General features: G+C 41.4%; 1 protein-coding gene across 1 annotated transcript; it reads right to left on the reverse strand.

The window, feature by feature from the left end:
- Nucleotides 1-30,783: 30,783 nt before the first annotated feature.
- Nucleotides 30,784-120,102, reverse strand: ACP2 (acid phosphatase 2, lysosomal). Its single transcript, XM_053720334.1, has 11 exons — nucleotides 119,903-120,102; nucleotides 110,255-110,350; nucleotides 79,769-79,855; nucleotides 77,877-78,029; nucleotides 59,825-59,923; nucleotides 59,640-59,729; nucleotides 48,456-48,588; nucleotides 48,238-48,326; nucleotides 41,597-41,703; nucleotides 40,078-40,253; nucleotides 30,784-31,225 (listed from the first exon to the last, which is right to left on the reverse strand). The coding sequence occupies exons 1-11, from the start codon at nucleotides 120,017-120,019 to the stop codon at nucleotides 31,089-31,091; spliced, it is 1,284 nt and encodes a 427-aa protein (XP_053576309.1). The 5' UTR covers nucleotides 120,020-120,102; the 3' UTR covers nucleotides 30,784-31,088.
- Nucleotides 120,103-144,179: the final 24,077 nt, after the last annotated feature.

A 144,179-nucleotide genomic window follows, 5' to 3' on the forward strand; every position in this document is an offset into this window, starting at 1 on the left:
ATATATGCCGCTAACAACAAAATTGAAATTCATTGCATGAGCTGTGAACTATGGAGACATTGGGGGGTAGTTATCAAGCCGTCTACTTTTCTGCCTTCGCCGGCCCAATACGCCCGCCTAAGCTCGCCTACCTTCGCCGCCGCGGACCTTGAATACGTTCGCCTAAGTTATCAAATAAAGCTGTCAAAAAGCCGCGGGGCGATGAGCAGCGGACTGTGAGAGTTATCACTCATCCGATCTCGCTGCTCTTCGGCTTTTTCCCAGCTTTATTGCTAGCCTGTCACTAAGCACTCACACTAAACTACACTGTTCTATCCCTATACCGGCGCCCCCGGAGCCTCCCGCAACTCAATAAAGTTACTAACCCCTAAACCGCCGCTCCTAGACCCTGCCGCAACTCTTAGAAATGTATTAACCCCTAAACCGCCGCTCCTAGACCCTGCCGCAACTCTTATAAATGTATTAACCCCTAAACCACCGCTCCCTGAACCCGCCGCAACCTATATTAAACCTATTAACCCCTATCCTGCCCCCCCTACACCGTCGTCACCTATAATAAATTTATTAACCCCTATCCTGCCCCCCACTACACCGCCGCCACTGTAATAAAATTATTAACCCCTAAACCTAAGTCTAACCCTAACCCTAACGCCCCCCTAACTTAAATATTAATTAAATAAATCTAAATAATATTTGTATTATTAACTAAATTAACTAAATACTAACTAAATTATTAACTAAATACTTACCTTTAAAATAAACCCTAATATAGCTACAATATAAATAATAATTATATTGTAGCTATCTTAGGATTTATATTTATTTTACAGGTAACTTTGTATTTATTTTAGCTAGTTAGAATAGTTATTATTTTATAGCTAAAATAAACTGAAATTTACCTGTAAAATAAATCCTAACCTAAGTTACAATTACACCTAACACTACACTATACTTTAATAAATTATTCCTATTTAAAACTAAATACTTACCTGTAAAATAAACCCTAATATAACTACAATATAAATAATAATTATATTGTAGCTATCTTAGGATTTATATTTATTTTACAGGTAACTTTGTATTTATTTTAGCTAGTTAGAATAGTTATTAAATAGTTATTAACTATTTAATAACTACCTAGCTAAAAGAAATACAAAATTACCTGTAAAATAAATCCTAACCTAAGTTACAATTAAACCTAATACTACACTATCATTAAATTAATTAAATAAACTACCTACAAATAACTACAATTAAATACAATTACATAAACTAACTAAAGTACAAAATCAGCCAATCAGATTCAAGTTCAATCCGATTGGCTGATCCAATCAGCCAATTAGATTGAGCTTGCATTCTATTGACTGATCGGAACAGCCAATAGAATGCGAGCTCAATCTGATTGGCTGATTCCATCAGCCAATCAGATTTTTCCTACCTTAATTCCGATTGGCTGATAGAATCCTATCAGCCAATCGGAATTGAGGGGATGCCATCTTGGATGACGTCCCTTAAAGGAGCCTTCATTCGTCGTAGTCCGTCGGTGAAGAAGGATGTTCCGCGTCGGCGGGAGGAAGATTCAAGACCCGGCTTGGAAGATGACATCGCCCGGATAGAAGACCTCTTCAGCGCCTCTTGGAAGATGACATCGCCCGGATCGAAGACTTCTTCAGTGCCGCCTGGATGATGACTTCATCGGATGGAAGATTTCTTCAGTGCCGCTTGGAGGATTAACTTCTTCCGCTCCGGATGTCCACTTCGGTTCCATCGCTGCTCGGCTGACTGAAGACGACTCAAGGTAGGATGATCTTCAGGGGATTAGTGTTAGGTTTTTGTAAGGGGGGTTTGGGTTAGATTAGGGGTATGTGGGTGGTGGGTTTTAATGTTGGGGGGGTTGTATTTTTCTTTTACAGGCAAAAGAGCTGAACTTTTTGGGGCATGCCCCCACAAATGGCCCTTTTAAGGGCTGGTAAGGTAAAAGAGCTTTGAACTTTATTTAATGTAGAATAGGGTAGGGCATTTTTTTATTTTGGGGGGGTTTGTTATTTTATTAGGGGGCTTAGATTAGGTGTAAGTAGCTTAAAATTGTTGTAATATTTTCAAAATGTTTGTAACTTATTTTTTTATTTTTTGTAACTTAGCTTTTTTTATTTTTTGTACTTTAGTTAGTTTATGTAATTGTATTTAATTGTAGTTATTTGTAGGTAGTTTATTTAATTAATTTAATGATAGTGTAGTATTAGGTTTAATTGTAACTTAGGTTAGGATTTATTTTACAGGTAATTTTGTATTTCTTTTAGCTAGGTAGTTATTAAATAGTTAATAACTATTTAATAACTATTCTAACTAGCTAAAATAAATACAAAGTTACCTGTAAAATAAATATAAATCCTAAGATAGCTACAATATAATTATTATTTATATTGTAGCTATATTAGGGTTTATTTTACAGGTAAGTATTTAGTTTTAAATAGGAATAATTTATTAAAGTATAGTGTAGTGTTAGGTGTAATTGTAACTTAGGTTAGGATTTATTTTACAGGTAAATTTCAGTTTATTTTAGCTATAAAATAAAAACTATTCTAACTAGCTAAAATAAATACAAAGTTACCTGTAAAATAAATATAAATCCTAAGATAGCTACAATATAATTATTATTTATATTGTAGCTATATTAGGGTTTATTTTAAAGGTAAGTATTTAGTTTTAAAAAGGATTAATTTAGTTAATAATAGAAATATTATTTAGATTTATTTAATTAATATTTAAGTTAGGGGGCGTTAGGGTTAGTGTTAGACTTAGGTTTAGGGGTTAATAATTTTATTACAGTGGCGGAGGCGGCGTAGTGGGGGGCAGGATAGGGGTTAATAAATTTATTATAGGTGGCGACGGTGTAGAGGGGGGCAGATTAGGGGTTAATAAGTTTAATATAGGTTGCGGCGGGTTCAGGGAGGGGCGGTTTAGGGGTTAATACATTTATTATAGTTGCGGTGGGCTCCGGGAGCGGCGGTTTAGGGGTTAATATGTATAGAGTAGCTTGCGGTGGGCTCCGGGAGCGGCGGTTTAGGGGGTAATAACTTTATTTAGTTGCGGCGGTGTAGGGGGGACAGATTAGGGGTGTTTAGACTCGGGGTACATGTTAGGGTGTTAGGTGCAGACAGCTCCCATAGAAATCAATGGGATGTCTGTCAGCAGCAAACTTGTACTTTCGCTATGGTCAGACTCCCATTGATTCCTATGGGATCCGCCGCCTCCAGGGGTGGCGGTTTGAAAACCAGGTACGCTGGGCCGTAAAAGTGCCGAGCGTACCTGCTAGTCATTTGATAACTAGCAAAAGTAGTGAGATTGTGCCGCACTTGTGTGCGGAATATCTGGAGTGACGTAAGAATCGATCTGTGTCGGACTGAGTCCGGCGGATCGAAGTTTACGTCACAAAATTCTACTTTTGCCGGTCTCGAGCCTTTGATAACTAAGGCGAATCAGCCTCGCCACAAATACGCTGCGGAATTCCAGCGTATTTGAGGTTGACGGCTTGATAACTACCCCCCATTGTGGTGGGAGTGGACCCGAATAAACAGTTGTGAACAAGAAGGCCCACTCTCTTGTGACTTATGTTTAAATAGATAAAACTCATACGGCATAGTGATTTTCCACATGCGAAGAGTTAGTTATGTTGCAGACTGGGAAGTTCCGGCAATAAAAAAACAACAACTAGTTCTCAGCGCTGCTATGTTTGATACTGTACTTCCTTTTAAAACAGGATGTCAGAGAAAGAAAATTAAAAAAAGACCAACTATTAAAACAACAAAAGAAAGCGCTGGTTAAAAAATAGGGAATATCTACTTTTAAAACCTGCTAGCCAGTATCTGTCTAATATCTGTCTCTAAATGTAGTACCTTAATTAAAGTAATTTAATTATAATTAATTATACGTGAGGATACACTGTACAGTTTTAAAATTCCAAAATTTAATAATTTAATAATCCAAGATATTACTATATGCGTACAAACTCAATTTATTTAAAAACAAATATAATTGGTTAAAATTAGTCAGTCATTAGTCAGTAGAACATGAATTAGTCTGTATTAGTCTGTATCGTTTAACAAATCAATCAACCAATAGACTCCAAATGAATGCAAAAGAAGGACCCTATTTAAAGGGGAATTAGTGACTGGAAATAGAGCTTGAGAAAGGAGGTGAGCCTCTGAAACGCGTTGCTCTAATTACCCAACACCACTTTGTCCAAGAAGAGCACCTGTAACTGCAATGTAGGAAGGGGAGCTGTGATTATCCAAAAAGAGCGTTACTGCTAATGTTTGGAGGACGCAGATAGGAAAAGAGCCCCAAATATCTTCCTCAAAGTCTTGAAAGAATACCTACAATACAACTAATGGATGAAAATATTCTACAGTGAAATACTACAGGAGTACCAAGGTTGCAAGGACTGTGAGGAGCTGACAGCAAAAGCGTCTGGTGTAAGTGCTTGTATACACCTTATTTAAAACACCAATACCGCCTGTAACGAGACCATTCTGTCTCCCTTGTCTTTTTAGAAATTCATCACCACTAAAGAATCTTTTCAATAACTTCATTAACTTCATCATATGAACTTTTAGAGGAATTTTACAAAAACAAACTTTTAGAGGAGTTTTTTTTTACCAAAAACAAACTTTTTAAAGGATGAGCTTTTTATTATATGCACTTATATGAAGTTGTTTAGGAAAATTTGTGTGTATTTTCATGTTTAACCTATAGTTAGACTGACTAATTTTAACCAATTATTTTTGTTTTTAAATAAATTGAGTTTGTATGCATATAGTAATATCTTGGATTATTAAATTGTGGAATTTTAAAACTGTAAAGTGTATCCTCACTCATAATTAATTATAATTAAATGACTTTAATTAAGGTACTACATTTAGAGACAGATATTAGACAGATACTGGCTAGCAAGTTCCGGCAATTGCAATGATTCCCTTCCACTGTGTTGCTTTTTTCCCCTCTCTCATACTTCCTGGGGGGGTGGGGGTCAGCTCAAATGTCAACCCCATTCCATCATTTTTTTTTTATGAATTTGAGCTACCCTTAAATCCCGCCAAATTAAGAAACCTAACTCCATAATTGTACTTGGCTATATTTTACTAGGAATGTGGAAGTTTTCTTCTACTTCACTTTTTTCTTGTTGTATTCCCTCTAATACAGACTTAAGCCCCACACCTATAAGTGGTCATTCTGTTAAATAAATTACAATTTGGTAAATACTATTGCTTTTCTCCCTTTTCCCCCTTTCTATAAATATAAGAGAATTAGAAATGTATTACAAAATGCATCAATCCTATGCAATATCTTTGTTAAAGTGATAGTAAATTTTCCCAAACTGCTAAACCTATTTGGAAAGGTCTTCTCCTAACTAGCATATCAATATGCTTATTTATTACCCAAGTCATCTGTACACTAAATAACTCCCTTTATTCATGCTACATTACCTCATTGAATGCAGCCTCTCTCTCCGATTTTTTATTTGGATTATTTAAGTGGCAGCTCTTCTGGCCAATCGGAGCATCACCATGCGCCCCATGTCAATTGATCACAGCACGCTCCCGTGCTTGGAACTCTGCGATCAACTTGAAATGCGCATGCACAACTCCTTACGCTATTTGCGCAACTGAATCATTGCTTCTATTGTGCAAATAGCGTAAGGAGTTGCGCATGCGCATTTCAAGTTGATCACAAGTTCCAAGGACGGGAGCGTGCTGTGATCAATTAAAGGGACACTGAACCCAATTTTTTTCTTTTGTGATTCAGATAGAGCATGCAATTTTAAACAACATTCTAATTTACTCCAATTATCAAATTTTCTTCATTCTCTTGGTATGTTTATTTGAAAAGCAAGAATGTAAGTTTAGATGCCGGCTCATTTTTGGTGAACAACCTGGGTTGTAAACAAGTGCTGTCCATGGTTCTAAACCAAAAATTTGCTGGCTCCTTAGCTTAGATTTTTTTTCAAATAAAGATAGCAAGAGAACGAAGAAAAATTGATAATAGACGTAAATTAGAAAGTTTCTTAAAATTGCATGCTTTATCTGAATCATGAAAGAAAAAAATTGGGTTTAGTGTCCCTTTAACATGGGGCACATGGTAAGAAAAGTGGAATTGATTTTGCAAACCTGTCTTCCTCTTTACTATGATGCTAAATTAGATCTGTATTTATGTATTTTTATGTTATGCTAATGATGAAAACTTCAATAAAAATTATTTAAAAAAAAAAAAAAAAAAGACATTGGCTGAAATTCACTGAATGTCCACTGAAGTCTTAAGGAACAGGTACTTACCCACCACCCTCCAGACCTCTTCACTGCTCATTAATACATGCTGCAGTTAATCTCTTTCCTTAACTGTAACTTACCTGCAGGACCTTGATGGGAGACTACACAATATGGCCAGACAGGAGGAGGCAGAGGCACTGCCCTGTAAAAGCCATGGTCTGCTTGTGACTAATATTCTGAAGAAGAGATTTACACTGTACAAGCTTCACTCTCCAATATCCCTCTCTTCTAGGAACTTTCCATTGAGGGAAGAAAAAAAAACTTGATTAAAGAAATAATCTTATTTTATGAACACCTCTATCTTTGCCCTCTCCTTGACGAGACAAAGAACTACTGGGAGGGAAAGGGAAGGGATATTTCTTTCATGTAATTGGCAAGAGTCCATGAGCTAGTGACGTATGGGGATATACAATCCTACCAAGAGGGGCAAAGTTTCCCAAACCTCAAAATGCCTATAAATACACCCCTCACCACACCCACAATTCAGTTTTACAAACTTTGCCTCCCTATGGAGGTGGTGAAGTAAGTTTGTGCTCGATTTTTCTTCTGTGATATGCGCTTCTCAGCATTTTGAAGCCCGATTCCTCTCAGAGTACAGTGAATGTCAGAGGGACGTGAAGGGAGTATCACCTATTGAATTCTATGGTTTTCCTTGCTGGAAATCTTTTCATAGGTTCTCTGTTATCGGTCGTAGAGATTCATCTCCTACCTCCCTTTTCAGATCGACGATATACTCTCATATTCCATTACCTCTACTGATATCTGTTTCAGTACTGGTTTGGCTATCTGCTATATGTGGATGGGTGTCTTTCGGTAAGTATGTTTTTATTACTTAAGACACTCTCAGCTATGGTTTGGCACTTTATGTATTAATGTAAAGTTCTAAATATATGTATTGTACTTATATTTGCCATGAGTCAGGTTTATGTATATTTCCTTTTTGCAGACTATCAGTTTAAAAATTGGGAAAACATATTTAGGAAGTTATTTTTTCTTAATAAGATCTAGGGAGCGCCTCACAGTGGGCAGGGATATTAGATGACACTTTACAAGTGTAGATGATATATAACAAATTTATTATTGTAACAAGGTTTAAAATATCACTGTGTTAGAATTACTCAACACAACGGTATATCTAATCTCATAAATACACATAAATAGATAAAATCACAAACATACACAAAAATACTAATGGATCCATGATTACAGTACAAAATGTGATTAAAAACATATACTCCTAAATGTATACTCCTAAATGGTAAAAAGGAACAATCTCAAATGGTAAAAAGTCTGGTAGATGAACTGCTCCAAATTAGCTGATAGGGGTAGCAGTCCAAGATGGCGGTCTAAAAGTTCGGTCTAGCAAAATCAATAAAAGAGTAATAAAAAACAATGTGTTTATCTCCAGGTGTAGTGAAAAAATTCCAAAATGTGCGTTAACACTCCAAGTTCCTTGTGGGTGGTCCAACCTTTAATGAGTGTATCCTATGGGTAGTAGATGTGAAGGTGTCCAAGAAGGGGATAAAATATTGTGTGCTTTAAAAATGCAACAGAAAGGTAACAAAAAATTTTGTGTCCTTATAATGTAGAAAAAACAAAAATGTGAAAAAACAATGTAAAATATAAAAGGTGAGTCGTGAAAAAATAGAAAGTAAGATTAAGTTCAAATATCCTATATCCAAAAACACAAAGAATTCCCAGTGTACCTGTGGAATACAAAAAAACAAATAGTGCAATAACGCTATAGTATTCCTATGCTATATGAAATGAGGCTTACCATCAATAGCCAACGCGTTTCGGCCCTTCCTTGGGTCTTTCTCAAGACTGTATTGGACCACCCACAAGGAACTTGGAGTGTTAACGCACATTTTGGAATTTTTTCACTACACCTGGAGATAAACACATTGATTTTTATTACTCTTTTATTGATTTTGCTAGACCGAACTTTTAGACCGCCATCTTGGACTGCTACCCCTATCAGCTAATTTGGAGCAGTTCATCTACCAGACTTTTTACCATTTGAGATTGTTCCTTTTTACCATTTAGGAGTATACATTTAGGAGTATATGTTTTTAATCACATTTTGTACTGTAATCATGGATCCATTAGTATTTTTGTGTATGTTTGTGATTTTATCTATTTATGTGTATTTATGAGATTAGATATACCGTTGTGTTGAGTAATTCTAACACAGTGATGTTTTAAACCTTGTTACAACAATAAATTTGTTATATATCATCTACACTTGTAAAGTGTCATCTAATATCCCTGCCCAATGTGAGGCGCTCCCTAGATCTTATTCAGAACGTTTTTTAGAATCTGCAGACAAACTAGGTGTCTTGCTCTTTCTGGGGAGCTAGTAGGATATAGAGGAGGCGCTGTGAGAAACCCAACATATTCTAGTTATTTTTTCTTACCTGGGGTTTAGTTTTTTCTTCAAAACCTGACTGTTTTCATTAATTTTGCGGGCAAATTAGGCTCGCGAGGCCACAAAATGCTGATATTTATTGCATCATTGTTGGAGCAATAATTATTTTGACACGAAGGTACGTTCGGTGACGCAAATTAGTAATTTCCAGCATCTTAGTTGACGCCATGTTTCCTTGCACAAGTTTGCGTCTGCCATGACGCGAGTTGCATCATTTCCACATGTTGTTTGCGGCAAAAATAATAATTTTGTGTTGCGCTTCATTCTTGGCGCCAAATAATTTGATTATTTAATCCCCACTTCCTTTATGCCTCTTGCCTTTTTCTATGCTCAGAGGGCTATGCTGTTTGCATTTTTTTTTCCCATTCCTGAAACTGCCATATAAGGAAATTGATCATTTTGCTTTATATGTTGTTTTTTTCTGTTACATTTGCAAGATGTCTCAATCTGATCCTGTCTCCGAAACCACTGTTGGAACCCTGCTGCCTGAAAAACAGTTCTACCAAAGATAAGTGTATCTGTTGTAAATTAGCGGAGATTATATCTCCAGCTGTAGTATGTAACAGTTGTCATGATAAGCTTTTACATGCAGAGAATGTATCCATCAGTACTAGTACAATGCCTGTTATTCATTCAACATCTAATGTACATGATATCCCTGTGAATATAAAAGATTTTATTGCTGATGCGATTCAGAAGGCTTTGTCTGCTATTCCGCCTTCTAATAAATGTAAAAGGTCTTTTAAAACTTCTCATAAAGTTGATGAAATTTCAACTAACCGACAATATACTGAATTATCCTCCTCTGATGAGAATCTATCTGATTCAGAAGATCCTACCTCAGATATTGACACGGACAAATCTACTTATCTCTTTAAGATGGAGTATATTCGTTCCTTGTTAAAAGAGGTGTTGATTACTCTGGATATTGAAGACACTAGTACTCTTGATACTACAACTAGTAAATGTTTAAATTCTGTTTATAAACCTCCTGTGGTTACTCCAGAGGTTTTTCCAGTTCCTGATGCTATTTCTGATATGATTTCAAAGGAATGGAATAGGCCTGGTACTTCTTTTTTTCTTTCCTCAAGGTTTAAAAAGTTGTATCCTTTGCCAGCAGCTAGATTGGAGTTTTGGGAAAAAATCCCCAAGGTTGATGGGGCTATTTCTACTCTTGCCAAACGTACTACTATTCTTATGAAAGATAGTAATTCTTTTAAGGACCCTTTAGATAGGAAACTTGAATCTTATCTAAGGAAAGCTTATTTATATTTTGGCTATCATCTCAGGCCTGCCATGTCTATGTCTGATGTTGCAGCTGCATCAACTTTTCGGTTGGAAAGCTTGGCGCAACAGGAAACATATCCTGATTTGTCTAGCATTGTTTGTTTGCTTCAACATGCTAATCATTTTATCTGTGATGCTATTTTTGATATCATCAAAATTGATGTTAAATCTATGTCTTTAGCTATTTTAGCTAGAAGAGCTTTGTGGCTCAAATATTGGAATGCTGACATGGTATCTAAGTCTAGATTACTATCTCTTTCTTTCCAAGGTAACAATTTATCTGGTTCTCAGTTGGATTCAATTATTTCAACTGTTACTGGAGGGAAGGGAGTTTTTAATCTCAGGATAAAAGATCTAAGGGTAAATCTAAAGCTTCTAATCATTTTCGTTCTTTTCAACAGAATAAGGAACAGAAAGCCAATCCTTCCCCCAGAGAATCTGGTTCCAATTGGAAACTCTCCTCAAGTTGGAATAAATCCAAACCTTTTAAGAAACCAAAGCCAGACTCCAAGTCTGCATGAAGGTGCGGCCCTCATTCCAGCTCAGCTGGTGGGGGGCAGATTCAAATTTTTCCAAAACATTTGGGCAGATTCTATCAAAAATCAATGGATTCAGAGCATTGTCTCTCAAGGGTATCGAATAGAATTCAGAATAAGACCTCCTATGAGAAGATTTTTTTCTCTCACACGTTCCAGCAAATTCAGTGAAAGCTCAGGACTTTCTGAAGTGTGTTTCAGATCTAGAGCTTTCAGGTATAATCATACCAGTTCCGTTTCAGGAACAGGGCCTGGGGTTTTATTCAAATCTATTAATTGTCCCAAAGAAAGAAAATTCATTCAGGCCAGTTCTGGATATGAAAATTTTGAACCGTTTTGTAAGAGTGCCAACTTTCAAAATGGTGACTATAAGGACTATTCTGCCTTTTGTTCAGCAAGGTCATTATATGTCCACGATAGACTTACAGGATGCATATCTTCATATTCTGATTCATCCAGAACACTATCGATTTCTGAGATTCTCTTTTCTAGACAAGCATTACCAATTTGTCGCTCTTCCATTTGGCCTAGCGACAGCTCCAAGAATTTTTTCAAAAGTGCCGGTGCCCTACTCTCTGTAATCAGAGAACAGGGTATTGCGGTGTTTCCTTATTTGGACAATATCTTGGTACTAGCTCAGTCTTTACATTTTTCCAAATCTCACACAAATCAACTAGTGTTATTTCTTCAAAGACATGGTTGGAGGATCAATTTACCAAAAAGTTCCTTGATTCCTCAGACAAGGGTCACCTTTTTAGGTTTCCAGAAAGATTCAGTGTCCATGACTCTGTCTCTAACAAAAAAGAGACAAATGAAATTGGTTTCAGCTTGTCAGAACCTTCAGCCTCAATCATTCCCTTCAGTGGCTATGTGCATGGAGGTTTTAGGTCTCATGACTGCAGCATCGGACGTGATCCCCTTTGCTCATTTTCATATAAGAACTCTCCAGCTTTGTATGCTGAATCAATGGTGCAGGGATTATACAAAGATATCACAATTAATATCCTTAAATCCCAATGTTCAACTTTCTCTGACTTGGTGGTTAGATCACCACTGTATAATTCAAGGGAACTCTTTTGTTCGTCCAACCTGGACTGTAATCACAACAGATGCAAGTCTTTCAGGTTGGAGAGCTGTCTGGGGATCTCTGACAGCGTAAGGGGTTTCGAAATCTCAATAGGCGAGGTTACCAATCAATATTTTAGAACTCAGTGCTATTTTCAGGGCTCTTCAGGTTTGGCCTCTGTTGAAGAAAGAACCATTAATTTGTTTTCAGACAGACAATATCACAACTGTGGCATATGTCAATCATCAGGGTGGGACTCGCAGTCCCCTAGCTATGAAAGAAGTATCTCAGATACTTTCTTGGGCGGAATACAGCTCTTGTCTAATTTCTGCGGTACATATCCCAGGTGTAGACAATTGGGAAGCAGATTATCTCAGCCGTCAGACTTTACATCCGGGGGAGTGGTCGCTCCATCCAGATGTGTTTTTTCAGATTGTTCAGATGTGGGGTCTTCCAGAAATAGATTTGATGGCTTCCCATCTAAACAAGAAACTTCCCAGGTAACTGTCCAGGGATCCTCAGGCGGAGTGGGTGGATGCGTTAGCAGTTCCTTGGTTTTACCAACCTACTTATATCTTCCCGCCTCTAGTTCTTCTTCCAAGAGTGATCTCCAAGATCATCATAGAACATTCGTTTGTGTTTCTGGTAGCACCAGCATGGCCTCACAGGTTCTGATATGTGGACCTTGTCCCGATGTCCAGTTGTCAACCTTGGCCACTTCCTTTAAGAACAGACCTTCTGTCTCAAGGACTGTTTTTCCATCAGGATCTCAAATCATTAAATTTGAAGGTATAGAAATTGAACGCTTAGTGCTTAGTCATAGAGGTTTCTCTAACTCAGTGATTGATACTATGTTACAGGCTCATAAATCTATTTCTAGGAAGATTTATTATCGAGTTTGGAAGACCTATATTTCATGGTGTTCTTCTCATAAATTCTTCTGGCATTCTTTTAGAATTTCTAGAATTTTACAGTTTCTTCAGGATGGTTTGGATAAAGGATTGTCTGCAAGTTCCTTGAAGGGACAAATCTCTGCTCTTTCTGTTTTATTTCACAGAAAGATTGCTAAGCTTCCTGATATTCATTGTTTTGTTCAGGCTTTGGTCCATATCAAGCCTGTCATTAAATCAATCTCTCTACCTTGGAGTCTTAATTTGGTTTTGAAAGCTTTACAGGCTCCTCCTTTTGAGCCTATGCATTCTTTGGATATTAAACTACTTTCTTGGAAAGTGTTGTTCCTTTTGGCTATCTATTCTGCTAGAAGAGTTTCTGAATTATCTGCTCTTTCTTGTGAGTCACCTTTTCTGATTTTTCATCAAGATAAGGCAGTTTTGCGGACTTCATTTAAATTTTTACCTAAAGTTGTGAATTCTAACAACATGAATAGGAAAATTTTTGTCCCCTCTTTGTGTCCTAATTCTAAGAATTCTTTGGAGAGATGCTTACATTCTCTGGATGTTGTAAGAGCTTTGAAATATGATGTTGAAGTTACTAAAGATTTCAGGAAGACTTCTAGTCTATTTGTTGTCTTTTCTGGTTCTAGGAAAGGTCAGAAGGCTTCTGCTGTTTCCTTGGCATCTTGGTTAAAGCTTTTAATTCATAAGGCTTATTTGGAGTCGGGTCAGGACCCGCCTCAGAGAATCACAGCTCATTCTACTAGATCAGTCTCCACTTCATGGTCTTTTAAGAATGAAGCTTCAGTTGACTTGGTCTTCTTTGCATATATTTACTAAATTCTACCATTTTGATGTATTTTCCTCTTCAGAAGCAGTTTTTGGTAGAAAAGTTCTTCAGGCAGCTGTTTCAGTTTGTTCCTCTGCCTATGTTTTGAGTTTTTTCTTTTCGATTATGAGAAAAACTTATTTGTTTGGTTGTGGATTTAATTTTTTCAGCAGAAAATGGCTGTTTTTATTTTTTCCCTCCCTCTCTAGTGACTCTTCTGTGGAGTTCCACATCTTGGGTATTAATATCCCATACGTCACTAGCTCATGGACTCTTGCCAATTACATGAAAGAAAAACATAATTTATGTAAGAATTTACCTGATAAATTAATTTCTTTCATATTGGCAAGAGTCCATGAGACCCACCCTTTTTATGGTGGTTATGTTTTTTTTTTTTTATAAAAGCACAATTATATATCCATTTCTTTTTTTTTATGCTTTCTACTCTGTCATGGATACCAGACAGCTAAGGCTACCCCCCACCCCCCTACAACCTCACCCCTGTTGTTTCTCAGTGGTTTTGGGCTCCTCAGAGCAACCACCGTCCCTGGAAGCTTTTGTTTGCTTGTCTTCTGATGAGCTGGTGTGTGACCAGGAAAACCCTCCTAGGCTGGCCGGGCTCCTGGAACTCCCGGTTGGCCGCCTCACAACGGACACCCGCCTAACCCCTCTTAGGCTGTCCGGGATCCTGGAACTCCCGGTCGGCCACAGGACAGCAGGACCCCTGCTAACTTTACCCCTGGTCGCTCAGGCAACCATGTGCCCCAGAGCTCCACTCTTTTGGGGATTAGTAGCCCCTAGGGAGGACAAGAGGTGGGGGAATTACCGGAGGGGAGTTGCTTTGGGAACCGCGAGTTTTAGGCACCCCTACCCCCATAACTTCAATGGGCTGTATCTCCGGTCCCCAATAACCAATCACGCCGCGGCATCTGGGGACCGAGAGCTTTCAAATGACACCCTGGAAGTGCCGCCGCTCCCCCGGGATCACCCCATAACCGTCACCAATGTGTCCTGGGATTCTGTGGGACTATGGTTGCTATGGAGGCGCCGGTCAGTCTGGAGGGGTGAGAATGGCGGGGAAACTGTGGCATTGTCTCCATGTCTTATCAAGATGTGTGTGTGTATAAAAGATGTGTGTTTGTCCCAATAAAGTCTGTTCTTATTTCACCTGAATGCTAGTCTGTCTAGTCATTTAGGTGGGCTCCTGCTAGAATCACTTTCCTGGGCTACATAGCAGCCTGTTCCAGGCAGAGGAAGGACCCTCTGGCAGAGCTACCTTGTCTGGGTAGCCGGAGTCTGCCACAGGGTGGGACCCTGAGTACTGGTGCTGTCGGGCATCAGTGGTGGCTACAGGCTGTGGTCACTTGCTAGCTACATAGCTGCAGTCGGCAGGGAGGAAGCAAGACCCGTTCGGCGGAGTTACCCAGTCAGGGTAGCCAGGGTATCCGTCACATTGGTTGGCAGCGGTGGGATCTGCTTCTTCCACACTGTTCCTGCTGACAGAGGAGAAGTGCCACAGTAACCGGTAACCATGGAGGCAGAGTTCCGATGGAGAATGCCAGAGGCGCTGGCCCCGCTGTACGGTCCTGGTTCTGCACAGAACGAGCGGGAAGAGAGGAACTTTTTCCGCCAGCGACTCTGGAGGAAGGCCCTCCAACAGGAGCGGGACTGTTTTGGAAAGGTGCTCCCCACGGATACGGAAAGGTACTGGCTACCTTGTGGGAAAATAATGTTGTATGGTGGCAAGACGTGTCTTGAGGGAGCTCCTGGCTCTACTTTGGAGTTTTATATGATATCTTATTATTATTCTCTGAAAAGGAGATTATTTCACAACTAGAAATCAACAAACTACCACAAGGCTAAAGAATTTGACAACCCTGGGGGAAACTTTCAGGATTAACCTCTTTGCCTATGTTCTACAATTAGGCCTCGCGGCTGCAGTATTCCCATAGTGACTAGCAGTTTGTGGAGCCGGGGCTGCCGCACATTCCCCCCCCCCCCGGAGACTATCATACTAACTATTACAGGCCATGAGACCCTGACAATGACTACCAAGATGGCGCTAGCAGCCGTTGATAGATGGCAGGAAGCGTTGCTGAAATCGCTTGATGTCCATTTGTTGGAGTTAGAAAACCAGCTGTCCTATATCCTTCTGGCTGAGCAGCGGAACCCAAAGTAACAGTCGAACACCCAGTGTGAGCACAATGCACCAATACTAGGGGACGGCACCACTACTACTCAGCAAAAGATCGAGGTGATTGCTTACCCAGGCAATGGTTAAGGGCATTTACCCGCATTAGACCAAAGTGGAGAAACCGTACTCACAGCTGCCAGAATACTTACCCCAAAGATTGGACGAGATTGTGCATAAGGACGCTCTTACAGGAAGCGAGACCGACTTCTAGCAGGAGGGGTGGTAACGGAGACGGTGCTCTCCCCTGTCGAGGGTCCAGATCTCCTCATCACACAGCAATTTCGGGATGGCGACTGGACATTTCTACTATTGTGTCCCTCTAGACCCACACAAGACGCATCTCAGAAAATCAGGCATTTCGAGTGTCTTGCCCCTGCGCTCATCGACCCTGTATAGCTGTGCCAAACAGCAGCTCAGAGATCCGCTAACTGAACTTAGGCTAGCATGCAGAAAACCACTCCGGTTCAATATAAACTTGCGCACATCTGGATGGGTTTCGTTAACCAGAGTTGGCATCGGCTGAATGATTTCCAAATCTGGGACAGTTATCCTAAGAACAGGTACTGGACAAGACCGCAATTTACTTTTTAGGAAATATACTTGCAAGAAGAAAGCAGTATAATTTTGCCCACGCTGAACTTACTGATATGTGAAGCGAGGAACTTGCATCTCTAGTTTGCCTTTCAATGGGGCAGGTTTCATATTATCATTTCATGGTGCAATATTGAGTGTTATTTGTAACTTCTTATTTACCGCTGTCAGTATATTAGGACACGTTCTCCATGATTTTATATCCGGTATCTGTTGTTATTGTTTCTATATTCTTATTCTAGCAAAACTTCCTATAGTAATTTTGTTAACTTATGCTTGCAGTCACAGGAAATCGTTTCGTACAAGATGATGACTATAATCGCTAGTATACCATACCACTCTTCTGCTATCCTTTTTTTACTACAGACATGCGGTAATAGTTTGGCTTACATCTAAAGCTTAACTCTCTCACCTCTACACTTTAGCTAAAATCTGAAGTTGAGTTGGTATGATTTTGGTTAACACACTACTGACACAAGATTCTATGATGATCACTAACTCGTTATTCTTATCTAGTAGTGTATGAATTGGCCTCCCTTTACACACAGCTCCATTTATACATCACATTTTATGGATTTTAGTAGTATTTGGGGACCATGTCTTACTATCAGGTATATGTCTCTACGGGCTGAAAGCAGTGACTCTTTATGTATATATTTTGTAATATAGTACAATGGACTCTATTTCTACTCCTATTGCTAGGTGTGGGTGATCTTTAGCTTTCACATGATGAAACATTTCATGAACTCCAGCCTAACTCACATTTCACTGTCTGCTCCCAGTGTTCATTAGCCAGGCGATGACTCCATAGCTTATCATTTTAAAGAATCTCATAAAGGACTTAACATCTAATAAATAAGCTATATTAATAGATATTTTAAATAATGCCCTCACACCTATTTGGCTCTCGCTAGAGTCCCTGCTTACTTTAAAAAATGTAATAGTGTTGTTAGCACAACTTAAGCTGAAGGCTACCACACCCTATCTATTTATTGAGGTCATGCACAGCCAATTCAGACAGCTGATATCTCTCCATCCGCAGCGGGATGGTGGGCCACAGTTGCCCTAGCCAGTGAGGAAATGTGTGTCCCTCAGACCTTATAGCTACTAATGTTTATAGATGTCAAGCAACTTTGAAGCCTAATTAAGCAGACAGTACTGTATTACAACAAGCCTACTCATATACCTTTTATACCTTGTCTTACCTGCCAATTTACGCAATTATGGTTTCCTTAAATTTGAATTTGCCCCCGACAGCAGTGGCTAAGTCTAGATGCTGCTACGAGGTTTACCTAGTCTCAGTTACAGTTTATCCACGGTCCCTTTTTCCCTAATACACATCTGTTACATTAATCCCTGCAAGTCATCCACTATATTATATTACATATGGGCTCTATATAGTGAAATTATATATTTTACATTAAACAGCATAGCACAGCTATTTCGTCCAATACTGTGGTTCTTGTCTGCTATATTTTGTACACCCAGAGGATTAACATTCTCATATTGAAAAACCTTGATATTTCCTACAGGTTGCTCCTTACTGTCCTATGAGTATGATATCACCGTTATATATAGATATATAAAATAAAAAATGAGGTGTGTTTTGAGACCCAAAAGTGGTCTCTAGTGTATCAAGATAACATCCATTATTACTCCCAATATGTATGTGTGAGGTCCATGAGTGGCCTCCTGAGTACCTTGGAAGGTTTACAATTAGATTGGCAATCTATTCCTTTGTTATCTATCAATACTGTTAATTGATGATTGTTTTTGACCAACTTTTCTGTAATTTTGTGCCTGTATGCCATATTTGAAGCCTCAATAAAAAATAAAAAAAACATAATTTATGCTTACCTGATAAATTCCTTTCTTCTGTTGTGTGATCAGTCCACGGGTCATCATTACTTCTGGGATATAACTCCTCCCCAACAGGAAATGCAAGAGGATTCACCCAGCAGAGCTGCATATAGCTCCTCCCCTCTACGTCAGTCCCAGTCATTCGACCAAGAATCAACGAGAAAGGAGTAACCAAGGGTGAAGTGGTGACTGGAGTATAATTTAAAAGATATTTACCTGCCTTAAAACAGGGCGGGCCGTGGACTGATCACACAACAGAAGAAAGGAATTTATCAGGTAAGCATAAATTATGTTTTCTTCTGTTATGTGTGATCAGTCCACGGGTCATCATTACTTCTGGGATACCAATACCAAAGCAAAAGTACACGGATGACGGGAGGGATAGGCAGGCTCATTATACAGAAGGAACCACTGCCTGAAGAACCTTTCTCCCAAAAATAGCCTCCGAAGAAGCAAAAGTGTCAAATTTGTAAAATTTGGAAAAAGTATGAAGCGAAGACCAAGTTGCAGCCTTGCAAATCTGTTCAACAGAGGCCTCATTCTTAAAGGCCCAAGTGGAAGCCACAGCTCTAGTGGAGTGAGCTGTAATTCTTTCAGGAGGCTGCTGTCCAGCAGTCTCATAGGCTAAACGTATTATGCTACGAAGCCAAAAAGAGAGAGAGGTAGCAGAAGCTTTTTGACCTCTCCTCTGTCCAGAGTAAACGACAAACAAGGAAGAAGTTTGGCGAAAATCTTTAGTTGCCTGCAAGTAGAACTTGAGGGCACGAACTACATCCAGATTGTGTAAAAGACGTTCCTTCTTTGAAGAAGGATTTGGACACAAGGATGGGACAACAATCTCTTGATTGATGTTCCTGTTAGTGACTACCTTAGGTAAGAACCCAGGTTTAGTACGCAGAACTACCTTGTCTGAGTGAAAAATCAGATAAGGGGAATCACAATGTAAGGCTGATAACTCAGAGACTCTTCGAGCCGAGGAAATAGCCATTAAAAACAGAACTTTCCAAGATAACATTTTTATATCAATGGAATGAAGGGGTTCAAACGGAACACCCTGTAAAACGTTAAGAACTAAGTTTAAACTCCATGGTGGAGCAACAGCTTTAAACACAGGCTTGATCCTAGCTAAAGCCTGACAAAAGGACTGGACGTCTGGATTTTCTGACAGACGTCTGTGTAACAAGATGGACAGAGCTGAAATCTGTCCCTTTAATGAACTAGCTGATAAACCCTTTTCTAAACCTTCTTGTAGAAAAGACAATATCCTAGCGATCCTAACCTTACTCCAGGAGTAACCTTTGGATTCGCACCAGTATAGGTATTTCCGCCATATTTTATGGTAAATCCTTCTGGTAACAGGCTTCCTAGCCTGAATCAGGGTATCAATAACCGACTCAGAAAAACCACGTTTTGATAAAATCAAGCGTTCAATTTCCAAGCAGTCAGCTTCAGAGAAGTTAGATTTTGATGTTTGAATGGACCCTGTATCAGAAGGTCCTGTCTTAGAGGTAGAGACCAAGGCGGACAGGATGACATGTCCACTAGATCTGCATACCAAGTCCTGCGTGGCCAAGTAGGTGCTATTAGAATTACTGATGCTCTCTCCTGTTTGATTTTGGCAATCAATCGAGGAAGCAGCGGGAAGGGTGGAAACACATAAGCCATCCTGAAGTTCCAAGGTGCTGTCAAAGCATCTATCAGAACTGCTCCCGGATCCCTGGATCTGGACCCGTAGCGAGGAAGTTTGGCGTTCTGGCGAGACGCCATGAGATCTATCTCTGGTTTGCCCCAACGTCGAAGTATTTGGGCAAAGACCTCCGGATGAAGTTCCCACTCCCCCGGATGAAGAGTCTGGCGACTCAAGAAATCCGCCTCCCAGTTCTCCACTCCCGGGATGTGGATTGCTGACAGGTGGCAAGAGTGAGACTCTGCCCAGCGAATTATCTTTGATACTTCCATCATTGCTAGGGAGCTTCTTGTCCCTCCCTGATGGTTGATGTAAGCTACAGTCGTGATGTTGTCCGACTGAAACCTGATGAACCCCCGAGTTATTAACTGGGGCCAAGCCAGAAGGGCATTGAGAACTGCTCTCAATTCCAGAATGTTTATTGGAAGGAGACTCTCCTCCTGATTCCATAGTCCCTGAGCCTTCAGAGAATTCCAGACAGCGCCCCAACCTAGTAGGCTGGCGTCTGTTGTTACAATTGTCCAGTCTGGCCTGCTGAATGGCATCCCCCTGGACAGGTGTGGCCGATGAAGCCACCATAGAAGAGAATTTCTGGTCTCTTGATTCAGATTCAGAGTAGGGGACAAATCTGAGTAATCCCCATTCCACTGACTTAGCATGCATAATTGCAGCGGTCTGAGGTGTAGGCGTGCAAAAGGTACTATGTCCATTGCCGCTACCATTAAGCCGATCACCTCCATGCATTGAGCTACTGACGGGTGTTGAATGGAATGAAGGACGCGGCATGCATTTTGAAGTTTTGTTAACCTGTCTTCTGTCAGGTAAATCTTCATTTCTACAGAATCTATAAGAGTCCCCAAGAATGGAACTCTTGTGAGAGGAAAGAGAGAACTCTTCTTTTCGTTCACTTTCCATCCATGCGACCTTAGAAATGCCAGAACTAACTCTGTATGAGACTTGGCAGTTTGAAAGCTTGAAGCTTGTATTAGAATGTCGTCTAGGTACGGAGCTACCGAAATCCCTCGCGGTCTTAGTACCGCTAGAAGGGCACCCAGAACCTTTGTGAAGATTCTTGGAGCCGTAGCCAATCCGAATGGAAGAGCTACAAACTGGTAGTGCCTGTCTAAGAAGGCAAACCTTAGATACCGGTGATGATCTTTGTGGATCGGTATGTGAAGGTAAGCATCCTTTAAATCCACTGTGGTCATGTACTGACCCTCTTGGATAATGGGTAAGATTGTCCGAATAGTTTCCATTTTGAACGATGGAACTCTTAGGAATTTGTTTAGAGTCTTTAAATCTAAGATTGGCCTGAAAGTTCCCTCTTTTTTGGGAACCACAAACAGGTTTGAGTAGAACCCTTGTCCTTGTTCCGACCACGGAACCGGATGGATCACTCCCATTGTTAACAGATCTTGTACGCAGCGTAGAAACGCTTCTTTCTTTATCTGGTTTGTTGACAACCTTGACAGATGAAATCTCCCTCTTGGGGGAGATAATTTGAAGTCTAGAAGGTATCCCTGAGATATGATCTCTAGTGCCCAGGGATCCTGAACATCTCTTGCCCAGGCCTGGGCGAAGAGAGAGAGTCTGCCCCCTACTAGATCCGGTCCCGGATCGGGGGCTCTCGGTTCATGCTGTCTTTGGGGCAGCAGCAGGTTTCCTGGCCTGCTTGCTTTTGTTCCAGGACTGGTTAGGCTTCCAGCCTTGCCTGTAACGAGCAACAGCTCCTTCCTGTTTTGGTGCAGTGGAGGTTGATGCTGCTCCTGTTTTGAAATTCCGAAAGGGACGAAAATTAGACTGTCTAGCCTTAGCTTTGGTCTTGTCTTGAGGTAGGGCGTGGCCCTTACCTCCCGTAATGTCAGCGATAATTTCTTTCAAACCGGGCCCGAATAAGGACTGCCCCTTGAAAGGTATATTAAGTAATTTGGACTTAGAAGTAACATCAGCTGACCAGGATTTTAGCCACAGTGCCCTGCGTGCCTGTATGGCGAATCCTGAGTTCTTAGCCGTAAGTTTGGTTAAATGTACTACGGCCTCCGAAATGAAAGAATTAGCTAGTTTAAGGACTCTAAGCCTGTCCGTAATGTCGTCTAGCGTAGAGGAACTAAGGTTCTCTTCAAGCGACTCAATCCAAAATGCTGCCGCAGCCGTAATCGGCGCGATACATGCAAGGGGTTGTAATATAAAACCTTGTTGAACAAACATTTTCTTAAGGTAACCCTCTAATTTTTTATCCATTGGATCTGAGAAAGCACAGCTATCCTCCACCGGGATAGTGGTACGCTTAGCTAAAGTAGAAACTGCTCCCTCCACCTTGGGGACCGTTTGCCATAAGTCCCGAGTGGTGGCGTCTATTGGAAACATCTTTCTAAATATTGGAGGGGGTGAGAACGGCACACCGGGTCTATCCCACTCCTTAGTAACAATTTCAGTTAGTCTCTTAGGTATAGGAAAAACGTCAGTACTCGCCGGTACCGCAAAGTATTTATCCAACCTACACAGTTTCTCTGGTATTGCAACAGTGTTACAATCGTTGAGAGCTGCTAAGACCTCCCCTAGTAGTACACGGAGGTTCTCCAATTTAAATTTAAAATTTGAAATATCTGAGTCCAATCTGTTTGGATCAGAACCGTCACCCACAGAATGAAGCTCTCCGTCCTCATGCTCTGCGAGCTGTGACGCAGTATCAGACATGGCCCTAGCATTGTCAGCGCACTCTGTTCTCACCCCAGAGTGATCACGCTTGCCTCTTAGTTCAGGTAATTTAGACAAAACTTCAGTCATAACAGTAGCCATATCTTGTAATGTTATCTGTAATGGCCGCCCAGATGTACTAGGCGCCAAAATATCACGCACCTCCCGGGCGGGAGATGCAGGTACTGTCGCGTGAGGCGAGTTAGTCGGCATAACTCTCCCCTCGCTGTTTGGTGAAATTTGTTCACATTGTACAGATTGACTTTTATTTAAAGTAGCATCAATACAGTTAGTACATAAATTTCTATTGGGCTCCACCTTGGCATTGGAACAAATGACACAGATATCTTCCTCTGAGTCAGACATGTTTAACACACTAGCAAAAAAACTTACAACTTGGTTATAATCTTTTTTAGCAAAAAAACGCACTGTGCCTCAAAGAGGTACTAACGATTAAATGACAGTTGAAATAATGAACTGAAAAACAGTTATTGCATCAAACTTTAAAACAACACAACTTTTAGCAAAGGTTTGTTCCCATTAGTAAAAAACAACACTAATTAAATTTGTACATAAGAAAACAAAACAACGTTTTTTATACACAGTCACTATAAGAATTCTCACAGCTCTGCTGAGAGAATTTACCTCCCTTCAAAGAAGTTTGAAGACCCCTGAGATCTGTCAGAGATGAACCGGATCATGCAGGAAATATAAAAGTAGCTGACTGGAATTTTTTGATGCGTAGCAAAGAGCGCCAAAAACGGCCCCTCCCTCTCCCACACAGCAGTGAAGAGAAACGAAACTGTCACAATTAAAGCAAAAAACTGCCAAGTGGAAAATAATGCCCAAATATTTATTCACACAGTACCTCAGCAATGTAAACGATTCTACATTCCAGCAAAAACGTTTAACATGAGAATAGTTATTAAAAGGATTAGTGACCTTTAACACAGTAGTTCCGGTGAAATACCATCCCCAGAATACTGAAGTGTATACATACATGTCATTTTAACGGTATGGCAGGCTTTTCTCATCAATTCCATTCAGAAAATAAAAACTGCCACATACCTCAATGCAGATTCATCTGCCCGCTGTCCCCTGATCTGAAGCCTTTACCTCCCTCAGATGGTCGAGAACAGCAATATGATCTTAACGACTCCGGTTAAAATCATAGTAAAAAATCTCTGTCAGATTCTTCCTCAAACTCTGCCAGAGAAGTAATAACACGCTCCGGTGCTATTTTAAAATAACAAACTTTTGATTGAAGTCATAAAAACTAAGTATAATCACCATAGTCCTCTCACACATCCTATCTAGTCGTTGGGTGCAAGAGAATGACTGGGACTGACGTAGAGGGGAGGAGCTATATGCAGCTCTGCTGGGTGAATCCTCTTGCATTTCCTGTTGGGGAGGAGTTATATCCCAGAAGTAATGATGACCCGTGGACTGATCACACATAACAGAAGAAAAGAAGAATGTTGTACCTATGTTACTGATTAATCACTTAATCTGAGTCACCATCTCACAGTTATTAGGTCCCTCTCCCAGGACGTCCAAGATGTGATTGATAACAAATTTGGCCTTAGAGGTACTTTTAACCATCTCTCTGATCGGCTACATAATTTGGGCTGATTACGCTCCCTTTTTCTGTATGGCATTATTATAGTATGCCTTATTCTGATGTATTGCTGTATACAATGTGCTTGGTTTAATCTCTACATGCAAGAGTATTTTCTCTGTGTTTCGTTCTTCCCCCAAATATTTGTACTCCTCTTTCCGTCTTGAGTCCCCCATCATGTTGAGACCTAATTTCTTCCGAGTTCGCCTAGTTCTCTCCTCCTCTATGTCTCTTATGACCTCTTGACCTAACAATGTTACTGTTCAACCACCAACTGTGCCCTAAATTTCACTGTCTTATACATATACAGGCTGCCCTATGTCCCAAGGATCTTCTAGAACTTTCCTACATTGGGAACCCAGCCACGGACAGACCACAGACCATCATTTACCTTGATGGCCACCCGGTCGTAGCCTGTTTACTAGGGCTGCAACTAACGATTATTTTCATAATCGATTAATCGGCCGATTATTTTTTCGATTAATCGACTAATCGGATAAAAAGAGAATCAATAATAGTTTTCTATGTTTTAAATAAAATCCAGATAATGAGTGTTACAAATATAAACTTCAGACTAAAACTTTACATTAACACAACTGTTTCTTCAATTTTTAAGCAGCAGAGCACAGTTTTATAATTAAACCAAACCAAACCACAAACTGTTTGAAAAGTGGTAGAACTAGAAAGAGTTAGACTATCACTGTTAATAACATTCTGTTATTCACTCTTTCAGAAACTGTGCAATGAAATGCAAAAATCTCAACATGTCCACATGCTTCTGGCTAAGGTTGGTTCTCTGTTTGCAGCTATATTTCCTGCAGCAGAGAAAAGGCTGTTGAGGTGTATAAGTAGGGTTTTGCCAATTTCACCAAAGTGGGATATTTATCTTTGTTAGCTCTTCACCAATGCTAAAGTGTTTTCTACCTTGGCAAGGGGCCTCTCAATAAAGTAACCCTTGACTTCATTCTAACATAAAAATATCTTGAATATCTATATGCAATGGTAAATAACCAGCTATAAGGTTAGGGGAAATATCTAGCCCACTCTAAAATAACGAATATTTACTTATAAAGGTTGAAAAACCAACTAATCGATTATGAGATTCGTTGACAACTATTTTCATAATCGATTATTATCGATTATGACGATTAGTTGTTGCAGCTCTACTGTTTACCCACACCCCACTCCTTTTCCCCTCCCTGGTGGTTCCTATCTCTTGTCTTTCTGTGACTGTTCTGGTTTGTATATTGAACTACTTTATACTTACCCTTTCTATATCTCCTTCACAGGTGCAGAATTCCTTCACCTCCCAACCATACCATGATACTGCCTGACAACCCAATATTCACTATCAACTCTGCAAGAATGTTGGGGGATTGTTATTGAATCTGGGAGGGTATGTTTTTTTCCCTATGCCATGCCACACACCTCACATATACATATGAATGTTTAGGTAGTTGCCTACACCACCCGATGGCAACTAGCATCCGGGAATAGCGGAGTAGTCACCTAACAACTTCACTCCTACCTCGTTTCTGCTTACCCTCTAGTAGCCCTATGAACCGTCTTGGAAGGGAGCACCAATGTACCAATAGCATTGTGATTGTCAAACCCCCTTGAATCATATTGACTTTTTGTGATTGTGATCAAAGGGGGGAAATGTAATGAGTTGCTTTTTCTATTCACATATTCTGTTCACATTTTGTTGAATGTTGTATTCTTACTGAACTCTTCTATGATACTGCAGGTGTCTTCTCTCTCTTACTTACATCCTGTTATGTATCTGTATTTTTCCAGCAATTTACTTCTAGCCTAATAAGTAACACAAACATTATATATATATATATATATATATATATATATATATCTCATTAATATTATCATATATATATAGAAATTTATATTTAATAATAAATAAATAAAAACTATGTGAAGAACATTGGAATGTAAAATATGCATAGTGCATTTTTGCACTTTAGGTCTAATGCAGTGTCAAGTTAGCGCACAACAGCAATATTTTATTCATACATAACACACCTTAAGGTAACTCATGTCAGGTTAGCACACATGAAGAATTATTGTTCTGACGGGTTTGCGTACATACACGCATCAAGTGAGCCAATGACAAGACGTTTTTTTAACAAAGGATGCCAGGGAAACACAGAAAATGCAATACTAGAAGTAAATGGTAAAGCTGTTTAAAATTACATACTCTGAATCATAAAAGTTTAATTTTGATTTTCCTGTTAAGAACCCCCTTAAAAAAAAAAAAAAGAGACATTAATTTCACCAATATTGTAATAAGTCAAGATGTCACCATGGCTGAAATGTGGCCAAGGAAGTCTCCTGTGCAGGAATGATGCAGGCAAAGCTACCACCAAATTTGTAGACCCTTTGTACCTTTCTGCCATTCATGGGGTTAAATTCTTACTGTACCTCTCACCCTAAATGGCAAAAACACCACAAAGCTAAACTTCAATAACATTATTGGGATATTATGGGATGAGAGACTACATAATATGTATTTACTATAATCCCAATAGATTCTGGCGGTGCTAGGAGATCTGTGAAAGTATGTGTGAGGTAATAGTCACCCTGGGATATATTCCCTCTCGCATTGCCTACATGCGCACTAGGTGACGAACCTTCTATATCACATATGATTCTATATGCTCCTGTAGTCCCAAAAGACTTCCACTAAAGTGCACAGTATAAACCCGGTAACAGTACCTTAGCTGTAATGATCCAGATCAAAGCCGTGCAGCTCCGCCTCCGTCTCCTACTAACACACACCCGCTATACAACACTTCCGGGTGGGGGTGGGGTCTACCAGTGTCTCACATCCAAAGGTACGTTGATTCAAACACAAAAAGAGCATGTGTAGCCGGTCACAATGAAAGCAAAACATTTTAAAAAAACATTTTTCAGAAAATTCAAGCTCTGAATCTGAAACTGTTATTGACATTGTAAATCCACAGTTGGATGATGGTAAATCTTTATCCTTTAAAGAGTCTTGTGATGTAGTTGCTTTACAAGATCTAACAACAATCCCAGGACACATAAAACAGGGATCTACCCTGTAGAAACTTTTTTTTCTAGAGTAGAGAGGGATTTGATGGCTTTGGAAGCAACACAAAACTTTGTAAGTTCAAATCTAACTAGAAGTGAAAGATAGGCACTGAAAAGTCTCCAAGCCAATAATGAGATAGTGATCAAAATTTCAGATAAGGGCGGAACAGTTGTGGTCCTTGATAGAATAGACTACGTAAATGAGGCCCTGAGACAGCTGAATAATCAAGACAACTATTTAAAACTACCAAGTAATCCTACAAAGAACTACAGTTATGAATTAGCACAAATTGTAGACGATGGAGTAGAAGAAGGATTCATGGATGTTAATACTGCGAATTACATTATGGTAAATAATCCTAGAATTCCACTTTTCTACCATCTCCTCAAAACCCACAAGTCCCTACTAGAAGTCAAAGGTAGACCTATAGTAAGTGGCATAGGGTCACTAACAGAGCACTTGTCCCAGTGGTTGGACTCTATTTTGCAGCCCCTAGTAGTCTCCCTTCAATCACATGTCAGAGACACTAAACACATTTTGAACATTTTGGAGAATGTAGAATGGCAGGAGACATATAGTTGGATTACAGTGGGTGCAGTATCACTATACTCCTCAATACCACATGAGGAGGGGATTAAAGCAGTTAGTTTCTTCCTGCAGAAATTTACAAACTATACCACAGACTTTCAATATTTTATATTGAGGGTTACAAGATTTTTACTAACACACAATTTCTTTCAATTTGAGGGGGTGTTCTATCTCCAAAGATGTGGAACAGCGATGGGAGCAAAATTTGCCCCATCATACGCCAACCTATTCTTAGGTTGGTAGGAGCTCTTCCACATCTTTGGAGATAGGAACCAATTTAAGCATGATATAGTAATGTATAAGAGATACATAGACAACCTCATATTTATATGGGAGGGGTCCTGTGAGGACATACATCTCTTCATAGATTCTCTTAATCACAACCAGATAGGACTAAGTTTTACATATGAGATGCAACCCTCAATGATTAATTATCTTGATTTGACCCTAATAGGTAGGAGGGATGGTACCATAATCACCAAAACATACAGGAAACACATCTCAGGTAATTCTCTCCTGCATGGGAAAAGCTGTCATCCAAAACACACACCAGCAGCAGTGGCCAAAGGCAAATTTTTTCTCCTGAAAAAAAATTGTAGTGACATGGCTGATTTCAAAGAACAAGCTGATGAATTGGAACAAAGGCTAATTAAAAGGGGTTACCACAGGAACATCATAACTAAGGCTAGGAAACAATGCAATGAGAAACAGAGAACAGCACTTCTTAAAGCTGCAAATAAATCACAAAAGGGTGTTTTCGGGAGTCAACTTCATTACTAGCTATAGCCTCCAGTATCCTCAGATAACACAGATAATAAAGAAACATTTCCCTATCTTAGCTGCTGATAAGAAATTAACAGGTCTAGTGAAACAGGGAATCGGATGTAGCTCCAGAAGGAGCCCTACTTTAGGTTCAATCCTGTCCCCAACACTCTTGAAGCAGGACACTACCAGTAACAGTACCTGGTTAAGGAGTACAGGAATGTATGGCTGTGGGCACAATAAGTGCAAACCCTGTGAGTATTTAGATAGGACAAAGGACTTTAGCTCATGTGTAACAGGAGAGGTTTTCCCAATAAAGTCCCTAATGAATTGCATGTCCAGGAATGTTATCTATATGATTAGATGTGCACAGTGTAATATCCAGTACATTGGACTCACGTCCAGGGACATCAAATCAAGGATGAGGGAGCACCTTTCTACTCTTGGAAGGGGAAAATCCTCAAACCCCCTCATAAGACATTTATCTGAGAAACATAATGGCAATTTGAACACAATGAAATGGTGTGCCATTGAACAAGTAAGAACATCCAGCAGGGGGGGTGGTGGACAAACTTCTTGCCAAGAGAAACATTTTCTGGATATTTAAACTAAAGACCAGACATCCAGCAGGTCTAAATTGTAAATATGACATAATACATTTTTGGGAATAACACCAAACATATTCTTAGCTGTTAATCTATTCGGTTAGTGTATCTCTCAAGGAGAGCCCTTTATCTTGTTAGCATATAAACATAGAGACAAGTTATGTATGATTGCATATTACATTATTATATATTTATAGATTTTGTTTGTTATCTCCACAGGCTAATCAGGCATCTATGTATTGTGCAGTATATGGCATCACATATACGAGTCTTTAAGTACTACACAAGTATATGCCTTAAGTGGTGAGCTGTACCTCTTTGCAAGAGATTCATGTCTAACCCACACCTATATATCCACTTAACCCGCATAGGTTAATTTCACATATATATATATATATATATATATAGGCCATACCTATTAAGTATATTATCACTCAGTGTTTTGCATGCCATTATTAGAAAACGGCATCCAAGGGTTTCTTTTTTAGGACACACTATCCTCTAAAAATGTGAGCATACATTAAGTAATGTGTTTTTGTTTCCATATTACATATATTTTTACTATATTCTAAATGCCTATTTTCGAATTTCATAGGTTAGTGATCACATCAAAAGTGTTGATTATACAGGTGTAACATGAGTAGAGCGCAACTCCTCCTTTTAATTTTTAGACCAATTATGTACGAGTATAGTGGTTTTAAGGTTGTCAGGATGAGCACAAGTCAGGCTATGACTACGGGTTATACACGAAAAGCGTAAAAGCAGTCGTGCTGCGCTTCCCATTATTTTTTGTATTGGTGGCTTGTATTTATACATTTTTAAAGGATTACAAATAAAGTGGACATTTTATTATATGAACTTTGCAAGAGTGTGTCTTTTTCCATTTTGCTTTCATTGTGCTAGGATACCTCTTAAAATTATATTGGTTGTACTCAACAGCCTGCCTTTAAGTATCAAAGAAACAAGCCTCCTAAATATGAATAACAGGACTGAAAATAAAGTAACTAGTAATTATAAATAAGAATTTTATCGATTCTATGCTTTTTAAAGGAAAAATTCAGTCATGTTCTTTTTTTCTCAATTTTATTTCACAAAAAGATCAATTTATAATTTTAGTCAAACCTTAAAACATAAAATTACAAGCAATAAAATCAAACAATTAAAAAAAAAAAGGAGGGGGTAGATCCTTATTCCATAAAATGGTTATGACTCATGAAAACAAATTAGTCGATTGCACAGTGGTCAGCTACATAGGTGGCAATATAAAAACACAATGGCAAATCTCTTTACGGCTTTTAACCCCTTGGCTGCCACCTCTGGATACCACAGGGTAAATTAACTACAGTTTGAGGTTACTGCAGGAGAAACCTGAATGAAAGCTATGAGACACTGTTAACCATTTTTCATCTCACGTATGAATTGAAACACTCTAAATGTGCAAACAATGCCATGTAACGGCTATGGTTTTTTATTTCTAATACAACAGACAGACCCTGCTGTCTTCTCTGAATTAAATCTATTTAAACATCTCCATTAAAATGTAAAAGAAGATAGCTGTACCCTCTAATGTACACTTTGGGTTCCTCTCCCCTGCAGCCAGCACAGAGGAACTTATATAAAAACAATACTCATGTACAAATGGTTCCGTTCTCCCATTGCAAGTCACCTGACCTGTTACCGGGGTGTCACACAGCTTAACATAGTAACAAACAGATCAACAGTTAACCAGAAAGGGAAGACTTTCAGTCATATAATCACAATCAAAACTGTATTTTCAATGCCATCAAATATCTTCATTGAAACACTGCTCTAAGTAAACCTAAATTAGTTCTGCATTGTTTTTGTTGCCTCTATCATTCATGTCAATAGGTTTAAAATGATTGTGTAGATTGTTCCCAAACATTAAAAACATTAAAAATAAAAAATAAAATTCTAAAATCCTGAATAAAAAGATAAAACAAAAACAAAGTTTCTTTGACTGTTGCTGGCACATTCATAATCTCTGAATGAGGATTCAGAGAAATGGAAAGGAGGCAGGGGGATGTTGTGCATTAATTGTGTTCTTCGCCAACATTGGAGACATGATGATAACCAGGAGGTTGAGACTTCTGGCGAAACAGGACAACCAGAAGTAGGACAACAAGAAGAAATAAGATGCATCCACAGGCAGCCAAACCAATGATGATCTCTGATGGATCAAAGGAAAAAAAGAAAAAAAAAGTGTAAATATTAGCTTTTTATAACTGTGTAGACAGCTTACCCATCCCATCCTGCAAAACAAAGAGCCAGAATTCTAAACATTACCAGCCTATCAACTTACTACCTGATCTATAGAGCAATAAGTAAAAAAAATAAAAAAATCACATGCTTTAATTTGTTAGAGCAGGGTTCTTCAAACATGTATCGGGACCCATTCCCGGGTCCGCAACGTGTGTGTGTGTGTATATATATATATATATATATATATATATATATACACACACACACACACACATACATATATATATATATATATATATATATATATATAGTGTGTGTGTGTGTGTGATATATTAGAGAGTGTGTGTGTGGTGTTCTGGGTCACGATGTGCGTGCGTGCGTGCGTGTGTATATATGTGTGATATATATGAGAATGTGTGGAGTGTGTATGTTTTGTATTAGAGTGTGTGATATATAAGAGTGTGGTGTGTGTTGTATTAGAGTGTATGATATATAAAACTGTGTGTGTGTGAGAGAGAGAGAGAGAGAGAGACATGAAAGTAGTATGTGTGAGTGTGTGTGGTGTTTATGTTAATACCTTTTACAACATTTTTTTTTCAGAAATTGCTTTTATTATCATATGTAACATATAACATATTGTTCTTGCATATTTTGCACATCATAACAGAAAGATAAATTATACAATGCAAAAAAAAAAAACTAAAACTAAAAATAATAAATGTAAACAGTAAAGTCTGTGGTCCATTCTTGTTTTCCTGAAAACTTTGTATGAATTATTATCAAATATAAAAGGACAACAAATAGATATAAAAACTAAGAATAGTTGACTTGTACATTCAAAACTTCAACCTCTCTCCTAAATCAGTAACTCTCCTGATATGGTCTGTGTTGGTATACTATTAGCTTGTCTTTGGCTATTTAGCTTGTACACCAGGATTGATATGGGGCCTGACAGTTGTGATGGTGTTGGCTTGCTCTCTGTGTTTTGCTTCTGTGTACATTATCCAAGGTTCCCATATTTCTATGAATGTTTCTTTAGTTGCCATTAAATCCGCTACTGAACTAGACATTTTGTATAAATACTCTATTTTTTGTTGAATTATGAAGAACCCTGGTGGTTCATTTTTCCAGTATCTAGCAAGGCATAATCTCGTGGCTGTACATAATAGAGCAATTAATTTATTTTGTTTTGGTAGGAATCCTCTCATTGGGAGGTGTAGCAAAGCATGTTCCGGTAATAATGTTACTTCTCTGTCATATATGTCTTGCAATAATTTGTTTTGTTTCTTGCCATAAGTGTTGTATTTTTTCACAGTGCCACCACATATGCATATAGGTGCCAATCTCTCCGCATCCTCTGAAACATAAATTACTATTTTGGTTTCCTATCTTATGTAGTCTAGTGGGGTATAAATACCATCTATAGGCTGATTTTAGGTAATTTTCCTGTAATGCGGAGTTAATCGTGAACTTTGTACCCTGTCTGAGTGTCTGAATCCAGTCTGTAATTGCCCATTCCTTTCCTAAATCAGCTTCCCATTTGTCCATTGTTGATGTTTTGTTCGTGTTATTATTTATATTGAATATTAGGTATAATTTAGTTATGGAGCCTTTTGGCCTAGTTTTAGAAAGACATATGGATTCAAAGGGGGTGGTAACGCGTGTGGTTGATGTACCCATAATTTCATGTACTCTAGAGAGTAACTGGAAGTAGTGGTACCACGTATGTGTGTCTAAAGGGTCTAGTTCATTGTATTGGTTATGTGTCATGAATGTCCCATTAATGAGGGTGTCTGCTATCCTGTACAGTCCTCTGTTAGCCCATTTATCCTGTACTATCTTATCTATGGAGGAGTTGAGATCAGTTAGAGGGGTTATCGGGGATTTGGTGTTTGTGATTTGATAATAATGTGTTAATTTGTCCCAGATATATAATGTGTGTGTAATGGATATGAATCGCTTCCCCTGCTGAGGCCTGCTTTGTTTTGTGGACCATAGAAGTTTGGCTATATTATTAACTCCTATTATGTTAGCTTCTAATTGCACCCATTGTATGTTTTTATCTCTTGTACACCAAAAAGCTGTTTGTGCCATTCTGGCGGCGTTGTAATATGATATCAGGTGGGGTATACCCATTCCTCCCCCGTCTCTATGTCTGGTCATAATATGCTTGTTAATCCTCGCTTTTTTATTTTGCCAAATAAAAGAGAGAATATCGTTTTGTAAACTATGTAATTCCCTTATTGGGATGGATATAGGTAAAGATCTGAACAGGTAAAGAAGTTTTGGTAGGATTGTCATTTTAGATACTATAATCTTTCCCAGGAATGATATTTTGTATTTCGTCCATTTGGACATAAGTTGCCATATTTGTGCGAATAGGGGTTTGTAATTATATTTAAAAAGTGCATAGACATCAGTCGTGATGTGAATTCCCAAGTATTTTATAGTTTTGCTTGCCCATTTAAAGGAGAAATTAGCCTCTAACAATTTTTTAGTATGCGATGGTAGATGGATTCCTATGGCTTCGCATTTATCTTCATTTATTTTATATCCTGACACCGCTCCAAACTGTTGTAGGATATTATATAAGGGTGGTAAAGAAAGTGTGGGTTTTGTAAGGGTTAAAATGACATCATCTGAAAATAATGCAAGTTTATATATTGTATTAGTTACTTTAATTCCTGAGATATCTGTACATTCCCTAATTTTAAGTGCTAGGGGTTCTATGCACAAGGCGAACAACAGTGGGGAGAGGGGGCATCCTTGTCTTGTTCCATTTCGGATTGGTATTGATTTAGAGTTATATCCTGCTAGTCTAATATATGCTTCAGGAGTTGAGTACAGTAATGAGATAGCGTTTAAGAATTCTCCTCGTATTCCTACTTTAGTCAATAAGGCGGTCATGTATCTCCAGTTTACTCTATCGAATGCCTTCTCTGCATCCAGCGAAAGGAGCAGAGAAGGCACTCCATGTACCTCAGCATAATTTATTAAATTGATGACTTTACGTGTATTGTCTGGCGCTTCCCTGGATTTAATGAAACCGACTTGATCTGAATGTATCAATTTAGTTAGGGGATCGTTTAGTCTATTTGCCAGGATTTTCGTGAACAGTTTTATGTCTTGGTTTATAAGGGAGATGGGCCTATAATTTTGGCATAACTGCTTATTTTTCCCCGGTTTAGGGATAACTGATATTCTGGCCAGGAGCATTTCTTTTGGGATTTCACTTCCTTTCATTATAGAATTAAAGATAGTGACTAATTGTGGGGCTAATATATTTTTGAAGGTTTTATAAAATATTCCGGAATAACCATCTGGTCCTAGAGCTTTGTTTGGCTTAAGATCTTTTATGGCAAGCAAAACCTATGTTACTGAAATGGGGTTGTTTAGCATTGTAACGTCAGATTGAGACAATTGAGGCATTGTACTGTCTGCTAGGAACTTATTTAGCGTTTCAGCCGCTTCTTGATTCACTTTGGGAGTCGGGAGATTATAGAGTGCATTATAATAGTCAGCAAAGGAGTTTGCAATTTCTAGGGGGTCATTTGTTACCTTTCCTGTCGGTGTATGTATCTGTGGTACCGCTGTAGCTCTAGTGATTTCCTTTAATTTGTTTGCTAACATTCTATCCGGTTTGTTGGAGTGGATAAAATAGTGTGTATCTAGTAGTTTTATGGATTTGTTAGCTTCATCTGAGAGGAGTCTAGTTCTTTGTTTTTCTGTTTCAGTGGTTTGTTATTAGCATTGCTTGGGTGTGCTATCACTTCCCTTTTCAGGTTTGAAATGTCTGTTCTCAGTTTTCCTATATGTGATTGGTGGAGTCTATGCTGCCTTGCTGATTCAGTCATCAGGTAACCTCTAACGAAAGCCTTGAGTGCTCCCCATTGGTGTAATGGGTTAAGTGTAGATCCATTATTTGCTGCTATAAAGTGGGTAAGTTCATCTAATAATTTTTGTTTAACAAGTGGGTCCCCTATTATTTTAGGGTTAAATGCCCATGCTTTGGTTCTATTATGATTTGTTATCCCCTGTAGTGTGATCTCAACTATAGAGTGATCTGACCATGTGCAATTATGTATTTTCGCCTGCATGAGTAATGGAACCAGAATCTGGCTCAATAAAATGTAGTCGATTCTCGAATGAGAGTCGTGAACTGGTGAGTAATATGTGTACTCTCTCACACCTTTGTTTAAGGTCCTCCACCCATCAATAAAATTGTGATCAAGCAGGAAATCACCCAGGATTTTATGTTTAGGTTCTCTTTTCTGTTGCGTACGGGTTATATGTTGGGATCTGTCTATTAGATTATCTAATGTGAGATTAAAATCTCCTCCCACAATTATTTTATATTTATTCCACATGGTTAGTAGTTTGCTAACTTTAGTTAGGAATTGAGCTTGGTGGTCGTTTGGGGCATAGATATTGCCTATCATGATAGGGGTATTGTGTATGTATCCCCTAATTATCAGGTATCTTCCCTCTTTGTCGGTTATGATTTCTTCCTCTTTAAAGTTTAAGGAACTGTGTAATAGAATTGACACTCCTCTATGCTTATGTGTAGTTGTATGGTATTGTTGTGAATATGCTTTATCCCAGTATTTTGGTGTGCTTGCTTTTGTGAAATGTGTTTCTTGTAGTAACACTATATGTGCTTGCAGATTTTTATATTCCTGAAGTGCCTTTTTTCGTTTGACGTTAGAGTGCAAACCTCTAACGTTGTGTGTGATTACCATGAGCCATATTTGGGTAGGAGTTGTGTATGTGCTGATATGTATATTTCTGTTGGCTCGTCTAATTTTTGTATTCATGCGGAGCACTGCAGATATCAATAGTGGATATGAAAACTTTTGTTTGATATATCTTATGTGATAGGTTAGTAGTAGAGAATTGCCTATGGTGGTAGGAGCTTGTATTATAGGTTTTCTAGCTTTCTTTGTGAACTTTAGGAGTGATGCTATCTGTGATAAAGTGTGCATTGTAATGTACAATGAGTCGTCAACTATTAAGAACATTATAATTATAACAAACATAACAAACAAACATTTCAAGTCAAATGAGTAGAGCAATTAAACAGTGACATTATTCATTTTCACAATAGTGCAAAAAAAAAATCAAGATGTATCTTAATGTTTAGAATATGAGAACCATGCTATAACTGGGGGGGCATGGGGAGGGAAGGAAGAGAGGGAAAGATAAGTGGGTAATCTGGTAGGGGGTGGGAGGGTGCCGGGTAAACAAGGATATGGGTGTGGGTTTGAAAGGGATAGGGTATGAATTATGAGGAACGTCTCAACGGTTTAGACAAGAGTAATGTCCGGAAACATTATGTAGGGTCAGTAAAATGCTGATCTATCCAACTCACAACCTTACCTTATTTTTGTTATTGGAATAGGTACTAAAAATTAATATGCATTTTTTAAGTAACCATAATACCTTTACAGAACAGTGGATTGCCTATTCAGGTAGTTAAACAGCGATAGATAACAGGCCTGAAGAGTTTGTTTGTAAGTTCAGGTTTCTTCGTCCTCGGATTCTGAACTCTGATCAGTCCTGCTTGGGGTCTGAGTTTTTGAGCCCTTTTCGGGGGTTTTTCTGTTTCCTTGCAGGTGTACATTCCCTTTGAAAGGATTGTCTCTGAGGTTTAGGTGGCTGATCCTTGCTTTGTATGTCTGTTAAAAGATGTAGCTTCCTAAGAATTTCCTGTCCCTCTTCAACTGTTGTACAGGAGTAGGGGTTGTTTTGATAGGTAAATGATAGTTTGAACGGAAAGTTCCATCTATATCTTATTTGCATGTTATTTAATATGGATAAAATAGGCTTGAGCTCTCGCCTTCTGCGTAGGGTGATCGGAGCTAAATCTGCAAAGATTTGCAAAGAGTGTCCTTCATACGAGAGTGTTTGTGCATTCCTGGCTGCCGTAAGTATTTGATCTTTGATATGGAAGTAATGCATTTTTAAGAAAATGTCTCTGGCCATGGAGGGCTGTGGCGGTCTGGAGAGAGCCCTATGCACTCTATCCATGAGTAGCATGGCGGTGTCCATTTCTGGTAAAAGGTGGCGGAATATCTTCGTGACTGTGTCTGGAAGATTAGTGTAGGTTTCTGGGAGGTTTCGGATCCTGAGATTCGACCTTCTCGACCTGTTTTCAAGGTCTTCTATTTGATCTTCCAGCCTTTTGATATGTGATGACTGCTCCTGAATGGCATTCTGTATTTGTGGTATTTCAACAACTACTTCATCAAGTTTCTCCTAGAGCTCCACTGTACACCCTCCAATTTCTCGTATGTCTTGTCTAAGTTCAAATATGGCCGTTTTCAATTCTTCCTGAAATAGCACCTTTATTTGACTTAGTAACTCTTTAATTGCGGGCACTGACGGGGCTGGTTCCGTCATGTCTGATTGTGATGAGGGCGAATTGCTTATTGTTGGTGTTAGAGAATTTTCCAGATTTCTTTGCTTTAATTGTGCTCGTGATAGACAATCTTTGACCGTTTGTGGTTTGTTTTTCATGTTGCAATGGTATGTTTGCGGCTCTGGCTGTTATGTACAGGCAATGCAAAGGTGTCAGCTACTGTATGACGTCCTCTAAGGATGCTTTGTTAGCTTATATTTAGCATGGATGTATTAAGAAATCATTAAGATGTGAGATTATGTTACATGTAGCTCTGTCACTGTGCAGCTGCTTCTTTAGTTAGCCCATACTACTCATATGCAGTGCAAGGTGCTATTTTATGCTGCAGTATAATGTTCAGGAGTGAAATCCCAACTCTGTATTGATGTGTATTCTTTACTGTAAAAATAAAACCCTTTCTGTTTAAATAAAGGGAGATATTTGTAATCAAGTGTCCTTTATAAGCTTTCCCAACCTTTGCCCCTTCAGTGTCTCTCTGACTTTCCTGACTAGGGTTGGGGGTCTTGGTACTTCTTAAAAGGACACAGTTGTGGGGTGCAGAGGGGCCAATAAACTTTGCAGAATGTTGCTAAAAATGGCGATTTTCCCACCTCCCTTTCTCCTCAGAGTTAAGCTATTTCCACTTGTAGCATGTAAAAAAACCTTTTATTTTAGGTAGTTTAGTATCTGGGGTATGTTTCTCTATTTTCCCCAAGCTAATGAGGTTATTTTGTGTTGTTTAACTCCTACCTCCGGATCCAGTGTAGGCCGCAGCCGGGGACTTTCCTGAATGGGCCCTGGAAGTCTGAACTGGATGGTTTCGTTTTTGCTCTAAAAACCCAATTTTGGTCCCAGATCGATTGATTCCTTGTCCTGCTAGAGTGATCTGTTGTTTACCTCAGTTGATATAGGCTGATTTGAGGTTTTAATAAGGTTTTTAGCAGAGTTTGCAGAGGAGCTCTGACAAAGTGCAGCTTTCCTGTATGGCAGTTAGCTCCGCCCCCCTTTTACAACATTTTAAAGTTTGACTACAATCAGGAATATAAGTATGCACACATTTTAGTCACTTTGCCAAAAATTACAGCTATCTTGTTGTATATTTCAAGACCAAGCATAAAAATAGGGTCGCAACGGTATGTGGTATAATTGCATTTGGGCCTTGGGGAAAAGTTTGAAGTACCCTGCGTTAGAGCATGTTATTTTACGACTATTCAACAATGCTCTACTGTGTTTTCAACCCCTGTAAAAAGGGGTTAAACACACAGGAGAAGTTCTTCTCTGGGCCCTCAGTGTACTGCTGGTGCCAAGTGGAACCAGCCGATGATCCAAATCAGCAGTGCTAGTCACACGACTCAGATGTGTAGCTAGCGCTGTTATTATGGCCCTTTAAAGGGATTTTCTTATTCAAAATGGCACAATGTAATTTGTTAGTAAGCTGGAGTCAGTGATGCAAAAATTACATAAATGCAATGAGGTTAAAGACACACTGAACCCAAATTTTCTCATTCATGATTCAGATAGAGCATGCAATTTTAATCAACTTTCTAATTCACTCCTATTATCAATTTTTCTTCGTTCTCTTGCTAACTATTTTAAAAGCAGGAATGTAAATCTTAGCAGCCAGCCCATTTTAGGTTCAGCACCATGGATAGCGCTTGCTTATTGAAGCTTACATTTACCCACCAATAAGCAAGCATAACCCAGGTTCTTAACTAAAAATGGGCCGGCTCCTATGCATCACATTCCTGTTTTTTAAATAAAGATAGCAAGAGAACGAATAACAATTGAGTAAATTAGAAAGTTGCTTAGAATGGCATGCTCTATCTGAATCACAAAATAATTTTATTTGGGTTTAGTGTCCCTTTAAACACAAAGGTAAAGTCATGCATAGGTGCAGCAAGCATTGCAGACTTCACCATGTCACAAAGTCAGCAGCTTATGTATTTGCATGTAGAGACCAACATTAAAAAAAATGTTTTATTGGCTTTTAAAGTCTTGTGGGTCACTATCCTCAGACGAAGTTACATCATGAAAAACCAAATATGGTTGTTTTTTTTTATTATTCTACAGGGGAAAAAATAGCTCTCGTCTTTACATTTAATATCAATTATAAATTTAGCTTCCAGAAATGTTCAGAATTTTGTTTAAGTAACATGTTTCTCCCTTGCACATTATAACCCCATAAAAGTCCTCTCTTTTATTAATTTGTTAATAGAATACCTTTAGCTGACAGCTGTATGTATTATTTCTGCATTCATATAAATATTCTTACTCCCATTTGTGAAAATTTTGCATTTCAAAAGTACATAAAAAACAGCTAACAAATGAATGACTGTAAACCTGCAAACAAGGATACAGACGTACAGTGAGAAACTACATAAAAAAAGAGAAAAAAAGTGAGAGACAGAGCAAGAGATATTCACCTGTGTCTTGAGTTTTGTTAGAGATTTGGCATTCTTGCTGCCAGTCCTGAGAGATAACTGGCTGAAGCAGTTGCTTAAACTCCTGGAGGGGACACCTCTGGGTACAGCCAGGAAGGGTCAGTGGGAAGGGTGCCTTACCACTCTCGTTCCTAAAATACATCTCTACTGTGAAGTTCCTACAGAAAATAAGCAAAGTTAGACTTTTATTAAGGGTTATAGAGAGATAGACACACACAATATTGAACCCTCTGTCAACCTATAATAATCTGGAGAATGTGAACTTTCCAACCACTACAGCCAGCTAGTTAGTAGGGCCAATTGTCATATGGGAAACTCAGCAATCAGAGTCTGGAGTGAAGGATAGAGCTTTGACACTAATCCCTTTAGATTTCCTCGGGTGGGACTAAGTAGTGTGCCTTATATATTTTGTGGTGCTCTGACAAAATGCCAATGGACACTTGGCTGACAGCATTCTGTCAGACGGACATTTGGCCAACGGAGAGAATGCCAAAGCACGTTCCGAGTTCGGCCGAGAGCAGATACGCTCCAGAGTGTCCTAATTAGAACCTCGGGCGCCGCAACCGCCTCTGGTAACCTAACCATGGGTCCCAGCCCGCACATCTTGTAATTCTTTGTCTGGGAAATTATCTATCTAATCTATCCATCTATCAAATCTATTTATCTAATCTATCTAATTTATCTATCGATCTCGTGGCTGGACTGTTATCTGACAGCCACTTGTCTGTCGGACTATTATCCGTCAGCCAAATGTCCCTCTGCCAAATGTCCGTCGGCTAACAGTCCGGCCACGATAGTTTGTAGCAACCACGGACATGCGTGACTGTTCTGGCAGCTCTCAAAGCTGTACAAATTTATATCAGTTTGTCATGAATGACATGGCTGTCATGAGTGAGGGTCCTTGGTCATGCATCTGTCTTCAACGTTTAACGTGTGAACATCATTTTGAAGGCTTTTAAAGACCTACCAAACAAAACTTCAGGTTTCCAAAATAACATGTGGTTTTACCATCTAGCCAGGCAACTCCTCTCTGCTTATGATGTTGGAAAGATCAGGTAAAGAGATAGATTATAAGAACAAAAAGGGAGTTGTAGTATAAGAAATGTCAAATAAAATTTCAGGTATAAAACCGTTCTTGGTTAAACCCATGTGGTGCAGCAAGTAGAACTATCTATTTTAAAGATAATATAGGTAAAATAACAAAAATAATAATCAAATTTGTTCTCTTGGTATCCTTTGTTGAAATCTAGCTTATATATCCTTAGGCACGTACATAGGAAGGCTCAGTCTACAGTTCTTGAGCATATGCATAACATTGTTTCATACACAGATGCCATATACTACGCGTGCTTTGGAGCCTACCTCGGTATGCTCTCACGGAAGTGAGCTAGGTTACATACAAGTACACCAAGAGAGCAAGGTAAATTTGATAAGAAAATATCCAGTATCATTGCACGATTAGAGCCTTAGTCATCCTAATTGGCTTCTTTTAGGTTCATACCCAGAATCTTCTTCATACAGTTCAAACATGTGGCAGGAAGCGTAAGGGGCCTGTTTCCCATTATGGACATCAAGAGCCATTTGCAGTGCTGCCAACGTGGTGTCATGCTGAAAAGGAAAAAAACTATTTATTTTAATTTGTCAATATTTATAACAATTTTTAGGCACATCATTTCTGTGCACTGTGGCAAAAGCACATAAAAAAAGTCCAGCCATCAATTTCACATAAACTTCATTCACCCATCAGGGTTCTCAGTAGATTGACATTTTAAGCCCCAAATCGGTCTTCAATGATGTTGAAAGTCACACATGATTTCATATATAAAAACATAATTTATGCTTACCTGATAAATTTATTTCTCTTGTGGTGTATCCAGTCCACGGATCATCCATTACTTGTGGGATATTCTCCTTCCCAACAGGAAGCTGCAAGAGGATCACCCACAGCAGAGCTGTCTATATAGCTCCTCCCCTTAACTGCCACCTCCAGTCATTTGACCGAAGACAAACAAGAGAAAGGAGAAACCATAGGGTGCAGTGGTGACTGTAGTTTAAAAATAAAACATACCTGCCTTAAAATGACAGGGCGGGCCGTGGACTGGATACACCACAAGAGAAATAAATTTATCAGGTAAGCATAAATTATGTTTTCTCTTGTAAGGTGTATCCAGTCCACGGATCATCCATTACTTGTGGGATACCAATACCAAAGCTAAAGTACACGGATGAAGGGAGGGACAAGGCAGGAACTCAAACGGAAGGTACCACTGCCTGTAAAACCTTTCTCCCAAAAATAGCCTCCGAAGAAGCAAAAGTATCAAATTTATAAAACTTTGAAAAAGTATGAAGCGAAGACCAAGTCGCCGCCTTGCAAATCTGTTCAGCAGAAGCCTCATTTTTAAAAGCCCATGTGGAAGCCACAGCTCTAGTAGAATAAGCTGTAATCCTTTCAGGAGGCTGCTGGCCAGCAGTCTCATAAGCTAAGCGTATTATACTTCTTAGCCAAAAACGAAAGAGAAATTGCCGAAGCCTTTTGGCCTCTCCTCTGTCCAGAGTAGACAACAAACAAAGCAGATGTTTGACGAAAATCTTTAGTAGCTTGTAAATAAAAAGCACGAACCACGTCAAGATTGTGTAATAGATGTTCCTTCATTGAAGAAGGCTTAGGACACAATGACGGAACAACAATCTCCTGATTGATATTCTTATAAGATACCACCTTAGGTAAAAACCCAGGTTTGGTATGCCAAACTACCTTATCTGAATGGAAGATCAGATAAGGGGAATCACACTGTAAGGCAGATAACTCGGAAACTCTACAAGCCGAGGAAATAGCTACCAAAAACAGAACTTTCCAAGATAAAAGCTTGATATCTATGGAATGAAGAGGTTCAAACGGAATCCCTTGGAGAACTTTAAGAACCAAATTTAAACTCCATGGCGGAGCAACTGGTTTAAACACAGGCTTGATTCTAACTAAAGCCTGACAAAACGCCTGAACGTCTGGACTATCCGCCAGACGCTTGTGCAAAAGAATAGACAGAGCAGAAATCTGTCCCTTTAAGGAACTAGCTGACAATCCCTTTTCTAATCCTTCTTGGAGAAAAGATAATATCCTGGGAATCCTGACTTTACTCCATGAGTAACCCTTGGATTCACACCAATAAAGATATTTACACCATATTTATGATAGATTTTCCTGGTGACAGGCTTCCGTGCCTGAACTAAGGTATCAATGACTGACTCGGAGAAGCCACGCTTTGATAAAATCAAGCGTTCAATCTCCAGGCAGTCAGTCTCAGAGAAATTAGATTTGGATGGTTGAAAGGACCCTGAAGTAGAAGGTCCTGTCTCAGAGGCAGAGTCCATGGTGGAAGAGATGACATGTCCACTAGATCTGCATACCAAGTCCTGCGTGGCCACACAGGCGCTATCAAAATCACTGATGCTCTCTCCTGCTTGATTTTGGCAATCAGACGAGGGAGCAGAGGAAACGGTGGAAACACATAAGCCAGGTTGAAGGACCAAGGCGCTGCTAGAGCATCTATCAGCTTTGCCTTGGGATCCCTGGACCTGGATCCGTAACAAGGAAGTTTGGCGTTCTGGCGAGACGCCATGAGATCCAGTTCTGGTTCGCCCCAACGTCGAACCAATTGTGCAAACACCTCCGGATGGAGTTCCCACTCCCCCGGATGAAAAGTCTATCGATTTAGAAAATCCGCCTCCCAGTTCTCTACACCTGGGATATGGATAGCTGATAGGTGGCAAGAGTGAATCTCTGCCCAACGAATTATCTTTGAAACTTCCAACATCGTTAGGGAACTCCTTGTTCCCCCTTGATGGTTGATGTAAGCCACAGTCGTGATGTTGTCCGACTGAAATCTGATGAACCTCATTGAGGCTAGCTGAGGCCAAGCTTGAATAGCATTGAATATCGCTCTTAATTCCAGAATGTTTATTGGGAGGAGGGTCTCCTCCTGAGTCTACGATCCCTGAGCCTTCAGGGAGTTCCAGACTGCCCCCCAGCCTAGAAGGCTGGCATCTGTCGTTACTATTGTCCAATCTGGCCTGCGAAAGGTCATACCTTTGGACAGATGGACCCGAGATAGCCACCAGAGAAGAGAATCCCTGGTCTCTTGATCCAGATTTAGTAGAGGGGACAAATCTGTGAAATCCCCATTCCACTGACTGAGCATGCAGAGTTGCAGCGGTCTGAGATGTAGGCGGGCAAAGGGCACTATGTCCATTGCCGCTACCATTAAGCCGATTACTTCCATACACTGAGCCACCGAAGGGCGAGAAGTAGAATAAAGAACACGGCAAGAATTTAGAAGTTTTGATAACCTGGTCTCTGTCAGGTAAATCCTCATTTCTACAGAGTTCCCAGAAAGGAAACTCTTGTGAGAGGGGATAGAGAACTCTTCTCTTCGTTCACTTTCCACCCGTGCGACCTCAGAAATGCCAGAACTATGTCCGTATGAGACTTGGCAATTTGGAAATTTGACGCCTGTATCAGAATTTTGTCTAAATAAGGGGCTACTGCTATGCCCCGCGGCCTTAGGACCGCCAGAAGTGACCCCAGAACCTTCGTAAAGATTCTTGGGGCTGTAGCTAACCCAAAGGGAAGAGCTACAAACTGGTAATGCCTGTCTAGGAAGGCAAACCTGAGAAACCGATGATGATCTTTGTGTATCGGAATGTGAAGATAAGCATCCTTTAAATCCACTGTAGTCATGTATTGACCCTCCTGGATCATAGGCAGGATGGTACGAATAGTCTCCATCTTGAATGATGGAACCCTGAGAAATTTGTTTAGGATCTTGAGATCTAAGATTGGTCTGAAGGTTCCCTCTTTTTTGGGAACCACATACAGATTTGAATAGAATCCTTGTCCCTGTTCCTTCTTTGGAACTGGGTGGATCACTCCCATACCTAGGAGGTCTTGAACACAATGTAAGAATGCCTCTCTTTTTATCTGGTTTGCAGATAATTGTGAAAGGTGAAATCTCCCTTTTGGAGGGGAAGCTTTGAAGTCCAGAAGATATCCCTGGGATACAATTTCCAACGCCCAGGGATCCTGGACATCTCTTGCCCAAGCCTGGGCGAAGAGAGAAAGTCTGCCCCCTACTAGATCCGTTACCAGATCGGGGGCCAATCCTTCATGCTGTTTTAGAGGCAGCAGCAGGTTTTTTGGCCTGCTTACCTTTGTTCCAAGCCTGGTTAGGTCTCCAGACCGACTTGGACTGGGCAAAAGTTCCCTCTTGTTTTGTATTAGAGGAAGTTGATGCCGCGCTCGTCTTAAAGTTTCGAAAGGCACGAAAATTAGTCTGTTTGGCCCTTGATTTATTAGGCCTGTCCTGAGGGAGGGCATGACCTTTTCCTCCCGTGATATCAGAAATGATCTCCTTCAAACCAGGCCCGAATAGAGTCTGCCCCTTGAAGGGAATATTAAGAAGCTTAGACTTTGAAGCGACGTCAGCTGACCATGATTTAAAGCCATAGCGCCCTACGCGCCTGAATAGCAAAACCAGAATTCTTAGCAGTTAGTTTAGTCAAATGAACAATGGCATCAGAAACAAATGAATTGGCTAGCTTAAGTGCTCTAAGCTTGTCAAGTATATCGTCCAATGGGGTCTCTACCTGTAAAGCCTCTTCCAGAGACTCAAACCAGAAGGCCGCCGCAGCAGTGACTGGGGCAATGCATGCAAGAGGCTGCAGAATAAAACCTTGTTGAATAAACATTTTCTTAAGGTAACCCTCTAACTTTTTGTCCATTGGATCCAAGAAAGCACAACTGTCCTCGACAGGGATAGTAGTACGCTTAGCTAGGGTAGAAACTGCTCCCTCCACCTTAGGGACTTTTTGCCATAAGTCCCGTGTGGCGGCATCTATTGGAAACAATTTCTTAAAAATAGGAGGGGGAGAGAACGGTACACCTGGTCTATCCCATTCCTTAGTAATAATTTCTGAAAACCTTTTAGGTATTGGAAAAACATCAGAGAAAACAGGCACTGCATAGTATTTATCCAATCTGCACAATTTCTCTGGCACTGCAACGGTGTTGCAGTCATTCAGAGTAGCTAAAACCTCCCTAAGTAACACACGGAGGTGTTCAAGCTTAAATTTAAATGTTGCCATATCAGAATCAGGTTGCACCATCTTCCCTGAGTCAGACACATCACCCACAGAAAGAAGCTCTCCTTCCTCAGCTTCTGCATATTGTGAGGGGGTATCAGACATAGCTACTGAAGCGTCAGAGTGCTCTGTATTTCTTCTAACCCCAGAGCAGTCTCGCTTTCCTCGTAACCCAGGTAGTCTGGATAATACCGCTGACAGTGTATTATCCATGACTGCCGCCATGTCTTGTAAAGTAAACGCCATGGGCACGCTAGATGTACTTGGCGCCTCTTGAGCGTGAGTCCCTTGAGCAGGAGTCAAAGGTTCTGACACGTGGGGTGAGATAGTCGGCATAACTTCCCCCTTGTCAGATTCCTCTTGTGATAAATCTTTTAAAGACATAATATGGTCTTTATAACTTAAAGTGAAATCAGTACATTTGGTACACATTCTAAGAGGGGGTTCCACCATGGCTTCTAAACATAATGAACAAGGAGTTTCCTCTATGTCAGACATGTTTAAACAGACTAGCAATGAGACCAGCAAGCTTGGAAAACACTTTACAAAAAGTTAACAAGCAAAAAATAAAAACAGTACTGTGCCTTTAAGAAAAATAAAAAAAGGTCAGAATTTGAAAAACAGTGATAAAAAGCAGTAAATCAAACAAAATTTTTAGTGTGTATAATAGGCTAACAGAGCATTGCACCCACTTGCAAATGGATGATTAACCCCTTAGTTTCAAAAAAATAAACGTTTTTTTTTAACAGTCACAACAAACTGCCGTGGCCCTACCTTCCCATACAATCGACTTTGGAAAGCACAAAAACCGTTTGTACAGGTCCTAAGTGTTCAGGGGACTCCAAGGGAAGCTGGAAGTCTCAAGCTGCAAAAACTACTGCACGATTTAGGCCTAAAATTAGGCCCCTCCCAACCTGTACTCACAGTGAGAGGGCCATAAAAAGCTATCCCTAGGAAAATCTAGCCAGCCATGTGGAAAAAACCAAGCCCCAATAAAGTTTTATCACCAATATGCATATAAAAAACGTTTAAGCACTTCCAGCAAACTTTTTATATGTCAGAAATGTGAAAAATAATAAGGAGTATTACCTCTAACAGCAAGCATGATACTAGTTGTTGTTAAATCACTGTAATCAGGCTTACCTCAGATAAATCCGGTATTAACAACATTTTCTAGCATTTACATTTCTCTAGAAAAATTTAGACTGCACATACCTCATAGCAGGATACCCTGCACACCATTCCCCAAGCTGAAGTTACCTCTCTCTCTTCAGTTATGTGTGAGAACAGCAATGGATCTTAGTTACAACCTGCTAAGATCATTAGAGACCACAGGCAGATTCTTCTTCTATTTTCTGCCTGAGACCAAAATAGTACAACTCCGGTACCATTTAAAAATAATAAACTTTTGAATTGAAGAAAAAAAAAAAAATTACACCACATCTCTCTAACTGCTTCCATGTTTGTCGAGAGCTGCAAGAGAATGACTGGAGGTGGCAGTTAAGGGGAGGAGCTATATAGACAGCTCTGCTGTGGGTGATCCTCTTGCAGCTTCCTGTTGGGAAGGAGAATTTCCCACAAGTAATGGATGATCCGTGGACTGGATACACCTTACAAGAGAAATTAAAATATTCCTCTTTTGTATAAAAAAAAAAAAAAATTAATTTTTTTTACACCCTTTCAAATTACAAATGTGTATTCAAAGATATAAAAAAAATTGTTGGCAAAATATAAGAAACTGCCAGGTGCTACGGAAACTATTTTTTACATTAGTTTACAGAAAACTCAGTTTTAAAGATACACATCAAAATAACGATCCATCATACAAATCGAAGCAGGTTACCGTGATTATTGACCAATCACTGTGGCAAAAGAATTGCTTGATTGATAATGAATGAATAATGCCCCCCATCAAAAAAACAAAACAAAAAAACACCAGACACACAGCAAAAATACTAACTTGAACTAAGAACGTAGCAGTTACCAAGTCAGAATGCAAAAACTTACTGCTGAGTATGCAATGAGTTTGAGGCCATTTGATGCAGTTTTCTGTGCAGCATATGATACATTCTTAAGGATCTGATCTACAAAAACACCTGTAGAGAAGGAAAAACAATCACAAGCAAAAAAATTAGAACCCTTGCTAAAACGGATCAGCTTTCCCATTTGATTCTGCTACAAGCAGTGCAGCACCAGGTTTGAGTGGCGTTTGTTGGAGCACTCACCTCCCTGCAGACGAGCCTTTTCAACACGTTGATGTACTCCAAAGAGGAACCTGAAGCTGAAATCTTTTAGAACCCTCAGTCGTGCAAGGACATCATCACTGGCCCAGGTGGGCAGGCTCAAATTATGCATTTTCTGGACAGGAAGATAAAAACATAATTAATACTTTCCAGATAAAGTCCTTTCCTTCCGGATAGGGAGAGTCCACGGCTTCATTCTTTACAACACCTGGCCACCAGGAGGAGGCAAAGACACCCCAGCCAAAGGCTTAAAATATCTCTCCCACTTCCTCACTATCCCAGTCATTCTGCCGAGGGAACAAGGAAAAGTAGGAGAAACATTAGGGTATAAATAGTGCCAGAAGAATAAAATCAGGGACCGCACATAGACAAGAAAAAACGGACGGGGGCCGTGGACTCTCCCTATCCGGAAGGAAAGGAATTTATCTGGTAAGCATAAATTATGTTTTCCTTCCTAAGATAGGGAGAGTCCACGGCTTCATTCCTTACTATTGGGAAAACTATACCCAAGCTCCAGAGGACACAGTATGAATAACGGGAGGGAACAAAAAGGAAGAGGTGGATCCTATTCTGAGGGCACCACAGCCTGCAAAACTTTTCTCCCGAAAGCTGCTTGTAAAATTTTCAAAACGTATTTAAGGAGGACCAGGTAGCCGCCTTACAAATCTGATCCATAGAGGCCTCTTTCTTAAAGGCCCAAGAAGAAGCCACTGATCTAGTAGAATGAGCCATTATCCTCTCAGGAGAACAATGTCCCGCTGTCTCGTAAGCTAAGCGGATGACAATCCCTAACCAAAAAGATAGGGAAGTCTAAAGTAGCCTTCTGCCCCTTACGCTTCCCCGAATAGACAACAAAGAGGAAGATGGTCGAAACTCCTTAGTAGCCTTAAGATAGAATTTCAAGGTGCGAACCACATCCAAATTGTAAAGAAAGCGTTCCTTCGATGAAGGAGGATTAGGACACAAGGAAGGAACCACAATCTCCTGATTGATGTTGCGATCTGACAACCTTAGGAAGAAAACCTAATTTCGTACGTTAAACGGTTTATCTGCATGAAAAACCAGATAAGGGGGCTCACATTGCAAAGCAGAGATCTCAGAAACTCTGCGCACAGAGGCAATAGCCAATAAAAAGAGAACCTTCCAAGATAACAATTTAATGTCAACAGAATGCAGAGGCTCAAACGGAACCTGTTGCAAAACTCAAAAAACAAGATTTAGGCTCCAAGGAGGAGCCCCAGATCTAAAACACAGGTCTGATCCTAATAAGAGCCTTAACAAAAGGACTGCACGTCTGGAAGCTCAGCCAGTCTCTTGTGCAATAAAACCGACAGGGCCGAAATCTGTACCCTCAGGAACTAGCAGAAAACCCCTTCTCTAGCCCAACATGCAGAAAAGATAAGATCCTGGCAACCTTAACTCTGTGCCAGGAAAAACCACACTCTTCACACCAGAATAAGTAGGTCCTCTACACTTTGTGGTAGATACACCGAGTAACTGGTTTACGAGTTTGAATATGAGTATCAATGACACTCTCAGAGAAACTTTTCTTGGCTAAGACTAAGTGTTCAAACTCCATGCAGTCAGCCTCCGAGAATCTAGGTTTTGATGAACAAATGGACCTTGTATCAGCAGGTCTCTGCGACAAAGTAACTTCCATGGAGGAGATGAGGACATCCCCACTAGATCCGCGAATCACTTCCTTCGCGGCCACAATGGAGCAATCAGGATACTGATACCCACTCCTGCTTGATGCGAGCCACCACTTGAGGAAGACGTGGTAATGGAGGAAAAATATATGAGTTTGAACCTCCAGGGCACTGCTAGTGCATCTATTAGATCCGCTTGGGGATCCCTCGACCTCGACCCGTACCTGGGTAGCTTGGTATTGAGATGGGACGCCATGCGATCTATCTCCGGCATCCTCCACTTGCTGCATATCTCTGCAAACACTTCGGAATGGAAAGACCATTCCCCTGGATGGAAGGATTGCAAGCTGAGAAAATCCGCCTGCCAGTTGTCCACACTCGGAATGGCCTCTGCCCACTCCAGAATCTGAGATACTTCCTTCATCTCCAAGGAACTTCTCGTTCCCCCTTGATGGTTGATGTAAGCCACCAATGTTATATTGTCTGATTGGAATCTGATAAACTGGGACAAACCCAGAAGTGGCCACGCCTTCAAAGCCTTAAAGATTGCCCGTAGTTCCAAAATATTGATCGGGAGGGAGGACTCCTGAGTCCACAACCCCTGTGCCTTCCTGGAACCCCAAACAGCTCCCCATCCAGATAGGCTTGCGTCCGTAGTCACAATCTCCAAGGATGGTCTTAAGAAGAATGTCCCTCGGGAAAGAAGATCTGGACAGAGCCACCAAGAGAGCAATTCTCTCGACCGGCTGTCTAATAAATCTGTTGAGACAGATCTGAATGATAGTCATTCCACTGCCTCAGCATGCACAGTTGTAAAGGTCTGAGACGGAACCTGGCAAAAGGAATGATGTCCATGCAGGACACCATGAGACCAATCACCTTCATACACTGAGCCACAGACTGACTCAAGGAGAAGACATGCCGAAGTTAGCTTGCAACATCTCTGGTCTGTTAGAAATATCCTCATGGATATGGAGTCTATTTTAGTACCCAGGAATTCCACCCTTGTACTTGGGATAGTTGAACTCTTTTCTAAGTGTTTTTTTTTTTTTTTTTTAATTTTCTTTTTATTGAAGAAACATAACACAGTAGTACATGCATGGCAAATAAAGGTACAAATAGTATCTCAGGAATAAGCACCATAGCAATACAGTAAAGAATAATCTTGATAGCCAAACTTCTCTGTTCTTAATTTTAAAATTTAGAAGATTGTTGTGTCATCAAAGACATCTAGGTCCACTGATAGGACCTCATTCTCATAAGTACATGGATGACACCCAGCACATACCTAGATAGCGTCAGTTATCATTGTGTAAGGAAAACTGAAAATAGGGCTACGTTCTCACAAAGTTTAGGCATCACATTAAATACAGTAGGATAGTATCACTAAGATTTTTGCAATGAAAATTACTCTGATAGAGCTATCAATCATATGCATATGCCCATAGTCAAAGGACACCTAGTGGAATAGAATAGACATCCTAAATGTATAGATATTAAGGAACATAAGTGTAGACACTATAATTTTTCTTGATATTAAGGGCCTGAAGAGCTTATCAGTATATATACAGGGGAAAGCTTTAGTTAGGGCTCTTCAGACTGGGCAAAGACTACAAAACTCTGCCAATAAGATAATGCAGAGGATAAGTTACTCATCCTTTACCGCATAGAATTAGAGGGGGCGGGAGCGGGGGAGTGGAGAGGAGACTGGTATTATATTTCCTCTCAACTGCCAACCCTTGTAATAGATAAGTAAACATTCTGATGAAGTCAAACTGTAAACGCATAAATATAGTTACACTAAACATAGCGAAGTCCATGTAAATATTAGTACCTACAGTAGTGGTTATTCCAGGGATGTTTGAAAGTTATGTGGTAACGGATATATTCTGACTGCATTAAAAAAGATAGAATAACAATGTAGTGGTTAAACATAGTCTAAAACTAGACATAGGGATACTAGCTAAGTCAGCATCGCAGTTATGTGTAATGAGAGTTGATTCAAATTAATAATGCATCATCAAAGGCATCATCCCCTGCTGTTAAAACATCGCTTCACAACACAAATTCGCACATTAGTCAATAAAAATGGATGCAGACCTCAGCAAGTATATGAGAGAAGCAGTCCATTTATGAAGAGTAAATACCTTTCTGCAGTAAGTACATAATAAAGGACAGGAACAAATAGTAGTGTAGCACATAATATAGGCAACTAAGCAATTACAACTACTATCATTAAATCTTCATTAGTTCTACACATAATACCAACAGCAGGAGGAATAAGTTACACAATCTGCACATTTTCCTATATTATTCTTCATGAATGCAGATTCAATATTTTCAGCTATAATACAGTTATGTAATGAGTCCAAGCACTGAACTTAAAACAATAGTGCAATAACCAACACCTGAGACAAGCACATCCTCATACGTGGAGCACATTTACATGGAGATCTGTCTTACACTGCTTGGGGTATATAGTAAATGAAATATTGCTCTAGTAGCTTAGTAGATCCGTGGTTAGGGGACATTTAAAGTCATGTGCCCTTCTGGATTAAACTTAACAAAGGCCACAACTAGTCTTCAGGATAATAGCTATGTGAGACAATTAATCATGCACAGTGGAACATGGTTCAGGTTAACACCACATGGATAGAGGTTACTCCTATTACTATACATTTATATACTGTTGAGATTACAGATAAGAGAACGAGTTAACCAAATATCTCCCTACAGCAAGGGCTCATACCCTCCCTAACAAGAGTGTACATAACCTGTAACATAAAAGCGAGAGGGGGAAAAATTACACACATGAGCAGGTACCTTCTTAATATAAAGGACCCAATGGTGAAGGTCAGAATCTGCTGGGGACAAGGCACACAAGAATGGGAAGCATGATAACGGTGATCAATATGATTATGTAGCATATAAGCATGTCATGAGCAAATGAGCAAGTGCGAGTCCATATATCAGGCTCTAGGGCCTTCATAGCGAGCCGCAACAAGCATCATAAAAAATATTTGGGAACATAATATATACAATGTAAGAATGTCTCATCAACAGCAGTCTCTGCGGACACAGACACATCTTCAAGGATACAACACCTCATTCATTCAATGCCAGACCGGAGAACCTGGGAGGCATGATGGCACAATGTTCTAACTTGGGGAATCTGTAGGATCCGCCAGCTCTCCAGTTCGGACGAGTATATAAAGTCCCACCTTGAAGGCACTCCGAGAGTTGTACTGGTTGGCGGCAGAGAGGAGCCTGCGTGGAGAACTGCGAGCATCGTGTCGCGCTGTAGTACCTGTATCTCAGTGACTATCACCATGCAGTCCTTTACCCTGGGATATTTTGCTTGGGGCCGCAAATGTTCGTTAGGTGAGAAAGACTTAGTCCTAGGACCTGTGCCTGTCAGCATCAGCGGAAAAACACGCTTGAGGAGCTGTAGGTGCCCTGCTACTCCGCGGTTCTTGCACCACCTTGCGCTCCACCATCAGGCCGTCACCGTGAGTGCGCATTGCTTGGGTTGTACAAATAAGGGCATCGAGTCTCTTACACAACTTTCTCCCGTGCTCTTCCAGAAGACCTCTGATAACAGAGTAGGGAATTTGCATGTCCATGTTGGTTAGCACTGTGACACACCTCAAGCATTAAGAGTCGGCAGGTTTGAAGACCTATTAGGTGGTTTAGAGTGTAGCGAGCAGTATCCCGACTGGGTACACTAGTATTCCAAGATGGCGCTACTTGATGAGACGGCCCGATTCTAGGCAGATATTCAGCTCAGCATAGTGCAGTAGATTGCCAAGCACTTATCAGCATGTCCAGGGCTTCACCTAGTATAATTAGTCAGTAGTTCAGCGATTCTTTTTTGGGGGGTTTATCAACAGTATTAGGCTTTCTTAGGTGCTGTATTAACAGAGCTCCCTGATCATGCGACCGACTCAATTGCTGGCCAGCCCCGCCCCCCTCTTTTCCAAGTTTATTTTCCATCCATGTGATCGAAGAAGACTGAGAAGGGACTCCAAAAATTCTTCCACAAGACGAAAGGATGGTGCTTGCACCAGAATATCATCCAAGTATGGGGTTACTGCAATACCCTGAGTTCTGGCAATGGCAAGAAGAGCCCCAAGAACCTTCATAAAGAATTTTGGAGCAGTGGCTAGGCCAAATGGAAGGGGAATGAACCGGAAGTGCTGGTCCAGGAATGCAAACCTCAGGAACTAAATGTGTTCCCTATGGATTGGAACATGAAGGTAAGCGTCCTTCAGATTTTTAGTGGTCATAAACTGGCCTTCCTGAATTAAAAGGAAGGATGGCAGTACCCCTTCGCCACTTACCCCTATATGCAATAACCCCGAGCTACCCGGGGACATCAGAGAAATCAAACCGACATGTGCACATGGGAGAGAGGGTGTTCTCAGCAATTACAGACGAACACAACCTTAAAAAACTTGGGGACATTCAGGAACAACTACCTGAGGTCCCAATGAATTGGTTCACGCACACCCAAATTGCCCACTATGTGGCCACACATCAACATAAGCATCACTTCACAAGACCAAAAACCTCTTTTGAAAACCTTTGCTTACAAACGAAAAACACACAACATGCCATATCAAAATTGTGCAAGCTTCTTTTACCTGGAGATATACGATCACTTCCCTCTTATACTAAAGCTTGGGAGAGGGAATTGGACTCAGACATCACATTTCAAGAATGGCAGACAGCTTTCCAAGATACTAAAAAGTCATCAATCTCTGCCAGAATTCAAGAGTCGAATTACAAATTCCTTTCCAGGTGGTACCTCACTCCAATCAGACTACAACACATATACAAGTCGACATCAGGGAAATGCTGGAGAGACTGTGGCGGGGAGGGCTCACTCATTCATATATGGTGGGATTGCACCAAACTAGACTCATACTGGACTGAGATCCTTTCTCATATAAAAGACACCTTGGGCTGCTCTATACCCAACTATCCTAAAATCCTCCAGTATCTATCTCTGCCCAAAATTGACAGAAAAGAACACAGAGCACTGCTAACGACTATGCTGAACAGCGCAAAAATGTTAATCCCCAAAAACTGGATGTCTAGAAAGGTCCCAACACTGACAGACTGGAAACAGCAAGTCACCACTTTACTACATCTTGAAAGAGATCACCACATAATTCAGGGTACTACAGATATACATGAGCTTATACTCTCAGCCTGGGCGGAAGGGGATTCACACCCCTCAAAATAAGGTGGTGGAATATTAGTATCCTTAGACACAACACGGGGGAGAGTGGTTCCGTATCACATACTAACCATATTACCACACCACAATCTAGTTCCCTCACATTTTAGTCTTATCTGGCAGCCCACACCTAAGGGAGCACTCACGCAAGATATAGGAACACTGGAGGTGAGAGACGAAAGTTGTCCCACCTTTTTCAGTCCACCCCCCTTAACCCTCCACCTCCCCTACTTCAAATCCAACATATACCCATCACTACAATAAATGTGAGGCGGCAGTTCTATAATTTTATTGCTTTATTTATGCTCTTGTATATCTGCTTGTATTATGTTTTTACACTTAACCAGGGTGGGGAGCCACTCTTGCCTCTCAGACGCTGATTCAGGAGAGAGGAATGGACTATGGACTCTATACAAGCAGCCTACTTGCTTTGCATAAGAATCTTGCCGTTTTTGTTATGTTGATTACTATGTTCATCACATTTTTTGTTCTCAATAAAGCTTTTAAAACCAAAAAAAAAAAGAAAAAAGGGAAGGATGGACCTTATCGTCTTCATCTTGAAGGAAGGGACACTGAGAAATTTGTTTAAGCACTTTAGGTCAAGAATTGGTCGGAAAGTTCCCTCCTTCTTTGAGACCACAAAAAGGTTTGAATAAAACCCCAAACCTCTTAGATAGGCACCGGGACAACAACTCCTAAGGAGGATAGATCCCAAAAGCACCCTAGAAAGGCATCCCTCTTTTCTGGTCTGGTAGACAGATTTGAGAGAAGGAATCTGCCCCTTGGCGGATGAGATTTAAAGCCTATCTTGTATCCCTGAGATAACACCTCCAGGACTCACGGATCCTGTATGTCCTTGAACCAGGCGTCTGAAGAAAAAAAAGAGACAGTCTGCCCCCTACACGATCCGATCCCAGATAGGGGGGGGGCCACCCCTTCTTGACAATTTGTTTTCGGCTGGCTTCTTATACTGCCTGGATTTATTCCAAGACTGAACTAGCTTCCAAGTACTCATGAGTTGCTCGGGCTTGGAGGAGGATTGTTGTCGTTGGGATTTGTCACAACGAAAGGAACGATAATTAGAAGATTTTCGTCCCTTAGACTTGTTCTACTTATCTTGCGGTAGGAAGGCACCCTTGCCTCCGGTAACCGTAGAAATAATGGAGTCCAGGCCTGGACCAAATAAAATCTTTCCCTTGAAGGGAAGAGAAAGGAGTCTGGACTTAGAAGTCATATCCGCAGACCAAGACTTCAACCAGAGTGCAACTGCAGCTGCCGGTTGAAACAAAAAACCCGTATGTTGAAACATCTTTCTCAGAAAGGTTTCCATTTTCTCATCCATCGGCTCTCTGAACAAAGAACTATCCTCAAGAGGTATAGTAGTACGTTTAGCAAGCGTAGAGATAGCACCATCCACCTTAGGAATGGAGCCCCACAAATCCAGTTGAGAGTCTGGGACCGGGAACAACTTTTTAAAAGTAGACGAGGGGGAAAAGGAAGAACCAATTCTTTCCCATTCGTTCTTAAAAATGTTCGCCATCTTAACCGGCACAGGAAAAGTCAAAATAACTTTCCTGTCTTCGTAAACTGTCTAATTTAGGTATCAAAAGTTTAGGCTTAGACGCTAAAGACTCCGACCCAGAAAGTTCACCCTCAGAAGCTACAGAGGTTAACTCATCATCGGATAACTGGGACATAACTAAATCCGATAAATATTTAGATTACTCCCGGTCAGGAGAGCCACGTTTAACCTCTCTCTTGCGTTTGTTAGAGTGAGGTAATGCACGGAGGTTTGCAGACACCACCGTTTGTAATTGCGCAACAAAGTCCACAGGAAGAAGGCCCTCTCCGGATGGAGGATTAGATGTGCTATGGGGAACAGCATGTGGAGTGGATAATGTAGCAAGGGTAGTAATCTCAGGGGATGCCGAGTCCTGAGAGGTAGACGGCTCAGAGGGACTAAGAGCAATAGCAGGCTTGTCTCCCTTCTAAGACTTTATAACTGTGTTAAGGCATGTGGAACATAACTGAGTGGATGGGAAAACCACGGCCTCCTTACAATATAAACAGATATGATTTAGTACAGGAGTACCTTCTAACATCTCAGAGTCCTCCATCACTCAGGTTATACCCACAGAAGGACACAAATAAAAACTTTTTTTACTATAGAAAACTGCACCTTTACACTCCCAATGGCTGGGGCACTCACCACCTCCTAGACCCAGACAGTTAACAGAGGAAACGCTCTCCTCAGGTTCAAGTCTCAGCCAGAATGGAGGAAATGAACATAGACCACATTGTCACATGGAGTGCAAGACAGTTGTTATTACAAGTACAGCAAGTAATAGGAGCTGTGTAACACTTTCAAAAACGAAAGTGAAACTTAAAAGTGAAAGCTATTTGTTTGTTTCAGCTAAAAACACAGTCAATCAGCCCAGGAAAAAAAAAAAAATCACACAAAGCAGCATGTAAATAATTAATACAATGATTAATAAACCCCCTTCAGAGGATATTAACCCTGGATCTTATCAAGGTATAAAGGAGCCACACTGTGATCCTGTTATAGCATTTTGTGTGTAAAAATTGTAACGATCTTACCTCCAAGATCAATGCTGTTGAACAGAACACAGCCTTTCAAGTGTGACAGTCTTATAGCAGCGCTCCTGACATGGACTTAAATGAGAGAAAGCAGGCAGTGAAACGTGTCAACACTGATTGCATAGGAGCTGTTAGCAGTAGTCTGGATGGTTTCTCAGAAAAACTTTCCCTGCATCTCCAGACTATAACTTATCAATACTCTCATTGAGAGGTTGACATAACTACTTAAAATTCCAGTCCTATATCAAAAGGGCAGATACCCTTTTTCAGGACTCTCCGAATCTTCTGCCACTTCTCTGCCACCTCCTACTGTGATGAAAGGCAAAGAATGACTGGGGTAATGAGGAAGTGGGAGGGATATTTAAGCCTTTGGCTGGGGTGTCTTTGCCTCCTCCTGGTGGCCAGGTGTTGTATTTCACAACAGTAAGGAATGAAGCCATGGACGCTCCCCATCTTAGGAAGGAAATAACAGCTTTATAAAATTAAAGAATCAAAGCAGATTTTTCAAACATATTACAATACTTGTATGAAAAAGCGATGCTCTGGCCCTTAAACTGCATTTTTGTTTTAAAGAGACAGTAAACAGCTTGTATTTACAGGACAGTTCTGTTGTGTTGCCGTAGATTAACATATCAGCCAAGTCTTAAAGGGACATTAAACACTAAATAAATCATTGATAGAATGATGTAGTTAGAGCAAATATTAGCCTGAGAATAATATATACATGCATTTTTTTTAAAATTAGTTTTTGAAATCTTGAATAAAGCAGTGGGCGCCGCCATGTTGTAACTTAGGTTTCTCTTTATGCTAAGGCCAATTAGGGACAGTTATAAATGGCTTACTAGAGTGTGCAACCAATACTGTGTGGATTACAGCTATGTCTCCACTTCCATGTGTAACAGAAATTTGGGAAGCCCACAATATTCAGAATTAAATTACAGGAAAAGAAAACAAAATAAAATATGAAAAGTGTATTGCAAATTTGTTTTATTACATATAACTAAACATTTCATATTAAATATATCAAAGTGTTTAATGTCCCTTTAATGTTTTTAAAACAAACTAACATCCTTTTTACTGCAATTGTTTTCAGTAGTCAAACTCCACCCACCACTTGCCTTATTTGGAGGAGCCAATCCATGCTCGAGACTGCAGACAACAAGGTTAGCCACTATCATAAACTTATTATAAAGTGCATTTTTTTTGCAGTTATTAGTAAAAGCCAATTAGGGATATGTGTAGCAGGGTTAGCCTTGAGAAGTCAGCAAGATGCATTTCAAGTTCTGAGAATTTTTAAAACCCACAATTTTCAGAACTATAAATGACACGAAAAGAAAGTAAAATAAATAAGTTAAGTATATTGCAAAGCTGTCTCATTACGCATAACTAAACATTTTAAATAAAATGCTCAAGGTGTTTTTTTGTTCCTTTAAGACTTTGGCAGGTATGTTCCCGTCCATTAGTACAGATGTGGGAGTGGTCCTTATTAGTCACAAAGCAACATGTCCCTACTGAATAGTGATGGGTGCTGGTATGGTGAAACCCTTTGCTTCCCTTATCTAATCTCTTCTGCTAAGGACAATTGGGACAAACAGTGTGTAAACAATGGCCATGTGGGATATTACAGTTTCAAAGGGACTTTACCAAAGATCTATAAAAACAAAAGATTTTACTGACCTCACAAAACAAAGTGTCGTAAACACTCCACACGGACTCCAGGGAGCAATCTGATAATCCAGTCTTATTTGCCACCATACGTAGGAATTCCTGTGACAGTAAAAATAGGCACAGAATGACTTTAGGAATTAACACTCTTATGAGGCCTAGGATGCCATAACAGTCCTGGAGTCAATGATTCTCACCAGGTTGTCTCTAGTCAGGTTTGTATATTCTTCAGAATGTCTCGTTTCCTCCTGCAGCTTCTGGTACAGTGGACAAGGAGACAGAGGGAAATCCAGGAGCTAAAACAGAACCCATTAAAACAAAAATTGTGTTTAGATACATGCCTAAAAATGATCCAACTCTTCAGGGCCTGCAGTCAAACTGTTTTGCCTTTTCTTTTAGGGCTTCAAATAAAAACGTTGCTGGGTCAGACATGAAAAACCACGTCAACTCTTGAAATTAAAAAATACAATTTCACAGAGTTTTTCACATGTGCAATGTAGTTTTATTACAATTTCTACGGTTTGCCTTAAAGGGACATAATACTCATATGCTAAATCACTTGAAACTGATGCAGTATAACTGTAAAAAGCTGACAGGAAAATATCACCTGAGTATCTCTATGTAAAAAAGGAAGCTATTTTACCTCACAATCTCCTCAGCTCAGCAGAGAAAGTTCTGTGTAAAAAGTTATACTTCACCTGCTCCCAACTGCAGGTAAAAAAAAAAATAAAAAAAAAAAAATGAAGAAATGAACAGCAGCTAATCAGCATCAGCAGTGCTGAGGTCATGAACTCTTACTGTGATCTCATGAGATTTGACTTAACTCATGAGATTTCATAGTAAGCTTCCTTTACCTGATTGGTGAAATAATATGAGAGTTCACGAGGCTCATCCTTTCAGCTGTCCCAGGACAGACACACTAAAATGCTGCTTAGAAATCCTTTACAATGGGAGGTGGCTACTGAGGAACTTTTGAGGTAAAATATCTTTCTTTTTTACATAGAGATGTTCAGGAGATATTTTCTAGTCAGCTTTTTACAGCTATGCTGCATCACTTTCAAGTGTTTAAACATTTGGGTATTATGGCCCTTTAAACAGTTTTTTTTTCTGTGTAATTTCAATACGATTTTAAATTTTTCACCCATTTATTTCCTTTTTTTTTTTTGCAGAACAATTTTCTTAAGATTTTTAATGTGATTGACTACTTATTTTTATTTCAAAATATCAGTTTTATATAAAAAAAAAAATATATATTTTTTTCTTTTCTTTTTTTTGTAAGCTCTTTTGTAATATATGCATCACGTGTACATACTTTAAAAGCAGGGAACACCCGGTTAGATATTTAATAGACACACAAATATGATAAATGCTAGTTATAAATTTCTCCTAATGGATATGATGTAAATAAACGTAAATGGCCTAAAATGTATCTTTTGAAAACAGGTATTATCCTAAACCCAGGCAAGTGTGTATTTCACAAACCTTGTGTACAGAGCTTTAGGAATCAAAAATGTGATGATACTGGTTTATGATAAGGCAACAGCACTATATGCAAAAACATTTCACTTCTAAAAGAATCCATTGTGGAATTACCTCTGAGTTTTAAGTAGAGTGCACAAAAACAAGATATAGGGGTTAATTTAACAAGCTGCAGATGAAGCCGTTTCCGCACGAGCCTTCAGCGTTGCTGGAAACAAAAGTTAAGAAGCAGATTTCGTAAGACCGCTGCTCCTTAATTTATCCGCCACCTCTGAGGAGACGGACAGCAATCATCCCGATCGGGATGATTGACACCCCCTGCTAGCAGCTAATTGGCCGCGAATGTGCAAGGGGCAGCATTGCACAAGCATTTCACCAGAAATGCTTGTGCAATGTTAAATGTCGACAGCGTATGCTGTTGACATTTAGCGATGTCAGGCGAAATGATCCTCTACAGCGGATCATGTCCGCCCGACACTTGATAAATCTACCCCATGGAATGCAGTCGAACACATCTGGGAAAACACCATTGTGTTCTAAATCCTGGTCAGGGAAAGACACATTCTGAGAGTTTGATGTGTTAAATTAAAGATGTATAAATGTAATACGAACCTTCCATGAACAATGTAAATGTATTAGGAAAAAGGATACAGTCAAATGTTATTGAGACTAGAGAGCATAATTATTATGCCATATTATAATAATGTCCAAGTAATGATCCTTACCTTATTAGGGATCATATTAAATTATAAAAAAGTATGTAAATGTTACAAGACAAAACAATTTATAATGGTTAAACTGTAACAACAACAACAACCTCTATGGAGTATGCTTATATTTATTAAGAGAATACATGTGCAACATGCAGTTAATTATATGGTATGTTTCAACGTGTGTGATGTATGCATTCATAAATATATAGGATGTGTGAGTTAAACAAAATTTATGCTTACCTGATAAATTTATTTCTCTTGTAGTGTGTTCAGTCCACGGGTCATCCATTACTTATGGGATATATTCTCCTTCCCAACAGGAAGTTGCAAGAGGATCACCCAAGCAGAGCTGCTATATAGCTCCTCCCCTCACATGTCATATCCAGTCATTCGACCGAAACAAGACGAGAAAGGAGAAACTATAGGGTGCAGTGGTGACTGGAGTTATAATTTAAAATTTAGAACCTGCCTCAAATGGACAGGGCGGGCCGTGGACTGAACACACTACAAGAGAAATAAATTTATCAGGTAAGCATAAATTATGTTTTCTCTTGTTAAGTGTGTTCAGTCCACGGGTCATCCATTACTTATGGGATACCAATACCAAAGCTAAAGTACACGGATGATGGGAGGGACAAGGCAGGAACATTAAACAGAAGGAACCACTGCCTGTAGAACCTTTCTCCCAAAAACAGCCTCCGAAGAAGCAAAAAAGTGTCAAATTTGTAAAATTCGGAAAAAGTATGAAGTGAAGACCAAGTTGCAGCCTTGCAAATCTGTTCAACAGAGGCCTCATTCTTAAAGGCCCAAGTGGAAGCCACAGCTCTAGTGGAATGAGCTGTAATTCTTTCAGGAGGCTGCTGTCCAGCAGTCTCATAGGCTAAGCGTATTATGCTACGAAGCCAAAAAGAGAGAGAGGTAGCCGAAGCCTTTTGACTTCTCCTCTGTCCAGAGTAAACGACAAACAGAGAAGAAGTTTGTCGAAAATCTTTAGTTGCCTGTAAGTAGAACTTCAGGGCACGGACCACGTCTAGATTATGCAAAAGACGTTCCTTCTTTGAAGAAGGATTAGAACATAAGGATGGAACAACAATCTCTTGATTGATATTCTTGTTAGAAACAACCTTAGGTAAAAACCCAGGTTTAGTACGCAGGACTACCTTGTCTGAATGAAAGATCAGATAAGGAGAATCACAATGTAAGGCAGATAACTCAGAGACTCTTCGAGCCGAGGAAATAGCCATAAAAAACAAAACTTTCCAAGATAAAAGCTTAATAGCAATGGAATGAAGGGGTTCAAACGGAACACCCTGAAGAACTTTAAGAACCAAGTTTAAGCTCCACGGAGGAGCAACAGCTTTAAACACAGGCTTAATCCTAGCCAAAGCCTGACAAAAAGCCTGGACGTCTGGATTCTCCGCCAGACGCTTGTGTAAAAGAATAGACAGAGCAGAAATCTGTCCCTTTAGTGAACTAGCGGATAAGCCCTTTTCTAAACCCTCTTGTAGAAAAGACAATATCCTAGGAATCCTAACCTTACTCCATGAGTAACTCTTGGATTCACACCAATATAAATATTTACGCCATATCTTGTGGTAAATTTTTCTGGTAACAGGTTTCCGAGCCTGTATTAATGTATCAATAACCGAATCCGAAAACCCCCGCTTTGATAGAATCAAGCGTTCAATTTCCAAGCAGTCAGCTTCAGAGAAATTGGGTTTGGATGGTTGAAAGGACCCTGAATTAGAAGGTCCTGCCTCAGGGGTAGAGACCATGGTGGACAGGACGACATGTCCACTAGGTCTGCATACAAAGTCCTGCGTGGCCACGCAGGCGCTATCAGAATCACCGATGCTCTCTCCTGTTTGATCCTGGCAATCAGTCGAGGTAGCATCGGAAAAGGTGGAAACACATAAGCTATGTTGAAAACCCAAGGGGCTGCTAGCGCATCTACCAGCACCGCTCCCGGGTCCCTGGACCTGGATCCGTAACAAGGAAGCTTGGCGTTCTGGCGAGATGCCATGAGATCCAGATCCGGTTTGCCCCAATGAAGAATCAGTTGAGCAAATACCTCCGGGTGAAGTTCCCACTCCCCCGGATGAAAAGTCTGGCGACTTAGAAAATCCGCCTCCCAGTTCTCCACGCCTGGGATGTAGATCGCTGACAGGTGGCAAGAGTGAGACTCTGCCCAGCGAATAATCTTCGAGACTTCCAACATCGCTAGGGAACTCCTGGTTCCCCCTTGATGATTGATGTAAGCCACAGTCGTGATGTTGTCCGACTGAAATCTGATGAACCTCAGTGTTGCTAACTGAGGCCAAGCTAGAAGAGCATTGAATATTGCTCTTAATTCTAGAATGTTTATTGGGAGGAGTTTCTCCTCCTGAATCCACGATCCCTGAGCCTTCAGGGAGTTCCAGACTGCTCCCCAGCCTAGGAGGCTGGCATCTGTTGTTACAATCGTCCAATCTGGTCTGCGAAAAGTCATTCCTTTGGACAGATGAACCCGTGACAACCACCAGAGAAGAGAATCTCTGGTCTCCTGGTCCAGATTTAGCAAAGGGGACAGATCTGAGTAATCCCCGTTCCATTGACTTAGCATGCATAGTTGCAGCGGTCTGAGATGTAGGCGCGCAAATGGCACTATGTCCATTGCCGAGACCGTTAAGCCGATTACTTCCATGCACTGAGCTACTGATGGGCTTGGAATGGAGTGAAGAACACGGCAAGCATTGAGAATCTTTGATAACCTGGACTCCGTCAGGTAAATCTTCATCTCTACAGAATCTATAAGAGTCCCTAGAAAAGGGACCCTTGTGAGTGGTAACAGAGAACTCTTTTCCACGTTCACTTTCCACCCATGCGACCTCAGAAATGCTAGAACTATCTCTGTATGAGACTTTGCAGTTTGAAAACTTGACGCTTGTATCAGAATGTCGTCTAGGTACGGAGCCACCGCTATGCCTCGTGGTCTTAGTACCGCCAGAAGAGAGCCCAGAACCTTTGTAAAAATTCTCGGGGCCGTAGCTAATCCGAAGGGAAGCGCTACAAACTGGTAATGCCTGTCTAGAAAGGCAAACCTTAGGTACCGATAATGATCTTTGTGAATCGGTATGTGAAGGTAGGCATCCTTTAAATCCACTGTGGTCATATATTGACCCTCTTGGATCATGGGTAGGATGGTCCGAATGGATTCCATCTTGAACGATGGAACCCTTAGGAATTTGTTTAAAGGATTACTGTTTTTTCCGTTTTTAAATACACAATATTCACATATTTTGTTTAAGGTTTATCTATTAACATCTGCAAACCTATATATTTTCAAAAACGAAGCTTTAGAAGCTTATATTTTTAATCTACATTACCCGGCCATGACGTCACCTTTTCCAGCCCACCGTTTTCTGCATAGTGTGTATACAAACACTTTGACCAATTGCAGATCGATGTTATGTATAAAATTAGCCAGCTAACCCTTCCTAATAAGCCTGCGCATCAAATCTGGTAAATCGCGCATGCGCATTGCAAATCCAAGAAGCCGAAGTTACCCACACCATAGTTTGTTTCACGCTTGCGCATTTGAGTGAAAAATCTATGCAATCGGTTAGCCAGACTTTCTAATAATGATAGAAACGTCTTATCTGTTGCCAAATGTGTTCTGTCAGTTTACAATGAAAAAAGAAGTAAAGCAGTAATTTTGTTTTCACTTTGTGTGATGAATTGTTTATTTTCTGCATTTATTTATTTTTGGGAACTCAAAACCGTATATCCTTTAATTGTATTTAATTAAAGGATATACGGTTTTGAGTTCCCAAAAATAAATAAATGCAGAAAATAAACAATTGATCACATATAAAGTGAAAACAAAATTACTGCTTTACTTCTTTTTTCATCGTAAACTGACAGAACACATTTGGCAACAGATGTATTGAAGATTGATTTCTAAATTATCATTTGCTCGTTTATTCTAGGGAGATTCTCAAAGCGTAGTCAAGAAGATTACTTACGTGACTTGCGCAGCTCAATCAACTGCAGCTCTATAGATTCTACTGCCTTAGGTATCTTCAGATGCTGACGTTTGCGGTGACGCTGAGCTAACTCGCGCATGCGCAATACTCACCAAAGACGCCATGTTTCAACTGCAGTTGTCAGCACGGATTGGGAATCCGTAACTGCAGAGCTACAAGTAGGTTTGGAAAAATTAAATATTTGAAACAGATATATTTTATAAACGCTAAATATTTGGTAAATAATGTAAATTAGAAAAATATATAGTTAGATGTATATTACGTTATTTATATGATTTCATTTCTGACTACAGTGTCCCTTTAAGATTTTTAAATCTAAGATTGGTCTGAAGGTTCCCTCTTTCGTGGGAACCACAAACAGATTTGAATAAAACCCTTGCCCCTGTTCCGTCCGCGGAACTGGGTGGATCACTCCCATTACTAAGAGGTCTTGTACACATTGTAGAAATGCCTCTTTCTTTACTAGGTTTGTTGATAACCTTGACAAATGAAACCTCCCTTGTGGAGGAGAAGTTTTGAAATCCAGAAGGTATCCCTGAGATATAATCTCCAACGTCCAGGGATCCTGTACATCTCTTGCCCAAGCCTGGGCGAAGAGAGAGAGTCTGCCCCCCACTAGATCCGTCTCCGGAAAGGGGGACCTGACTTCATGCTGTCTTAGGGGCGGAAGTAGGCTTTCTGGCCTGCTTGCCCTTGTTCCATGACTGGTTGCCTTTCCAACCCTGTCTGTAACGAGCAGTAGTTCCTTCCTGTTTTGGAGCGGAGGAAGTTGATGCTGCTCCTGCCTTGAAATTCCGAAAGGCACGAAAATTAGACTGTTTGGCCTTCGATTTGGCCCTGTGCTGAGGAAGGGTGTGGCCCTTACCTCCAGTAATGTCAGCAATGATTTCCTTCAAGCCGGGCCCGAATAAGGTCTGCCCTTTGAAAGGAATGTTTAGTAATTTAGACTTAGAAGTTACATCTGCTGACCAGGATTTAAGCCAAAGCGCTCTGCGCGCCTGTATGGCGAATCCGGAATTCTTAGCCGTAAGTTTGGTTAAATGCACTACGGCATCCGAAACAAACGCATTAGCCAGCTTAAGGGTTCTAATCTTGCTCAAAGACTCATCCAATGGTGCTGTGCGAATCGCCTCTTCCAGAGACTCAAACCAGAATGCAGCTGCAGCAGTGACAGGCGCAATGCATGCAATATAAAACCTTGTTGAACAAACATTTTCTTAAGATAACCCTCTAATTTTTTATCCATTGGATCTGAGAAAGCACAGCTATCCTCCACCGGGATAGTGGTACGCTTGGCTAAAGTAGAAACTGCTCCCTCCACCTTAGGGACCGTCTGCCATAAGTCTGGTGTGGTGGCGTCTATAGGGAACATTTTTCTAAATATCGGAGGAGAAGAAAAAGGCACACCGGGTCTATCCCACTCCTTACTAATAATCTCTGTAAGCCTCTTTGGTATAGGAAAAACGTCAGTACACACCGGTACCGCGTAGTATCTATCCAGCTTACATAATTTCTCTGGGATTGCCATGTCACAATCATTCAGAGCCACTAACACCTCCCCTAGCAACACGCGGAGGTTCTCAAGCTTAAATTTAAAATTTCTGAATCCGGTCTCCCCGAATCAGAACCGTCACCCACAGAATGAAGCTCTCCGTCCTCATGTTCTGCAAATTGTGACGCAGTATCAGACATGGCTCTCGTGTCATCTGCGCGCTCTGTCCTTAACCCAGAACTGTCGCGCTTGCCTCTTAACTCGGGCATATTGTATAATACTTCTTTCATAACATTAGCCATATCATGTAAAGTGATTTGTAAGGGCCTTGATGTACTTGGCGCCTCAATCTCACGCACCTCCCGAGCGGGAGACGAAGGTACTGACACATGAGGAGAGTTAGACGGCATAACTGCCCCCTCGTTGTCTGGTGATAATTTTTTTATCGGTACAGATTGACTTTTCAAAGTAATATCAATACAATTGGTACACATATTTCTATTGGGCTCCACAACGGCTTTTAAACATAATGAACAAGCAGATTCCTCTGTATCAGACATGTTTAAACAGACTAGCAATGAAGCTAGCAAGCTTGGAAATTACTTTCAATAAGTTCGCAAGCAATATAAAAAACGCTGCAGCGCTTTAAAAAAAAAAAAAAAAAAAAAAAAAACACAGTTGAATAACAAAGAACCAATTCAGTTATAGTCAACAATTCTTTAAATGTATTAATTAGCAGAGGATTGCACCCATTAGCAACAGGATGATTAACCCCTCAGTACCCAAAAAAAAAAAAAACGGATATCAAATTAATATTAAGCGTTTTTATCACAGTCTAACACACTGTCACAGGTCTGCTGTGACTGATTACCTCCCTAAAAAACGAATTTTGAAGACCCCTGAGCTCTCTAGAGACGTCCTGGATCAAGGAGGAAGAAGCAGGAAGACTGTGCTAGAATTTTAACTGCGCAACAAGGCGCTAAAAAAGGCCCCTCCCGCTCATTTACAACAGTGGGAGACCTGATATAACGGTTTCTATGCAGAAATATACGTTAGCCACGTGGAAAGAAATTCATGCCCAAAAGGATTTATCACCAAAGTACCTCACAAAACGAATAACATGCCAGTAAACGTTTTGGAAACAAACTTCTTTTAATGTCATGCAAAGTTATCACTAAGCCTGCTACCAGTCGCTTCCACTGCAGATAAGGCTTAAGCATTATTTCAGTATTAACAGTATTTTCTCAGTCAAATTCTAGTCCCTAGAAAATAACTCTACTGTGCATACATTTATCAGCCTGATACCAGTCACTACTACTGCATTTAAGGCTGTACTTACATCATAGGGGTAACAGCAGTGTTTTCTTAGTCAATTCCATTCCCAGAAAATATTGTACTGCACATACCTCATTTGCGGAGGACCCCGCATGCTATTCCCATGTTCTGAAGTTACCCCACTCCTCAGAATGTCGAGAACAGCCAGTGGATCTTAGTTACGCCTGCTAAGATCATAGAAAACGCAGTCAGTTCTTCTTCCAAATACTGTCTGAGATAGAAAAACAGCACACTCCGGTGCCATTTAAAATAACAAACTTTTGATTGAAGAATAATTAAGTAAAAACTACAACTCCTCCCGCGACCTCCTTCTTTGTTGAGGGTTGCAAGAGAATGACTGGGTATGACATGTGAGGGGAGGAGCTATATAGCAGCTCTGCTTGGGTGATCCTCTTGCAACTTCCTGTTGGGAAGGAGAATATATCCCATAAGTAATGGATGACCCGTGGACTGAACACACTTAACAAGAGAAATCTGTAATCCGATCAAATGGTTAAACATATAGTAAATCTTATATATAGACCAACATATGTAATGCAATCTCCTTAAATGATATATAAATTATCAAAGGCTAAGAACCTGAAAACATAATTTATGTAAGAACTTACCTGATAAATTCATTTCTTTCATATTAGCAAGAGTCCATGAGCTAGTGACGTATGGGATATACATTCCTACCAGGAGGGGCAAAGTTTCCCAAACCTTAAAATGCCTATAAATACACCCCTCACCACAACCACAATTCAGTTTAACGAATAGCCAAGAAGTGGGGTGATAAGAAAAAAGTGCGAAAGCATATAAAATAAGGAATTGGAATAATTGTGCTTTATACAAAATCATAACCACCACAAAAAAAGGGCGGGCCTCATGGACTCTTGCTAATATGAAAGAAATGAATTTATCAGGTAAGTTCTTACATAAATTATGTTTTCTTTCATGTAATTAGCAAGAGTCCATGAGCTAGTGACGTATGGGATAATGACTACCCAAGAAGTGGATCTTTCCACACAAGAGTCACTAGAGAGGGAGGGATAAAATAAAGACAGCCAATTCCTGCTGAAAATAATCCACACCCAAAATAAAGTTTAATGAAAAACATAAGCAGAAGATTCAAACTGAAACCGCTGCCTGAAGTACTTTTCTACCAAAAACTGCTTCAGAAGAAGAAAATACATCAAAATGGTAGAATTTAGTAAAAGTATGCAAAGAGGACCAAGTCGCTGCTTTGCAGATCTGGTCAACCGAAGCTTCATTCCTAAACGCCCAGGAAGTAGAAACTGACCTAGTAGAATGAGCTGTAATTCTCTGAGGCGGAGTTTTACCCGACTCAACATAGGCAAGATGAATTAAAGATTTCAACCAAGATGCCAAAGAAATGGCAGAAGCTTTCTGGCCTTTTCTAGAACCGGAAAAAATAACAAATAGACTAGAAGTCTTACGAAAAGATTTCGTAGCTTCAACATAATATTTCAAAGCTCTAACAACATCCAAAGAATGCAACGATTTCTCCTTAGAATTCTTAGGATTAGGACATAATGAAGGAACCACAATTTCTCTACTAATGTTGTTGGAATTCACAACTTTAGGAAAAAAATTCAAAAGAAGTTCGCAACACCGCCTTATCCTGATGAAAAATCAGAAAAGGAGACTCACAAGAAAGAGCAGATAATTCAGAAACTCTTCTGGCAGAAGAGATGGCCAAAAGGAACAAAAAACTTTCCAAGAAAGTAATTTAATATCCAATGAATGCATAGGTTCAAATGGAGGAGCTTGAAGAGCCCCCAGAACCAAATTCAAACTCCAAGGAGGAGAAATTGACTTAATGACAGGCTTTATACGAACCAAAGCTTGTACAAAACAATGAATATCAGGAAGAATAGCAATCTTTCTGTGAAAAAGAACAGAAAGAGCAGAGATTTGACCTTTCAAGGAACTTGCGGACAAACCCTTATCTAAACCATCCTGAAGAATACTGTAATATTCTCGGTATTCTAAAAGAATGCCAAGAAAAATGATGAGAAAGACACCAAGAAATATAAGTCTTCCAGACTCTATAATATATCTCTCTGGATACAGATGTACGAGCCTGTAACATAGTATTAATCACAGAGTCAGAGAAAACTCTTTGACCAAGAATCAAGCGTTCAATCGCCATACCTTTAAATTTAAGGATTTCAGATCCTGATGGAAAAAAAGGACCTTGAGACAAAAGGTCTGGTCTTAACGGAAGAGTCCACGGTTGGCAAGAGGCCATCCGGACAAGATCCGCATACCAAAACCTGTAAGGCCATGCCGGAGCTACCAGCAGAACAAACGAGCATTCCTTCAGAATCTTGGAGGTTACTCTTGGAAGAAGAACTAGAGGCGGAAAGATATAGGGAGGATGATACTTCCAAGGAAGTGATAATGCATCCACTGCCTCCGCCTGAGGATCCCGGGATCTGGACAGATACCTGGGAAGTTTCTTGTTTAGATGAGAAGCCATCAGATCTATTTCTGGAAGTTCCTACATTTGAACAATCTGAAGAAATACCTCTGGGTGAAGAGACCATTCGCCCGGATGCAACGTTTGACGACTGAGATAATCCGCTTTCCAATTGTCCATACCTGGGATATGAACCGCAGAGATTAGACAGGAGCTGGATTCCGCCCAAACCAAAATTCGAGATACTTCTTTCATAGCCAGAGGACTGTGAGTCCCTCCTTGATGATTGATGTATGCCACAGTTGTGACATTGTCTATCTGAAAACAAATGAACAACTCTCTCTTCAGAAGAGGCCAAGACTGAAGAGCTCTGAAAATTGCACGGAGTTCCAAAATATTGATCGGAAATCTCACCTCCTGAGATTCCCAAACCCCTTGTGCCGTCAGATACCCCCACACAGCTCCCCAACCTGTAAGACTTGCATCTGTTGAGATTATAGTCCAGGTCGGAAGAACAAAGAAGCCCCCTGAACTAAACGATGGTGATCTGTCCACCATGTCAGAGAGTGTTGTAAAATCGGTTTAAAGATATTAATTGAGATATCTTTGAGTAATCCCTGCACCATTGGTTCAGCATACAGAGCTGAAGAGGTCGCATGTGAAAACGAGCAAAGGAGATCGCATCTGATGCGGCAGTCCTAAGACCCAACATTTCCATGCATAAGGCTACCAAAGGGAATGATTGTGACTGAAGGTTTTGACAAGCTGAAATCAATGTTAAACTTCTCTTGTCTGACAAGGACAGAGTCATAGACACTGAATTTATCTAGAAACCTAAAAAGGTTACCCTTGTCTGAGGAATCAATGAACTGATTGGTAAATTGATCCTCCAACCATGAACTTGAAGAAACAACACAAGTCGATTCGTATGAGATTCTTCGAAAATGAGAAGACTGAGCAAATACCAAGATATCGTCCAAATAAGGAAATACCAAAACCCTATTCTCTGATTACAGAAAGAAGGGCACCGAGAACCTTTGAAAAAAATTCTTGGAACTGAGGCTAAGCCAAACGGTAGAGCCACAAAACTGGTAATGCTTGTCTAAAAAGAGAATCTCAGACACTAAAAGTGATCTGGATGAATCGGAATATGCAGATACACATCCTGTAAATCTATTGTAGACATATAATGCCCTTGCTAAACAAAAGGCAGGATAGTCCTACAGTAACCATCTTGAATGTTGGTATCCTAACATAATGATTCAATAATGATAGATCCGGAACTGGTCTGAAGGAATTGACCTTCTTTGGTACAATGAAGAGATAAAATAAGACCCCAGCCCCTGTTCCAGAACTGGAACTGGCATAAATACTCCAGCCAACTCTAGATCTGAAACACATTTCAGAAATGCTGAGCCTTTGCTGTGTTAACTGGGACACGGGAAAGAAAAGAATCTCTTAGCAGGAGGCCTTAACTTGAAGCCAATTCTGTACCTTTCTGAAACAATGTTTCTGAAACCAGAGATTAAGAACGGAATTGATCCAAATTTCTTTGAAGAAAACGTAATCTGCCCCATACCAGCTGAGCTGGAATAAGGGCCGCACCTTCATAGGTACTTAGGAGCTGGCTATAGGTTTCTATAAGGTTTGGATATATTCCAAACTGGAAATAGTTTCCAAACTGATACCGCTCCTGAGGATGAAGGATCAGGCTTTTGTTCCTTGTGAGGAAAGGAACGAAAATGATTATTTACCCTGGAAAGAAAGGGAAAGCAAAGTTGACTTAGAAGACATGTCAGCATTCCAAGTTTAATCCATAAAGCTATTCTAGCTAAAATAGCTAGAGACATATACCTGACATCAACTCTAATGATATCAAAAGATGGTATCACCAATAAAATTATTAGCATGTTATAGAATAAAAATAATGCTATAAAATTATGATCTGTTACTTGTTGCGCTAAAGCTTCTAACCAAAAAGTTGAAGCTGCAGCAACATCCGCTAAAAATATAGCAGGTCTAAGAAGATTACCTGAACATAAGTAAGCTTTTCTTAGAAAGGAATCAATTTTCCTATCTAAAGGATCCTTAAATGAAGTACTATCTGCCGTAGGAATAGTAGTACATTAGCAGGAGTAGAGACAGCCCCATAACCTTAGGGATTTTTGTCCCAAAAAACTCTAATCTGTCAGATGGCACAGGATATAATTTGCTTAAACGTCTAGAAGGAGTAAATAAATTACCCAAATTATTCCATTCCCTGGAAATTACTTCAGAAATAGCATCAGGGAGATAAAACACTTCTGGAATAACTACAGGAGATTTAAAAACCTTATTTAAACGTTTACATTTAGTATCAAGAGGACCAGAATCCTCTATTTCTAATGCAAATAACACTTCTTTAAGTAAAGAACGAATAAATTCCATCTTGAACAAATACAAAGATTTATCAGCATCAACCTCTGAGACAGAAACCTCAGAACCAGAAGAACCATTATCAGTATCAGAATGATGATGTTCATTTAAAAATTCATCTGAAAAAAAGAGAAGTTTTAAAAGACTTTTATGTATACTAGAAGGAAAAATAACAGACATAGCCTTCTTAATGGATTTAAAAAATAAAATCTCTTATGTTATCAGGAACACTCTGAAAATTAGATGTTGACGGAACAGCAACAGGTAATGTAACAGTACTAAAGGAAATTTTATCTGCATTAATAAGTTTGACATGACATGCAATACAAATAACAGCTGGAGAAACAGATACCAAAAGTTTATAGCAGATACACTTAGCTTGGTAGCTCCAGCATTGTGCAGTGATTTTCCTGAAGTATCTTCTGACTCAGTTGCAACGTGGAACATCTTGCAATATGTAAAAGAAAAAAACAACATATAAAGCAAAATTGATCAAATTCCTTAAATGACAGTTTCAGGAATGGGAAAAAATGCCAAAGAACAAGCTTCTAGCAACCAGAAGCAATAAAAAATGAGACTTAAATAATGTGGAGACAAAAGTGACGCCCATATTTTTTCGCGCCAAATAAGACGCCCACATTATTTGGCGCCTAAATGCTTTTTGGCGCCAAAAATGACGCCACATCCGGAACGCCGACATTTTTGGCGCAAAATAACGTCAAAGAATGACGCAACTTCCGGCGACACGTATGACGCCGGAAACGGAAATAGAATTTTTGCGCCAAAAAAGTCCGCGCCAAGAATGACGCAATAAAATGAAGCATTTTCAGCCCCCGCGAGCCTAACAGCCCACAGGGAAAAAGTCAAATTTTAAGGTAAAAAATGTTAAATTAAAATGCATTATCCCAAATATGAAACTGACTGTCTGAAAAATAAGGAAAGTTGAACATTCTGAGTCAAGGCAAATAAATGTTTGAATACATATATTTAGAACTTTATAAACAAAGTGCCCAACCATAGCTAGGAGTGTCACAGAAAATAAGACTTACTTACCCCAGGACACTCATCTACATATAGCAGATAGCCAAACCAGTACTGAAACGAGAATCAGCAGAGGTAATGGTATATATAAGAGTATATCGTCGATCTGAAAAGGGAGGTAAGAGATGAATCTCTACGACCGATAACAGAGAACCTATGAAATAGACCCCTTAGAAGGAGATCACTGCATTCAAATAGGCAATACTCTCCTCACATCCCTCTGACATTCACTGCACGCTGAGAGGAAAACCGGGCTCCAACTTGCTGCGGAGCGCATATCAACGTAGAATCTAGCACAAACTTACTTCACCACCTCCATCGGAGGCAAAGTTTGTAAAACTGAATTGTGGGTGTGGTGAGGGGTGTATTTATAGGCATTTTAAGGTTTGGGAAACTTTGCCCCTCCTGGTAGGAATGTATATCCCATACGTCACTAGCTCATGGACTCTTGCTAATTACATGAAAGAAAAAGAAGTTACATAATGATAGGTGCAGACCTAGTGACACCTGATGGACAGGTAAAGCAAATGTTTATCTAAACACAGTTAATGTATAGAAAAGACCTATCAGAGATGGTACGGCCCTAGGTACACACACTAGGCTTGTTTTATGGAAAGTAAGACATTTACAGTATAAAGAGGCTAAAGAGCAGACAATCAGATGGCACCCATTTTGCAAGATTCTGTACCATCACACCAGGAGGGTCCTCACCCGTTCTCCATCTCTGACAAATTACCAGAGCCTGCATTATCCTGGCCAAGGTCCTAAAACATTGGTATAACTATACTATTTCTATAATTAATATTGCCTAAGATCATTTAAACTTCAATATATGTAATATCAGAACAAATAAATGGTGGTTTGTTTAAACATTTGTAGCATAAGTACATTTTTATACTTAAAGTGAAAGTTAATCCTAGTGTTTCTGAAACGCTAGGATTGACTATTGAAACAAATTAAGGGGACTTCCATTCATGAAGTATAACATATTTTATGCAGAAAGCTCCTTTATTTGTTCCAAGTGATCGCTGTTCTTAGCTGTTCATGCAGCTACGGCAGAAATTTTACTAAGGAGGTAAAGTTTTCACCCATGGGCGCCAAGCCGGATTTACTGCACGGCTATTGGCTAAGAGGTGAAAACATCACCTTTCTAGCAAAACAGCGATTTGCCTGAACATCTCAGAACGGCGATCACTTGAAACAAATAAAATAGCTTTCTGCATAAAGTATCTTATAATTCATGAATGAAAGTCCCCTTTATTTGTTTCAAAAACGCCAAGATTGACTTTCACTTTAACTGCAGAAAGGATATAAACTACACAAACAGAGAATACAGTTAATTCTCATAAGTTAGTATATTCATTTGGTTTGCATAGAATGTAACTTAATGTTGGGCACATGTATTGGAATGTCCTTACATAGTAGCTAATATAAATTAATATTAGTTGACCTTGCCACTTGTGTAGAGGATGGAATTATATTGTGCCAATAGGACCCAAATATTATTAATATAGTCTAACCACACAGACTTGGGAACGGTGCATTGGGCTAGTTAGCTAAATTTACTAACGTAAATGTTCTCATTGATATACTTAAGTACTTTAATAGAATTGTAATAATACATTTTAACATGAATTGTGATAAAATAAATAAATTAGCTAATTAATGAATAGAACTTAACTTGTCTAGTATCTCCTAATATTTGCTAAATTGAATATTGTTAACCATTTACATTATACTACATTGGTAGTCTGTAGTTGGTAATGCTCTGTTGGTACTGTAAAAAAAATTAAAAAGGGACATTGTACAATAGATTTTTCTTTGCATACATATTTTGTAGATGATACATTTATATAGCCAATCTTGGAGTGTTTTTGTAACAATGTATAGTTTTGCTTATTTTTTAATAACATTGTGCTGATTTTCAGACTCTTAACCAAGACCCAAAGTGTCAGATGCTTACTGAAGTCTACAGACTCCTGCGGCTCCTGTTTGTATAATCTGTCTTTTCAAATGCAGGAGTGCGTCTCCTGTTCCAGTTTTCCTAGTCTAACCTTATCAACAGTGCTAAACTGGGAGCATTAAAGTATGTATTTAAAAAGGTTTCATACCAGTATCTGTGCATATTATTTATAGTTGTGTGTATTACATGCAGTTACATGACAATTTGTGTATACTGTCCCTTTAAGTAAAGACAGTTTCACTAGACTTGTTAATTTTTAATTGTTTTTGTTACCAATTTGTAGATTTTATATTAGGTTATTAATGTCTAATATTTCAACCATTGTGTCTTATTTGTGATGTAAGAGTGTATATGCCAAATCCATGATCTAAAATAACTGTGTCCTTAGACTTAAAGGGAGAGTCTACACTAAAATTGTTTATTACCCATTGCCAAGCTTTGCACAACCAGCATTGTTATATGAATATACTTTATAACATTAAAACCTCTAAATGTCTGCCTGTTTCTAAGCCACTATAGACAGCCTCCTATGACATGCTTTTTTTAATTATTATTTGCTTTTCACAACAGGAGACTGCTAGTTCATGTGGGCCACATAGATAACATTGTGTTCACGACCAAGAAATTATTTAAGAGTTAGCAAAAACACAGTACTAAATGCAAGTCAAAAGAGAACAAATAAAATGTCATGTGATCAGGGGGCTGTCAGAAGATGCTTAGATACAAGGTAATCACAGAGGTAAAAAGTATATTAATAGAACCGTGTTGGTTGTGCAAAACTGGGGAATGGGTAATAAAGGGATTATCTAATGTTTAAAACAATACAACTTATATTGTAGACTGTCCCTTCAATACTGAACAATTATAGTCATACCTGTTATCCAGAGACTATCTTTGGTCAATAATAATAATAATAGATATTATTTATTAGGTATTTCAAATTCTTCAACACCCCTGCAAATACACTGTTCTCAAGGTACAAGCGTCCTTTTAGAATTAGATTTTCTAAAAACATTTTGCCAGTATTATGAAGCCCCTATCCTAACAAGCCCATACAGCTTTAGATAATCAGGCCCATAGCACCAGCTTATTAGCCACTCTTTTTGTATTTCTTGACTACACTTTTACAAACAGTTGTGTGATATATACAAAAATCTATCTACTTGTTGCTATTCGATTAGGCATGTGTGCATCACTAATTTTAAAAACATTATAGATCTCAATATATTACAGTAGAAATGTAGTGTTGATTTTACATAGGCAAATAAGCTTACACATTTTTCGACGATGATGAAACCAAGTGCATGTTAGTTACTCACTCAGTGTACTCAGACTCGTCGTTTCCATATCTTTAGGCTCACCTGATCATCTGCGCTTGGCACTGTATGTACAGGAATCGGCTGCCACGTGATGTTAGGATTGAAGACTTGGGAGCCTGCAGGTGGGTAAAGGCCTGCAAGGTTGGCTTCGGCACTCATCAATGTGCGGTCCACATCTGTGCTCCGTACATAGATCTAGAGAGATCATGGGTAATATTTGCTTAAGCAAACTGAAACCTTCATTCGTAATTATGCAAGTTCATATAACTGTTCAATAAAGAATGCCATAAGCTGCTATAGATATGGCTCAATACATAAGCACAGCAGTCAGAGTCAATAATGGGTGCCCGTGACAACCAGGGATACTGCCAGGTCCCTTATCGTCAATACTCAACAAATGTCGGTCCACAGCACCTCAGTTTAAAAGGTTCACTTTATTCAAGACTGAAAAAATACAGGATAGTACATGATTATGATTAAGGGGGAAACACCCAAAACGTCACTATTGTGTATTTTATCAGTCTTGAATAAAGTGAACCTTTTAAACTGAGGTACTATAAGCTGCTAGAGAGATACTTATTGTTAACACAAATAGTAATTTTATTACAAGGAATAGACCCAAAATCAAGTAGAATAGGTCAACCCAAACTGGAAAATTTAGAAATTATCGGGACCCATAATGTTTATTTTCAAGATCTTATATTATTTATATAGAACCAAATTACACTAAATCTCTGTCATTACACTATCTTCATTGGGGCTAACAAGCAATTGCCTGTTTTGTCAACTGGTTCTTATTCAAATATTAGCAGAAGTGGCAAAAATACAGTGGAAGCTTAAAGAGCCATGAAACCCAAATGTTGAAACACTTGAAAGTGATGCAGCATAGCTGTAAAAAGCTGACTAGAAAATATCACCTGAACATCTCTATGTAAAAAAGAAAGATATTTTACATCAAAAGTTCCTCAGTAGCCACATCCCATTGTAAAGGACTTCTAAGCAGCTAATCAGTATGTCTGTCCTTGGACAGCTAAGGGAGTGAGCTTACGTGCACCCTCATCTTATTTCCCTATTCAGTTTAAGGAAGTTTACTATGAAAACTCATGAGAGTTAAGTGAAATCTCATGAGATCACAGTAAAAGAGTTCATGACCTCAGCACTGCTGATGCTGATTGGCTGCCGTTCATTTCTTCATTTATTTTTTTTTACCTGCAGCTGGGCAGCAACTGAGTATAACTTTTTACACAGAACTTACTCTGCTGAGCTGAGGAAATTGTGAGGCAAAATATATTCCTTTTTTACATAGAGATGCTCAGGTGATATTTTCCTGTCAGCTTTTTACAGTTATACTGCATCAGTTTCAAGTGATTTAGCATATGAGTATTATGTCCCTTTAAGTGTTGCCATATTACCTCAGTAAATAACAATGTTACTAATATAGAATATCTTGCTGGTCTGACAGTTTGGTCTTAAAGAAACAAAGATCTAGCTAAATACTGTATATGCCTGGAGAATTAAAAAGGGATATGACACTCAGGTATGTTCCTTTGTGATTCAGACAGAGCATACATTTTTTTTATTTTAAAAAAGGGTCCAATTTACTTCTAATTTCAAATTTGCTTTGCTTCCTTTGTATTCTTTGTTGAAGAGATACCTAGGTAGGTGTCTGGAGCACTATATGGTAGGAAATAGTGCTGCCCTCTAGTGTTCTTGCAAATGGATAACATTCTTGCAAAACTGCAGCCATACAGTGCTCCAGACACATGCACGCTCCTGAGCTTACGTCCCTACTTTTTAACAAAACATACCAAGAGAACAAGAAAAATTTGATAATAGAAGTAAATTAGGAAATGGTTTAAAATTGTATGCTCTGAATCATGAAATCAGATGTGAGGAAGTATGAAGACATATGGGGATTAGACTGCAATTGTCACCTCATGCCTGTTGTATGACTCATTAAGGAACGCTTTGTAACGGGCTCGTAACTCCTGCCCTAGATCCCAGTGCTGCTTCATACCAATCTGGAGAAAAATAAAAATCATGAGATAGTTATGAACAATTTATAAATCTGGACATATTTGAGACATTACAAAGGAGTGCCACCTCCCCCTTGTCCTGCCATTCACTGAGAGGCCTAAAAGGTTTACCTGATTAACATATAGGGGTGTGAGAAAACTGGGGAAGCACAGGGTTCAATACATTTACATGCATGACAGTGTTATCTCAAGCAACCAGCTCAAAGAAACGCCTCATTCGCCTTCTTGGCTCCAATTTGAAAGTAACAGAATTTATACTTACGTGCTGGCATCTCAGGGAATGCACAAACTGGGATAAATGTTAGAGGGCAGGAAGTAGATTGTAGTGGAAGACTATGGCAGCTAAGGGTGTGGGGCAGAGATTTGGACATTACTGATAAATAAAATAAAATAAAAATGTATGCTTACCTGATAAATTTCTTTCTTCCCGGATATGGAGAGTCCACAACATTATTCAATTACTAGTGGGAATATCACTCCTGGCCAGCAGGAGGAGGCAAAGAGCACCACAGCAAAGCTGTTAAGTGTCACTCCCCTACCCATAATCCCCAGTCATTCGACCAAAGGAAAATGGAAAAGGAATGAACACAAAGGTGTAAAGGTGCCTGAGGTTTAGTCAAAAATAACTGTCTTAATAAAGGGTGGGGTCTTGGACTCTCCATATCCGGAAAGAAATTGATCAGGTAAGCATAAATTGTGTTTTCTTTCCTAAAATATAGAAAGTCCACAACGTTATTCAATTACTAGTGGGAACCAATACCCAAGCTAGAGGACACAGAATGAACAGGGATGGAGAACAAGACAGGCAGACCTAAACAGAAGGCACCACCGCTTTAAGAACCTTACTCTCAAAAGAGGCCTCAGCCGAGGCAGAAGTTCTTTATGAGGAGGAGGATTGGGGCAGAGAGCAGGAACAACAATTTCCTGATTAATATTTCTATCCGAAACCGCCAGAGCATCTATCAGAGCGGCCCGAGGATCTCTTGACCTTGAACCGTACCTTGAAAGCTTGGCATTCTGCTGAAACGCCATCAGATACAGAGTTCCTCCCTGGTGGTTGATCTAACCCACTGAGGTGATGTTGTCCGACTGAAACCTGATAAACCGGGATAAGGACAATTGAGGCCAAGCGATCAGAGCATTGTAAATCGCTCTCAATTCCAAGATGTTTATGGGTAGAGCAGACTCCTCCTGAGTCTATAATCCCTGCGCCTTTAACAAGTCCCAGACTGCTCCACAGCCTAGCAGGCTGGTGTCCGTGGTCGCAATCACCCAGGAAGGTCTCCGGAAGCATGTGCCCTGAGACAGATGGTCCTGAGAAAGCCACTACGGGAGAGAGTCTCTTGTTGACTGGTCTAGATCTATCCTCTGAGACAGATCCGAATGGTCTCCGTTCCATTGTCTGAGCATGCATAATTGCAGAGCTCTCAAATGGAATTGGGCAAAGGGAATGATGTCCATGGAAGCGACCATCAGACCAATTACCTCCATACATTGAGCCACTGATAGCCGAACAGTAGACTGGAGAGGCAAGGAGAGAATTCTGGATTTTCTGACCTCCGTCAGAAAAATTTTCAGATAGGGAATCTATTATGGTCCTTAAGAAAACCACCATTGTAGCTGGAACAAGGGAACTCTTTTCCAGATTCACTTTCCAACCGTAGGAACGTAGAAACAAAAACAAGATCTCTGTATGACAGTTTGCTTGTTAAAAAGATAGTGCCTGAACCAATATGTCGTCCAGGAAAGGTGCCACTACAATTCCCCGGGACCTGATCACTGCCAAGAGAGCCCCCAGAAACTTTGAGAAAATTCTGGGAGCTGTGGCAAGGTCAAACAGAAGAGCCACAAACTGAAAGTGTTTGTCTAGAAAGGCGAATCTCAGGAATTTGTGATGATCCCTGTGGATGGGAATATGAAGATACGCGTCCTTGAGGTTTATGGTCGTCATGAACTGACCCTCTTGGACCAAAGGAAGATTGGAACAAAAGGTTTCCATTTTGAAGGACGGTACCCTGAGGAACTTGTTGAGGCACTTTAGGTCTAAAATGGGTCTTTTTTGGGCACCACGAACAGATTTGAATAGAATCCTAGACTCTGTTCCCTTACTGGAACAATCACTCTCAGGGAGGAAAGGTTCTGAACGCAGTTCAAGAATGCCTCTCTTTTTACCTGGTCTGCAGATAATCTTGAGAGGTGGAATCTTCCCCTGGGAGGGAAAGTTTTGAATTCTATTTTGTAACCCTGAGATACTATGTCAACAGCCCAAGGATCTGGGACATCTCGTCTCCACGCTTGACAAAACAGGGAAAGTCTGCCCCCACTTGATCCGATCCCAGACCGGGGGCCGACCCTTCATGCTGACTTAGACTCAGCTGAGGGTTTCTTTGATTGCTTCCCTTTATTCCAAGACTGATTGGGCTTCCAAGAAGACTTGGAGTGCTCCTGCTTTGAAGAGGGAGAGGAAAACTTTTGACCTTTGAAGTTACAAAAGGAACGAAAATTACTTTGACGTCCTTTGAGTCTGTTCTTCTTGTCTTGCGTAATATCAGAAATGATTTCTGCCAGACCAGGCCCGAACAAGGTCTTCTCCTTGCAAGGAAGTGCCAGAAGCTTGGACTTAGAGGTAACATCAGCTGACCAAGATTTTAGCCACAATGCCCTGCGGATTAGGACAGTGAAGCCAGACATCTTGGCTCCCAGTCTAATAACTTGCATGTTAGCATCAGAAATAAATGAATTGGCTAGTTTGAGAGCCTTAATCCTATCAAGTGTCTCCTACAATGGAGTCTCTACTAAAATCGATTCAGACAAGGCGTCACACCAATCGGATGTCGCACTTGCTATCTACGCCATACCTTATGGTAAATTTTCCTGGTGACAGGCTTTCGTGCCTGTATTAAGGTATCAATAACTGACTCGGAGAAGCCACGCTTTGATAAAATCAAGCATTCAATCTCCAGGCAGTCAGCCTCAGAGAAATTAGATTTGGATGGTTGAAAGGACCCTGAAGTAGAAGGTCCTGTCTCAGAGGCAGAGACCATGGTGGAAAGGATGACATGTCCACTAGATCTGCATACCAGGTCCTGCGTGGCCACGCAGGTGCTATCAGAATCACCAATGCTCTCTCCTGCTTGATCTTGGCAATCAGTCAAGGGAGCAGAGGAAACGGTGGAAACACATAAGCCAGGTTGAAAGACCAGGGCGCTGCTAGAGTATCTATCAGTGTCGCCTTGGGATCCCTGGACCTGGATCCGTAACACGGAAGCTTGGTGTTCTGGCGAGACGCCATGAGATCCAGTTCTGGTTTGCCCCAACGGAGAATCAGTTGTGCAAATACCTCCGGATGGAGTTCCCACTCTCCCGGATGAAAAGTGACGACTTAGAAAATCCGCCTCCCAGTGCTCTACACCTGGGATATGGATAGCTGATAGGTGGCAAGAGTGAATCTCTGCCCAGTGAATTATTTTTGAAACTTCTAACATCTCTAGGGAACTTCTTGTTCCCCCTCGATGGTTGATGTAAGCTACAGTCGTGATGTTGACCGACTGAAATCTGATGTACCTCAGAGTTGCTAACTGAGGCCAAACCTGAAGAGCCTTGAATATATCGCTCTTAGTTCCAGAATATTTATTGGAAGGAGAGACTCCTCCTGAGTCCACGATCCCTGAGCCTTCAGGGAGTTCCAGACTGCACCCCAACCTAGAAGGCTGGCATTTGTTGTTACAATAGTGCAATCTGGCCTGCGAAGGTCATACCTTTGGACAGATGGACCCGAGATAGGCACCAAGGAAGAGGATCCCTGGTCTCTTGGTCCAGATTCAGTTGAGGGGCCAAATCTGTGTAATCCCCGCTCCACTGACTGAGCCTGCATAGTTGCAGCGGTCTGAGATGTAAGCGTGCAAACGGCACTATGTCCATTGCCGCTACCATTAAGCTGATTACTTCCATACACTGAGCCACCAAAGGGCGCCAAGAATCTTTAATGAAGTCAGCAACATGAAACATATTTTTAAATACGGTAGACGGTGAGAAAAGAATCCCTGACTTCTCCCATTCCTGTGAAATAATCTCCGTCACACGGTCTGGGACAGGAAAAACTTTCAAAGAGGAAGGAACATCATAGTATTTATTAAAGGGACAGTATACACTCATTTTCATATAACTGCATGTAATAGACACTACTATAAAGAATAAGATGCACAGATACTGATATAAAAATCCAGTATAAAACTGTTTAAAAACTTACTTAGAAGCTGTCAGTTTGGCTCTGTTGAAAAGGTAGCTGGAAAGCCCACTGCAAGTGGCAAATAAGACACTACCCCCCTCCCCCTTCTTTTGCATATGAAAAGACCCTTTACACAAACAGGAGCAAGCTGGAGAAGGTAGCTGACAGTATTCACATAAAACTTTGGGGCTTGGTTAGGAGTCTAAAAATCAGAGCAATGTTATTTAAAAATAAGCAAAACTATACATTTATTTTTTTTAAAAAAACTTTATGGGCTATATAAATAGATCATCTACAAAACATTTATGCAAAGAAAAAAATGAGTGTATAATGTCCCTTTAAGTTTACTAGACTTCTTAGGGTTGACAACAGAAGTATCGGAGTCATCCAAAGTAGCCAATACCTCTTAACAGTACACAAAAGGTGTTCAAGCTTAAATCTGAAGTTTACTTCTTCAGTATCAGATGATGGAATAATACTGTCCGAATCTGAGATTTCACCCTCAGAGGCTACTGACGTATCCTCCTCATCAGACTTATGAGGGAGGGCAACCTGCGTAGCAGTAGGTGGAACAGAAACCTTACTATCTGAATGTCTAATTTTCCTCTTGCGTTTTTCCAGCATAGGAAAAGCAGATAATGCCGCAGATAGCGCAGAAGATACCTGTGCAGCAAAATCTACAGCCAAATAAACTCCTCCAGGATCATCCTGAGACACATTGGGCTCAGCAGGCAACAATTTATCTTTAAATTGACGTGTTCTAGCTAAGCATGCAGCACAGAATTGCATAGGCAAAACAATTTGTCCCTCTAGGCATAACAAGCATTTGTCAAACACACAGAGTCTTTCCATGTCTATAATACTAAATAAAAAAAAATCCCAAATTGTAGAAATTTTTTAAATACACTGTCACTTTAAGAATTGTTAATACCACAGCCGCTTAACTTTATGCAAAAATTCTTTAAAATAATAAACCAATCAGGCCCCCTACACCTCAGACAGGCTGGGGTGCCTTACCGTAACACTTATACACAATTTGGCTGTCAGAAGTCTCAAAAACGATCGTACAGTAGAGACTGAAATTCAATGATGCAGATCTGCTCCGTGAATATCCGACAGCAGAGAGAGGAAACTATGCAGCAAGTAAAAGGCGCACGTTTCCCTCTGCCTACAACACCGGAGCTAAATTTACACAAACACTCAAGCAATCTGTCAGTTAGCATGTTCTAGCTAAGCAAGCAAAGAAAACCAACTGCGAAATTTTAAGTTTATACATAAATCCCAGTATAAAGCATAAGCCACACACATAGTAATAAAGTATTTCAACAAAATTAGCCCAAAGAGGAAAAATGACCCAATAAAGGATAGATTAACCCCTAGTCTCAACATACATATTCTGTGCCTGCCCACTGCCAGAGAATCCTGTATAAAGGATTTTAAAAATGTCCCCATCTACTGCATGTGAAATAGTCTTCTGAAGTGCAAGTCTCCAAGACCTAGAAGACAAAAGCAGTCTAGCTGTCCGGCAGGTAGACAGCTCACAAAGCGTGAATGGACACATACTTCTTACAGAGATCTGTAGAAAAAAACACAATTGATGCTTACCTGATAAATTTATTTCTCTTGTGGTGTATCCAGTCCACGGATCATCCATTACTTGTGGGATATTCTCATTCCCAACAGGAAGTTGCAAGAGGACACCCACAGCAGAGCTGTAATATAGCTCCTCCCCTAACTGTCATAGCCAGTCATTCGACCGAAAACAAGCCGAGAAAGGAGGAACCATAGGGTGTAGTGGTTACTGTAGTTTAAATTAAAAAATTACCTGCCTTAAAATGACAGGGCGGGCCGTGGACTGGATACACCACAAGAGAAATAAATTTATCAGGTAAGCATAAATTGTGTTTTCTCTTGTAAGGTGTATCCAGTCCACGGATCATCCATTACTTGTGGGATACCAATACCAAAGCTAAAGTACACGGATGAAGGGAGGGACAAGGCAGGAACCACTGCCTGTAAAACCTCTCTCCCAAATATAGCCTCCGAAGAAGCAAAAGTATCAAATTTGTAAAATTTTGAAAAAGTATGAAGCGAAGACCAAGTCGCCGCCTTGCAAATCTGTTCAACAGAAGCCTCATTTTTAAAGGCCCAAGTGGAAGCCACAGCTCTAGTGGAATGAGCTGTAATCCTTTCAGGAGGCTGCTGTCCAGCAGTCTCATAGGCTAAGCGGATTAAGCTTCTTAGCCAAAAAGAAAAAGAGGTTGGCAAAGCCTTTTGACCTCTCCTCTGTCCAGAGTAGACAACAAACAAAGCAGATGTTTGACGAAAATCTTTAGTAGCTTGTAAGTAAAACTTTAAAGCACGGACCACGTCCAGATTGTGTAACACAAGGATGGAACCACAATCTCTTGATTGATATTCTTGTTAGATACCACCTTAGGTAAGAACCCAGGTTTGGTACGCAGGACTACCTTATCCGTATGAAAAATCAGATAAGGAGAATCACATTGTAAGGCAGATAGCTCAGAGACTCTACGAGCCGAGGAAATAGCTACCAAAAAAAAAAAAAAAGAACTTTCCAAGATAAAAGTTTGATATCTATGGAATGAAGAGGTTCAAACAGAACTCCTTGAAGAACCTTAAGAACCAAATTTAAGCTCCATGGTGGAGCAACAGGTTTAAACACAGGCTTGATTCAAACTAAAGCCTGACAAAATGCCTGAACGTCTGGAACATCTGCCAGACGCTAGTGCAAAAGAATAGACAGAGCTAAAATCTGTCCCTTTAAGAAACTAGCTGACAATCCTTTTTCCAAACCTTCTTGGAGAAAAGATAAAATCCTAGGAATCCTGACCTTACTCCATGAGTAACACTTGGATTCACACCAATAAAGATATCTACGCCATACCTTATGGTAAATTTTCCTGGTGATGGGCTTTCGTGCCTGTATTAAGGTATCAATAACTGACTTGGAGAAGCCACGCTTTGATAAAATCAAGCATTCAATCTCCAGGCAGTCAGCCTCAGAGAAATTAGATTTGGATGGTTGAAAGGACCCTGAAGTAGAAGGTCCTGTCTCAGAGGCAGAGACCATGGTGGAAAGGATGACATGTCCACTAGATCTGCATACCAGGTCCTGCGTGGCCACGCAGGTGCTATCAGAATCACCGATGCTCTCTCCTGCTTGATCTTGGCAATCAGTCAAGGGAGCAGAGGAAACGGTGGAAACACATAAGCCAGGTTGAAAGACCAGGGCGCTGCTAGAGTATCTATCAGTGTCGCCTTGGGATCCCTGGACCTGGATCCGTAACACGGAAGCTTGGCGTTCTGGCGAGACGCCATGAGATCCAGTTCTGGTTTGCCCCAACGGAGAATCAGTTGTGCAAATACCTCCGGATGGAGTTCCCACTCTCCCAGATGAAAAGTGACGACTTAGAAAATCCGCCTCCCAGTGCTCTACACCTGGGATATGGATAGCTGATAGGTGGCAAGAGTGAATCTCTGCCCAGTGAATTATTTTTGAAACTTCTAACATCTCTAGGGAACTTCTTGTTCCCCCTCGATGGTTGATGTAAGCTACAGTCGTGATGTTGACCGACTGAAATCTGATGTACCTCAGAGTTGCTAACTGAGGCCAAACCTGAAGAGCTTTGAATATCGCTCTTGGTTCCAGAATATTTATTGGAAGGAGAGACTCCTCCTGAGTCCACGATCCCTGAGCCTTCAGGGAGTTCCAGACTGCACCCCAACCTAGAAGGCTGGCATTTGTTGTTACAATAGTCCAATCTGGCCTGCGAAGGTCATACCTTTGGACAGATGGACCCGAGATAGGCACCAAGGAAGAGGATCCCTGGTCTCTTGGTCCAGATTCAGTTGAGGGGCCAAATCTGTGTAATCCCCGCTCCACTGACTAAGCCTGCATAGTTGCAGCGGTCTGAGATGTAAGCATGCAAACGGCACTATGTCCATTGCCGCTACCATTAAGCCGATTACTTCCATACACTGAGCCACCAAAGGGCGCGGAATGGAATGAAGAACCCGACAGGAATTTAGAAGCTTTGATAACCTGGACTCCGTCAAGGTAAATTTTAATTTCTACAGAATCTATCAGAGTCCCTAGAAAGGAAACTCTTGTGAGTGGGGATAGAGAACTCTTTTCCTCGTTCACTTTCCACCCATCCAACCTCAGAAATGCCAGTACTACGTCCGTATGAGACTTGGCAATTTGGAAGTTTGACGCCTGTATCAGGATGTCGTCTAAATAAGGGGCTACTGCTATGCCCCGCGGCCTTAGGACCGCCAAAAGCGACCCTAGAACCTTTGTAAAGATTCTTGGGGCTGTAGCTAATCCAAAGGGAAGAGCTACAACTGGTAATGCCTGTCTTGAAAGGCAAACCTGAGAAACCAATGATGATCTTTGTGTATCGGAATGTGAAGATAAGCATCCTTTAGATCCACTGTAGTCATATATTGACCCTCCTGGATCAGTGGTAGGATGGTACGAATAGTTTCCATCTTGAACGACGGAACTCTGAGGAATTTGTTTAAGATCTTTAGATCCAAAATCGGTCTGAAGGTTCCCTCTTTTTTGGGAACCACAAACAGATTTGAGTAAAAACGCTGTTCCTGTTCCTCCTTTGGAACTGGATGGATCCCTCCCATAACTAGGAGGTCTCGTACACAGTGTAAGAATGCCTCTCTCTTTATCTGGTTTGCAGATAATTGTGAAAGGTGAAATCTCCCTTTTGGGGGGGGAAGCTTTGAAGTCCAGAAGATATCCCTGGGATATAATTTCCAACGCCCAGGGATCCTGAAAATCTCTTGCCCACGCCTGGGCGAAGAGTGAAAGTCTGCCCCCTACTAGATCCGTTACCGGATAGGGGGTCGTTCCTTCATGCTGTCTTAGAGGCAGCAGCAGGCTTTTTGACCTGCTTACCTTTTTTCCAGGTCTGGTTTGGTCTCCAGACCGTCTTGGATTGAGCAAAAGTTCCCTCTTGTTTATTATTAGAGGAAGTTGATGCCGCACCTGCCTTGAAGTTTCGAAAGGCATGAAAATTAGACTGTTTGGCCCTAGATTTGGACCTGTCCTGAGGAAGGGCACAACCTTTTCCTCCCGTGATATCAGCAATAATCTCCTTCAAACCAGGCCCAAATAGGGTCTGCCCCTTGAAGGGAATGTTAAGTAGCTTAGATTTTAAAGTCACGTCAGCTGACCATGATTTAAGCCATAGCGCTCTGCGCGCCTGTATAGCAAAACCAGAATTCTTAGCCGTTAGTTTATTCAAATGAACAATGGCATCAGAAATAAAATAATTGGCTAGCTTAAGTGCTCTAAGTTTGCCAAGTATGTCATCCAATGGAGTCGCTACCTGTAAAACCTCTTCCAGAGACTCAAACCAGTACGCCGCAGCAGCAGTGACAGGGGCAATGCATGCAATGGGCTGTAGGATAAAACCTTGTTGAATAAATATTTTCTTAAGGTAACCTTCTAATTTTTTATCCATTGGATCTAAAAAAGCACAACTGTCCTCGACAGGGATAGTAGTACGCTTTGCTAGAGTAGAAACTGCTCCCTCCACCTTAGGGACTGTCTGCCATAAGTCCTGTGTGGTGGCGTCTATTGGAAAACATTTTTCTAAAAATAGGAGAAGAGAACGGCACACCTGGTCTATCCCATTCCTTATTAATAATTTCTGTAAACCTTTTAGGTATTGGAAAAACATCAGTACACACCGGCACTGCAAAGCATTTATCCAGTCTACAAAATTTCTCTGGCACTGCAATGGTATCACAGTCATTCAGAGCAGCTAAAACCTCCCTAAGCAACACGCGGAGGTGTTCAAGCTTAAATTTAAATGTAGAATCAGGTATCTTTCCTGAGTCATTAACATCACCCACTGACTGAAGCTCTCCTTCCTCAGCTTCTGCATATTGTGAGGCAGTATCAGACATGGTTCTTAAAGCGTCAGTATGCTCTGCATTGTGTCTCACCCCAGAGCTATCTCGCTAACCTCTAAGTTCAGGTAGTCTGGCTAATACCGCTGACAGTGTATTATCCATGACTGCCGCCATGTCTTGTAAAGTAAACGCTATGGGCGCCCTAGATGTACTTGGCGCCATTTGAGCATGAGTCCCTTGGGCGGGAGTCAAAGGGTCTGACACGTGCGGAGAGTTAGTCGGCATAACTTTCCCCTCGTCAGATTCCTCTGGTGATAATTTTTTTAAAAACAGAACATTGCATAAAATGAAATCAGTACATTTGGTACACATTCTAAGAGGGGGTTCCACCATGGCTTTTAAACATAATGAACAAGGAGTTTCTTCTATGTCAGACATGTTTATACAGACTAGCAATGAGACTAGCAAGCTTGGAAAACACTTTAAATCAAGTTAACAAGCAAATATAAAAAACCGGTACTGTGCCTTTAAGAGAAACAAATTTTGTCAGAATTTGAAAAACAGTGAAAAAATGCAGTAAATCAAACGAAATTTTTACAGTGTATGTAATAGGCTAGCAGAGCATTGCATCCACTTGCAAATGGATGATTAACCCCTTAGTTCAAAAAACGGATCAAAAAAACTAAATAGACATTTTTTTTTTTTTTAACAGTCACAACCAACTGCCACAGCAAGCTGTGGTCCTACCTTCCCCAATAAACGACTTTGGAAAGCCTTTGAGCCCTTTAGAGATGTCCTATAGCATACAGGGGACTCCTGAGGGAAGCTGGATGTCACAGTTTGTAATTTTAACTGCACCAACTGTAACTTTTATACTATAACAGTGGAAAGCCTCAGTAAACTGTTTCTAGTCAAAATTTAAGCCAGCCATGTGGAAAAAACTAGGCCCCAATAAAGTTTTATCACCAAAGCATATATAAAAACGATTAAACATGCCAGCAAACCTTTTATATTGCAATATCATAAGGGTATTACCCCTGGGAGTAAGCATGATACCAGTCGTTATTAAATCACTGTATTCAGGCTTAACTTACATTAATCCGGTATCAGCAGCATTTTCTAGTGTTTTCCATCTCTAGAAAAAATTATAACTGCACATACCTGATAGCAGAATAAACTGCACGCCATTCTCTCGCTGAAGTTACCTCATCTGTGTAATCCCCTCAGACATATGTGAGAACAGCAATGGATCTTAGTTACAACCTGCAAAGATCATAGATACCTCAGGCAGATTCTTCTTCTATTTACTGCCTGAGATAAAATAGCACAACTCCGGTACTATTTAAAAATAACAAACTTTTGATTGAAGAAAATAAACTAACTATATTTAACCACTCTCTCCTACAACATCCTAGCTTGTTGAGAGTTGCAAGAGAATGACTGGCTATGACAGTTAGGGGAGGAGCTATATTACAGCTCTGCTGTGGGTGTCCTCTTGCAACTTCCTGTTGGGAATGAGAATATCCCACAAGTAATGGATGATCCGTGGACTGGATACACCTTACAAGAGAAAGAAAGAACAGAGTAATCAACTCTGGCTTTCTGTACCACGGGCAGCAATGTGTTAGGAAGTTGTGAGGTAGTCATTGCTTTGTTTCTTAACTGCTTAAAAGCCACCACTACTCTACTGAAGAGATTGACGTGAACTCAGCTAAACCCAAATCCTTGCTTGCAGGGAAAGTACCCCAAAAAAAGAATTCCTTCTTCAGCACCAAAACTTCACCTCCTCCATTGACAGGCAAAATGAATGACTTGGGATTTATGGGAAGGGGAGTGACATATATAGCAGCTTTGCTGTGGTGCTCTTTGCCTCCTCCTGCTGGCCAGAAGTGATATTCCCATAAGTAATTGAATGACGTTGTGGACTCTCCATATCTTATGAAAGAAAAAAAACGTTCAAGAGCTGTCACTAACCAAAAACAAAATTTATGCTTACCTGATAAATTTATTTCTCTTGTACTGTATCCAGACCACGGGTTCATCCATTACTTGTGGGATATTCTCCTTCCCAACAGGAAGCTGCAAGAGGACACCCACAGCAGAGCTGTCTATATATATGCCACCCCCAGTCATTCGACCGAAGACAAGCAAGAAAAAGGAGAAACTATAGGGTGCAGTGGTGACTGTAGTTTAAAAATAAAAAACACCTGCCTTAAAGTGACAGGGCGGGCCGTGAACTGGATACACCACAAGAGAAAGAAATTTATCAGGTAAGCATAAATTTTGTTTTCTCTTGTAAGGTGTATCCAGTCCACGGGTTCATCCATTACTTGTGGGATACCAATACCAAAGCTTTAGGACACGGATGAAGGGAGGGACAAGGCAGGCACTTAAACGGAAGGCACCACTGCCTGCAAGACCTTTCTCCCAAAAATAGCCTCCGAGGAAGCAAAAGTATCAAATTTGTAGAATTTAGAAAAAGTATGAAGCGAAGACTAGGTCGCCGCCTTACAAATCTGTTCAACAGAGGCCTCATTTTTAAAAGCCCCTGTGAAAGCTACCGCTCTAGTAGAATGAGCTGAAATTCTTTGAGGAGACTGCTGGCCAGCAGTCTCATAAGCTAAATGGATTATGCTTCTCAGCCAAAAAGAAAGAGAAGTTGCAGAAGCATTTTGGCCTCTCCTCTTTCCAGAGTAGACGACAAACAATGCAGATATTTGACGAAAATCCTTAGTAGCTTGCAAATAAAACTTTAAAGCACGAACCACGTCAAGATTGTGTAACAGACGTTCCTTCTTTGAAGAAGGATTAGGACACAGTGACGGAGCAACAATTTCCTGATTGATATTCCTATTAGATACTACCTTAGGAAGAAACCCAGGTTTGGTACGCAAAACTACCTTATCTGCATGGAAGATCAGATAAGGGGAATCACACTGCAAGGCAGATAACTCTGAAACTCTTCGAGCCGAAGAGATAGCTACTAAAAACAGAACTTTCCAAGATAAAAGCTTAATATCTATGGAATGCAAGGGTTCAAACGGAACCCCTTGAAGAACTTTAAGAACTAAATTTAAACTCCATGGCGGAGCAACAGGTTTAAACACAGGCCTGATTCTAACCAAAGCCTGACAAAACGCCTGAACGCCTGGAACATCAGCCAGGCGCTTGTGCAAAAGAATAGACAGAGCACAAATCTGTCCCTTTAAGGAACTAGACTTTTCCAATCCTTCTTGGAGAAAAGATAGTATCCTAGGAATCCTGACCTTACTCCATGAGTAACCCTTGGATTCACACCAATGAAGATAACAGAATTTATGCTTACCTGATAAATGACTTTCTCCAACGGTGTGTCCGGTCCACGGCGTCATCCAAAACTTGTGGGAATATTCTCTTCCCCAACAGGAAATGGCAAAGAGCACAGCAAAAGATGTCCATATAGTCCCTTCTAGGCTCCGCCCACCCCAGTCATTCGACCGACGGACAGGAGAAAAAACAGGAGAAACCATAAGGTGCCGTGGTGACTGTAGTTAAAGAAAGAAATTCATCAAACCTGATTAAAAAACCAGGGCGGGCCGTGGACCGGACACACCGTTAGAGAAAGTAATTTATCAGGTAAGCATAAATTCTGTTTTCTCCAACATTGGTGTGTCCGGTCCACGGCGTCATCCATAACTTGTGGGAACCAATACCAAAGCTTTAGGACACGGATGAAGGGAGGGAGCCAATCAGGTTACCTAAACAGAAGGCACCACGGCTTGCAAAACCTTTCTCCCAAAAATAGCCTCCGAAGAAGCAAAAGTATCAAATTTGTAGAATTTGGCAAAAGTGTGCAGGGAAGACCAAGTCGCTGCCTTACATATCTGATCAACAGAAGCCTCGTTCTTGAAGGCCCATGTGGAAGCCACAGCCCTAGTAGAGTGAGCTGTGATGCGTTCAGGAGGCTGCCGTCCGGCAGTCTCGTAAGCCAATCGGATGATGCTTTTTAGCCAAAAGGAAAGAGAGGTAGCAGTAGCTTTTTGACCTCTCCTCTTGCCAGAATAAACGACAAAAAGAGAAGACGTTTGCCTGAAATCCTTTGTTGCTTCTAAATAGAACTTTAAAGCACGAACTACATCTAAATTGTGTAACAAACGTTCCTTCTTTGAAACTGGATTCGGACACTATTTCCTGGTTAATATTCTTGTTGGAAACAACCTTTGGAAGGAAACCAGGTTTAGTACGCAAAACAACCTTATCTGAATGGAACACCAGATAGGGCGGATTACACTGCAAAGCAGATAACTCAAACTCTTCTAGCAGAAGAAATAGCAACCAAAAACAGAACTTTCCAAGATAACATCTTGATATCTATGGAATGTAGAGGTTCAAACGGAACCCCTTGAAGAACTGAAAGAACTAAATTCAGACTCCAGGGAGGAGTCAAAGGTCTGTAAACAGGCTTGATCCTGACCAAAGCCTGAACAAAAGCTTGAACATCATGCACAGCTCCCAGTCGTTTGTGTAACAAGACAGATAAAGCAGAAATCTGTCCCTTTAGAGAACTCGCTGATAATCCCTTATCCAAACCTTCTTGTAGAAAGGAAAGGATCCTAGGAATTTTGATCTTACTCCATGAGAATCCCTTGGATTCACACCAACAGATATATCTTTTCCATATTTTATGGTAAATTTTTCTAGTTACAGGTTTTCTGGCTTGTACCAGAGTATCTATTACAGAATCCGAAAACCCACGCTTAGATAAAATCAAGCGTTCAATTTCCAAGCCGTTAGCTGGAGGGAGACCAGATTTGGATGTTCGAATGGACCCTGAACAAGAAGGTCCTGTCTCAAAAGGTAGCTTCCATGGTGGAGCCGATGACATATTCACCAGGTCTGCATACCAAGTCCTGCGTGGCCACGCAGGAGCTATCAAGATCACCGAGGCCCTCTCCTGCTTGATCCTGGCTACCAGCCTGGGAATGAGAGGAAACGGTGGAAACACATAAGCTAGGTTGAAGGTCCAAGGCGCTACTAATGCATCCACTAGAGTCGCCTTGGGATCCCTGGATCTGGACCCGTAGCAAGGAACCTTGAAGTTCTGACGAGACGCCATCAGATCCATGTCTGGAATGCCCCATAATTGAGTCAACTGGGCAAATATCTCCGGGTGGAGTTCCCACTCCCCCGGATGGAATGTCTGACGACTCAGATAATCCGCCTCCCAGTTTTCCACTCCTGGGATGTGGATCGCAGATAGGTGGCAGGAGTGATCCTCCGCCCATTTTATGATTTTGGTCACTTCTCTCATCGCCAGGGAACTCCTTGTTCCCCCCTGATGGTTGATGTAAGCAACAGTCGTCATGTTGTCTGATTGGAATCTTATGAATCTGGCCTTTGCTAGCTGAGGCCAAGCCCTGAGAGCATTGAAGATCGCTCTTAGTTCAGAATGTTTATCGGGAGAAGAGACTCTTCCCGAGACCATAGCCCCTGAGCTTTCAGGGAGTCCCAGACTGCGCCCCAGCCCACTAGACTGGCGTCGGTCGTGACGATGACCCACTCTGGTCTGCGGAAGCTCATTCCCTGGGACAGGTGATCCTGGGTTAGCCACCAACGGAGTGAGTCTCTGGTCTTCTGATCTACTTGAATCACTGGAGACAAGTCTGTATAGTCCCCATTCCACTGTTTCAGCATGCACAGTTGTAATGGTCTTAGATGAATTCACCCAAAAGGAACTATGTCCATTGCTGCAACCATCAACCCTACTACTTCCATGCACTGAGCTATGGAAGGTCGTGGAACAGAGTGAAGAACTTGACAAGCGTTTAGAAGTTTTGACTTTCTGACATCTGTCAGGAAAATCTTCATTTCTAAAGAATCTATTATTGTCCCCAAGAAAGGAACTCTTGTCGACGGAGACAGGGAACTTTTTTCTATGTTCACTTTCCATCCGTGAGATCTGAGAAAGGCCAGAACGATGTCTGTGTGAGCCTTTGCCTTTGAAAGAGACAACGCTTGTATCAGAATGTCGTCCAAGTAAGGTGCCACTGCAATGCCCCTTGGTCTTAGAACCGCTAGAAGGGACCCGAGTACCTTTGTGAAAATCCTTGGAGCAGTGGCTAGCCCGAATGGTAGAGACACAAACTGGTAATGTTTGTCCAGAAAGGCGAACCTTAGGAACTGATGATGATCTTTGTGGATAGGAATATGTAGATACGCATCCTTTAGATCCACGGTAGTCATAAATTGACCCTCCTGGATTGTAGGTAAAATCGTTCGAATAGTTTCCATTTTGAACGATGGCACTCTGAGAAATTTGTTTAGGATCTTTAAATCCAGAATTGGTCTGAAAGTTCCCTCTTTTTTGGGAACTACAAACAGATTTGAGTAAAAACCCATTCCTTGTTCCACGGTTGGAACTGGGTGTATCACTCCCATTTTTAACAGGTCTTCTACACAATGTAAGAATGACTGTCTCTTTATTTGGTTTGAGGATAAGTGAGACATGTGGAACCTTCCCCTTGGGGGTAGTTCCTTGAATTCCAGAAGATAACCCTGAGAAACTATTTCTAGTGCCCAGGGGTAATGAACATCTCTTGCCCAAGCCTGAGCAAAGAGAGAGAGTCTGCCCCCTACTAGATCCGGTCCCGGATCGGGGGCTACTCCTTCATGCTGTTTTGGTAGCAGCAGCAGGCTTCTTGGCCTGCTTACCCTTGTTCCAGCCTTGCATCGGTTTCCAAGCTGGTTTGGTCTGTGAAGCATTACCCTCTTGTCTAGAGGCTGCAGAGTTGGAGGCCGGTCCGTTCCTGAAATTGCGAAAGGAACGAAAATTATACTTATTCTTGGCCTTGAAAGGCCTATCTTGTGGAAGGGCGTGGCCCTTACCCCCAGTGATGTCTGAGATAATCTCTTTCAATTCTGGCCCAAAAAGGGTTTTACCCTTGAAAGGGATATTAAGCAATTTTGTCTTGGAAGATACATCCGCTGACCAAGACTTTAGCCAGAGCGCTCTGCGCGCCACAATTGCAAACCCTGAATTTTTCGCCGCTAATCTTGCTAACTGCAAAGCGGCATCTAAAATAAAGGAATTAGCTAACTTAAGTGCGTGAATTCTGTCCATAACCTCCTCATACGGAGTCTCTCTACTGAGCGACTTTTCTAGTTCCTCGAACCAGAACCACGCTGCTGTAGTGACAGGAATAATGCACGAAATAGGTTGCAGGAGGTAACCTTGCTGTACAAAAATCTTTTTAAGCAAACCCTCCAATTTTTTATCCATAGGATCTTTGAAAGCGCAATTATCCTCGATAGGAATAGTAGTGCGCTTGGCTAGTGTAGAAACTGCCCCCTCGACCTTAGGGACTGTCTGCCATAAGTCCTTTCTGGGGTCAACCATAGGAAATAATTTATTAAATATAGGAGGGGGGACAAAAGGTATGCCGGGCTTCTCCCACTCCTTATTCACTATGTCCGCCACCCGCTTGGGTATAGGAAAAGCGTCGGGGTGCACCGGAACCTCTAGGAACTTGTCCATCTTGCACAATTTTTCTGGAATGACCAGGTTGTCACAATCATCCAGAGTAGATAGCACCTCCTTAAGCAGTGCGCGGAGATGCTCTAATTTAAATTTAAATGTCACAACATCAGGTTCTGCCTGCTGAGAAATTCTACCTGAATCAGAAATTTCCCCATCTGACAAAACTTCCCTCATGGCCACTTCAGATTGGTGTGAGGGTATGACAGAGCAATTATCATCAGCGCCCTCCTGCTCTACAGTGTTTAAAACAGAGCAATCGCGCTTTCTCTGAAATACAGGCATTTTGGATAAAATATTTGCTATGGAGTTATCCATTACTGCCGTCAATTGTTGCATAGTAACAAGCATTGGCGCGCTAGAAGTACTAGGGGTCTCCTGCGTGGGCAAAACTGGTGTAGACACAGAAGGAGATGATGTAGAACTATGTCTACTCCCTTCATCTGATGAATCATCTTGGGCAACTTTATTATCTGTGGCAGTACTGTCCTTACTTTGTTTGGACGCTATGGCACAATTATCACACAATTTTGAAGGGGGAGACACATTGGCTTCCATACATACAGAACATAGTTTATCTGAAGGCACAGACATGTTAAACAGGCTTAAACTTGTCAATAAAGTACAAAAACCGTTTTAAAACAAAACCGTTACTGTCTCTTTAAATTTTAAACAGGGCACACTTTATTACTGAATATGTGAAAAACTATGAAGGAATTGTTCAAATTTAACCAAATTTTCACCACAGTGTCTTAAAGCATTCAAAGCATTGCACCCCAAATGTCAGACCTTTAACCCTTAAAATGAGGAAACCGGAGCCAGTTACAGTTTTAACCCCTCTACAGTCCCAGCTACAGCCTTTGCTGCGACTTTATCAAACCCAGGGGGGTATACGATACCAAATGAAGCCTTCTAGGAACCTTTTCAACTACTTTCAGACCCACACACATGCAGCTGCATGTCCTGCTCTTAAAAGTAACTGCGCAGTAATGGCGCGAAAATGAGGCTCTGCCTACTACAGAGAAGGCCCTTCCTGACTGGGAAGGTGTCTAAACCAGTGCCTGACGTAAAAAAACATTCCCCAAAGTTTATAAAGTGTGAATTTCAACATAAAGCTGTATAAAATGCTCAAATAAAGCAATCGATCTAGCCCATAAAAGTGTCTACCAGTTTTATAGCCCATATTAAGCCCTTTATTCTGTTTGAGACTAAGAAAATGGCTTACCGGTCCCCATGAGGGGAAATGACAGCCTTCCAGCATTACACAGTCTTGTTAGAAATATGGCTAGTCATACCTTAAGCAGAAAAGTCTGCCAACTGTTTCCCCCAACTGAAGTTATCTCATCTCAACAGTCCTATGTGGAAAAAGCAAACGATTTTAGTTACTGCTGCTAAAATCATATTCCTCTCACAAACAGAACTCTTCATCTTTTTCTGTTTCAGAGTAAATAGTACATACCAGCACTATTTTAAAATAACAAACTATTGATAGTAGAATAAAAAACTACAACTAAACACCACATACTCTTCACCATCTCCGTGGAGATGTTGCTTGTTCAGCGGCAAAGAGAATGACTGGGGTGGGCGGAGCCTAGGAGGGACTATATGGACAGCTTTTGCTGTGCTCTTTGCCATTTCCTGTTGGGGAAGAGAATATTCCCGCAAGTTATGGATGACGCTGTGGACCGGACACACCAATGTTGGAGAAATTTACACCATATCTTATGATAGATTTTCCTGGTGACAGGCTTTCGAGCCTGAATCAAGGTATCAATGACCGACTCGGAGAAACCACGTTTTGATAAAATCAAGCGTTCAATCTCCAAGCAGTCAGACGCAGAGAAATTAGATTTGAATGTTTGAATGGACCTTGGAGTAGAAGGTCCTGCCTCAGCGGCAGAGTCCATGGTGGAGAGGATGACATGTCCACCAGATCCGCATACCAAGTCCTGAGTGGCCACGCAGGCGCTATCAAAATCACTGAAGCTCTCTCCTGCTTGATCTTGGCAATCAGACGAGGGAGGAGAGGAAATGGTGGAAACACATAAGCCAGGTTGAAGGACCAGGGCACTGCTAGAGCATCTATCAGCGCTGCCTGGGGATCCCTGGACCTGGACCCGTAACAAGGAAGCTTGGCGTTCTGACGAGACGCCATCAGATCCAGTTCTGGTTTGCCCCAAAGTTGAATCAGCTGGGCAAATACCTCCGGATGGAGCTCCCACTCCCCCGGATGAAAAGTCTGCCGACTTAGAAAATCTGCCTCCCAGTTCTCTACTCCTGGGATATGGATAGCTGAGAGATGGCAAGAGTGAACCTCTGCCCATAGAATTATCTTGGAAACCTCCATCATTGCCAGGGGACTCCTCGTTCCCCCCTGATGGTTGATATAGGCTACAGTCATTATATTGTCCGACTGAAATCTGATTTTGGCCGCAGCTAGTTGAGGCCAAGCCTGAAGAGCATTGAATATCGCTCTTAGTTCCAGAATGTTTATCAGAAGGAGGGCTTCCTCCTGAGTCCACAAACCCTGAGCCTTCAGGGAGTTCCAGACTGCGCCCCAGCCCAGAAGGCTGGCATCTGTCGTCACTATAGTCAACTCTGGCCTGCGGAAACTCATTCCTCTGGACAGATGGACCCGAGATAACCACCAGAGAAGAGAATCCCTGGTCTCTTGATCCAGATTTAACAGCGGAGACAAATCTGTGTAGTCCCCATTCCACTGGTTGAGCATGAAAGTTGCAGTGGTCTGAGATGTAGGCGGGCAAACGGAACTATGTCCATTGCCGCTACCATTAGGCCGATCATTTCCATACACTGAGCCACTGATGGCCGACAAGTGGAATGAAGAGCACTGCAAGAAGTTAGAAGTTTTGATATCCTGACTTCCGTCAGAAAAAATTTCATTTCTACTGAATCTATCAGAGTTCCTAGGAAGGAAACTCTTGTGAGAGGAGAGAGAGAACTCTTTTCTATGTTCACTTTCCACCCGTGAGACCTCAGAAAGGCCAGAACAATGTCTGTATGGGACTTGGCGATTTGAAAAGTCGACGCCTGAATCAGAATGTCTAGGTAAGGGGCTACCGCTATGCCCCGCGGCCATAGAGCCGCCAGAAGGGACCCTAGAACCTTCGTAAAGATTCTTGGTGCCGTGGCTAACCCGAAGGGAAGAGCCACAAACTGGTAATGCCTGTCTAGGAAGGCGAACCTGAGGAACTGATGATGATCTCTGTGAATCGGAATGTGGAGATAAGCATCCTTTAAGTCCACAGTAGTCATATATTGACCCTCCTGGATCATAGGGAGGATGGTTCGGATTGTCTCCATCTTGAAGGATGGGACCCTGAGAAATTTGTTTAGGATCTTGAGATCCAAGATAGGTCTGAAAGTTCCCTCTTTTTTGGGAACTATAAACAGGTTTGAATAAAAACCCAGCCCCTGTTCCTCTCTTGGAACTGTTTGGATCACTCCCATAACCCGTAGGTCTTGAACGCAACGTAAGAATGCCTCTCTTTTGATCTGGTTTACAGATAGTTGTGAGAGATGAAATCTCCCCTTTGGAGATGAACCTTTGAATTCCAGAAGATATCCCTGGGAACAATCTCTAATGCCCAGGGATCCTGGACATCTCTTGCCCAAGCCTGGGCGAAGAGAGAAAGTCTGCCCCCTACTAGATCCGGTCCCGGATCGGGGGCTCCTCCTTCATGCTGTCTTAGAGGCCGCCGCAGGTTTCTTGGCCTGCTTCCCCTTGTTCCAAGCCTGGTTAGGTCTCCAGACTGGTTTGGACTGGGCAAAATTTCCCTCTTGTTTTGCATTAGAGGAAACTGAGGCTGAGCCACTCTTGAAGTTTCGAAAGGAACGAAAATTATTCTGTTTGGTCCTCTTATTGGACCTATCCTGAGGAAGGGCGTGACCTTTTCCTCCAGTAATATCAGAAATGATCTCCTTCAGACCGGGCCCGAATAGGGTCTGTCCCTTGAAGGGGATGTTAAGAAGCTTAGACTTTGAAGTAACGTCTGCTGACCAGGACTTAAGCCATAGCGCCCTACGCGCCAAAATGGCAAAACCTGAATTCTTAGTCGTTAGTTTGGTTAACTGAAAAACAGCGTCAGAAATAAAGGAATTAGCCAACTTAAGAGCTTTAATCCTGTCTAGAATGTCGTCTAGCGGAGTCGCCACCTGCAGAGCCTCCTCAAGACACTCGAACCAAAAAGCAGCTGCAGCAGTAACTGGGGCTATGCTTGCAAGAGGCTGGAGAATAAAACCTTGATGAATAAAAATTTTCTTAAGGAGACCCTCCAATTTTTTATCCATAGGATCTAGGAAAGCACAACTTGTCCTCGACGGGGATAGTTGTACGCTTAGCTAGGGTAGAGACTGCTCCCTCCACCTTAGGGACCGTCTGCCACGAGTCCCGTACGGCGGCATCTATGGGAAACATCTTTTTGTAAGCAGGAGGGGGAGAGAACGGCACACCTGGTCTATCCCATTCCTTAGTAATAATTTCCAAAAACGTCTTAGGGACTGGAAAAACATCAGTGTAAACAGGCACTGCAAAGTATTTGTCCATTTTACACAATTTCTCTGGAACCACAATGGGGTCACAATCATCCAGAGTCACTAAAACCTCCCTAAGCAATAAGCGGAGGTGTTCAAGCTTAAATTTAAACGCTGTCATTTCAGAATCAGACTGAAGCAACGCCTTCCCCGAGTCTGAAATGTCACCCACAGATATAAGCTCACCTGCCTCGGCTTCTGAGTATTATGAGGGTATATCGGACACAGGCATTAAAGCGTCAGAAAGCTCTGTATTAGTTCTAGCCCCAGAGCGGTCTCGCTTTCCTTGTAACCCTGGCAGTTTGGAAAATACCACTGTGAGGGTAGCATTCATAACTGCCGCCATGTCCTGTAAGGTAAAAGAATTAGTTATAGGTTCTGACACATGGGGAGAGCTAGATGGCATAATCTCCCTTTTTTCAGTCAGAGAATCCCCTGGAGATAAATCTTTAAGCGCCATAATATGGTCTTTATAGTTTATAGAAATTTCAGTAGATTTGGTACACATTCTAAGAGGGGGTTCCACCATGGCTTCTAAACATATTGAACAAGGAGTTTCCTCTATGTCAGACATGTTTAACAGACTAGTAATGAGACAAGCAAGCTTGGAATAATCTTTAATAAAGGTGAAACAGCAATTAAAAAAAAACCTTACTGTGCCTTTAAGAGAAACAAAACTAACACTTAAACTGCAAAACAGTGTAAAAATATAGAAAAGTCTTTGAAATTTTTAAAGTGTGTGTAAGGGACTAAAGCAACATTGCACCCAATTGCAAATGGATGATTAACCCCTTAGGCCCCAAACCGGATTTAAAAACATTAAAAAACGTTACAAGACAGTTAAGCACCCTGCCACAGCTCTGCTGAGGCTCCTACCTGCCCTCAAGTACGATTTTGTGCAGAAATAAACCCCTTATAATGGTCCTCAGGTGCCAGAGGACTCCTCTAGAGAAGCTGAATGTCTCAGTCTGAATTAAAACTGCGCATTTAGAGCGCTAAAATAGGCCCCTCCCACCATGTACTGGATGCCAGAGGGGCCTTAAGAAAATACTCCTAGGAGTATCTGATTAGCCATGTGGAAACTAGGCCCCAAATAAAGAGTTATCTCCCTCAAAGAAAAAAACGTCCTATTTTTGAATTCATGTAAACGTTTAACTGTCACTAAGTAATAAGAGTATTACCCTGTTTTGTAAGCATGATCCCAGTCGCTGTTAAATCACTGCATCAGGCTTACCTCAAATACACAAGGCTATGTCAGCATTTTCTAGAACTCATTCATCTCTCTAGAAATAAATATACTGAACATACCTCAAAGCAGGTAATCTGCAGACCGTTCCCCCAACTGAAGTTGTCCCATACTCTTCAGTTATGTGTGAGAACAGCAATGGACCTTAGTTAAAAACCGCTAAGATCATCAACCTCCAGGCAGAACTCTTCTTCTAATTTCTGCCTGAGAGGAAAACAGTACAACGCCGGTACCGTTTAAAAATAACAAACTTTTAATTGAAGGTAAAACATACAATAAGTCACCACATATCTCTTGATACTTCCTATCTTGTCGAGAGCTGCAAGAGAATGACTGGGGGTGGCAGTTAGGGGAGGAGCTATATAGACAGCTCTGCTGTGGGTGTCCTCTTGCAGCTTCCTGTTGGGAAGGAGAATATCCCACAAGTAATGGATGAACCGTGGACTGGATACACCTTACAAGAGAAAAGTCCTTACATTGTGTATATTTCTGGAATAGCTGATAGGGGGTGGAGAAAGGAAGGTGAAGAGAAAGAAGAAGAAAGAAAAAAAAAGTGTGCAAGGATTTCTTTTTTTGGTGGTGTTGGGAATTTTATTTAGTCAAATATATCCTGTCAAGTCTATCTGATGTTGGTATATTGAGATGAGTACTTTTATTTGTGACTATTATGGGTTCAAGAATGGCCATTCTAATCCTATCTTATTATCCCCTCACATTAACGATTTATTATTCTGATGGTCTAAGTGAAGCCATGGGTTGTTGGGGGAAAACCTTTTCTGCATTGCTTCATATTTGGAGGTCATAATATTAAAATCTCACGTATTTGAAAGAAGAAAGGGGAAAACAAAAACAAGGGAGAAAAGTTTATGGGACTTAGAATGGTAACTGGGATTGATAAATTAAAAAAGGCACAATCTACTTGAATTTTTTTTTAATGTGTAAAAAGATAGATAATCCCTTTATTACCCATTCCTCAGGTTTGTACAACCTAGTTATTTTAATATACTTTTTACTTCTGTGATTACCTTGTATCTAAGCCTCTGCGACTGCCTCCTTATCTCAGTGCTTTTTACAAACTTGCATTTTAGCCAATTAGTACCGGTTCCTGCATAGCTACATGTGGGTGAGCACAATGTTATCTATAAGGCACATATTAACTTGCACTATCTGGCTGTGAAAAGCTTATAAAATGCACAGAGATAAGAGGCAGCCTGAAGGGGCTTAGAAACCGGCAAGATTTAGAGGTTATAAAATATATTAATATAACAATGTTGGTTGGTCTAGGATGGAGAATGGATAGTAAAGGCATTCTCTATCTTTTTAAACAAAAACAAAAAAAATCAAAGCAGCCTGTCCCTTTAAAGGCTATTGACAGGCAATGTAAAACACACTCAGCTGAAGAAATTAGACTCCTGGTGGGGTGTAAAAGATAATTAATACAAAAAAATAATATTCTTCATTGAGCTTTGGTTTACAGACAAATACGATAAGGAAGCATGTGTGTTACCTTCAAACTCAACCTATTGTAATAAAACCACAGCCTATTTCATATACACAAATAAACCTGAAAATTAAATTTCTCATACATGTTATACTCTGCAGCTGGTATAACAAGTTTTTGGAAATACATTTAGGAAAAAACATAATTTATGCTTACCTGATAAATTTATTTCTCTTGTAGTGTATCCAGTCCACGGATCATCCATTACTTATGGGATATTAACTCCTCCCCAACAGGAAGTGCAAGAGGATTCACCCAGCAGAGCTGCTATATAGCTCCTCCCCTAACTGCCATTACCAGTCATTCGACCGAAAACATGCAGAGAAAGGAAAACCATAGGGTGCAGTGGTGACTGTAGTTTAATGGAAAAATTACCTGCCTTAAAGTGACAGGGCGGGCCGTGGACTGGATACACTACAAGAGAAATAAATTTATCAGGTAAGCATAAATTATGTTTTCTCTTGTTAAGTGTATCCAGTCCACGGATCATCCATTACTTATGGGATACCAATACCAAAGCTAAAGTACACGGATGACGGGAGGGACAGGCAGGCTCTTTATACGGAAGGAACCACTGCCTGAAGAACCTTTCTCCCAAAAACAGCCTCCGAAGAAGCAAAAGTGTCAAATTTGTAAAATTTAGAAAAAGTATGAAGAGAAGACCAAGTTGCAGCCTTGCAAATCTGTTCAACAGAAGCCTCATTCTTAAAGGCCCAAGTGGAAGCCACAGCTCTAGTAGAATGTGCTGTAATTCTTTCAGGAGGCTGCTGTCCAGCAGTCTCATAGGCTAACCGTATTATGCTACGAAGCCAAAAGGAGAGAGGGGTAGCCGAAGCTTTTTGACCTCTCCTCTGACCAGAATAAACGACAAACAGGGAAGACGTTTGTCGAAAATCCTTAGTTGCCTGTAGATAAAATTTCAGGGCACGGACTACATCTAGATTGTGTAGCAGACGTTCCTTTTTCGAAGAAGGATTAGGACACAAAGATGGAACCACAATCTCTGATTGATATTCCTGTTAGTGACCACCTTAGGTAGGAACCCAGGTTTAGTACGCAGAACTACCTTGTCTGAATGAAAAATCAGATAAGGAGAATCACAATGTAAGGCAGATAACTCAGAGACTCTTCGAGCCGAGGAAATCGCCATTAAAAACAGAACTTTCCAAGATAACAACTTGATATCAATGGAATGAAGGGGTACAAACGGAACCCCCTGTAAAACATTAAGAACTAAGTTCAAACTCCATGGTGGAGCAACAGTTTTAAACACAGGCTTGATCCTAGCTAAAGCCTGACAAAAAGCTTGAACGTCCGGAACTTCTGACAGACTTTTGTGTAAAAGAATGGACAGAGCTGAAATCTGTCCCTTTAAGGAACTAGCGGATAAACCCTTTTCTAAACCTTCTTGTAGAAAAGACAATATCCTCGGAATCCTAACCTTACTCCATGAGTAACTCTTGGATTCGCACCAATATAAGTATTTGCGCCATATCTTATGGTAAATCTTTCTGGTAACAGGCTTCCTAGCCTGTATTAAGGTATCAATAACTGATTCAGAAAAACCACGTTTTGATAAAATCAAGCGTTCAATTTCCAAGCAGTCAGCTTCAGAGAAATTAGATTTTGATGTTTGAAGGGACCCTGGATCAGAAGGTCCTGTTTCAGAGGTAGCGACCAAGGTGGACAGGATGACATGTCCACTAGATCTGCATACCAAGTCCTGCGTGGCCATGCAGGCGCTATTAGAATCACTGATGCTCTCTCCTGTTTGATTCTGGCAATCAATCGAGGAAGCATCGGGAAGGGTGGAAACACATAAGCCATCCCGAAGGTCCAAGGTGCTGTCAAAGCATCTATCAGAACCGCTCCCGGATCCCTGGATCTGGACCCGTAACGAGGAAGCTTGGCGTTCTGTCGAGACGCCATGAGATCTATCTCTGGTTTGCCCCAACGTCGAAGTATTTGGGCAAAGACCTCCGGATGAAGTTCCCACTCCCCCGGATGAAAAGTCTGACGACTTAAGAAATCCGCCTCCCAGTTCTCCACTCCCGGGATGTGGATTGCTGACAGGTGGCAAGAGTGAGACTCTGCCCAGCGAATTATCTTTGATACTTCCATCATTGCTAGGGAGCTTCTTGTCCCTCCCTGATGGTTGATGTAAGCTACAGTCGTGATGTTGTCCGACTGAAACCTGATGAACCCCCGAGTTGTTAACTGGGGCCAAGCCAGAAGGGCATTGAGAACTGCTCTCAATTCCAGAATGTTTATTGGTAGGAGACTCTCCTCCTGATTCCATTGTCCCTGAGCCTTCAGAGAATTCCAGACAGCGCCCCAACCTAGTAGGCTGGCGTCTGTTGTTACAATTGTCCAGTCCGGCCTGCTGAATGGCATCCCCCTGGACAGATGTGGCCGAGAAAGCCACCATAGAAGAGAATTTCTGGTCTCTTGATCCAGATTCAGAGTAGGGGACAAGTCTGAGTAATCCCCATTCCACTGACTTAGCATGCACAATTGCAGCGGTCTGAGATGTAGGCGTGCAAAGGGTACTATGTCCATTGCTGCTACCATTAAGCCGATCACCTCCATGCATTGAGCTACTGACGGGTGTTGAATGGAATGAAGGACACGGCATGCATTTTGAAGCTTTGTTAACCTGTCTTCTGTCAGGTAAATCTTCATTTCTACAGAATCTATAAGAGTCCCCAAGAAGGGAACTCTTGTGAGTGGAAAGAGAGAACTCTTCTTTTCGTTCACCTTCCATCCATGCGACCTTAGAAATGCCAGTACTAACTCTGTATGAGACTTGGCAGTTTGAAAGCTTGAAGCTTGTATCAGAATGTCGTCTAGGTACGGAGCTACCGCAATTCCTCGCGGTCTTAGTACCGCCAGAAGAGCACCCAGAACCTTTGTGAAGATTCTCGGAGCCGTAGCCAATCCGAATGGAAGAGCTACAAACTGGTAATGCCTGTCTAGAAAGGCAAACCTTAGATACCGGTAATGATCTTTGTGAATCGGTATGTGAAGGTAAGCATCCTTTAAATCCACTGTGGTCATGTACTGACCCTTTTGGATCATGGGTAAAATTGTCCGAATAGTTTCCATTTTGAACGATGGAACTCTTAGGAATTTGTTTAGGATCTTTAAATCCAAGATTGGCCTGAAAGTTCCCTCTTTTTTGGGAACCACAAACAGATTTGAGTAAAACCCTTGTCCTTGTTCCGACCGCGGAACCGGATGGATCACTCCCATTAATAAAAGATCTTGTACGCAGCATAGAAACGCCTCTTTCTTTATTTGGTTTGTTGACAACCTTGACAGATGAAATCTCCCTCTTGGGGGAGAGAATTTGAAGTCTAGAAGGTATCCCTGAGATATGATCTCTAACGCCCAGGGATCCTGGACATCTCTTGCCCAAGCCTGGGCGAAGAGAGAAAGTCTGCCCCCCACTAGATCCGTTCCCGGATCGGGGGCCCTCGATTCATGCTATCTTAGGGGCAGCAGCAGGTTTCCTGGCCTGCTTGGCCTTGTTCCAGGACTGGTTAGGTCTCCAGCCTTGTCTGTAGCAAGAAACAGCTCCTTCCTGTTTTGGTGCAGAGGAAGTTGATGCTGCTCCTGCTTTGAAATTACGAAAGGAACGAAAATTAGACTGTCTAGCCTTAGGTTTGGCTCTGTCTTGAGGCAGGGCATGGCCTTTACCTTCTGTAATGTCAGCCATAATTTCTTTCAACCCGGGTCCGAATAAGGTCTGCCCTTTGAAAGGTATATTAAGCAATTTAGATTTAGAAGTAACGTCAGCTGACCAGGATTTTAGCCACAGTGCTCTGCGTGCCTGAATGGCGAATCCGGAATTCTTAGCCGTAAATTTAGTTAAATGTACTACGGCATCTGAAATAAATGAGTTAGCTAACTTAAGGGCTTTAAGCTTGTGTGTAATCTCATCTAATGGAGCTGATTCAAGTGTCTCTTCCAGAGACTCAACCCAAAATGCTGCTGCAGCCGTGACAGGCGCAATGCATGCAAGAGGTTGCAATATAAAACCTTGTTGAACAAACATTTTCTTAAGGTAACCCTCTAACTTTTTATCCATTGGATCTGAAAAGGCACAGCTATCCTCCACCGGGATAGTGGTACGCTTAGCTAAAGTAGAAACTGCTCCCTCCACCTTAGGGACCGTTTGCCATAAATCCCGTGTGGTGGCGTCTATTGGAAACATCTTTCTAAATATCGGAGGGGGTGAGAACGGCACACCGGGTCTATCCCACTGTGAGTGATTACCTCCCTCAAAACAAGTTTTGAAGACCCCTGAGTTCTGTAGAGATGAACCGGATCATGCAGGGAAGACAAACTTCTGACTGAATTTTTTGATGCGTAGCAAAAGCGCCAAAAAAGGCCCCTCCCCCTCACACATAACAGTGAGAGAGATCAGTAAACTGTCATAAATTAAATAAAACGACTGCCAAGTGGAAAAAAATAGTGCCCAAAACATTTTTTCACCCAGTACCTCAGAAAATTAAACGATTTTACATGCCAGCAAAAAATGTTTAACATTAATAAATTGAGTGTTATTAAAAAGCCTGTTGCTAGTCCCTGCAAATTAGGCTAAAGTTTTATGCATACAGTATTATCCCAGTGAAGTGCCATTCCCCAGAATACTGAAGTGTAAAATATACATACATGACAGCCTGATACCAGTTGCTGCTACTGCATTTAAGGCTGAGTTTACATTATATCGGTATGGCAGAATTTTCTCATCAATTCCATTGTCAGAAAATAATAAACTGCTACATACCTCTTTGCAGATTAATCTGCCCGCTGTCCCCTGATCTGAAGTTTACCTCTCCTCAGATGGCCGAGAAACAGGAATATGATCTTAACTACTCCGGCTAAAATCATAGAAAAACTCAGGTAGATTCTTCTTCAAATTCTACCAGAGAAGGAATAACACACTCCGGTGCTATTATAAAATAACAAACTTTTGATTGAAGGTATGAAACTAAGTATAATCACCACAGTCCTCTCACACATCCTATCTATTCGTTGGGTGCAAGAGAATGACTGGTAATGGCAGTTAGGGGAGGAGCTATATAGCAGCTCTGCTGGGTGAATCCTCTTGCACTTCCTGTTGGGGAGGAGTTAATATCCCATAAGTAATGGATGATCCGTGGACTGGATACACTTAACAAGAGAAAACAATTTTACAGTATACTGTCCCTTTAATGTTTACAATATGATGTTTGTACATATGAAACAAGTCCTTTGTATATCTCTTTGTTAAAAGGTGTGTATTGGTGAAAAATGCAAATGTTAAACCACTATATTGTACTGCGAGTGAAAACCTCAAAAGAAATGTATAAAATAAAAGCCAGAGATTATACCCAGTATCTGTGCTCTACTTATGAAGCTGGCAGAGGATTAGCGCTATGAAGAAATGGGGGACATACCTGTGTCAGCTGACCAAAGCCCTGAGGCCAGGCATTCGCCTGATGTACATCTGTGGGATACGCCTTCACGGGCGATCGATCGCCATGTCTATAAACCTGGAGAAGACCAGAACAGCAAATGTACAGTATTATTATGATGCTTGTGTGTGATTAGGCCTATAGCATTAAAACTTAGGGTGTTCAAATAAATACAAAAGAATTGTGCTTAATAGTCACATGAGCCAGGAATGTGATTAAGAAGAAGTTCCTGCTTCCCAGAACATAACAACTGTACTAACTATGCACATAATGGATCATTTGCAACTTAAAGTGACAGGAATCCTCAAAATGTTCTTTCATGACTTGGATAGAACACACAATTTCAAACAACATTCCAATTAAAAAAACAACTTTGAAATTGCTGTACATGGCTTTAATTTGTGTTGTTCTTTTGATATCCTTTGTTAAAGAGCATGCATTGCAGCAGTGCATTACTGGGAGCTAGCTGGTGATTGGTAGCTGCACATATACACTCACCACTTTATTAGGTACACTTTGCTAGTACCGGGTTGGACCCCCCTTTTGCCTTCAGAACTGCCTTAATTCTTCGTGGCATAGATTTAACAAGGTGTTGGAAACATTCCTCAGATATTTTGGTCCATATCGACATGATAGCTTCACACAGTTGCTGCAGATTTGTCAGCTGCACATCCATGATGCGAATATCCAGTTCCACCACATCCCAAAGATGCTCTATCTGGTGACTGTGAAGGCCACTGGAGTACAGTGAACTCATTGTCATGTTCAAGAAACCAGTTTGAGATGATTTGAGCTTTGTGACATGGTGCATTATCCTGCTGGAAGTGGCCATCAGAAGGATGGGTACACTGTAGTTATAAAGGGATGGACATGGTCAGCAACAATACTCAGGTAGGCAGTGGCATTTAAAACTATGCTCAATTGGTACCAAGGGGCCCAAAGTATGCCAAGAAAATATCCCCCACACTATTACACCACCAGCCTGAATCGTTGATACAAGGCAGGATGGATCCATGCTTTCATGTTATTTACGCCAAATTCTGACCCTACCATCTGAATGTCACAGATGAAATCGAGACTCATCAGAGCAGGCATCGTTTTTTCAATCTTCTATTGTCCAATTTTGGTGAGCCTGTGTGAATTGTAGCCTCAGTTTCCTGCTCTTAGGTGACAGGAGTGGCACCCGGTGTGGTCTTCTGCTGCTGTAGTCCATCTGCTTCAAGGTTCGACGTGTTGTGCATTCAGAGATGGTATTCTGCATACCTTGGTTGAACGAGTGGTTATTTGAGTTACTGTTGCCTTTCTATCATCTCAAACCAGTCTGCCCATTCTCCTCTGACCTCAACAAGGCATTTTCATTTACACAACTGCCGCTGACCGGATATTTTCTCTTTTTCGGACCATTGTCTTCTGTAAATCCTAGAGATGGTTGTTTGTGAAAATCCCAGTAGATCATCAGTTTTTTTTAAATACTCTGAACGTGGCATGGTTGTTGGTGCCATACGGGCTGCTCCAAGTCACTTAAATCCCCTTTCTTCCCCATTCTGATGCTCGGTTTGAACTTCAGCAAGTCGTCTTCACCACATCTAGATGCCTAAATGCATTGAGTTGCTACCATGTAATTGGCTGATTAGCAGTTTGTGTTACCAATCAATTGAACAGGTGTACCTAATAAAGTAGCTGGTGAGTGCATACCTTTTGATAATGACTCAATGTGCTCAGCTAGGTCCCAGCACTGCATTGCTGATCCTTCAACAAAGGATACCAAGAAAACAAAGCAAATTTGATCATAGAAGTAAACTGGAAAGTTGTTAACAGTATGTTGTATCTGAATAATAAAAAGGAAATGTTTGTGTTTCATGTCCCCTGAATGGAAACTAAGACTGTACACCTATTTCTTCTGCATATTATTTTCAGTTTAATCTTTTGCTTTGAATGCAAAGTTATATCTAGGATTCATTTAGTGTTTTATGTACCTTTAAAGCAGTGCTCGACAAATGTATTTTAAATTTGGGAGCCAGTACGAATATTTAGGAGCCAGACATTTTTTTGGGAGCCAAACAGTGGTAGTTGTATAAGTATATATAGAAACTAACCCAAAAAGTTAAAGGGACATGAAACCCAATTTTTTTCTTTCATGATTTAGAATAAGCATGTCATTTTAAACAACTTTCTAATTTACTTCTATTATCAAATTTGCTTTATTCTCTTGATATGACTTGCTGAAAAGCATATCTAGATATGCTCAGTAGCTGCTGATTGGTTGCTGCACATAGAGGCCTTGTGTGATTGGCTCACACATGTGCATTGCTATTTCTTCAACAAAGGATATCTAAAGAATTGAGCAAATTAGATAATAGAAGTAAATTGGAAAGTTGTTCAAAATTGCATGCCCTATCTGAATCATGAAAAGTTTAATTTTGACTAGACTGTGCCTTTAAGAGCCAGGGGTAAAATTCATGCTTTTCTTTATTTTCCTCTAAAACTAGACATGACTGAAGAAGATTAGCAGGAAGTACAGAATAAATACTGCAGTATCCATTCCAACCTAAAGTTTAAACAGCTTTTAATGAACATTTTTTCATACAAAAAAAAACCTACATGTACAAACGTTGCTCTTTTAGATAGAGAAATTATATATATATATATATATATATATATATATATATATATATATATATATATATATATATATATATATATATACATATACACACACACATACACACACACACACACAAAACACGGAAGGGAACTGCACTCTCATACCGGACCGGGTACACATCCCATGACCCTTCAACATGCTCAGCCCTGGGTGCCACTGGAACTCACAGGAAGCTGTGCTGTCCCCAGAGTCACAGGCAGTTAACCCCAGCCAGGTCTGGGTGCAAGAACCATAGGGAAAATTACAAAACAAATTAATACAACACACATAGGAAACTCAGCACTCACTTACAAGCTCTCAGCTAAGATTTAAAAGTAAAAATGGTCCGGTATGAACAAGTTTTTTTTATTTGATTGCATTTGGCAGTGAAATGGTGGCATGAAATATACCAAAATGGGCCTAGATCAATACTTAAATGTATATATATATATATATATATATATATATATATATATATATACATACATACATACATGTAAAGGGTTATTCAGGGATTCCTGGCAATGGTTTGGAAATAACAAAGTGCTACTTGTATTTATTGCCCTATAACTTGCAAAATAGCAAAGAACATGTAAACATTGGGTATTTCTAAACTCAGGACAAAATTTAGAAACTATTTAGCATGGGTGTTTTTTGGTGGTAGTAGATGTGTAACAGATTTTGGGGGTCAAAGTTAGAAAAAGTGTGTTTTTTTCATCATATTTTATAAAAAAAATTATAGTAAATTATATGATATGATGAAAATAATGGTATCTTTAGAAAGTCCATTTAATGGCGAGAAAAACGGTATATAATATATGTGGGTACAGTAAATGAGTAAGAGGAAAATTACAGCTAAACACAAAAACCGCAGAAATGGAAAAATAGCCCTGGTCCCAAACGGTAAAAAAATTGAAAAGTGCTGTGGTCACCAATGGATTAAAATTGTATGTTCTATCTGAATCATGAAAGAAAAAAAAAAAGGGGGTTTATGTCCCTTTAAGGTAAGTATTTTACAGTTTCAAAGTAATTTAAAAGAAACAAATACTGACGAATTTCGTTAGTATTTTTTTGTTTTCTTTCAAATTCGTTGGTGCATTCATTTGAATATTCGTTTCTGTTTACGAAAACAAATATCCGATTTTCAATATGAAATCCCTTTCAATAGGTGAACAATACATATTGCAATCATTTATTTTAAAGGGATAGTAAAGTCAAAATTAAAAACTTAAATGGGTTGGGGGCGTGTCCGAACAGCATCCTGGACAGGACGCATTTTCTGCTAGCTCTGGTGGAATCTTTGGTAATCCGCCGATTATCATTACTTAACAGCTAATGTAAGATCACTAACTACAACCTCTCCACAGTACAGGTGATTGTGGCCCTTTACATGATCATTGGCTGTTTTTGTGACACTCAGGGCTCAGAACGGAGCACAAGGGCCTACGGCGGCGGCCTGCTAAGGCATCCACCTCCCCCCGGGAAGAGCCGGGTTACCGGTGCTGTCTGAATAATCAGACTTACTAAATCTCTTCAAATCATATCGCATAAATACCAAAAAACAGAGCAAGTAATATATAGCAAAAAAACAAACCTCAAAGCAGCTATAGTCTATCAGACCTTCTCAGAATGGCGACCGCATGGGAGATACGTTTGGAGCAGGAGCTGGACCGGCGTTTTGCTAAACTAGAGAGCCTGCTACTCAAAATATACCAAAGGACACTTCCACTAGACTGCATAGAGTACACCCTACCCTCGAATGTGCACACCAATACTGAAGACCCAGCACAGATCCTTGTAATGCATCCAAATAAAGATGGTGACCGGGGGGGATATAATAGTGGGAGGAAAATCCCTCACCTCCTGAAACACTCCCTATGCAGCTGAGGGAGCGGGAGCCAGCTAAAACCTCACAGGACGACAAGTGCACCTTCTACAGCAAGGAGGCAGACCTGGCTGACCCTACCCTGCAGACAGCGATGAAGGGCCTCGGCTTGGTTAAAGGGACAGCTCACACAATTCGGTTGCCGGCTGGGATCGTCCCCGCTGCCCCTGATACTGGTGAGTCAGCTACGTGTATCACTAACAAGCAGCTAATGTCTGAGGCCGGAACTAACATAGTTTCAGTGCAGAAACCCTCCGTTGCCAGAACATCACCAAAAGCAAACTCTAGCAAGCAGCATTATGCACTGGATAACGCATCCCAGCATGACACCCGCAGCAACTCTCCACATGGGACTAATACTGTACAGATTACATACAAAAACAACTCAACTCCTTATGGCACTTACAGGGAGAGAACTGTCTCACTAATCTCTTGCTTAGAGTAACTAGTGCCTACAATGAGTCGCTGCTTAACTTGCAAATAGACCCAGGGGGCTGACAATCTGTAAATGTAAAATTGGTCTTTGTTTTCCCCTGACTATTAGACCTTCTGTTAAAGTTCCTTTTTTATGTTATAATATTTTTAGTTTTGTTCTTATAAGCAGATAATGTTTTCAATGTGTTCATCTGACACTTCACTGCTGGCTTTATACAGGCTAATTTTTATAATATGTCCTGCAAACAGGTATTTGATGCACGGTATCTGCCCACATTTCAGTCGCTAACATAATATTAAGGAGTGTAGATCTGATATTTATATGTTTGATGGTGCTGTGGCTACTAACACTGTGTTCCAGTTATACACAAGCTCTTCATTCATAATGCACACTACAATATGGGTACCTGTTTTGCAGTCACTGACCATGTTACAGTCTCCAGCATCATTTGTCCTATTTCATATCAGCCCATATTTACAACATGATTTGCTGGACAATTATTGCCACATATGTAATAGCCCGCATTGTAGCTACAGACAACACACTATGGCAGGATGCATCTCTTTAAAGCTACATGAGATAACAAGCCTTGCAGACATACACCTGCTCATTACACATCTCTGGGTGGTATAGGGTAGAACATCAAATAATCCTTGCCTACTAACAATCAACTCAGTACTTAGAGGTTCAGATTGTGTTTAACTTTGTTTGTTTTACAATATTTTGTTATAATCTTACACAACCCTATAAAATCCCAATTTCTTTATGGATATAGACTAATCAAAGACCCAAGAGTGGTCTAGAAAATTGTTATATGGGAAAAAAAAAAATGAGGATTGACTTCACAGATCAATTTATTTTTGCATGAATCAACATCTGCTCTCTTGTCACTTGCATTCTTATTCATGTATGTATACTTCCTCAATAAAAAACAAAAACAACAAAAAAAAAAAAAACCTTAAATGGGTTAGGTAGAGCACAAAACTTCAAACAACTTTCCAATTTAGTTTAACAATTTTGCTTAGTTCTCTTGGAATAATTTATTAAATAGTAATCCTATGTCAGCTCAGGAGTGCGCACGTGTCTTAATCCATTTGGCAACAGTGTTTGCAACATTGTTTAAAGCTACAAACACTGCTGCCTTAGACAGCTATAGACTCCTAAGCTCCAATCAGCCGAACTAGTTTTCAACAATGTATATCAAAAGAACAAAACAAAATTGATAATAGAAGTAAATTGGAAAGTTGTTTAAACCTGCATGTTCTACCTGAAAATGTTCAATATATTTGATTTTACTGTTTCTTTAAAGGGACATTGAACCCAATGTTTTTCTTTAAGGATTCAGATAGAGGATGCAATTTTAAACAACTTTCTAATTTACTCCTATCATCAATTTTTCTTCGTTCTCTTGCTTTCTTTATTTGAAAAATAAGGCATCTAAGCTATTTTGTTGGTTCAGCACCATGGAAAGCACTTGTTTATTGGTAGGTGAATTTAGCCACCAATCAGCAAGAACACAGTGGGCCGGTGTCTTAAAGTAATCCGTCTACCATAGGATTTTGTATACTACGTCACTTCCGGTGACGTTTAATCAGCTGGTGGAGGCTTGTGGCGCTCACTGCGCATGCGCTAGAGGCCCAAACTCCTTACAGCAGCTGATGAGGAATTATGTGGCACGCGCACGTTACTGGTTACAAAATCACAATGAACAAGCGGTCTGTCATTGGATTTTGTAACCAGAAAGGGTACCGACATTGTATTGACTAACATTGTGAGATGCGGTAGGAAAATATATTGAATATGTCTGCTACGTACTATATCCCACACCTCCTCCCTCACACTATATCTCTGGTTCTTTTCTATTCTCTGATCCTTGTTCATAAACTGTCTAAATTTAAAAAAAAGTTATGTGGAAATAAAAAACGCAGTTTCTGAATTCCTCTAACCTAAGGAGCTGCGCTGAGCTCTTGACCCCTTGCTATATTTCTTCTGCTCCTCGTCGTTGTCTTGGGTGACTTTCAATGGCTCTGTGTTCTAAAAATGCGCACTCCTACCACATCTCACAATGTTAGTCAATACAATGTCAGTACCCTTTCTGGTTACAAAATCCAATGACAGACCGCGTGTTCATTGTGATTTTGTAACCAGTAACGTGCGCGTGCCACATAATTCCTCATCAGCTGTTTTAAGGAGTTTGGGCCTCTAGCACATGCGCAGTGAGCGCCACAAACCTCCACCAGCTGACAAACGTCACCGGAAGTGACGAAGTATACACATTCCTACGGGTAGACGCATAACTTTAGAACACCGGCATCTAAACTTACATTCTTGCATTTCAAATAAAGATACAAAGAGAATGAAAAGAATTTGATAATAGGAGTAAATGAGAAAGTTACTTAACCCCTTAGTGACCAGAGCACTTTTCCATTTTCTGTCCGTTTGGGACCAAGGCTATTTTTACATTTTTGCGGTGTTTGTGTTTAGCTGTAATTTTCCTCTTGCTCATTTACTGTACCCACACATATTATATACCGTTTTTCTCGCCATTAAATGGACTTTCCAAAGATACCATTATTTTCATCATATCTTATAATTTATTATAAAAAAAATGATAAAATATGAGAAAAAAGTGGAAAAAACACACTTTTTCTAACTTTGACCCCCAAAATCTGTTACACATCTACAACCACCAAAAAACACCCATGCTAAATATTTTCTAAATTTTGTCCTGAGTTTAGAAATACCCAATATTTACATGTTCTTTGCTTTTTTTACAAGTTATAGGGCCATAAATACAAGTAGCACTTTGCTATTTCCAAACCATTTTATTCAAGATTAGCGCTAGTTACATTGGGACACTGATATCTTTCAGGAATCCCTGAATATCCCTTGACATGTATATATTTTTTTTTTAGAAGACATCCCAAAGTATTGATCTAGGCCAATTTTGGTATATTTCATGCCACCATTTCACCGCCAAATGCGATCAAATAAAAAAAAAAGTTCCCTTTTTCACAAACTTTTTGTTTCTCACTGAAATTATTTACAAACAGCTTGTGCAATTATGGCATAAATGGTTGTAAATTTTTCTCTGTGATCCCCTTTGTTCAGAAATAGCAGACACATATGGCTTTGGCGTTGCTTTTTGGTACTTAGGCCGCTAAATGCGCATCACACGTATTATGGCTAGCAGTGCAGGGGTTAATTAGGTAGCTTGTAGGGAGCTTGCAGGGTTAATTTTAGCTTTAGTGTAGAGCTTAGCCTCCCACCTGAAACATCAGACCCCCTGATCCCTCCCAAACAGCTCTCTTCCCTCCCCCACCCCACAATTGTACCCGCCATTTTAAGTACTGGCAGAAACTCTGCCAGTACTAAAATAAAAGCTATATTTGGGCTTTTTTTTTTTTTTTTAAAGAAAAGGCATATTTACATATGCTGCTCTGTAGGACCCCCCTTTAGCCCCCAACCTGACTGATCCCCCACCAAACAGCTCTCTAACTCTCCCCCTCTGTCTTAATGGCCGCCATCTTGGGTACTGGCAGCTGTCTGCCAGTACCCAGTTTAAAATAAAATTGCTTATATTTTTTCCCCTTTTCTGTAGTGTAGCTCCCTGCCCCACCAAAGACCAACCCCCCACCCCCTCCAAGAAACATTCGATTTATATATTTTTTAAATTAAAATACCCTTTTCTCAAACTTTTCACACTTTGATTTTCTGTAGTGTAGCGTTCCCACCCGCTCCCGCCCCGTGCACGCCCGCCGCCCCCCCGTGCACGCGCGCGCGCCCGTGCGCGCCCCCATCGGCCCTGCCCCCGATCCCGCCCCCCTCTACATTACCCGGCCCATCGATGGCCGCCCACCCGCCTCCCAAGTCGGCTCCCACCCACCAACGATACCGGCCATCGATGTCCGGTGCAGAGAGGGCCACGGAGTGGCTCTCTCTGCATCGGATGGCCATCTAGAGTTATTGCAGGATGCCTCCATATCGAGGCATCACTGCAATAACCGGAAAGCAGCTGGAAGCGAGCGGGATCGCTTCCAGCTGCTTTCCACACCGAGGACGTGCAGGGTACGTCCTCAGGCGTTAACTGCCTTTTTTTTGAGGACGTACCCTGCATGTCCTCGGTCGTTAAGGGGTTAAATTTGCATGCTCTATTTGAATCACGATAGAAAAAATTTGGGTTAACAATGAACCTGTTTAACATCCCTTTAATAAAATCTGGTTGTATAAAACTATCCTCCTTTAAAAGATGTGCAACAATATTTTAAATAACCCCCATATACTGGACTGCAGAAGTTTGTATAGTAAAATACATTTATTTTGTTGGTGCGCCTAAAAATAAAGAGATTGTGACACCTAGAATAGAGCAAGAGATTGTTTTTATAAATTATCAAGATCTGTTCACTGCACTGTAAAAAAGCAACTCCCCACCTCCATGAAAAGGATGAGAACTCATCCAGTTTTTTGTCGTTTCTGTACAAAATGTATCCGGTAATTTGCGTAGAAAACAGATGTTGATCACAATTATACATTAGTGCTGCCCTTTCTAACGCATTTGGTGCAATGTAATGTACAACCAGATGTTGACAACAGACACAATAACACCCTTTGGCAATTAAACTTCCGGGTTTAATTATTAGAGCACAGGATTAATATCTTACTCACCAGAGTAACGAAGCTGAGCTGCCGGGCCAATGTGAAGGGGGTGCAACAGACTAAAGCTAAAAGGAGCGGGGTTATCCCCCACAGGGAGCCAGAGGTAAACGACCTCTCTGCAGCCATGGTCCCTTTCTGTGCACCCGGAACTCTTTGTATGACACCTCACCTCCCGTGGGGGACGCAGCTACTGTAACTCAGGAAATCATCATAGTTTAGCTTGTGCCTATAGCAAACTCATCAGATCAGCAAACGGAAGTGAAGTCCGTTTGCTGGCTGATCAAAAATACAGACTGCGCATGCGCTCCAACAGAACACTAGCAGCACGTCACAACCCATCAGATTGACATATCAATAGGGTGTACAAAAATGGGAGGCGGAAGCATAAGTCAAGCTGACCGTAAACTAAGGGGTAGAAATATGGAAGCTGGGTAAAATCTTAGTTTAGCGTTCTAAATTATTTTCTCAGCCATATTTCATTATTTTCCTACAAAAATAGGCGTGGGGGTTCAGATGAGGGCTACCAACAACGCTGCAATGTTTGTGTCTCCAGGAACAAAAAGGGGAGCCCTATTTTGGGGTGTAAAGTCCCTGTTTTCCCCATAGACTTTCCCCAGCCAGCCAGCTAGCTCTGCTCACCTACATGGATACATTGTATCAAACCCTCAGCCTACAGGTTTTTATACATTTGTAACTGTTTACTGTACACAGACACTTAACGCAGCCCTCTCAGTAACAACTGTACAAACTGCTGAGGAAATAATGTTCACACAGCCTTAAAGGGTCAACTAGCACCTGGTCACACAGTCTTAAAGGGTCAACTAGCACCACACACACACAGTCTTAAAGGGACAGATCGCAGTAATGTTCATGCAGCGCAACCTTAAAGGGCAGCTTGACACCTGCGCACAGAGCCTTAAAGGGACAGATCACCGTAATGTGGACGCAGTGCAACCTTAAAGGGTAGCTTGACACCTGCGCACACAGCCTTAAAGGGACAGATCACCGTAATGTGCATGCAGCGCAGCCTTAAAGGGCAGCTCAACACCTGCGCACATAGCCTTAAAGGGACAGATCACCGTAATGTGCACGCAGCGCAGCCTTAAAGGGCAGCTCGACACCTGCGCACACAGCCTTAAAGGGACAGATCACCGTAATGTGCCTGCAGCGCAACCTTAAAGGGCAGCTCAACACCTGCGCACAGAGCCTTAAAGGGACAGATCACCATAATGTACACGCAGCGCAACCTTAAAGGGCAGCTAGACACCTGCGCACAGAGCCTTAAAGGGACAGATCTCCGTAATGTGGATGCAGCGCAACCTTAAAGGGCACCTCGACACCTGCGCACACAGCCTTAAAGGGACAGATCTCCGTAATGTGGATGCAGCGCAACCTTAAAGGGCACCTCGACACCTGCGCACACAGACGTAAAGGGACATATCACCGTAATGTGCATGTAGCGCAACCTTAAAGGGCAGCTGCAGCGCAACCTTAAAGGGCAGCTCAACACCTGCGCACAGAGCCTTAAAGGGACAGATCACCATAATGTACACGCAGTGCAATCTTAAAGGGCAGCTCGGCACCTGCGCACACAGTCTTTAAGGTACAGGCACACACAACCTTTAGTGGTTAAACACAGACAGTTTTAAAGAGAGCGATAGTATGCATCCACACGCAAAGCATAGCGCCTTAAAGGGACACTCTGTCTTAAAGGGACAGGGGCACGTGCACAGCCTTTAAAAGGACAACTTGCACTATAACCACACAGTGTTAACGGAACAGCTCACACCATGCACACCTAGCGCAGCCTTAAATGGCAGCTCCCCGCCTGCTCACACAGTCTTAAAGGGGCAGGCACACACAACCTTTAGTGGGTAAAGTCACACCACACACACACAGTCTTAAAGGGAGCGATAACAGTATACATCCACACGCAACGCACACAGCCTTAAAGGGGCACCCAGTATTAAAGTGACAGACACAAACGCAGACTTTAAGGAGCTCACACCACAAACACACAGTTTTAATGGTACAGGTGCCACAATGTTCACACACACAGCTTTAAAAGGACAGCTCATGGCATTCACACACAGCCTTAAATGCTTTAAATGAATGGTTTATGGTACACACAGACTTTGGGGCCAAATTATCAAGTTCCGAATTGAGCTTGATGCCCCCTGTTTTCTGTGCAAGCCTTCAGGCTCACCAGAATTGGCAGTTATGAAGCAGCGGTCTAAAGACCGCTGCTCCACAACTGAACTGCTGCCTCTGAGGCTGCGGTCTTCAATACGCCCTATCCTATACGATCAGGCTGATTGACACCCCCTGCTAGTGGCCGATTGGCCATGAATCTGCAGGGGGTGCTATTGCACAAGCAGTTAACAAAACTGCTTGTGCAATGATAAATGCAGACAGCGTATGCTGTCAGCATTTATCGATGTGCGGCGGACATGATACGCTACATTGTATCATGTCCGTCCGCACTTTAGTAAATCTGCCCCTTAGAGATGGCTCAAGGCAATCATAAAAAGAGTTATAGAGATTTTATGGCATCCACACAAAGCCATGAGCTGTGCTTTTAGCCTGGGAGTGTGTGTGTTTTTTGTTGTTGAGCTAACAGTTTGAACGGTTCCTCAATCAGCCCTCTAGTCATACAGCACCTTTGTTTTAGAGAGATGATTGGAAAATATTTCAAACTGTTAGTTCAATAAAAATATTACTTTTCAAGTTTGTGGCCAGGGCAGGGTATTTGAATTTCAGCGCTACATTAAAAAGTAAGTTATAGCGCATCTTCATAACAACTGAAGAGTTAAACTCCTAAAATATCTATAACATTCCAGATTTGTTTAGACAAAGGAGAAAAGTTTACTATCACTTTAAGGACTGTGTGCATTGTGTGAGGGTGTCCGTGCCTTTAAGACTGTGCAAGCGTAATGTGATCTGTGATGTTAAGGCTGTGTGTGCTGTGTTTGTGCACCTGTACCATTAAAACTGTGTGTGTTTGGTGTGTGCTCCCCCTTTAAAGTCTGCATTTGTGTCTGTCACTTTAATACTGGGTGCCCCTTTAAGGCTGTGTGCATTTGGGTGTGCTTAAAAGCCTGTATGCCTGCCCGTTAAAAACTGAGCATTGTGTGAGATGTTCCTTTAAGGCTGTGTGCGTTGTGTGTGGAGGTATACTGTTATCACTCCCTTTAAGACTGTGTGCGTGTGGTGTGACTTTACCCACTAAAAGTTGTGTGTGTGTCTGCCCTTTTAAGACTGTGTGAGCAGGCGGTGAGCTGCCCTTTAAGGCTGCACTAGGTGTGCATGGTGTGAGCTGTTCCATTAACACTGTGTGGTTATGGTGAAAGTTGTCCTTTTAAAGGCTGTGCACGTGCCCCTGTCCCTTTAAGACAGAGTGTCCCTTCAAGGCGCTGTGCTTTGCGTGTGGATGCATACTATTGCTCTCTTTAAAACTGTCTGCGTTTAACCACTAAAGGTTGTGTGTGCCTGTACCTTAAAGACTTTGAGGTTGCGCTGCGTTAATATTATGGTGATCTGTCCCTTTTAGCCTGTATACGTGTGGTGCAAGTTGTCCTTTTAAAGGCTGAGAGTGCTCTGTGTGTTTGTGTGCGTGCACGTGCCACTGTCCCGTTAAGACAGAGCGTCCCGTTAAGGCTGCGTGCATCACATGGGGATGCATACTATCGCTCCCTTTAAAACTGTGCGTGTAAACTCACTAAAAGGTTGTGTGTGCCTGCCCCTTTAAGACTGTGAGCAGGTGCCGAGCTGCCCTTTAAGGTTACGCTGCGTGCACATTGCGGTAATCTGTCCCTTTAAGGCTCTGTGTGCAGGTGTCGAGCTGCCCTTTAAGGTTGTGCTGCGTCCACATTACGGTGATCTGTCCCTCTAAGGCTCTGTGCGCAGGTGTCAAACTGCCCTTTAAGGATGCGCTGTGTGCACATTAAAGTGATCTGTCCCTTTAAGGCTGTGTGCGCAGGTGTCGAGCTGCCCTTTAAGGTTGCGCTGCACCCACATTACAGTGATCTGTCCCTTTAAGGCTCTGTGCTCAGGTGTCGAGCTGCCCTTTAAGATTGTGCTGCGTGCACATTAAGGTGATCTATCCCTTTTAGACTCTGTGCTCAGGTGTCGTGCTGCCCTTTAAGGTTGCGCTGCGTGCACATTACTGCAATCTGTCCTTTTAAGCCTCTGTGCGCAGGTGTCGAGCTGCCCTTTAAGCTTGCGCTGCGTCCACATTACGGTGATCTGTCCCTTTAAGGCTCTATGCGCAGGTGTCAAGCTGCCCTTTAAGGTTGCACTGCATGAACATTACTGCAATCTGTCCCTTTAAGACTGTGTGCGTGTTGTGCTAGTTGACCCTTTCAAGAATGTGTGTTTTTTTTTGTCTGTCCATTTAAGACTGTGTGACCAGGTGCTAGTTGACCCTTTAAGGCTGTGTTAACATTATTTCCTCAGCAGTATGTACAGTTGTTACTGACAGGGCTGCGTTAAGTGTCTGTGTACAGTAAACAGTTACAAATGTATAAAAACCTGTAGGCTGAGGGTTTGATACAATGTATCCATGTAGGTGAGCAGAGCTGGCTGGCTGTGGAAAGTCTGTGGGGAAAACAGGGACTTTACACCCCAAAATAGGGCTCCCCTTTTTGTTCCTGGAGACACAAACAGCGTTGTTGGTAGCCCTCATCTGAACACCCACGCCTATTTTTGTAGGAAAATAATGAAATATGGCTGAGAAAATAATTTAGAACGCTAAACTAAGATTTTACCGGAAGCTGTTTTGTTATTGTAAAAGGGCGCCCTCAGCTGGAAAGCAATTGTCACTTTATAGTATACATTAATTACTTCAACTTGTGCATAAGTAAATATGCTGACGTTAGCTCCTTTTTCATCAATGTCTATATTTATAAGTTTTGTCATTTAAAAAAAAAAGTTATTAAAACAGAAGCAAAACATTTCACATAACTTATAATGAACATTGCAGATCTGTGATGTGAACCTATTTCATAGATGTGTGTTGTATTATTTATTTATAAAATATTTTACCAGGAAGGATACATTGAGATTTCTCTCGTTTTCAAGTATGTCCTGGGTCCACAAAACATTGCATTGATACAATAGGGTACAATAATATACAAAAACAATAATAATACACAATATATACACAATTTAACATAGAACAGGTAGGAAATATATAATCAACCATGACAGGTGCATTCTGTTTTGAGATATGTAGAGAGGGATCTCTTAAAGGATTTTAGGCTTGGGGAAGGTTTGAAAGTATGCGGGAGGTCGTTCCATAATTGTGGCGCTCGGTAGGAAAAGGAGGATCGAGCTGCTTTCTTTTTGTATTGAGGCAAGCTAAATAATGTGCTGGTACTGGATCAGAGGTTATGGGAGGTGGAAATAGCCGGGGAGAGCATTCTGCTCAGGTAGGGTGGGAGCTTTCCAGAAAGGCTCTTAAACACAAGGCAGGAAAGATGGAGGGTGCGTCTGGATTCCAGCGACAGCCAGTTTAGTTCTTTTAGCATGTGACTGTCACAATGGTGGGTCTTGTAGTTACATTGTAGCACAAAGCGGCTGAACGAGTTATACAGTGTATTAAGTTTATTTAGGTGAGTTTGCGGTGCAGGTGCATAAACTACATCCCCATCATCCATGATAGGCATCAGCATTTGCTGTACAATCTTTTCCTTAACTGTAGGGCTGAGGCAGGATTTGTTTCTGTACAGGGCACCTAGTTTTGGATAGAGTTTAGATGCAAGTTTTTCTATGTGGAGGCCAAAAGATAGATTGGAGTCTAACAACATACCCAAGTATTTGAAACAGTAGACTGCGGTCAGTGTGCAATTTGATTTTGTTTTGATGTGTAGATGGGAATTTTGTAGTTTGTGTAATTTAGGTACCGTTCCAAAGATCATTGTGACAGTTTTGTCAGTGTTTAGGAAGAGTTTCACCTAGATTACGAGTTTTGCGTTAGAGGCTATGCGGTGCTAACGAGCAGTTTTGTCTCACCGCTCACTTACATGCAGTGCTGGTATTACGGGTTTTCAGAAACCCGTCGTTAAAAGAAAAGAAGTGAGCGTTGAGCAAAATTTTGCTCATTACCGCACTCCAATACCAGCGCTGCCTAAGTCAGCGGTGAGCTGGTGTAACGTGCTCGTGCATGATTTCCACATAGGAATCAACGGGGAGAGCCGGCTGAAAAAAAGTCTAACACCTGCAAAAAAAGCAGCGTAAAACTCCTTAACGCAGCCCCAACAATTCCTATGGGGAAATAAAATTTATGTCTACAACTAACACTCTAACATGAACCCCAAGTCTAAACACCCCAAATCTTACACTTATTAACCCCTAATCTGCCGCCCCCGACATCGCAGACACCTACATTATATTATTAACCCCTAATCTGCTGCTCCAGACACCGCCGCCACCTACATTATATGTATGAATCCCTAATCTGCTGACCCCAACATCGCCAACACCTACATTATATTTATTAACACCTAATCTGCGGCCCCCTAATGTCGCCGCCACCTAACTACACTTATTAACCCCTAATCTGCTGTCCCCAATGTCGCCGCCACTATAATAAACATATTAACCCCTAAAACGCCGCACACCCGCCTCGCAAACATTAGTTAAATATTATTAACCCCTAATCTGCCGTCCCTAACATCGCTGCCACCTACCTACATTTATTAACCCCTAATCTGCCGCCCCCAACGTCGCCGCCACTATATTAAAGTTATTAACCCCTAAACCTAATTCTAACCCTAAACCTAATACCCCCTAACTTAAATATAATTTAAATAAATCTAAATAAATATTACTATCATTAACTAAATTATTCCTATTTAAAACTAAATACTTACCTGTAAAATAAACCCTAAGATAGCTACAATATAACTAATAGTTACATCGTAGCTAGTTTAGGGTTTATTTTTATTTAAAAGGCAAGTTTGTATTTATTTTAACTAGGTAGAATAGTTATTAAATAGTTATTAACTATTTAATAACTACCTAGCTAAAATAAATACAAAAGTACCTGTAAAATAAAACCTAACCTAAGTTACAATAACACCTAACACTACACTATAATTAAATTAACTAAATTAAATACAATTACCTAAATTAAATTAAATTAGCTAAAGTACAAAAACAAACACTAAATTACAGAAAATAATAAACAAATTACAGATATTTAAACTAATTACACCTAATTTAATAGCCCTATTAAAATAAAAAAATCCCCCCAAAATGAAAAAAAACCCTATCCTAAACTAAACTACCAATAGCCCTTAAAAGGGCCTTTTGCGGGGCATTGCCCCAAAGTAATCAGCTCTTTTACCTGTAAAAAAAAAATACAAACAACCCCCCCAACAGTAAAACCCACCACCCACACAACCAACCCCCCAAATAAAATACTAGCTAAAAAAACTAAGCTCCCCATTGCCCTGAAAAGGACATTTGGATGGGCATTGCCCTTAAAAGGGCAGTTAGCTCTATTGCAGCCCAAAGTCCCTAACCTAAAAATAAAACCCACCCAATACACCCTTAAAAAACCTAGCACTAACCCCCTGAAGATCGACTTACCGGGAGATGTCTTCATCCAAGCCGGGCGAAGTGGTCCTCCAGACGGGCAGAAGTCTTCATCCAGACGGCATCTTCTATCTTCATCCATCCGGTGCGGAGCGGGTCCATCTTCAAGACATCCGACGCGGAGCATCCTGTTCATCCGACGACTAAAACAGAATGAAGGTACCTTTAAATGACGTCATCCAAGATGGCATCCCTTAGATCCCGATTGGCTGATACACCGCCACTATTGGGGCATATTTAACAATGTGCGAGCCGACATGATACAAAGTAGCATATCATGTCCGCTGCCCATCCCAGCATTTATCATTGCACCAGCAGTTCTTGTGAACTGCTGGTACAATGCCGCCCCCTGCAGATTTGTGGCCAATCAGCTGCTTATAAAAGGCTGACTATCTAAATCAATCAATCGGTTGATAAGCAAGAGAGCCCCCAGTCAGGCCTGCGGCCTGCTCAGCCAATAGAATGCAAGCTCAATCCTATTGGCTGATTGGATCAGCCAATAGGATTGAACTTCAATCCTATTGGCTGATTGCATCAGCCAATAGGATTTTTTCTACCTTAATTCCGATTGGCTGATAGAATTCTATCAGCCAATCGGAATCTAAGAGACGCCATTTTGGATGACGTCACTTAAAGGTACCTTCATTCTGTTTTAGTCGTCGGATGAAGAGGATGCTCCGCGTCGGATGTCTTGAAGATGGACCCGCTCCGCGCCGGATGGATGAAGATAGAAGATGCCGTCTGGATGAAGACTGCTGCCCGTCTGGAGGACCACTTCTGCCCAGCTTGGATGAAGACTTCTGCCCGTCTGGAGGACCACTTTGCCCCGACTTGGATGAAGACGTCTCCCGGTAAGTCGATCTTTAGGGGGTTAGTGTTAGGTTTTTTTAAGGGTGTATTGGGTGGGTTTTATTTTTAGGTTAGGGACTTTGGGCTGCAATAGAACTAACTGCCCTTTTAAGGGCAGTGCCCATCCAAATGCCCTTTTCAGGGCAATGGGGAGCTTAGGTTTTTTTTAGCTAGTATTTTATTTGGGGGGTTGGTGGTGTGGGTGGTGGGTGGGTTTTACTGTTGGGGGGGTTGTTTGTATTTTTTTTTTTACAGGTAAAAGAGCTGATTACTTAGGTAATTATATTTAATTTAGTTAATTTATTTAATTATAGTGTAGTGTTAGGTGTTATTGTAACTTAGGTTAGGATTTATTTTACAGGTACTTTTTACAGGTATTTATTTTAGCTAGGTAGTTATTAAATAGTTAATAACTATTTAATAACTATTCTACCTAGTTAAAATAAATACAAACTTGCCTGTTAAATAAAAATAAACCCTAAGCTGATGCATGGACGACTTCCGGTGGGCGGGCTGAGAGACAGCAGCAAGAGCTGGGAGCTCCGCATAGAAAGTGCCTTAAAAGTTAAAAAATATATGAGTTTCTCCCAGACTTGTGACCCTTCTCACGCCTAATACCCCTTCCTAGGCAGATCAAGCTGTCCGGAGCTGAGAGGACCTCTTTAGTTACAGGTGCCTCTCTGGGTATCACGGAGCCGATCATCTCTCCGCCACCGCAGTCCCGCTGATGACTATAGACACTGCAGTCTATCTGGAGGAAGTACCGAGCCGTCGGAGGATAACGGCCTTCCCATACAAAGAACCGGAGCACGGAGACGGTAGTCGCATAGGAGAAGTGACACGGAGCCGTCATTGGAAATAGCGAGCCATCACTCCTGTCGCAGTTACCGCAGCTGGTCAGGATCGCATAGTGACCGACCGCTACGGCTGTCCCCCTGCATATCATCTTACCGGCACAACGCCCTTCTTCACTTGGCCTGATTTGGAGGATCCTCGGTCCTGGTCTGACACGGCCCGACCTGGTGGCGCTGGGAGAGACTCTTGGCACGAAAACTCCGGTCGCCATCTTGGTATGCTGCGCATCTGAGGAGTCATTTGAACCGAGAGCCCTAGCCCTGATACCGTGGTAAGGTATAGCAGACATTACTACACAAGTGACCTGTACACCCGGCTCTTTTACACCCCTGGCAGCTGGGCCACACCTGGACTGACATACACTGTTTTATGCTATCTGGGCCCCAGGTTCTTTAATACATTTGGGACAGTTTGACATCAGCAGGCCCATTTATCAAGCTCCGTATGGAGCTTGAAGGGCCGTGTTTCTGGCGAGTCTTCAGACTCGCCAGAAACACAAGTTATGAAGCAGCGGTCTAAAGACCGCTGCTTCATAACCCTGTCCGCCTGCTCTGAGCAGGCGGACAGGAACCGCCGGAAATCAACCCGATCGAATACGATCGGGTTGATTGACAGCTCCCTGCTGGCGGCCGATTGGCCGCGAGTCAGCAGGGGGCGGCGTTGCACCAGCAGCTCTTGTGAGCTGCTGGTGCAATGTTAAATGTGGAGAGCGTATTGCTCTCCGCATTTAGCGAGGTCTTGCGGACCTGATCCGCAGTGTCGGATCAGGTCCGCAAGCCCTTTGATAAATGGGCCCCCATATATTAATAACTCCCATATAAATCTCTGTACCCTCTTGGAACTACATCCTGTGGGCCTGAGCTTTTCAAGTGTTACCAGCTAAATTAAGACGGCCAGAGGAGATGTGTTGAGGAACAGAGCGGCAGGACTCACTGCTACCCCTCACACCTGCCAAGATTTGTCACAGAGGCCTATATTACGGATACCCTGGGTCTAGCAGTCCCCTTCTAACTTCTATATATATTACTCTCTGGTTCCTCACTGACCTGCTTCTATAACCTATTCAGAGACAGAGGGGTAATAACCCACCACCTGAGAGAGTATAGTGCTGTTACAGCAGCATTTTGAATTTCTTGCACAGAAGAACCTGCAGAACATTGCTGCGCATTGGAGCACTGTTGTACCCAAGTCATATAACAGCTGTGAACACTGCCCTTTTGGGTCTCTCTCAGATCATAATACACAGTGGCTATTTACTGATTCATTGTTCTCTGAGATTTATATTTTGGGCTGCTTAAATGATTCATATGTGAACAGTGTGTATATGTATCTGTATTCCTAACATTTTACACTTTTTACAGGAACTACTGGGGTGGCTTCACTGCTTAACTTGAAGGGGAGGAGGGCTTTGTGATTCTGTCTTCTATCTGTAACAAAGGTTTATATGTCTTTTTTATTACCAACACACTACTACAGATAGTGGATGCACTACACAGGCTAGAAGTTAGACTTTACTTGTATGGAGAAATACCTTATTCAGGACCCAATGGCAAATCGCAACAAAAACTCAGAGCGCAGGGCTAAACAGGGACTAGACAGTGCAAGCCAGGGACCCTCCTTTGAAACTCAGCATGAAGCCTCTGTGCTGGACCCTCACCCCATTGTTTTTTTTTTTTAAATTCGTCTTTATTAGCAGGGAAAGATAATACATTCACAAGACATGATAGCGAGGCAAACAAGAGCGGTGCGCAGACCGCAGATTTAACCAATCCATACATATTTGACCAAGTTTGCGATGAGTTGCCTAGGGAAGTGGGTTTATCATAACATATAAGCAAAATGAATGCAGTATAGAGGCTTGTGTTTTTTTTTTTTTTATCTATGTGAAGCAATCTCTCCCCATTTTTTGTTGAAGACATCAAAACAATTAAATTAAATTAACATATTAACAAATAAACAATGTTTAACCGTAGTTTCAGTCAACCCGCCCCCTAAAAGAGAGAGAAAAGAAAAAAAAAAAAAAAAAAAAAAAAAATTATATTAAAAAGGGGGTGGGGGAAGAAAGAAAGGAGTGGAGGGAAGATGGAGTGGGAAACAGGTAGGTAATGAGGTATCAAGGGAGGGGAGTTGGGGGACGTGCGGTCCCCGCCCGAACACCAAGCGGACGGGGTATTGCAGGATGTGAGGTATTATGATTCATTAGATTATTGTGTGTCAGGTTAGAACAACATTTCCTCCCGGAAAGCCGCACCAGGGGTACCTATAGGGGGTTCCATGAGCTCCTGCCACTCACCTCTCAGGTTTGCTAGTTGCATAGATTCTAGCTGAACAAAGGGCCCAAGAATTTGTCGTTGCAGGGTAGGTTGTAAGGTCATAACAAAGGGCTTCCATTTTTTAAGGAAGGGTTGTAATCTAAGCTTAGTGTTAAGTTTAGTGTCATGTTGTTCCACGAAGAGCTGTTTCATCAGGCGAAGCCTGAACTGGGCTATCGTGGGTGGTTTTCTAGAAAGCCATCTCTCTAATATGCAGCTGCGGGCCAGGAGTGTACATAGGGTGAGAAGTTTGTGAAGCCGTTTATGCTCAGCCTCCCATCCAAAAACAAACACATTATTCACCCCTATTTCGATCTCAATTTTAAATGTGATTCTAAACCAGTGTTGTAATTGCCCCCAGAACTGTCTAATCTGCGGGCAAAGGAAAAAATAATGCTGTAGTGAAGGGGATCCTTCACTACATTTAACACATGCATCAGGCTGCTCAGGTTTCCATTTCGACAATCTGTGAGGGGTGATGTAGTCTCTGTGTAGCATCCTGAGCTGGGATTCTCTAAGTGGTATTGCTAGTGTAGCTGATCTAGCTGTTTCTATGCTATCTGTTATGTTTTGTATCGTCAATGTCGGGGCAGTGTCTAATTGTAAGTTAGTAAGGATCTGTGTCTGTATAATGGGTTCTTTACGCTTTATTAGTTGTTTATAGAAGTCTGAAATTGAGAAACAACCCAGTTGAAACATGGTCTGAGAGACAGCAAAGGGAGACCTATTCCAGAAGTCCGTGTTAGCGAGCATGAGGCTCGAGACATAGTGCCGCACCTGCAAATATGCATAAAAGTGCTTGTTGGGAATGGCGAATTTGGTTTTGAGTTCTTGGAAAGATCTAACCGTGTGCAACAATGGGTCTACCACATCACCCACTGTCCCGAGTCCCAGAGATTTCCAAATATGGAAAGGTTTATATTCATTCCCTGCCGGGAAATCCGGGTTGCCTACGAGTGGCAGAAACTTTAAGGGGGGGTGAAGAATTCCCATATGTTTATGGATTAATTGCCACGCTCTCAGGGGGTCCTTATATAGGACACTGGAAGCTATGGATTGTGGAATGTCCTTCAGTGGGGCATAAGGGAGATATGCTAGAGCGATGGGAGCCAGATGCGCTTCTTCTAATGGGGCCACACAAAAGTGGGAGGTGCCCAGTTGCCAATCAGTTACCAATCTGGCTAGGGTCGCCCAATTATAAAGCTTTAAGTTGGGAATTCCCAGACCTCCACTGAGAAAGGGGAGCTGAAGCTTCTCCAGAGCTACGCGGGGCTTCCTACCTTTCCAGATGAAGGCGGACATAGCTTTGTTCCACATGGCCAAATCGCCCTTGGTTATAAGGAAGGGCAGCATCAACAAAGGGTATAATATTTTCGGTAGTAGGGTCATCTTGATCAGGCTGACCCTGCCCGATAAACCCAATGGGAGAGTGTTCCAGCTATGAAGTTGTGTGGCTAAGCTCTTACATCTCTCAGAAATGTTGAGCGTATACATCTTGTGGGGGTCTTTATGAACCTTGATGCCAAGGTATGTGAGTGCCCCCGGTACCTCCACAAACGGGAAGGAGGAACCGGAATCGGGATGTTTGTTAAGCCACAGGATCTCCGATTTGGAGGTGTTGATTTTATATCCCGAGAAATTTCCGAACTCGGAGATAGTCTGCATTATACGCGGTATGTGTTTGGAGGGTGAGTCTACAAAGAGTAGCATATCGTCCGCATATAGGGCTATTTGAATCGGGTTATTTCCCAGTACAATGCCCGGAAAAGAGTCCCTCAGTTTGATGGCCAGAGGCTCAAGAGCCAGATTAAACAGAAGGGGCGACAGGGGACACCCCTGTCTAGTGCCTCGCTGCAGCTGGAAGTCTGAGGAGAAGAGACCATTAACCAGAACTCGAGCCATTGGGGCGTGGTACACTTTACGAATCATATCTAAAAAGGGGCCATTAAAGTTGAACCGTTGCATCGTATCTATCAGGTGGGGCCACTCCACACGGTCGAAGGCCTTCTCCGCATCAAGCGATAGCAGGAAGGCCTCCGCCGCAGTGGATCCCTCTCCCCTCTTGTTCAAGGACCAGTAGTGGTCAATGACGTGAAGCACCTTGCGAAGATTAGTTACCGAGGATCGTTGAAACACGAAACCCGTCTGGTCTGGGTGAACCAATTGGGGGAGGGAGGTTTTTAATCTGTTGGCCATTATTTTCATAAAGAGTTTATAGTCCGTGTTGAGTAGGGAGATGGGGCGATACGATTCAGGAAGAGAGTGGTCTTTACCCGGCTTGGGAATCAGGGTGATGTGAGCAGAGGTGAAATCCCGAGAAGGCAATGCCTCCTCCTGAAAGAAGGCATTGAAGAGCTTGGTCAGTGAGGAGCCAATTTGTGGTAATAGGATTCTATAGAAGTCGGCCGGAAGACCATCCGGTCCCGGCGCCTTCCCGACAGGGAGAGACTTCAAGGTAAACGAGACCTCCTCCAACGTGATGGGAGCATTCATAGCATCCATCTGGTCTTGAGTTAATTGAGGCAGTTTAAGATCTTGCCAGAAGTGATTTTTGGAGGCCGGGTCAGGGGAGTCCTGACACGTGTAAAGTCGTGTAAAATACTGAGTGAAGCAATCTGCAATTTCCTCGGGGGAAGTGTGTGTGCGCCCGTTATGTTTAAGTGCCGCAATGTTAGACCTTGAAAACTTTGGTTTAGTTAGTGCCGCCAGCATTTTACCTGGCCTATTACCAAATCTGTAATATTTACCAGCCATCTTTAGCAAGCCTGAGGCCGCCTGATGTCTCATGAACGCTTCCAATTCAGCCTTACTGGCCACGTATCTCTCATGCGTGTCAGATGTACGGAGAGAGCAATGGGCCTGGTAGGCCCGGGACAGCGTTTTGTTAAGGTCCAGGTATCTGAGTTGCGTTTTGTATTTAATTTTTGAGATGTATGATATTATGGAGCCGGATAGAACCGATTTTGCTGTCTCCCAGAAAAGCTGGGCGTTATCTATATGTGCCCTGTTGTCGGTATAGTAGTCGGTCCAGGCCTGTTGTAGAAATTTGACAAAGGCCTCCGAGGAGGCTAGGTATGTAGGGAATCTGAGAGTATTCCTGTTTGCTCTTGGACCATGTGCGCCCAAGATCAATGCAACTGGTGCATGATCGGATAGGACAATATCATGTATAGTGCAGGTCTGAACCTGAGAAATCAGGGGCTTAGAGACCAAGAACAGGTCAATCCTTGATAAAGTGTGTTTGGCCTTGGCTAGGCAAGTGTAGTCCTTGCCCTCTGGATGGAGTAATCTCCAGACATCACACGTGTTAAGGTGTGTCTCCAGCATATCAAAAATCTTGGATTCATATCTCGCTTTGTAATTTTTCTTAGGGTCTTTCACTAGATGAGTGCCCAGCCAGGCTCTATCCAGCATGTGTGAGGGGGAGATATTGAAGTCTCCGCCTATAATCAGTCTTGAATCCATATACGGGCAAAGTCTTTGGGTTAAGTGCCTCCAAAAATACGTTGATCTATGATTAGGGGCATAAATGTTGCAAAATACATACTTGACATCATTGATGTCTGCCTGTAGGATCATAAATCTGCCATCACTATCTAGATATGTATGATTAACAGTCACCTGAAGTCGTTTGCCAAGTAAGATAGCTAGACCTCTACTGGCACTAGTGTGTGAATTATAGAGCACATGGCCCACCCAATCCCTCTGTAGTTTAGAATGTTCCTCATCTAACAGATGAGTTTCCTGTAATAGGGCTATATCCGCACCCAATCTCCTTAGGTGCGTAAGTATTGCCCGCCTCTTAACGGGGGAGTTGATACCTCCCACGTTCCAGGTCAGAATTTTAAGGGGCATAGGAGACTAACTTAGGGTAGCATGGAGGGTTGCTGAACCGGGACAAAGCCCAAGGAGGGGGAGGGGCAGGAAGACAAGGAGGGGATGGGAGGGTTGAGAAGAAGAGAGAGGAAGAGAGAGAGAGGGAGAGAAAGAGAGAGGAGAAAGAGAAAAAAAAAAAAAAAAAAACCCCAAAACAAAACGAAACAAAACAGAACAAAACAAAACCCACAATATCAACACCCGTGTAAACCCTCCTAGCAGAATGTATAAAGACAGACGGCTGAACCGCCAGCAATTTCTTAGGCTTGTAACATATATGCAAGGGCAACAGTCCAACAAATATTGAATTAGCTAGAGAAACGTTACAATTAGAAAACCTTTTTCTATTGCACCTGAAAAAGAACAAGGTTAGTAATAACAGTGCAAGTATCAAAGTGCTTGTGTGGTAGAGGTAGTGCAGGGTCACAGGGGACCACCAAACAAGCAACAGGTTGGTAAGAAAGGCGATATGTTTAAGTAGCCCTTTTCTAAAATACATGAAAACAAGCAATGGGAGGTTCCCCTGATTCCACTCACCCCCCCCCCCCCCATTCGTGTGCATGGGCAATACTTATATGAGCTGTTTCAGGAAACCTTGCACTAGAGTAAAACAATTTAAATATACTTGCAAATCCTTTTCGTGTATCATCAGGTGGGTTCGTGTCTGAAACATGAAGGTAACTAAACCTGTCACCCTCACCCCATTGTTAAACAAATTTCCACACTATTCTTACCAAAGATAGAAAACCTACAGAAGGGGGTAGACACTCTAGCTGAAGAAATGAAACAGTTCTCCACGAGAGTAACTGAAATGGAATCAAGGATCTCTGACCTTGAAGACACGCAGGTTGTCGCTACAAACAAATTAGAGGCTCTGGAAAAACATTCCATGATCCTTCAGCAAAAGATTGATGACTTAGAGAACCGCTCACGGCGCAACAATGTCCGCCTGTTGGGGCTCCCAGAGTCAATAAAGCCAGCAGATATCTTAAAATTTGTAGAAACTACCCTGCCATCACTGCTAGATATTCCAACTGACAAAATGATAGGTAGTGTTGAGAGAGCCCACAGAGTGGGCCCAGAGAAGCCTGCAATAGACCGTAATGCCCCACCCCGCCCCGTTATGATTAGGTTCCTGCACTTCCAGACCAAACTCACTGTCCTGAGGGCGTACAGGAGGGTGGATGACTTGACTTATGAGGATTCCAGGCTCCTGTTGTTTCAAGATTACTCAGTAGATTTAATGAAAAGACGCAGGGAATTTTCCTCCATATGCTCTAAACTCCATAGAGAGGGCAAACAAGCTTATCTGCTATACCCTGCCAAGCTTAAGATTCTTACCCCTAGGGGCCCTAAATTCTTCGACTCCCCTCAGGCAGTTCAGGAGTACCTAGATGCAGAAAACGGCTCCAGGAGCCCTGGTAGAGCTAGAAGAGACGAGGGATGAGGAGGCTTACCTAGCTTGTAATTCATACAGGTTTCTTACCTTAGGGATTTAAATGGCTTTACCAGCCAGTAACTTGGAGACGCCACTCGCAAAGAGGGTGACCCCTCAAAGATTTGACTCCCTTACTTCATATTTATGTTTACTGTTTAAGTTGGGATTTGTTCTTTATCAAGATTATGCTTATCTTTTTTGTGTGTTCTTTTTGTACCCTGAACTCACTAGTAAATGTGAACTATCCTCAGGGAGCCTTGTCACAAATACTCAGGGAATACGATTTTCTCAGGTTAAAAGAATGTTAACAAGTTTATTGTTTGTTTTATATTACCTCTGGTTCCTTATATTTCCCACTCACCTTTTATTTGGGTTCATGGATCATAATACCTTCTCTAGCGATATATGGCACCTTGATATTATTAAGCTAATATCCTGCTTTATGATGATGTCTCTTCTGTTTCTCTTTAACAGTCTGAAAGAGCTTGAGGAAGTCAGGGAGCAGAGAGTCTACTGGGAGGTATGTGACAGTGTGAAGATTTTTTTTTTTTTTTTTTTTTTTTCTTGAAAGGTGCCCTATTTGACGCTATAATTTAATATATATACTTGGAATGTGGGGGGTGTCCACTCCCCCATTAAAAGAAAAACAATACTCTCCCTATTGAAAAAAAAGAGGGCTGACATTGCATTCCTACAGGAGACGCACCTCTCTGATATTGAACATGCTAAGTTGGAAAGGGACTGGGTGGGGAGAGTGGAATATGTCTCGTACAAGAGTGCCAGCAGAGGTGTGGCAATCCTTTTTGGGAAGAAATTAGAGCTCACAGATACAATAGTGACTAAAGATACAGACGGACGATACATTATTGTACAAACTACGATAGCCAACAAAAAGTACGTTCTGTGCAACATATATGCCCCGAACCAAAGGGACAGGACTTTCTGGGAAACCTTGATTTCAGTTCTGACGCCCCTTCTGGGCTCTGCTCTCATTATTGGAGGGGACTTTAACCTGGCTCCGGATCCAAAGTGTGACAGACTTAGACAGGCCTCAGGGGTCAATCCTAGAACGCAGGTTAAATCTGAGGGTAATTTCGAGTCTGAAGTGTTTCATACCTTGTCCTCCTCACTAGATGTGGTGGATATATGGCGCAAACTAAATCCAAATGGCAGGGACTATACCTGTGTTTCCCGGGCCTTACCCACAATGTCTCGCATCGACTTGTTTCTTATCTCCAATTCCCTGATCCCACAGATCATTGACACCAAGATAGGAGAGGTGGCGGTGTCTGACCACGCACCGGTGGGGCTTTTTCTTGATGCCCTCGACCCACCTGGCAACAGGCGGACCCTCAGATTCCCTCAATACCTAATCACATCCCAGGAATTCCAACAATATATGGTCACTAGCTGGGAGGACTTTCGTTCCACCAACGCGCAACACCTCGCAACGCCAGAACTCTTCTGGCAAACTGCAAAGGTGGTACTTGCGGGGAACATTCTAGCTTTCCTCTCTCGGAAAAAAAAAATGCATGCAGAAACACTAGAAAAGCTCAGAAGAGAGCTCAACATCTCTTATTTAAATTATTGTAATGAGCCCACAAGATTGCACCATCAAACATACATATCTGTTAAAAAAGAATACGATTCGCTACTGGCTTACCAAGCGTCCCAGACCCTCTTAAGGAATAGAGGCAAATACTACAGGTACGGGGATAAGTCGGGTAGGTTGTTGGCCTCCCTGGTGAATCTCAAGACCTCGAAGCGCTTTGTGCCTGCCCTGAGGGATGGCGAGAGGGTAGTCAAAGACCCTAAGGGAATAGCAGAGGCATTTGCCTCATACTACTCTAGACTCTACACCAGTAGTCAAACTGGTTCTGAAGAGGCCCAGAAAGACTTTTGGGACTCTATTAATTTACCGCAGATCTCGGAAGCACAATTGAATAAACTGAATGCTCCTATCTCCAGGGAGGAAGTGGAAAGGACGATTTTGTCCCTTGCTCTGGGTAAGGCAGCAGGCCCGGACGGGCTACCCATTGAATTTTATAGAATACTAAAACCCCAAGTGGCCCCAGTGTTGACTGAGCTGTTCACAAAATACTTCTCATCAGCAGACAGGCCATCCACCTCGTTCTCCACGGCATACATCACCTTTATTCCCAAAGCGGGAAAGGATACTCTTTTCCCTGAATCTTACAGGCCAATATCGCTGCTTAACGCAGACTATAAGATTCTGACGAAACTCCTGGCAGAACGTCTTAAATTTATCTTACCGGAGCTAATTCATGAAGACCAGACCGGCTTCATGTTCGCGAGGTCGTCAGTGGTTAATATCCGTAGAGTACTGCATGTGATCCAGTGCTTCTGGCGGGGAACCACAACTGATTCGAAGAAACCGCTCCCGGAGGCCTTCCTGTTGTCTCTGGACGCAGAGAAGGCCTTTGACAGAGTGGAATGGAGCCATCTGTTCCACACTATGGCAAGGTTCAACATCTCAGGCCCGTTTGTGTCTTTTCTTACAAACTTATATGCCTCCCCCACCGCCAATATCTGTGTTAACAACATGTTCTCTAGTACTGTGAACCTCGGGCGAGGTACCAGGCAGGGGTGCCTTTTATCCCCACTACTTTTTAACATGGCACTAGAACCTCTGACAATTAAATTACGTCAGATCTTCCCCGGTATAGATGTCGCAGGAGACCCCCAACACTTGGCGCTCTACGCAGACGATATGCTGCTATTTGTGCAAGACCCGAACTTACACATCCCAACCATCTTGCGAACACTGCACACCTTTGGCTCCTTTTCGGGGTATAGGGTTAATATGCAGAAATCGGAGATCTTATGGTTGAATAAGAAAAAAGGAGTTGTGCATGATTATCCGTTTGCGATAGCCTCCCAGAGTTTGACTTACTTGGGAATTCGCATCCCGGTCAACCCCAACAAAATATACTCTATGAACCTAACCCCCCTGTGTGTCAAGCTTTGCAGCCTGATGAATAGCTGGAGATCTCTCCCTGTATCACTGTCGGGTAGAATCAGCTTGGTGAAAATGGTCATTCTCCCGCGCCTCTTATACCCATTACTCATGCTACCCTTGCTACTGACCAAGGCGGATGTAAAAATGCTAAATGCGGCAACCAGACGCTTTGTCTGGAAAGGGGGTAAACCCCGTATATCTGCAGACAAGCTATCCATGCCTTACCTCAAGGGGGGTCTCTCTCTGCCTGACTTTAAGCTCTATAACTGGGCGGCACTGATCCGGCTGGTGGTACTCAACATTTTTATAAACCCAGTCTGGAGAATGCGGCCTTGGAGAAAGTCTCCCTGGCGTATTTGCCTCATATGACCAAGACTGGAGCGGCCAAATTGGTAGGTTTGAACCTCCTATACCGAGACCCCCTAAGAGCCTGGCAGCAGGCTCATAAGTTCCTGAAGAAGAGCTGTCATGGCTCTGTTTTCCTCCCATTACATAACAACCCAGAGTTCCCAGCTGGGATTGATCTGAAACCCTTTGACCTCTGGGATAAGTTGGGCCTCCGCTCGGTAGGGACTTTACTGGAACCCCTGACACGATCTATAAAATCCTTCCCTGCACTACAAAGGGAGTTTAAACTTCCGAAAACCCACTTTTACGCCTATCTCCAGGCGCGTCACTATGTAAACACCCTGCTTAAAAACAACCCAAATTTTTGGGATGGCTCGCCTTTTCGATTAACACAGTCGCTCTTTAAGATGGGTAATTTCTCCCTCTCGGGAATCTATCAAGTCTTCTTACAGGACAGAATGCTAAAGGTGCAATCCCTGGCTATTGACGGATGGGAAAGAGAGGGAATTGGTGGGATCACGGTGGAGGGAGCTCGGGGAGCACTGGAAAAAGTCAGAAAGGCTACTCTTTCCGCAGCCCTTAGAGAAACTCAGATAAAATTCCTGCACAGAGCCTACTTGACCCCTGACAGACTGGCTAAATGGGTACCGGATCACCCTAATAAATGCTCTAAATGTTCGGCTGGGGCCCCTGGCCTGATACACTGCATATGGGAATGCACGGTGATAAGACAATTTTGACACCAAATACAATATTGGATCAACAGAAAACTGAAAGTTTCAATTTCTCTGGAACCCACTGATGTCCTGTTCCTTACCTGGGACACCCAACATAGACAGTGTGACTCAGAACTGACAATGACTGTTTTACTTGCACGAAAATGCATTCTTCAACACTGGACTAAGAGGACAAAACCGACTATAGCACACTTTCGTAATCTTCTTCAAACGCAACTATTTATAGAACAAATAGACACTAGAGTGGACGTAGGCAACAGACTTAACCTGTTCCTAAAGAAATGGCGCAGATTAATACTAACCTTCGAATTGCAAATTCAGAGGCAGATATTATTGCCTTTTCGCCACACTGAAATATTCCTAGAAAGCTCCCTGAGGGGGGAGTGGACACATATATTCCCCTTAACGGACTCATAAAGGAGAGGGAAAGACTGAGAAAGAGGAGTGTGATCTTTGTTCAGAGAGGAGCCCCTGATAGAGAGAGAGGAGGGACCTTTTTTTTTTTTTTTTCTTCTCCACACTGAGCATTAACCAGAGGCGTAACAGATTATTGTGAAGAACTTTAAGTTCTAGTTTGAAAGGTGTGGGAGGGTACGGGGTTTGGTTAGTTCTAGTTGGGAAGGTTGGGAGGGGGGTTCGGGATGGGTTTATCAAATTCAAAAACTAGAGTTAACTACTGGTGAACACTGTCGAGATTTCATGTATGTTACAGACATCTAAATTGCTGTTTTGATGAGAAATGCTTAATGACTTTGTGCCCAACTGCGATTGGGCTTGACTTGTATTTAATAGATGTGAATACTGTTCTTCACCTATGTTGCTCTTAATAAAAAGAATTTAAAAAAAATAAATAAACCCTAAGCTAGCTACAATGTAACTATTAGTTATATTGTAGCTATCTAAGGCCTAGATTTAGAGTTGGGCGGTAGCCGTGAAAACCAGCGTTAGAGGCTCCTAACGCTGGTTTTGGGCTACCGCCGGTATTTGGAGTCAGTCAGGAAAGGGTCTAACGCTCACTTTCCAGCCGCGACTTTTCCATACCGCAGATCCCCTTACCTCAATTGCGTATCCTATCTTTTCAATGGGATCTTTCTAATGCCGGTATTTAGAGTCGTGGCTGAAGTGAGCGTTAGAAATCTAACGACAAAACTCCAGCCGCAGAAAAAAGTCAGTAGTTAAGAGCTTTCTGGGCTAACGCCGGTTTATAAAGCTCTTAACTACTGTGCTCTAAAGTACACTAACACCCATAAACTACCTATGTACCCCTAAACCGAGGTCCCCCCACATCGCTGCCACGCGATTACATTTTTTTAACCCTTAATCTGCCGACCCCCACCTACGTTATACTTATGTACCCCTAATCTGCTGCCCCTAACACCGCCGACCCCTATATTATATTTATTAACCCCTAACCTGCCCCCCACAATGTCGTCGCCAGCTACCTACAATAATTAACCCCTAATCTGCCGACCGCAAAGCGCTGCCACCTACGTTATCCTTATGTACCCCTAATCTGCTGCCCCTAACACCGCCGACCCCTATATTATATTTATTAACCCCTAATCTGCCCCCTCAACGTCGCCTCTACCTGCCTACACTTATTAACCCCTAATCTGCCGAGTGGACCGCACCACTACTATAATAAAGTTATTAACCCCTAATCCGCCTCACTCCCGCCTCAATAACCCTATAATAAATAGTATTAACCCCTAATCTGCCCTCCCTAACATCGCCGACACCTAACTTCAATTATTAACCCCTAATCTGCCGACCGAATCTCGCCGCTACTGTAATAAATGGATTAACCCCTAAAGCTAAGTCTAACCCTAACACTAACACCCCCCTAAATTAAATATAATTTAAATCTAACGAAATAAATTAACTCTTATTAAATAAATTATTCCTATTTAAAGCTAAATACTTACCTGTAAAATAAACCCTAATATAGCTACAATATAAATTATAATTATATTGTAGCTATTTTAGGATTTATATTTATTTTACAGGTAACTTTGTTTTTATTTTAACCAGGTACAATAGCTATTAAATAGTTAAGAACTATTTAATAGCTAAAATAGTTAAAATAATTACAAAATTACCTGTAAAATAATAATAATCCTAACCTAAGTTACAATTAAACCTAACACTACACTATCAATAAATAAATTAAATAAACTACCTACAATTATCTACAATTAAACCTAACACTACACTATCAATAAATAAATTAAATACAATTCCTACAAATAAATACAATTAAATAAACTAACTAAAGTACAAAAAATAAAAAAGAACTAAGTTACAAAAAATAAAAAAATATTTACAAACATTAGAAAAAAATTACAACAATTTTAAACTAATTACACCTACTCTAAGCCCCCTAATAAAATAACAAAGACCCCCAAAATAAAAAAATGCCCTACCCTATTCTAAATTAAAAAAGTTCAAAGCTCTTTAACCTTACCAGCCCTGAACAGGGCCCTTTGCGGGGCATGCCCCAAAGAATTCAGCTCTTTTGCCTGTAAAAAAAACACATACAATACCCCCCCCAACATTACAACCCACCACCCACATACCCCTAATCTAACCCAAACCCCCCTTAAATAAACCTAAAACTAAGCCCCTGAAGATCTTCCTACCTTATCTTCACCATACCAGGTTCACCGATCCGTCCTCGGAAGTCTTGATCCAAGCCTCGGAAGTGTTGATCCAAGCCCAAGCGGGGGGCTGAAGAGTGACGTCCATCCTCCGGCTGAAGTCTGGATCCAAGCGGCGGTTGAAGAACTCCATCATCGGGCTGAAGTCGGAAGTCCATCATCGGGATGAAGTCTTCTATCAAGCCGCATCTTCAATCTTCTTTCTTCTGGAGCGGAGCGGAGCCATCTTCTTTCCAACCGACGCGGATCCAACCTCTTCAACCGACGCCTACTCGCCGAATGACGGTTCCTTTAAATGACGTCATCCAAGATGGCGTCCCTCGAATTCCGATTGGCTGATAGGATTGAGCTCGCATTCTATTGGCTGTTCCGATCAGCCAATAGAATGCGAGCTCAATCTGATTGGCTGATTGAATCAGCCAATCGGATTGAACTTGATTCTGATTGGCTGATTCCATCAGCCAATCAGAATTTTCCTACCTTAATTCCGATTGGCTGATAGAATCCTATCAGCCAATCGGAATTCGATGGACGCCATCTTGGATGACGTCCCTTAAAGGAACCGTCATTCGTCGGGAAGTCGTCGTCAGAAGAAGATGGGTCCGCGGTGGAGGTCTTCAAGATGGAGCCGGTCG

The sequence above is a fragment of the Bombina bombina genome, chromosome 7, assembly GCF_027579735.1.
Source record: "Bombina bombina isolate aBomBom1 chromosome 7, aBomBom1.pri, whole genome shotgun sequence".
Taxonomy (NCBI): Eukaryota; Metazoa; Chordata; class Amphibia; order Anura; family Bombinatoridae; genus Bombina; species Bombina bombina.

Excerpts from the sequence above, each read along its gene's own strand:
- ACP2 (XM_053720334.1), bottom strand. The coding sequence starts at position 120,019 with ATGGCTGCAGAGAGGTCGTTTACCTCTGGCTCCCTGTGGGGGATAACC. Across the intron at positions 79,856-110,254 it reads GCTTTGGTCAGCTGACACAG|ATTGGTATGAAGCAGCACTG; the intron begins GTATGTCCCCCA and ends ATTTTTCTCCAG. Across the intron at positions 48,589-59,639 it reads ACGACACTTTGTTTTGTGAG|AAAATGCATAATTTGAGCCT; the intron begins GTCAGTAAAATC and ends CTTCCTGTCCAG.